The sequence below is a fragment of the Equus przewalskii genome, chromosome 3, assembly GCF_037783145.1.
Source record: "Equus przewalskii isolate Varuska chromosome 3, EquPr2, whole genome shotgun sequence".
Classification (NCBI taxonomy): domain Eukaryota; kingdom Metazoa; phylum Chordata; class Mammalia; order Perissodactyla; family Equidae; genus Equus; species Equus przewalskii.
Genome location: NC_091833.1, coordinates 101633206 through 101777384, shown reverse-complemented (window position 1 = coordinate 101777384; position 144179 = coordinate 101633206). Strand labels below are relative to the sequence as shown.

At 39.5% G+C, this 144179-nt stretch overlaps 1 protein-coding gene across 1 annotated transcript; it reads left to right on the top strand.

Annotated features, from left to right (window-relative positions):
* The first annotated feature begins 35970 nt into the window (after positions 1-35970).
* Positions 35971-141170, top strand: LOC103565460 (cytosolic beta-glucosidase). The gene is made up of 5 exons (XM_008541503.2): positions 35971-36334; positions 71539-71766; positions 81655-82451; positions 83198-83321; positions 140386-141170. Exons 1-5 carry the CDS (start codon positions 36277-36279, stop codon positions 140586-140588), a joined length of 1410 nt encoding a protein of 469 aa, XP_008539725.1. The 5' UTR covers positions 35971-36276; the 3' UTR covers positions 140589-141170.
* The last annotated feature ends 3009 nt before the right edge of the window (positions 141171-144179 follow it).

Here is a 144179-nt window from a genome sequence, read left to right as displayed (position 1 = left end):
GGCCAATAGTTACCCACAGGAGATGAGAAGACTCTAGGAAGAAGTATTATCTCACCTCACCCTGGTGTCAAAGAGAACAAGACCCATCTTACCAAAGCAAAGACGAAACTGCTCCACAAATTCCCGACCAAGTGATTCTCACGCTGGGGAGACAGGTCTCTGGGCCATGTGCACATTGGAGTGCTTACCTTTTCTCTCCTTACAAGTACAGAGCCCCAGGCATGAGCATAAAAGGAGACTCAAATACCACTGTCTAGTTATTTGTCAGGTATAAATCAAATAACAAATCATTAAGTAAAATATGTAGTGTTTCCTACCTTGGAAAAGTGTGCCTTCATGATGACAAAATGGAAAAATATGTGTAAAACTATGAATTTCGGGTGACTGCAAGTTGGCAAAATACTTTAATGATGATTGATTTTGTTATTTTTGCACATGGCTGGATGTTCTGTTGATAGAGGAAAAATTTATGAATAAATAATAAAGACGTAATTCATGAACTATATGTTTATTTTATAAAATTTATTTTTCTTGCCTGCATTTCAGCAGAATCACTAATTATATTGCTATAATCAAAATAATATATAATTTGTGTTCCCTTGACAGTAAGGGTCTAAAGTAACTTTCTCTTACTGAGTTAGGTATATAAGCCTTTAACTTCAACCATTTAATGAGCCGACTATTTCTTTTGTTGGCTTTCGCATTTACACAAATAAACTTTTTTCTCCTGTTTGTCTTTTGTCAGTTTAATTTGCAGGCCTCAGTCACAAACATAAGAGGGTAGAGGAAAAGTTTTTCCTCCTTTACAGAGACATGCGTTGTACCTTGTCAGTGCTGAGCATCAGTTCCTGAATGACAGAGGCACTCATTTTTAGGGAAAAAAATGTTTTTAATGAGGTAAAATCTGGATTTGAAAAGTTTTTTCTTTTAGATAATACTTTCTTATCTCAAACTCATTTTTTTTTATTGTGGCATAATGTGCTGTAAAGAATATGCAGATTTTAGGTGTAAAATTAGATGACTTTTGACCAATGTATACACTCATTTAACCACCGCCTCATTCAAGATATTGAACATTCCATCATTGCAGAACGTCTTCTCTGTCCATTTCCTGTCAATCCTTACACACAGCAGAGGCAACCACTCTTCCAATTTCTGTTGCCAGAGATTCATTTTGTCTGTTTTATTGCTTCGTATAAATGAAATAGTATGGTGTGTATTATTTTGTGTCTGACCTTTTTTGCTCAATGTAATGTTTTTGAGAGTAATCCTTTTGATTTTATGTGGTTTGTAGTTGTTTTTCTTGCTGAATATATATATATTTATATTTAAAATATATTTATCATAATATATATTTTTATGTATCCTTTCTGTTGTTGATCACCATTTGGTTGTGTCTAGTTTGGGTCTATTATGAATAAAGTTACCGTAAACATCCTTATACACTTCCTTGTATGGACATATGTTTTCATTCCTTTTGATAAATACCTAGGAGTGAAATTATTGGCTCATTGGGTAGGAGTAAATGTAACCTTATAAGAAACTTCCAAACAGCTTCCCAAAATTCCTCATTTTGTATGAGAGTTCCAAGTTGCTCCACATCTTCGTCAACACTCGGAATTTCAATATTTTTTATTTTGGCCATTCTCCTGGGTGTGAAATAATATTTTATTTTGGTTTCAATGTTCGTTTGCTGGATGCTGAATGACACTGAGCACTTTATTATGTCTAATTGGCCATTTGCGTACCTTCTTTTGTGATGTGTTTGTTCATGTCTTTTGCCCACTTAAAAGCAATCAAATTGTCTTTTGTTATTGATCTGTAGGAATTCTTAATATATTTTGGATACAAGCCCTTTATCTGATACCTGTGTTGTGCATATTTTCTCCGGATCTATGACTGTCTTTTCATTTTCTTAATGACGTCTTAAAGAGAACTTTTCAATTTTGCTGACCCAGGTGTTCTTTCAGACACTGCCTCGAGGGTGAGTTTATGCCATGAGGGGCCCAGTGAAAGCACTGGGCCTGAGTGGAGATCCGTTGTGCCCAGGTCTAAGCTTGTACTGACTCCTTTATTTATTGATAATTCTCAATTTATTTATTGACAGTGCTGTTGGAACTCCTCCAAACCCTTGTTCTCACCTGTGTGCACTCTTCCCACTAATAAAGGGCCATATATTGTTTGATTTGCCAGAATAGGATTGGAGAAGAAGAGTCTTTCTTGTTGTGATGTCCCCTCATGGATAGCCCATATACAGGGGAGCCGTGTTACTTTAGCTCTTGTACCTGGAGTGTTGTTTCTTTACAAAGACCTGTGTACGTTTTGGGGCCCCATACCTGAGTCCTTTTAATAAAGTTTCTTAGCTTCCTCTGAAGCTGTTATTTCCAGAAGGCTCAGGCATAAGTCTAAGGGACAGGCCTAAGTCATTTGAGGGAGATCCTGCACTGTCCTCTCCAGCACTTTTTATTCTGAGCAGAAGACAAATCCTCTAGCATATTCTTTGGTCAAACAGGTTTCCTGTCAACCACCTCCCAGAGACACTGGCCACAGGTTTGTTGGGCCAGCCAGACACGTGTGAGATCCAAAGCTGGGGAAGCTTTTACACCCAAGGTCAGTAAGTACGGATTGTAAAAATAAAGAGACAAGGATTAAAACACCTAAAGCAACAAAACCCTTGAACCATTCTACCACTTGCTTTCACATACTAATCTCATTGGATTTTTCCTCATTTCTAGACACGTTATCCTTTCCCCCACCTCAAGAGATGTTAACGTTTTTTCCTCCTGTTCTAGAAACTCCTCCCTCTTTACTCGGCTATTCCAAACAAGCGTCTTTGGTGCTTATTTTAATTCATGTAGAACTGACATCAGTCTGAGACACAGTAAGGGAGATTATGAGAAGCGGACGTAATCATACAGCCCAGTAATTGCCTCTTGACTTGTCTAGCGATCCTGAGAAATCACTTGACTCCGGATACTGCATTATGTACATTAATAAACCCCAGTATCTAGCACCTTGTCGTGACTGAATAAGAGCCGTGAATTAAGCTTCCACCGTGGCAATGGCACTCACCTAGGGGGCAGCGGGAAAGTACAGCTCCACACCATTTGATGTCACCTGCTTGGCTGTAGTGTGCACCTTCCACCAAAACCTAAAATCTAGACTATTCTGAGGCTTTCATAGAACTCTCCTTCTACTTCCCAGGATGTTTGAAAGTCTCAGTATCTTTTCCGTTCCTTGGAGATTTAGGGCAATGTTTTTCTGGGGGATGGACAGTTAGCAGTTGAAAAAGACGTCTGGGCTCATTCATATTATAACTTACTATTGAGAATAGGGGAAGGAAGAACTGATATTAATAGAGGCCCAGCATCGCCAGGCCAGCTGCTGTCTAGGAGCTTTACATAACTTCAGTCTCGTTCATGATAACGCTGATAGAACATTATTAAGTTTCGATGAGGAGAAAAGGGGAAGGAACAGTGATAATACAGTGAAAGTGCGCACTCTGGAGTCGGAAGATCAAGGTTCACATCTTTGCCCCATACCACATACGCTATATGATCATAGACAGGCTGCTTAAAAACTCTAAGCCTGTTTTCTTATCTATAAGATGTGGCTGATGACAGTATGTGCATCACAGAGTTGTTGGGTTGTTGACTGGTGTGTGATTTAAAAGGGTAAAGGACACTAGAAATAGTCCCTGACACACAATAAACATTCAATAAACATTAACTATCATTATTGTCGTTGATATTGAGCCTAAGAACTTTGGAGCATGAAAGATCTTGAATTTAGATGAGAGGAATGCTGGAAAGTGGAAAGATGAGTTGGCAAGGTAAAAGTCTCTTCAATAATTTTGTATTCCCAAAACCCAGTCAGTGTGTGTGTGTGTTTTGGGGAGAGCTGAAGAGGGCAGGGGGAAAGACGGTGATCTGAAGTTTGGGGAAGGAGGAGGACGGAAACGGAGTCACTTATCTCACTGAATCCTGTTATGTCTGCTTCTTTGATCCCTAATCCCTTTCTTGGGTTTCATTAGGCAAAGACTCAGAAATTAACGAGCAGCAAGGATTGCTGACACTCATTTTTCTGCTCCACCTTCCTGAGATCTTCCCACAAGTTGTTGCCCTGCCCATCTGCATGCATTTCCTCCACCTCCACTCTGACTTGGGTGTTACAATGCTGGGAATTCCAACGTATTGGATTGGGGTCACATAAACCCTGCTGAAACACCGACACAGTCTGCCAGGATACTAGTGGTCTTTTTGCATTTTGCTTCTCTTCACTGCATTTTAACTCAGCTCATAAGTAGGGGTGTACTTCGTCTGTATCCCCAGCCTGCAGCTGTCAGAGCATGAGCAGCAGTGTGTGCATTTTGCAACACTGAGCGGAATTATAACACTGTCAGGAGAATATGGGAAAAAAAGTCTCATATCACAAACCAAAAGAGGCAAACGTAAGACTCACCTGGCAAAGCTAATGGCATGTTGTTGCTCATCTAAACATTTCAGATATTTGGGAAAAATGAGCACATGCATGCAAGCTCCCACAAGCATGAAAGGAAATTCCATTCTTCGTTAGTGATGTTCTCTAGCTTTTATCTCTCATTTCAACCCAGATTCCTTTATTCTCATACCTCCACTTTCCAGCAACCAATTAATATTTTCTCTGATAAATGTTTCTTTTTAAGAGTAATCTATCTTTGATGTTAAGCTCAACATTCTTCTAACTTCTAAGAGAATAAGAGATGCCTAAGAGTAAAGAGCTGGGAAGAAAAATACATTGTGTTATCTCCCTGGATCGTGAAATATCAGCTTCAACTAGTTGCATTTAAACACTTCTAATTTTTTCTCTATTATTCATGACAGTACCTCATGAAGCTAGTTGGAATTTTAATGTATGTCCATATAGGGTAAAACAGAAAGGACAAAATTTGGAATCCACATTCATACATGGTTTTGCCTAGAGAATGATGAACATTTAGCTATGCTCTGTGCTCTCCAAAGAAATTTAAATAACAAATACAAAAAGAGACCTGAAAGGACACAGCATAAAGTTTGGTGTTGTGCTGATTGAAATCAGAGCAGGTTGCAGAGGAAACAGTGGGATATAATACATCTAGAATTTAAAATAACTGATGGTTTCATCAATTCTTGGAGATAGGGCTTAGGATCACCATATTTCAGCTTCTAATTCACAAAAGAATTGTTAAAGTAATTTCTGAATTAATTGTGAGATTTTCTGTTCTCGTTTTGAAAGTACATGTATTATTTTGTTTGTTTTTTCTCTACAAAACATACTGCAGTTACTGCATTAGGCTGTATATTGAAGATGTTGAATAAGATGCATAACTGAGCTCTGTGTGGGCCATTATGAGAATTTTAGTGGGTTTCATCATTGGGTATAATAATGACTTTACCTAATCCAGTATGTTATAGATTACAGAACATGGCGGCATTCGTTGTTTCACTTAATGATGTGCTACAGGACTTATATCATAAACTACTTTGTAAAAACCTACGCTTGTATTTGCTTTTCATTATTACACTTCTGGAATTAATTTTTCAGTTTATGCACACAAGTCTGAACTTAGAAAACCATGGAGTTAGACACATCTGCCAGACTGTGGGACAATCAGAATGTGTCCCAATGATCTTGGAAAAGATGTGTTTCGTTTTTGCTGGACACTTCTGGGGTTGTTTGCATTTCACCAGAGATTTCTGACACTTACATACAGGTATTCTCAAAGGATTCAAGGATAAAATTCCTATGATATTGACTTGAATACTGAGTCCCCTGGATGCTCTGGCAGCTGTGAGGCTATTCATACACTTTTAAAATTTGATGCAGGTGTGTATACATTTGAGCTCTAAAAATGAGGCCTTCTTATCTTCCTTTTCATTCCTCTGACTTTCCATTCTGTGGGCCCAAATTAAATTCTGTTTTTATATTTTTAATGATATAAGCATTCAGGGCATAATGAAAAATAAAGGCCTTATTACTTCATAATATGTTTGGAATTACACATAATTACGTTCAGTTGATTAGTTGGCTATAGTAATTGCAGGACCGTAGAATGACTGAAATTAGAAATGGAAAAGACCCATTGGGTATCATTATCCTTCTTCCTGTCAAGGCAAGATTGTTTTCTGACATGCGTGTGTGTGTGTGTGTGTGTGTGTGTTTGTGTTTGAGAATTCTCTCTTAGCTACATAAAAACGCAATTTGATACACTTGTTTAGCAAAATTTGGACAAGAACTAAGCATCAAAGCAAATCAGATAGAACTAATAGAACACTGAGGAAAAGGATGGACAATGACCACAGCAGCAGCAGAAATAGTAAATATCTATAGACACCAACTATATGCCAGACACTATAACATAACCAGCTCCAATATAAACATCAGTCGTTCCAACCAGATATTATTATCCCTGTTTTATGCATGAAGAAACGATATAACTAAGGATGAATGATTTAAACAAGGACAGAAGGTTTGCAAAAGATACTACAGATATAAGTGGCGGAATCCAGATTCAAACTCGGGTCTCTCTGCATCTAATCGCTGTGTTTTCCCCCCATTATAGAAGTGAGGGGAAAAGGCATGCCTTTGGCAGCCATAGCTCTGCGTAGGCCCACCATCTAAGGCAGAACAGAGAGTGAGAAAAGAGAGTGATGTTCGGGGATGTCACCAAGATGGCGGAGTAGGAGACCCCAGGCTCCATCACCCAACAAAGAATAACAATTAGATAGTTAATTTACCAAGAAAAATAGCTCTAGGAGAGCTCAGAAGTCCACTTAAGAAGCTTCAGCAACACAGTGGAGCCAAAAATTTGAGAATAAGCACACAAGAAGGGAGGAAGGACAGTTTCATTGTGCCTGCGTCATCCATGCCCCAGCCTGGCCATGCTCAGTGCTAAGAGGGAATCTGCAGCCCCAGAAACTTCCCCTCACGCGGGGAAGGGGAGCGCCCAGGTTCTCCAGACTTTCGGGCACTGCGTGAGGGACCCACTTTGGTTTCATCCTACCCAGAGGCTAGCATGGCTGAGACTTCTAGAGATGGATAGAAACAGGGAAGAAGCTCAGAGGCTACCCATATCAGTCACAGGGTGGGTGTGACTGCAGCTCCCAGTGGCCTGCTCTGCGGAGGACCACAGCAACCTTTGCCACTGAGGATGTCAACAGCGCTTGTAGACGCTGTGGACTCTGCAGATTTCACCCCTGAGGACGGTGTCAGGGACCCTAGGGCACTGCATCACGGAAGACTCCAGCAGCATTCACTGCTGGCCTGAGAAGCTAGGGTGGACCCCTGCAGATTTGACCCCTGAGGGCTCCGCAGGTTATTGCATTTGCAGACTCCAGCTGCCTGAGTCCTTTTCTGCCCCCACTGTCTGCCAGAGTGCCCCTTGCCAGTGCTCCCAGGGATGCCCCAGGCTCTGAGCCCTGGTATTTTCTCTGCCACAGGCAGCCAACCTTGGCCTCTGCAGCTGTGCATGTGCACAATGCCAGTCCAGGCCCCCACAGCAAGCCCCCAACACTGTGTGTGTGCCCAAGGCTAATCTGTACAGCCACACAAGTGCGCACCCACAGCCCAGGCCCCCACAGCTGTTCAGACACCAGAAGCTGGTCCTGACTCCTGACACAGGCCTTCACTGCCACACTCAGGCAGCTGGCTCCTGCAGCCAGATACTTGCCTACTGCTAGCCTCAACTCCTGTCACCTGTACTCACACTGTGTGTGCACTAGAAGCTATCCCCTGCAGCCGCATGAATCCATGCTGACACCCCAGGCCCCCGCAGCTGCTTGTGGGCCAGGATCTGGCCCTGACTCCTGTCACTTGCCTGCACTGCCAATAAAATTGTCTCTGTTTGTGGATGACATGATCTTCTGTATAGAAAATGTTAAAGACTCTACCAAAAAGCTGTTACAACTAATAAATGAATTCAGTAAAGTCGCAGGATACAAAAATCGACGTGCAAAAACCAGTTGTGTCTCTATACACTAATAAAAAACATCTAAAAAGACATTAAGAAAACAATCCACAATAAAAATAAAAGAATAAAATACTTATAAATAAACTTAACCAATGAGGTGAAAGATCTGTATGCTGAAAACTATAAACTATTGATGAAAGAAATTGAAGAAGACACAAATAAATGGAAAGAGAGCCTGTGTTCATGGATTGGAAGAATTAATATTGTTAAAATGTCCATTCTACCCAGAGTGATCCACAGATTCAATGCAATCCCTATCAAAATTCTAATAGCATTTTTCACAGAAATAGAAAAAATCCTAAAATTTATATGGAGCCATAAAAGACCTCAAATAGCTAAGTAATCCTGAGAAAGAAGAATAAAGCTGGAGACATCACACTTCCCAGTTTCAAATTATGTTATAAAGCTACAGTAACCAAAACAGTATTGTATTGGTATAAAAACAGACACATAGAATAATATAACAGACTAGGGAGCCCAGAAATGAACTCATGAACATTCAGTCAACTAATTTTTGACAGGGTCACCAAGAATATGTAATGGGAAAAGGACAATCTCTTCAATGTATGGTGTTAGGAGAACTGGTCAGCCACATGCAAAAGAATGAAGTCGAACCTTATCATACACCATACACAAAAACCAATTCAAAATGGATTAAAAAATTAAGTGTAAGCCCTGAAACTGTACAACTGCTAGAAGAAAACATAAAGAAAAGCTCCTGGACATTGGTCTTGGCAATGAGTTTTTGCAATTGACGTCAAAAGCACAGGCAACAAAAGCAAAAATAAACAAGTGAGACTATGTCAAATTGAAAAGTTTCTGCACAGCAAAGGAAACAATCAAAAAAATGAAGAGACAATTTATAGAATCGGGGAAAGTATTTGCAAATCATATGTCTGAAAAGGGGTTAATATCCAAAATAAATAAGGAATTAATACAATGCAATAGCAATAAAACCCACCTGATGTAAAAATGAGGAAAAGACCTTGATAGACATTTTCCAAAGAAGACATATGAATGGCCAATAGGTACATGAAAAGATGCTCAACATCACTAATCATCACAAAAATGCAAATTAGAAGCACAATGAGATATCACTTCGTACTTGTTAGGATGGCTAGTATCAAAAAGACGAAAGATAAGTGTTGGTGAAGATGTGGAGAAAAGGGAACACCTAGGCATTGTTAGTGGGAATGTAAATTGGTGCAGCCACTGTGGAGAATAGTATGAAAATTCCTCAAAAAATTAAAAATGGTATCACCATGTGAGCCAACATTTCTGGGTATACATCCAAAGGAAATTAAATCACAAAGAGATAACTGCATTCCCATGTTCATTGCAGCATTATTCACAGTACACAAGATATGGAAGCAACCTAAGTGTCCATTGACAGATGAATGGATAAAGAAAATGCAGTGTAGGGCCTGGTCCCATGGCTGAGTGGTTAAAGCTCCACACTCTGCTTTGGTGGCCCAGGTTTGTGGCTTCAGATCCTGGGCACAGACCTGCTCCACTCACCAGCCATGCTGTGGTGGTGTCCCACATACAAAAAATATAAAGGGAGATTGGCATGAATGTTAGCTCAAGGCTAATCTCCTCAAGCAAAAAAAGAGGAAGATTGGCAATGGATGTTAGCTCAGGGTAAATCTTCCTCAGCAAAAAAAAAAAAAAAAAAAGAAAGAAAGAAAGAAAAAGAAAAAAGAAAATGTGGTGTATATGTATAAATGGAACATTATTCAGTCTTAAAAAAGGGAAGTCCTGCCATTTGCATGAACATGGATGAACCTTGAGGACATTACACTAAATGAAAGACAAATATTGCATGATTTCACTTATATGTGGGATCAAAAAAACATGTTGAATTCATAGCAGCAGAGAGTAGAATGGTGGTTACCAGAGGAGGGGGTGTGGAGGAAATGAGGAGATGTTGGTCAAAGGGTACAAACTTTCAGTTATCAGATGGATAAATTCTGGATATCTAAGGTACCGTATGGTGACTATAGAGTTAATAACAATGCATCGAATACTTGAAATTTGCTAAGAAAGTAAATCTCAAGCCTACTCACCACACACACTCAAATTGGTAACTGTGGGAGGTGATGGATATGTTAATTAGTTTGACTGTGGTAATTATTTCACTACCTGTACATATACCAAAACACAACACTCCACACCTTAAATATACATAATTTTTATTTGTCAAAAATAAATTTAAAAAAAAGGAGACCAAAGTCCACTTGACAGACTCACTGCTTGACCAAACTTGAGTCAGGCCCCTCTTAGGCCTCTTCTTGACTAGGCTCCGACCTTGCAATCTGTCCATGGCCTGCTTAGTGCAGTTTTAGCAAGAATTCTCCAGGGTCAGTTTAGCAAAGATCTGCCATCCTTGGTAGCTGACCAATTCCTTACCTCCCACCCTCAATATCTTATCACCCTGGTCTGCCTGCAGCAAGAATCCTGTCGAGTTAGTCTAGCAAGAGTCCCCCCTAGATGGTGTTTCTTCTTGGGAATTATCCGTCCACTGCCCCCTAGCCTGCTCCTTTGCTATAAATCTCCAGTTGTTCTTATTGTATTTGAAGTTGAGTCCATTTCTCTCCCCTACTGCGAAGCCTCAAATGCAATATTCCCTCTTTAATAAAGTCTGCCATGCCATCTTTAACAAGTGCCTGAATAATTTTTTCTTTAACATGCTTGGGTCTTGCAGGGCTTTGGGGACTAAACCCAGATTGCACCAAAATGGTCTAACACAGTGGTTTTATGAGGAAAGCTTTGGTAAGTCCAATCTTGAGAAGAAAGTCCCAAATGGACAGCAGGAACAGGTGGGGTAGAGATATGAAGACATCAACAAAAGTGTGGGCTGAGGTGGAGAGACAGCCCCATGTGCCAGAGTGGCAGCCCCTGGCCGTGAGTGGCAGGCAGTGGGAAGCACCCTGGTTCTGCTCATGGATTTAGGCTGGACTCAGCTCATACAAGCACCAGGAGGACCGTCCGCTGAGGGCATTGTCCAGGCTCAGGAGCAGTCATTGCTGTCGTCTTCCCCAGTTCACGGGGGAGTGACGGTTCAGAGACCACCACTAAAATTCAGGTGGATTCTGAAGCACTCTTGGGAATTTTGTGTAAACCTAGGTATAAAAGATTATTTATTTTCTTTAAGTCAACCTAATTTTGACTTCAAGGCACCTATCTCTGATCTCATGAGAAATCCAATCTCCCCCAAGCCTGCCTGAGGGTGGTATAAAAAGTGTACTTGTCATAGGTCTGGGGAAGAGGGCTCCTGCCCTGGGCCCTGTGCTTTGGAGGGACCTGCTGTGGTTCCCCTCTGCTGTGCCTCTGCTCAGAAGATGAGGAATCACAGGCTGAGGAGATTTCCCCACCTGGATCCCCTGTTCTCCCTTTCTAGAGATGTTCCAGACACCTAGGACCTCAGAGTGGCCAGCTCTTGTTTCTAGGGCTTTCAGGCCTCTCTTCCAGGCCGGTCCTCCCGATGGTGGGCTGGTGGCAAGTGTGCGTTGTGGAAATAGACAAAGACCAACCAAATGAGAAAAGCGAAGTCTATTTATTCTGAACTTGTGTTAGCAAGGCAGTCAGCCACCACCATTTGCCTCTTGGCAGAGATCCAAAGGCAGGCAGAGGAGTGGGAAAGCTTCATAGTGCAGAAAAGGGAAGACTTCAGGTGTGTCCTGACTGGAGGCTATTGGCCCAGGGAGGCTGACGGAGGGCCAACTAGAAGTCGGGCATCCTATGTGATTGGTTAGAGGTGCATATTGGGCTTTCTCTGGTTGGTCCTAAGTTGGAAGTGGGGACAAAAATTAGGGAAGCTGTCAGTTATTAATCACATCCCAGCCGCTTGGGGCGGATTGTTAGAGAAGTTCTTGTTTAGCTTGCTGGATTGTCACTGGAGATAGCAATCTGGCTTTCTGCAAGGCTGATTTACAGCAGCCTGGCTTGCTGGGTAGTTTATTGTAGATGAGGGGGTTAGCCTTCCGGGTAAGTTGTGGGTCAAAGTTCTGTTTTAATATCTGATCTGACCATTGTCCTTTTGTGCATTCAGTCTCTCAGTGTTTATATCTAAGAGGAAAGCAAGGGGTGGCTGTGCGTGGGGGTGTAGACAGAGCTTGAATGTGCGAACTGTGGTGTCTACACACATTAGCATGGGGCTCTTTTAGTATGGGAAGCTAGAGGTGGAAAGAAAATGGGATCGTGTCACAGCTGGGAAGTGGGGACGAGAGTTGGCAATCCCTAGACTCTACATCCTGGAACAGAATTCTGAGAAGTCCTAGACTGCTAAATCTGCACCTCACCTACCAGTTGTTATGAAGGAAAATTTATTTCAAGCTGAGAGGGTGGAACATATTTTATTTTACTTAAGAGTTTGCTAACCTTTTTAACAACTTCTAAGATCCAGCCATATCATATGTGGCCCTCCAAGTTTACTCTTGTCCTACACTCTGCAAATGTGGGGAACAGCCCTTGCATAAGTCCCAGAGTCTTAGGAAAAAATCAAGATATCGGGCGGCCTCTCCACTCAGCAGTATCTGATCTCACTTGTCATACCTGAGCACCATTGTCTGAATCAAAAGGGTCCCTTCAGGTCGGGGCCAGCTCCATAATTCGTGGATTCCAACCCAAAATGAAGATGTAAAGCCTTTTCTTGAAAATCTGGAAAAAATTATTAAAAGCACAAAAATGTGAAGTTTTTCCTTTCTTCCACAGGCTTTCTGTCGAACATTCATGGTGTTTTTTATTTTCTACTTCATGTTATTATAAGAAAAGGAAAATTAAAAATTTAAATTATTAGCATGGACTTTGCTATTCATCTTTATCTTGTATAATATCAGTTTCAAATGCCACTGTAAGAGCATTTATCTCATTTTGAGAGTCGCCGAAATTAAATGATTTGTTTTATAGTTCATACATATATATATAAAGGCAGTTGGACAATGAGAGGAAGAACATAATTGATCCCATGAGATCATTCTGGTTGAGAGTTCCATTTATGAGTCCAGTGAGACACTCCCATGGACTTCTTGAATTAACTGTGGAAGTCTTTGCAGAAAGCAGGAAATTCCACAGGAACAGATAATTTCAAGATTAGGAAATTTGGGCCATCTGTTAGCATGATGTCTTTTTTACCCATGGGTTCGTGGACACTAAGGGAATTTGGAATAGATATAAAATGAAAAAGTGGGATAATAATCACTTCCTTATATTTCTTTCTAGATTCATCACCCAAGTGTGCATGCCAGACACCACCATTCGTTCTTGCTCATTTTTTAAATATGCCTTTTGGATCTTGCTCTTTATTTTTACCAACTTTATTGAGGTATAATTTACATATCATAAAATTCATCCATTATAATTGTACAATTCAATGGTTTTTAAGAAATTTACAGAGTTGTGTTTCTTTTTCATTATTTAGTTGTATGTTTTGAAGAGCAAAATATTTTAGTTTTAATGAAATTTATCAGAAATATCCAAGTTGTCAATTTTTTATTTTATGGATTCTGCTTTGTGTCATATCTAAGATACATTTGTCTAATCCCAAATCACAAAGATTACCTTCTATGCTTTCCTGTAGAATTTTTGTTGTTCTAACTCTAACATTTGGGTCTGTAATCCATTTTGAGTTAATTTTTATAGATAACATAAAGTATGAATAAAAGTTTATATTCTTGGCATGTGAGTATCCAGCTGTCTTGATACTTTTCTTTCTCCACTGATTTGCCCTAAAATCTTTGCTACAAATCAATTGATCCTAATTATGAGGGTTTAACTCCTTCCATATTACATTTGATCTCCTTTCTTCTGCATTAAGAATTCTGGTTCTCAAGGACACAGAGGATGGCAGAATATCCCACAGTTATTCATGTGCTCTATCCCACATTATAAACAATAGTTTAAGAGTAGCAATACTAATACCACCAACACCAACATGATTTTCTGTCCATTTTTAAAAGTGATGCATTGAAAAGCTGACTGGAAGCTCTGAGCAAGAGTGGAGCATCTCACTTATGGACTTCACTTTGGTGTGATGTGGCTGGACTGTTTCACTGAGGACCCTCCAAGATGCCATGTCTATTCATCTTTCTTCCTGGGTTTTAGTTTCCTCATAAAGGGGTCTCCAATCTCCAGCCAGTAGGCAATTCTGGAAACCAAGAAGAGAAACAGGCTGTACCATAAGTAGTTTTCCATGTAGTCTCCCTTTACAGTGCTGCACCTTCTTTGTCATTGAGCCTCAGGTTCCTGAGTCCTATGTCTCTCTCTAGAATGTCTTCCTAGAATAGGTAGCCATTCTTTAGTTGCACAAGGAGAAGGATAATTCCCCTACTGCTTAATAGAGTCAAACCAGAGGTGTGCTGGAGCCAGCTTGAACCAGCTCTCTAGAGATAATTGTGTTCACCTCTTCCCAAGTCTGTGTTCAACACATTATATTAGCAAGTTGAAATTAACCACAGTGGGAGTATTTACACCATGGAAATTGGCAAACAGGGCTTTTGGCGGGGCTGGCGTGGGGGAATGGAGTGGGTAGTGCTAGGGAGCTGGATATCAGCACACTATTGGCGCTTGCTGCTTATTAGACGGATTTTCAAGAAACTCTCCAGTTTTTAGCCCCATCTGCAATCTTACTTTTAGATTTTGGAATTTCAAAGACTGAATCAGCTTGCTTCTGGGCTGTTTCCCACTGACAGCTCTGATTTTGTTTCTCTCTGTTCTGCTAAGTCTGTTACTACTTGTCCATTTGCTTTCTATCTTCTCAGAGTTTGTGGTTATCTCTTTTCCCATTCTCTTTGACCTTGTGAGTTTATTCCTACATTCTGATTTTAATACTGAAGCAAGGCACAGATAGAGTACAAAGTAAATGAGTATTCACCTCACCATATTTAATTTTAAGTCCTCTTTAGTTTTAAAATGTTGTCTTTGACTCTCTATCCACATGAATATACATATGGATGTTATGTCCCATTTTTTTGCTCCCTCAGATCTAGTCTGTAGATATTACAAGTTTAAAAACAGTCATTTTGTCTCTTACTGAAGAACACCATGAAGAAAGATGTAATGAAATGGGCTTCTCACGTTTAAAAGAATGAAATGTCACACACTGACTGATAGCTTGTACTCTAAGATGTTAAATGTTAACTACCTATGGGAGCAGAATTTCTCTTCTTTTATTTTTGCTTCCTTATTCTTGCTAATGTATCCATAATAATTCTTCATTTTTCTAGAAATAAGAAACAAGTAAAAGTTATTTTCAGTTGACTAAAACACTCACATACATACAGACACATATCCAAAAGAAACCCCAAGTGTTAACTTAGAATTGTTTGGGGGGTTACTGAGTTGAGACAGGCAGATGTAACATTAGAACATGGCCTTATTCTAATGTCTAATTCCAAGGCATGTTATGCATTTTTGGCCTGTCCCCTCATTCCTCAAACATACACAGTATATTTTTACATGGTTCGTAGCGGTAAGTGGCAAGTTGCAAACTGTTGTCACTTTCAGTTTGACATTTCTCTAAGTAAATTGAGGAAGACATTATTGCTCTGCCTCACCAAGTGAGATGTTCCACAGATGTTGAGCACATACATGTGTACAGTAATGTAGAACTTTCCTTTTGTCATAATAAACTCCAAGCGTGGCAATATCACTATCCTTTTTTCTTTAAAAGTGTAGGATTTTGAAACTCAGGTCCTTGCTTCTTATTCTGAAGAAAATTTAGGAAGAAAAAAAATGCAAAGGACCCTCTAGTTTTCTGGTAATTCCAATTTCATAGTCCCCATCCCTCTCAGGGATGCCCAGTATTTTAACTGCAGTAGATTTTTCTAGATATTCCCTACTGGCTACAGTTCTGCCAATGACCAATCTGACAGCTTTCTCCTTAGTTGTTAGTGTTAAGAGCACTTAATTAGAGTATATTTGGACTAACCAGAGAATGAGAGGCCAGAGTCCGTTTTAGTGACAGCTTTCAAATGCTGCCAAAGGCATAAAACCCAGGGATGGAAACAGGTAGAATTTGCAGAGGTCAAGGAGTATGGCTCTATATGTCAGCCGTCCCCAGAGGACCAGTGTCTGCGACTCCCCCAGAGGCCTAGTCCTTGATATCCTTTCTTGGCTACACTCCTGAGGCCAAATGCCAGACCATCAACTACTGAGCAGCACTGGCAGGAAGAGAAGGAAGTTTAGAGGAATCCGGAAAGTCTGCCAAGGACTCCACAAGCTAGGAGCTTGGCGTAAGGTAATAGGATTGGTCAAAAGTAATAAATCTCTTGTTTAAATGAGAGGTGATTGGAATGGTTACTTTGGTCTCAGCAAATCTCTAAGAAGAGAAAAAATTAATTCACAGGATAACAAAGGGTGGAACTAGATTAAACTCCATGTGCCACCATTAGGGTCTAAACCCTGAGCCACCCAGCAAGAGAAGAGATGGGCAGGAAGGCTGTGTGATTAAATAGAGGACCTCTAGGCTCTGAGGAGAGACACCAAGCTTCTTAGAATCACTGCTAACATGGGCGTACGTGGCCTTGAGGCAGGCTGGCACTGCACACTTGTGTTGTAATTGCTCTCATAAAAAGCACTGTCAATGTAACGGCTCTGTGCTGTGCCAGTGAGCAGCTGTCCTCTGCCATTCTGATATCTGAGGGTTCCCGTTAACGGTTCTCCATCTTAATCTTTTCTTTTTCCTCTGAGCTTTTAATATTTTCTCAAAAGTCAATGTTAATCGAACTTCTTAATCAGGCTAGCTTCTCTTTTTTGAAATTACTTCCCTTTGACAATATCTTAATACTAACTAAGGCATCCATGCAGAAAATTAGAAATGCTTTGCCCGCCCACCTCCTATCCTCATCGCCCACACAGTAAGTGGGCACTGCTGGTTGGAGCCCAAGGTTTTGAGAGAAGCAGGGGGATGCCTTCAAGAAAGAAGAAACCTTATTACAGTGGCTATATCATCCTTGGAATCCCTCTCCTTGGCCCGCTCCTCCTCTGTCTCCACCCCCCCCCTTGTTCTTCATCTCCTTCTTCTTCCTCTTCTCAGCAAACATTTATCGAGAAGCTACTAGGCAAGAGGATCTGTGCTAGATTTTAAGAAAAGATACAAAAATCAGAGCAATACACTGTTTCTGTTCTAAAGAACTACTCAGTCTGGTTGGGGAGCTACTAAGACATAGTCATTAAAGATTCAGGATTTGAAGTGAGAAAAACTGAGTTCTGATCTTGCTTGTCTATTTCTTAGCTATAGGTCCTTGAGAAAATCATAAACCCTTACTAAACATATGTTTTCTTAGCTGTAAGATGGGGTTAATGACAAAAATACTTGTACGGTTGTTGTGTAAGGACTAAATGACATAGAACAGTGCCTGATATATATCAGGCACTTAAAAATATTGGCTGTTTTGGGGAGCTAAGATAAAGATATGAACCATTTAAATAGTTGGCATAAAATTAACATACTAGTGAAAAATAATGAAAATGAAACAGCAGCCAAGAATCTGTTATTTAAGAAAATTTTAAGGAAGGCACACAGTAGCACAAATCCTATGAAATAGGTAACTGTTACAGTTCAAAAATTCAAAACTAAATTGTGTCCTAAAAGCTCTTCCAATGAGAGTCAAAATAATAATATGGTGCTTCATTTCCCTGTTGCTAACACCAAAACTCACTGTCACCTTTAACGCTGCCATCTTTGAAGTGAGTGAACAGACAAGTGTTCAAGATAATGTGGACGCTGGGAAAGACATTAGAATCTGCAAAACGCAAAACATGTCAGAAAGGTGACCCTGTCCATTAGGCTGTCAGGAACATCCATGAGATAAGCAAGAAGGAGCCAGGAGATGGCCCATTGAGAACGTCTTTCCTGTGAAGACATTTCCCTGGTGTTGAAATTGTATACATGATTTTGCAATGCATGGAATACTGGGCAATCGGAAGATTCTGGTCCTAATGAAGAACGGTGGCCCAGAGTAAGAACATATCATGTTTTCAGCCTTGAACTGAGAACCAGTGGGCTCTAATGCTAATCAGTAGCTCCCTTTTATTTAATTAAAAAGTATCAGCTCTGAATACTCTGTGCTCTTTGAGGAAGGGACATGCTTTGTCATCTCTCTATGTAACTCGGCAAGGTAGTGAGCATCTCAGAGTCCTGGAAGGACTCTTAGAGAATAGTTAGTCCAAAGCTCTTGCTTTAAAAATGCCAAACTTTAGACCCTCAACGAATGTCTTGGCTGAGTGTAGGGATTGATAAGTGTACTCAGGAAAAAACTCTCCAGAAGAATGTAAGATGCTATATTCTTTGTTTTGACACATATAGGGAGCCTGATAATACATAATTTGATAGATCATCTCATTGCATAAAAATAAACTTTGATTATGGATGCAGGTATATTTTCTAGCACATTTTAAAAAGAGATGAAATCTCTTTTATCCACCTCCTGGTGTTCAGTTCACAGGGACTGGAGTAAATGATGAACTCAGATTTCCCGCCCAACAAAGCTGGGAACTAGATCTTAGAGCTGAAATAATCTCAAGTCAGTGGTTATTATAATTATTAATATCTGTATAGTACTTTATAGTCTACTTATTAATTCATTCAATTTAGCATCTGCTAAGTTCTCAATTTAGCTACTGGTGTTACAAATAAACAATAACTGTCATACACTGAGAAGTTCCCCGTCCCATATTTTCTTCTGAGCTTCTTATTTATACTCATTGGATCCTTACAACAACCCTCCCATGTAGCTAATATACCTCCACATTACATGTAGTGAAATTGAGGTACAAAGAGATGCAAGATCTTGCTCAATTACCCACAACTTGTAAGTAACAGACATGATATTTGAAACATAGTGTTTGTCAGGCTCTAAGACTCTTATGCTCCATGATAGCTGCCTTCCAGAGGCTCATGGTACAGGGAGAACATCAATAAAAAAGCAGTTGTGATATAGTATGATAGGAGCTAACATAGTTATATGAAAATATTTATGACATTTATTCCTTAAAAGTGCCATGTGCTTTATTCACCATGCTAAAAATTCTCATGACTTTGTAAGCAATTGTAGTAGTTTCTCCCCAACATTAACACACACACACTCTCTCTCTCTCAATCTCTTTCTCTATTTTTGGTGGAGGAAACTGGAATTTAGGGTAAGTTTAACTGACTTAACCAAAATTATCAGAGTGATAAGTGACTGAGCTTGGATTCAAACACAGGTTGTCAAGGGTCAAGAACTATATCTTCTACTGCTTCTTGAAGTGTGCAGAGTCTGTGAAGCGCTATGAGATGGTGGGAAGCGTTTACTTAACTCTGCCTGGGGAGTCCTGGCTGACGAGGTAGCACTTGGATTAAGGTTTGCAGGATTAGAAGTCCACAGAATGAGAAGATGGAGGGCATCTCAGACTGTAGAGCCAGCATGTGCAAACTGCTCCCGGGGGAGAAAAGCAGAGTTGATCTGAGGAAGAGCAAGTCATTTGCTATGCTGTTAACATGCAGTGGCACGCCAGATGAGCTTTGATTTCCCACGACATTATAAATAAAGCACTGGTATAGTTCAGAGAAGGAAGAAAATAGTGTTAACTCTAGGGAAATTAGATAGGCTTTTGTAGGAGTGACTTTTGAAACTGGAAGGATGAAGAAGAATTGGACAGATGGAGATGGAGAGGGAAAAGCATTGTACATGGCAGGAACAGCATTAGCAAAGGAATAAATAAGTATTCATTCTGTGAGCAGAAATCATAAATAATCATTCAGTTTGACCAGACTTGAGGAAATAAAACTGGGAAAGGATGCTTTGACAGAGCCAGGAAAGCCTTGAGTTCCAGGGGGAGGAATTTTATTTTACTTGTAGGAGCCACTGACAGAGAGACATGGTCAAAACTGTACTTTAAGGAGGTGGAAGTTGATGGAGAGTTAATTGTTAACAGACTTTCATAAAAACTATTGTCGGAGTAATTTTGGTAAAAATCAACACTAAGACAAATAGCCAAACCGACTTTTGTATCATGTTTTTTAGTTTATAACAGGTTTCAGCTCAGGATTCATTTGGTGCTTAAATGGTTGTGGAGGCAGGCAGACGGGGAACCTTAAGAAACAGAGATTTTAGGAGATGTCCTCAAGCTCCACCTCTTCTTAAGTGCTCCTTGTAAGAGTCAGATCTTCTGATTCCAGGCTCACAATTTTCTGAGGATCCTCATGGTAGGCCCTGGTATTTTACCTTTTCTTTGTTTTCTTTCTCCTTTAGACTGTCTTGTTCTTCTTCCCACAAAGAAATGGATAAAAATCTGAGACGTCTGTTTCAGCATAAAAGATAATAGCTAACATTAATGATCATTATATATCAGTAACAACTGTCCAAAATAGGCACCATTTCCATTTTATAGATAAGGAAATTGAAGGATAGTTTGCCCCAAATATTTACAGCTATTAAGTGACAGACCTGAATTTGAATGCATGGAGTAGGGCACATGTGTGTAACCTTGTACTATCAGACCTTACTATTTTTCCAAGAGCAAGAGTTTTTTGGGGGTTTGGTCAATATAAATGTAAAATAAGCAGCGTTTTCAAGACAACAGAATTGTTTCTGGGCTTGACTGGATATCCATAACAATGTTTTATAATAGCAATCACAATATAAATCTATACAGTTATTTATTTGAAAGTAACAGTTCAAATTTATGGATTTCCCAGTGGATATAAAGATGATCTTTGCAGCATTCTGATCCTTTTATGAACACCTTCTAGCCACCTTCAAGTTGTTCATGGTGACAGCAAGTAGAAGACAATGAGTTACAGGATCTACTCCCATTAATCTTGGTGGTTGTCAGCAAGTGTCTTAAAATCCTCATTTATAAAATAAGGCAGGCAGAAATAATCTCAGAGAAACTTTCTGATTGTTGATAAGAGCAGCCAGTATTCTCTCTTTCTTTGGTTTCTCTTTACATCATTACATCAATAGGTACATCTACCCACTGATGTGATACTTGCCACGGGCATCAGATCCAGCTTGCTGAACCATTTTCCTGGAGTGACTTAAATACATCACGAATAGATCACAAATAGTGAGGTCTTAGGGTCTGAAATTGCCCACCAACAGGAAGTTAAATTTTGCTGATGGAATACATTTGAGCCATATGTGAGTGATCATCTGTCTAATTTATGATTTTAAAAAGATAAAGGGAGGCATGATGATGAGAAAGAGAATGACCGAGATGCTTCATGGAAATGGATTTAAAAAATGTGGCAGAGCTTGGAAAGCTTGGAAAAGTGGCAGCTGTTTTTTTGCATTAGTCAAACCTTATCTCTTTTCCTCCAATCCTCTCTTCCCTCCTTGCCTGCCTTATTCAAGAGAACCACCAGAGTGCAAGTTCAGGTTCTTCGTAGATGTCAAGATAGGTAAGAGAGGGCCCAAGTACTCAAGAAGCTTAAAATCTACCTCTGGAGTGAGACTGCTAGCCTCTGTTATACAAAGACAACTGACTCTGGGAAGTAGAGTTTTTTAGTGAAGGTGTTAATAGTCCAAGAAGTCAGAAGTCAGAGCTCCACACAGGGTGATTTCTGCAACAGTGGGTGTCCAACAAAAAGAGAGAATGGCCTACTTGGGCTTTTGTCTCCAGTGACTCTTGTACTGTAAATCAGTAGAGTTCCTACACTCCACATGCCTCATAGTCTTTCACGTATCAATGTGAATACATAATCCCACCCCAGAGACTGTTTCCTCCTTCCCAGCCACCATTTGTTTAGAAGAGTCTGGATTTTGCCCAAATGGAAAATGATTATATTTTAGGAATTCAGTTTCATAGAGAGGCAGAATGGGTGCGGCCTTGGCTTGTCCTCTTGCCTAGGAGTGAAGAACTAAAACCTTCACACACTGGAGATTAGCTTTGAGTGTCATGATTTGGGGCAAAGCCAATAGGGTTTATTGTCAAACAAATCCCTACGCTACTCTTCTCCAGCTTTGAATTGAGCAAGTTGCCAAACCTTGAGAACTTTCCATTTCTAAATCTTTAGAAAGAGAATAAGACTTCTGGCCCTTCAGGATTATTGTGAACTGAGTCTGCTTGGGAAAGTTGATAGAATGACGCCTGGTCTATGCTTGTTGATTCCCTTCTCCCTCCCTCATAGACACATAATTTCCCTATGAAGAATGGGAAAATCTTTAAGACAAATTAAAGTGGTTAAAGTTGTATGCCTGGGCAACGTGAACCCAAGTCTCATACATTTGCCAACAGTTATTGAAAGAATAGCATATCTACATGTCTGTTTTTCTGACCTCTCCTGCTTCTCAGAAATATCTATAGTTTATCTATGAACTATTTGCATTGCTATTAGGTATTTGTGAAGAAAGAGAGAAGAAGAGAGGGAAATGGTCAATTCTTAACTTGGAAAACGCACCTTATGCTTATCCAAATCCAATCTTGGACAGGTTTCTAGAATCAGGCTGTGTTCTGGAGTGTGAGGTCCAAGCCGAAGAAGGAAACTCAAGTGCTGGAGGCGATCTGATCTGACTTAGGAAAGCATGACTTTTTTCCTCCCTGTCAAAGGCAAGTATTATTCTAATTTATGTAAATTAACCCAAGTAGATTCTTTGTCTCTTTTTATAGAATGATGTAAATCATGGGAAAATAAAAACAAAGGCATTTGGGGTTTATGTTTTTAAGTATAGTGTTGATCCAGCAAAATGGAGTGCCAGAATACTAGTATGTTGACCCGGGTAAGAGATGTTTACCCAAAACAGGCTGATCACTTGAAATCTCCCTCGGGGCTGGGAGACCTACTTCACTGCTTTCTAGTCAATGTGCTACCAATTCATTTTGGATGTGCCACAATATCATGAGTTTCCTTTATTCCAGTAGTGTGAAAACCAGTGCCAGGCATATGTCAACACGTGTTGTCACATTTGTTTCTCCCTTTGCCAGTTTTACTTTTATGCAAGGGAGAGGGAGGGAAAGAATAGGGGAGGTGATTTAAAAAAAAATGCATGGAGCAAAGAGACTTTGGCCGGGAGTGGAATTTTCATGATCCTTTGGTTATTGTTAGATATATGCCTGTTGGAAAGTGGAACTACCAAGTAAAGATAAGTGCCTGTAAAAAGCTAAAAAAATCAAAGAAAGTTTGGGCAAAGCTTTTTATAGTACATGGAGTCTATCGTAGAAATGTGTTCTGCCTTCTAGAATAATAATAGACTGTATCTTCAAATGGAATGAAAATGCTGGAAAGAAAGACAGGATTTGGAATGGAAAAACCAGGACTTGAGTTCTGGCTTTTCCAACTTATAACGGTGCTTTTCCAGGCAATTCTCTGGCCCTCTTCTTCATTTATAAATGATTGCTCCTTACGAAATGACCTTTAATATCATTTCCAGTTCAAAAGACTCTATGAGTCTAACTGAGGATTCCTCTCCAAACTCCATGAATAGGGCCTTTTCAGTGCTATGTTTTATGATTCTGAATAAAGGTCTTACTTCCACTTGACCACTGCAGAGAAGGAAGAAAGAGGTCTGGAAAGGGACTGTGGGTAGTTAATTACTATACCATATGGCACAAAGAACAGCTGTACTACAAGCATTTCTGCTTCCTAAAAAAATAAGATGTGCTGAAGTGAACAAAGACAGACCAAGCAGCGGAAGGGCAAGAGCCTCTGGAACGGTGGCTTTACGTAGCCTCAAATGATTGGCAGCCAGTTGTGACATTATTACTCGATGCGTCTATCTTGCCATTCAAAACAGTTGTGGCAAGTGCTCAAGAGAGAACAGTCGGGCTGTTTGGCTCTGTTTTTCCTCTCTTCCAGCGGGGTGGAGTGGAATGCACACAGAACCTGCTTTGAAGAATATTAGCGGTTAGAATCAGGGTCTGTTGTTGGTCAGTAGAATTTATCTACTTCTCAATAAAAAAAATGCTTTTCCTCTTCTGATATATAACGTATACTTATTGTCAAACATTTGTAAAAATACAAACGTAAATGAAGATAAATATCATAACCTCAACACCGAAACATAACTACATTTTGGAAATATATCTTGTAAGAAATATATCAATAAGAGACCAAAGGGGCATGAGCTGTAGGAAATACACACATATGCAGATGGAAGTAGACCTGGAGAAGTTGAGCAACCTTTGCAATATCTACAGTACTTTATACGGCACCACACTTCCTCGGGGGCTCAGCTCAACATTTCAGAAGAGTGAAAGCATTGTTGACATTCAAAAGCTAAAGTAAGGACTTGGGATAAGGCAATTTTGTTTTCTATTTCTGAGAGAAGAAAAGAATCACAGTGCACACCAGGAAAATAATTTTGGAAAGTCAGTTAATTGTGAAGGTGAAGCTGAGCCAGCTTGTGGTTAGGTACAAAGGAAATATTATTCACTACCCATAAATGATTTCCCATATGTAAAGTGGGGCTGATCCTAGCAGGTGACTTCAGAGATGTGGAAACATTTAACCACATACGAATAAATCTTGCAAGCGCTTAAAAAAAAACTGCAAAGTATAACCTTTAAAATAAAATTGTGGCTGTCACATTTTGAGACTGAAAGCTCTAAAAGCAGAGCTTGTTTATACCAGCCACAAAGGCCAGGGACCTGTGGTTTTATTGGATTTCTCATTCCAAGAAAATATTTACGCTTGGATGGGATGATGTGTTTTTAACTATAAAAGCCATACATAGGGTATTTGTGGAGAATATTGCAAATAAAAATGTTTTTTTCCTCAGCCTGGAAAAATTGACAGCTCTGCTTAAGGCATCAAAAAATAGGTAAAATACAGAATCATAGTGTTTTTAAATGGGGGAAACTTTTTATTCTTCTGGGGATGTGCATGGGTGGTTGCCAGGGAGGAACAAGATCTTGGGTGAAAGTCCTGCCTTCTATGGCCACAAAATTCCAGTTAGTAGAGTTTCTGGAAGTCTATATCCATATATATGAGAGGAAGAGAAAAGGGCACCACAAGAGAGAGTGAGAAAGAAAAATGAGCACAGACCCAGCTCCACGGACCAGAGGCAAAATGGAATAAATTCATGCTATGGGGAAATGACGGCAATTTGGGGGAATTCAATGATGTTTGCTATTCAATCATTGGCAATCTAATTTTTAAAAAAGTAATTATTGATTTGGGGGTCAATTAATTTAGGGAAATTAAAAAAACCAACCCGAACTAAATGTTTGCCTTATGTATTAGCCATTATGCTATAAAATAAGGTCCTTATTTTTATCTGAAACCTCCAGCCTTCTGCATAACAGAGGCGGAAATAAAACAAAAGCTGCAAACTGCGGAAAGTGATCCAGAAGTGGATGTGGGGACCCACACTGGTGTGTCGTCTTAACGAAAGAAATAGCTAAAGGCACCTACATACCTGAAACACAAGGAGCCAGACCTCCTCTTAATAGTCCCTGTTTCTTCTCTCGTTTTTATAGTTTCTGATTGCCTCTCTAAAGAATATAAAGTTAACCCCTTGACAAACTACGTAAAGAACTTCACATCTGTAGTGTTGGACTGAAACTTAATTGCAGTGAGTGTAGAAAATATTGCTTGGAATATGGCAATGAGTGACCCCAAGGATTCAGCGTTTTTTAAAGTTACATTGATGAGAAATAATAAGAAATATATATATTGATCTCCAGCCTCAGTTACTGACACAGCTCCTAAAACTTGTAGTTTCCTGAGTGATAGGAGTGTCTGACATAGAACTCCTAAACCCCTTGGCATTTGCTGGGTGACAGAGGCATCTTGTCAACAGGATGTGACTCTTAGTAGGCTCCTGGATAGGGTTGTTCACCAGAAAGACCAAGCCATCATCTGAAGCTTGGAACTTTCAGCCCTGCCCCCCATTCTCCAGAGAGGGGAGAGGGGTTGGAAGTGGAGATAATAATCAATCATGCCTACGTGATGAGGCCTCTATAAAAAATCCCTAGAGTATGGGGTACAGAGAGCTTCCAGGCTGGTAAACACATCCATGTGCCAGGAGGATGGCACACCCCAACTCCATGGGAACAGAAGCTGCTGCCATTGGGACTCTTCCAGGCCTTGCCATACGTATCTCTTCATCTGATTATCCATCTGTATTTTTTATGGTATCCTTTGTGGTTTTTTTTTAAGATTGGCCCTGAGCTAACATCCGTTGCCAATCACTTTTTCTTCTTATTCTTCTCCTCAAAGCCCCCCTGTACATAGCTTTAGATTCTAGTTGTAGGTCCTTCTAGTTCTACTATGTGAGATGCTTCCTCAGCATGGCTTGATGAATGGTGCTACGTCCGAGCCCAGGATCTGAACCTGCGATACCCTGGGCCACCGAAGTGGAGCATGAGAAATTAACTCAGCCATGAGGCCAGCCCCTCAATATCTTTAATCAGAGTTTTCTTACCAGTGGTGGAGAACATCCAGTCCTGGCAGAGAACCTTCAGTGTCCACATCTATAATTGTCAAAAGTTCAGAGCGAACTTAACCATTCTGCCATGAAGCTGGCCCCTATCATATCCTTTATTATATAATACACTACTAAACATACGTAAGTGTTTATCTGAGTTTTGTTAGCTGTTCTAACAAATTATTGAACAATGAAGGGGTTGTGGGAAACCTGATTTATGGCCTGTTGGTTAGAAGTACAGGTGACAACCAGGTGACAGCCTGGCCCCTGAAGTGGGGGCAGTCTTGTGGGACTGAAGCCTTAAGTTACGAGATCTGACGCTAACTCTAGGTAGATAGTGTCAGAACTGAATCAAATTGTAGGACACTCAGATAGTGTCAGAGCATTGTTCGATGAGGGAAAAAACCCACACATCTGGTGTCAGAAGTACTCTGACTGTGAGAGTAAAGGAAAGCACAGTGCATTGCCCCTAGACAACTGGGATACTAACTTTCATAGTGTTTGTTGGCCTGCACCGGGACTTGATGGAATAACAAATGGCAAAGGCCACAAGTACAGCAAAAGAGGTGCACCTAACGCCCTACGCTGTGCATTGGAAAGCATCAGCAGGGGACGTTTTCCAGACACACATGTGACTTCTGTTCTGGCTCAATTCCTTGGTCACATTTGTGTCAACAAGAGCAGGTAAGTGTAAAAGTGGGAGAATCCACTTCAGAGAAGCAGTGTCTCATGAGCGACACCATTCACCAGCATAAGCCATGGTAAAATGTTGCTCCCACATGCCCCATGAGAAAACACATAAGCTTTAACACTTTCTCTCAGTCTGGAGTTGTGCCCCTCCCCCCAGTTATGTTCTGTGGCAAAGAATCCCTGCCCAACCCAGCTTGTAGCTTACAGCGCCCTGAAAGTCAAAATGCTGCTTTGAATAAATAGTGATCTCTTCCCCTTGACTGTTTTTTTTTTTTTTGAGGAAGACTGGCCCTGAGCTAACATCTGTTGCCAATCTTCCTCTTTTTGCTGAGGAAGACCGGCCCTGAGCTAACATCCATGCCCATCTTCCTCTATTTTATATGTGGGATGCCTGCCACAGCGTGGCCTGACAAGCGGTAGGTCTGTACATGGGATCCGAACTGGCGAACCCCAGGCCACTAAAGCAGGACTTGTGAACTTAACTGCCGCAGCACCAGGCCAGCCCCGCAGTCCATGACTGTTTTTGATGAGGTGTCAACTGTGGGTCTGGCACTTTTCTCAGGGCTTCCTGTATATCATCTCCCTTAATCCTCACAACAGTCCTCTGAACTAGGAACGATGATCGCTAGATTACAGTTGGGAAAACTGTCATTCAGAGAGGTCAAGAAATGCATCCAAGCTTACACATCTGGAAAACAGCCAAGCTGAGCCTCACCTGGGCCCTGCTGCTTGACATCCAAGCCCTTGTGCCTCTAGCACGCCCTATTCCAAAAAAGAGGTGTCACCTGTAGTTTGAAAATACTCAGTATTTCAATTTCCTGCCCAATAAAAACGACCAAAAATGCAAAGCTAATCAAGATCTTCCTTCCTGTGAGAGTGCGTGTAAGCCAGAGGGAGAAATTGCTGTTTGGGCATGGGTTTAAAATGGGTGAAAATCCCGGCCTGAGACAGAGCTGCACAAATTTCAGACATTTGGATACGGCCTTTCCTATTTTTGCCATAGCTCTATAATAACTGCATTACTACGTACTTTACATTGACTCATCTTTTTTTACTTAAAAATGTGTTTATAAAGGAAAATTTATATCATGGTGCTGTATAGAAAATTAGGGTCATGCGTTATAAGTAAAAGGTAACCAGAAAAATATATGTAACGAAAACATGGCAATTTTATTAAATATTAGCTCCTTCCTTTCTGTGGCTCCCTCCCTTTGTGGATTTCCCCCCTGAGTTTCCAGCCCCTTTTCCTCCCTCAAACTTCCTTCTCTCACTCTCCAGGCCGGAAGGATAGAGATTTTCTGCTTGAGTTCTATGAGGAGTGTCCTCAGGGTAAACACCTTTAAAAATGGATGGCACTCTACTTCGCTTCTCTTCTTTCCTGTTTGACTATTACCCAGTTTCTACCTACTTTTGCATCCTCTTCGGTTCCTTCAAAAAGTTGTCTTTGGTGTTATGGTTAGAGTTTGCAACTGAAATTGGCAGAAGAGTAATTCTGATGCAAGCTACTCTTGTCATTATCAGAAGCTAGACCTTCTTTTATCACAGTTATAATTAGATTTTTGGTTTTTTTTTGTTCATTTGCATGTATAATAACTGTCTCTTCATTGAAACTAAACACATGAAGTGAATGTTATAAAAAGAGGTTTTCAGGAAAAATTCTCATCTGTCCCAAGCTTTTTCCCACTGACTTTAACTATCTTAGCATATTTTAATGGCCTCACCTTGATTTCAGGAATAATATTAATATATTGCTCATTCTTTATGTATTTTGATTATTATAGATGAATATTATAATACAAGAAATCCTTAGTAAGAATGCAAGCCCACAAAAATTACACATGAAATGGGAATGTAATAATCTTTTTTAATTGCTTAACTCTGAATGTTACGAATAGAAAGGTAAGTTGATGCCTGGGGTTGTGCTGTGTACCATTGTTCAATGCATGGGTTCCCAAATAAAAGGAATGTGAGTCAGGTACAGTGTTGCCTTTGGGAAGACAGGGAGGAGGGGCTCCCTGGCTTGATGCAGAGGCTGAGAGATGCCCCATACCAGCAGGACATCAAATTAGGTCGATGGAGCTTTAACCCAGCTACCCTAAGACTGAGAAGCTCGCAGACAACTTTTCTGATGGAGTTCTCTGAGTAGCATTCTTATTGTCTGCTCCCTAAGCCTAAATGCCAAACCCACTTCAGCCAGTGGTCCCAGAGTGTTCCTTTCTCCATCAATGACCTCATGGGCACAACAGAGCAAAGCAGCATCCCATAGTTTTTGGTGTTCTCTTTCCTTCTCCTTATGCATCTCCTTTCTCTACTGTGAATCTCTAAGGTGTTGGGGGGATGAGTGGTAACAATACACTTAGGAAAACTATAGGTCAATCTCTCCTTCCTCTTCGATTCTTCCCTGAGTAACTTGGGGTGAAAATGCGATGCTATTAAAACAAAGTTGGGGACGTTTAATTAGTAGATTGGAAGATGATTCAAACCTTGACCGTAAGTTCGGGGCCTGACTCAGTCGGATTGGTTCGCCATTTTCTTCCTAGGGTTTAACATGGTGCCTGGCTTATAGTCAATGCTCAATACTCATTTGGTGAATGAATTGATGAATTTAGGTAAAAACAGATACCAAATGAGCCTTTCATCCTTAGCTTGCTTGGTTAAGGCAATCCCTACTCTCAGAAAAGTTATAAATTGCTTGGGGAAGTCAGACATCTAAACACATTTTGAAATAAAATGCCATGTTATAATAAGGAGTGCACAAAGAACAATGGGAGCATGGGTCAGGGGGACATAACTTGTCCTGGGGGATATGTCCTTTCCAGGGGGAAAAGTACCCTTTAGTTGGTCAATGGAAGATAAGTAAGAGTTAGCCCAGAAAAGGGAAAAAAAATACATAGGTAGAGGAAACATCATTTGTTGAGAATCAGCATTGAGAAAGAGCACGGAGTGTGGTAGACTCGAAAAGCTGAAAATGTTGAAAGAGCTTATGAGAGAAACACTGGTGCACATGTGAACAGAAGGGAGGCAGGAGCCAGATCACGCAGGCTTTGTGTAGATGGAGACGTTTGAACTTCAGGGGCAGGGGACAGCCTCTGAAAAATTTGTATTTTATAAAGTTGGCTGGGAACAAAACTAGATGTTAGGAGTCCATTTTGAAACTTCTAGGCTTGAGAGGATTTCCACTGACTTTGAATAGAGAAGAGACTGCAGGGATGAAAGTAAACTGATAAACGTAAGACAAGTCAAGGAATTAGAGTCGGCAGTGTTGGGAGGTGGGCTGCATGTGGCAGGAAGTAGGAGGACCACAACAGAAGGGTATGGTATCGAGACTCTACCATGGTCTTTGATTGAGGACCAAGAGAGAAAGGTCTGGGCATTTTCCTAGATCATCACATGCTATGAAGAAAGCCATGCTTACTCTTCCAATACAGTTGATTTAAAATAATTTTATGATTACTGAAGTTCTTTTTTTTACTCTGGTTTTACATTTTATTTGGCTCGATTCCACTTTGATGCTTCCTTTTGAGATTGCGGGCCTCCAACACATCTCTTTATTCACTGTGGGAAGAAAATGCTTTTGAAGTTCTAAACCCAATCCCTGAAGAGAGATTAACAATCAAAGATACTCTCAAACGTGCAAAGACTCATGGGACTTAGGTGGATTAGCTACAGTCTAGTCCTGAGGCATATGGCACACCTGTGCGTTGCCACAAACGGTTTGGAAATAAAACCAGTTCGTGGTCTGTAACAAGGCCTTTGAACTTGTTTTCTTTCTGGCATTTGACACCAGGGCCAGGAATGAGAGAGAGCACCTCCTTAAATTTTGTGCCCTGAGGCCTCATTTGCTGCACCCTAATTCCAGCTCAATTTAACACTTCTCCAAACAATCCAGAGGAACAAGTGGAGTTTAGATTGCATTGGTGGAGGGATGTTTTTAGGCGGACGACCTGAGTGGCTAAATCCACGTTGCGGCAATAGCAATTCTGGGGAATCTGAATCACGTTGATGAAGTAGATGGAATCACTGGCAGCTACGCGGTGATTAGTGTCCTGAAATGTGCTACCAGTAGACTCTGATCCCACAGCTGTGGGTGTTTGCTGGAAGGCTCCCAAAAGGCACTCTAAGGGCTCTGCCTCTACTGATGTCTTTTATTCTTAGAGCTTCTAAGCTCAACGCTTGAGCTTTGAGTGGTATTTAGCGATTTTTGTGATTATTTATATGCCATTGTCAGTACCAGCCTGTCAACACCTTGAAGGGCAGAGCATTTCTTTGTTTGTTTTGAAAATTGCTCAATAGTAAATCCTTAATTATACAGTAGTGCGGCTTTTTGAGATGTTGAGGGGGGCACTGCTGTTGTTTTACATTGCTTTCATGCTAAATCTTATGGGGTGTGTGGTCTTCAATAAATTAATGCAAATAATGTAATTGAATCCCACTTGAGCCTGCCGTTAATTATCTCACATATATCTTCATTTTTGGGCTGGTGATATGGGCCAAGATTCAAGTCAGCTGGGAAACATATCCCGTAAATTTCCTTTATTTGGAGGGGATTTATGATATATAGACATGCGTAGGCATCATGTACATGTACACACATCCACCTTCATATGTCCATGTCTATACTCATTGAGATATATCTACAGCAAACTACATGCATGGATAAATAGACACAAACACATACACATATATATTATACATACATACACATGTGCATATACATGTGTATAGATAAATAGAGCCATAGATAAAGATATAGATACACACATCCTGGAAAAATGTGTGTACTGTATATGAATCTTTTGGTTGCAAGTAACAGGAAATCCAACCTTTGTAACAACCAATCCAACAGGAAACCCAAAGAGACCTAAACCGTAAAGGGAATTCATTGGTTCTCAAAGGTTCAGTTCCTTCATCTTTCCTCCATATCCCAAGGCTAGTCCTCTTTATGTTTATGAAGTGGCTGCCAAAAACTTTACATTCATGTGTAGCAGGAAGAGCGTCTTTTTAGAGAGCTCCTATGGGAGAGTGAGAAACTAACGTAGATTTTCTCCTCTCTCATTGTTTGATTGCGTTTCTACCCCATCTCTCATCCAATGCCTGTAAGATGAGATGTGAAGATGGCCTCGAATTAATCCCTGGAGCTAGTGGGCTGTTTAGTGGGGTGCAGTGGCAGCTTCTCCAGAAGCATAGAGGCTGCAAAGGGGAAAGGCAGATACTCAAGGGAAAATCAGATTACCAAGAGAATCCTGAGACTTGACTGAATCCCGAGTGGCTCAGATTAATAAATGTCCCTACGCACTGGATCCCAATACGCACACACACACATCATGGTTGTCAGAATTTTCACAAAGATTCCTTTTATAATTGATTTACTTTTTGGACTTCACGTTTTGACAGCTTCTATCTACTAAGAAACTGAGAGCATTGTATAACTAATTCATTTTTGCATTTTTGTGCATAAGAAGCTGGTATTAGCACAATGAGTTTACATAATTCTAAAGCAATAAAATTGACGTTTTAGATAGCCTCGGAGACCAGATAGGAAGAAAATGTACAACTGCAATTAGAATTATTAAAATACTAAAAATAGCTTGATGACTCTCAGGAGTCAAGGACTCTGTTTGGAGGCACGTTTGTAAAATATGCATCCTTAGGTCAAGATTTGACTAGATCTTTCTTGGCAAATGCAGAAAATCAAGATGAATAATCCACTGCGGGTCGATCTGCCCTTTGGTGTGCCTCACCTCACTTGGCCCTGCTTCACTTTCCTTTCCATTTCCTTTTTCCTCCAGTGAAGTGCTATCACCTGAGAGGCTCCACTGCTGGAGAAAAGTATTTCGAAGTCATCGAAATTTTCCTTGGGCTTTTTTGTTTTTTATACAGTCATTATTCAGAGAGTATATTTATCGGCAACTCCCCAATCTTAGTGGTTTGGCAAAGTCACTATTTTTCATTCATACCACAGTCCAAAGTGGGTTGCTTGTGGAGTTGTGACTGGGCCATACTCAACACGGTGACATGGGGAACCAGGCTCCTTCCATCTAAAGAGTTCCTAGGCCTCAGAGTTTTCCAGGAGAGCCTCTGTGTCCAGTCAGTGGTTGAAAGGAGAATGATGACATACAGATGAAACACAAATCATTGTGTGGGCAGATTTGAGCAACCTAGCCTGGAAGTGGTGTACATTATTTCTGCCCGCATTCCGCTGGCCGGGGCACAGTTGTAAGGCCACATCTAACTGCAAGGGGGCTGACAAATGTGGTCTAATTGTGTGCCCAGATGGAAAGGAAACAGGATTTGGCTAAGACGTAGGAGTCTTTGCTGCAGACAGAAAAATGCTTATTTAGAACCTTACTTTTCTCCTGACATGGGTACACAGGAACATTTTGAATACCAGGGTCCTTATTGAATAACAGCTTGTTCTGTAGTTAACAAAAGAGTTTCTACAAGATACATTTTTGCTTCAAAGGGCACTGAATTTATAATCTCCTAGCACTAGCACTCCGAGGACTTCTAGAGAGAGCACATCTGTAGCCAAAACCATAATGCAAGTAACTCATATTTCCCTCCAGCTTAGCAAGTGGACAGGGGTTGGTGGCTCTTGTGAATAGTGTGGTTTGGCATGCTCTTTGAAGGCAACACTCTGGGAAGGTGGCAGGATCTCAAAGGGATTACTGTGTGGTTTTGAGGCGGGAGCTGGAACTAAGGTCTCAGATTTACACCACTAGAGGATTCCTGTACCACAAAACAGAGAGTTAGTGGATGTGAAGGGACCATGGAAGGCTTGGAGATGGGAGAATGGACATGTTGGCATTAATCAGTATGGACCAAAACTGGGAGGTGGGAGAATGAAGACACCAGGCATTTGTTAAATTTGGTCTTCATAAGATCTAAATTTTCTAGTATGGCCCTAAAGTGGAGTGCAGGGGACCCAAATAATGACAAATTAAATTACCAGCCAGTCTTGCTAGATAGGGCCATGAAATCAGAATGCTTTTTGTATAAAGCAAATAAAAATATAAAGTAATTTCTTCTTATCCAAGATAGTGGCTGCAAATTCACATGTCTTACAGCCAAAAGGGCTTTAGTGCAGGCAATGTTAGTGGAATGAGCTCTCTGGAAGGTGAGAAAAATACAGAGGGATTGGGGTAGCAATGGAAGGCACTGGAAGAGGGGCAGGGAGAGAGTACCAGGAGAGCTAGGGTTCCTGTGGGGTCCTCGATACCCTCTTGGGAGTCCACAAGGTCAGAGCTATTTTCATAAGAATCCTAAGACATGCTTTGTCTTCTTCCTTCTCATCTCTATGAGTGTACAGTGGCATTTTCCAGAGGCAACAAATCTAAGAAGAAGCAGATATGAATATCCAGCTCTCTTCTCTTAAGCCAGACATGAAAGAGATTTGAAAAAATGTAAAACATTCTTCTCACTAAATATTTTTTGTTTTGGATTATAGAATTATTTTTTATAAAATGTTATTTATGTTCACATGCATTTTATTGCTATTTTAAGCGAAGACATAAGTAAATATTTTTTAAAAATCTGTTTTAATTTTGAATAAGGTAAATGTTCATAAATATAATCCACATTTTAAAAAGCTCCTTGGGGGGGGGGTCTCAATTATTTCTAAGAGTGTAAAGAGGTCCTGACACCAAAACACTTGAGATTGCAATACTAGAGAACCTTATCGCAACTGAAAAAAATGAGATTCTGCCATTTGTGGTCAAACAACATCAGAGAATGTGGAGCACTGAAAAAGCAGTTTGCTTTTTCTGAAGAAAAATCATTAGAGGAGCAGTAGCAATTAGCTAGAGGTTGCTGGGGTAGGTGGCCGTTGGTGGGACAATGAAATTTTAATAACACGTCATACAACTTGTAAACCTAAAAAAATTGCAATACTGCCATCTAGTGTTCCATAATGAAAATATTTTAATATTTATTTTTTTCATTCCATTTATGATTGCTTCAGAATCGAATGACTATAGGGACTCACTTTAATTGTATGCCCTGTATTTTTAATGCTTATTTCACCACACATGTACGTTTAAATGTCTTCCCTCATTTCCTTCTATATTCAACCTCTTCTTTCTTCTTAGGGTTAGGATAACTGGGGAGGGTAGGATTTCAACCTCCTTATAACTCGTTCCAATCTTGTGTTCTGGTCATTACAGAGCGCCGGATGATGTAGCACTGTCTTAGGGGAACTGGGTAAGTAACTTTCCTCACTTGGATTTTGCCTAACTCCTCACTCTACCGTCATTTAAAAAAAAAATTGAGGTATAATCGACATTACACCATCATATTAGTTTCGGTTGTATAACATAATGATTCGATATTTGTATATATTGTGAAATGATCACAATATATATATGACCACAATGTATATCACATCTAGTTAACATCCATCACCATATATAGTTACAATTTTTTTTTCTTGTGATGGGAATGTTTAAGATTTACTCTAGGGGCTGGCTGGTGGCGCAGCGGTTAAGTGTGCAGGTTCCACTTGGGGGCCGGGGTTCACCCTCCGGATCCTGGATGTGGACATGGCACCACTTGGCAAGCCATGTTCTGGTAGTCGTCCCACATATAAAGTAGAGGAAGATGGGCACAGATGTTAGTTCAGGGCCAGTCTTCCTCAGCAAAAAGAGGAGGATTGGCAGCAGGTGTTATCTCAGGGCTAATCTTCCTCAAAAAAAAAAAAAGATTTACTGTCTTAGCAACTTTCAAATATGCAATACAGCAGTGTTAACTATGGTTAATACTTGACTACTAATCGTTATATTTTTATTATATTAATTATTAATTAACTATATTAACTAATATAATTAATAATTGACAGAATAATTTTTATATGTCAATTATAACTATCGTTATATTAGTTACATATAGTTATAATTTTACAAATTACATCCTCATGACATTAAAAGGGAAAAGATGGGATGACTGGGGGCCCTGCCAAGGCAGGGACTGTGTCAGCTCTCAGGCTGGTCTAACAATGTTAAAAATCAGGGAGTGCTCGGAGAAGAAACTATAAATGTTTGCCTGGTACAAAGTGTCTTGGATTTGTATCAAGGCCGTGGCCAGTCAAGTGGAATCCTTTAATCAGACTCCCTGCGTATTTGCACAAACACTTGCATTCGGAGACTCCGGTCAGGGGTGAGAGTTCACTTCCTGTGTGTATAAGTGCTGGGCTCCTCCTCTAAGGGGCACAGCGCTCCCACTGACTGCGCGTTCAGGCAGCCGCCTTCTGAAGGCATGGCTTTCCCTGCAGGATTTGGATGGGGGGCAGCCACGGCAGCCTATCAAGTGGAAGGTAGGAGAAGCTCCTTCCCTCTTGCTAAGGCTGGGATGGATTATTTCTGGTGGGCTCTGTGTGCCTGGGGAAGCGGGTAGGAGGGAGGGGGCAAACAGAAAAGAAGGAAGAGGATTGAAGAGTCTGTAACAGTACCAATGAAACTGTCGCTTTCCACACAAAAGAGGCTCACATTCCCGTGTCCCTTTCCTTAGGCACAAGGGCAGTGTTGGTGAGGGACTGAGGACCAGGCTGCAGTGTATTTTCTGTCAGTCCCAGCTTTTCTGAGACATCAGTTTGCATTGGGCCAGCTGCTTCCGTCACTGGTTTCTTGAGCACGTTTGCCCCACCCCCCCTAAAAAAGATATTCTCCTATTAGCTGGAAAAATATTGGGTAACTTCCTCCAAAGAGTCCAAAGAGACTTCATTGAAGGACCTGTGTTAGTTGCGAGAGGTGCCCTGTTCCATTCCGTTTGCACAAAGTAGAGCCTATCTGGTGTGCCAGGCCATTCGCTGGGCCCCTGAGAAGCAAAGGGGAGCAATTGTAAGATGGTAAACGCACCCAGAATGGAGCCGGAGGTCTGAGTTCCACTCTCCATCCTACCTTGCATGAACATGCGAATTCACTATCCTCCCTGAGGCTCAGTTTCTTCCTCTGTAAAACAGGACGATTAGGTTAGCTTTTCCAAAATATTTATGTTTTCCCCCGCAAGGAATTAGGGATTGCTAATACTATTACGAGAAAAATATTTCTTTGGTTAAATAAGTTTGAGAAACCCTGGGTTAAACAAAGCTAAGTGAATTTCTTGTAGTAGTCTCCTGAAGCTGCTGTCGCAAATTACATTGTGTTCGCCACCCAAAGTCTAATTACCATCCATCAGGACACACATGTGCCTAATCACCTCTTTCATCTTCCTCCCTCCCTGCTTCCCTTCTGGTAACCACCGATCCAATCTCTATCTCTGTGTGTTTGTTTGTTGTTGTTTTATCTTCTATTTATGAGTGAGACCCTACAGTATTTGACTTCCTCCCTCTGACTTATTTCGCTTTGCATAATACCCTCAAGGTTCCTAGCTCAAGCACTTACTAGCCAAGTGACTTTGAGCGAATAACTTGTCTCAGTTCCCTTATTTGTAAAATTAGGGAAATGATCATGCCCACTTTGTAGGTTTGTTCTGGGGAATGCAAGGGGTTAACATATGTTAGCTGAAGCACAGAGTGCCTGGCACGTAGTACCCACTAAATGACAATAAGCAATAAACTAAATAACAATTTCTCCTGGCTTGGTTCTCTCTTACTCTGTACGACAGGAGAATTACACCGTCTGCTCCATTTGGTGGGAAGGGTCGTTTCTTCTCTGGACTTCAAATTAGAATGTACTCCCTCCTTGCTTCTGGGAGAGTTACTGTTTAACTACCTTTCCGCTGTTGCGCTGATCACACGTGCAGGGCGTCAACATTTGGCTTTGTCAAATCAATGTGGCTTGGGATTTAAAAGCTGAGGTCACCCTGCCATTTTTTGATTTTGAGAATCTTTGAACTTTTGGGCGGCCCTGGCCTCTGGAAGTCTGCAGAGCCATCGGAAGTCACACTGGGCAGAACTGAGGACTAAGCATAAATTGTATTTGTAAAAAAAAACCAATCTAACATTTCTGCGATTTGTTATAAAACATTGCCATGTATCTCTTTCCACTGATTTTCAAAACACAGTTGTCTGTGTAGCTATCTTTGTTTTCAGATACCCTCTCGAGAGCCCTGAGAGATGACTGGCAGACTCTGCCACCTCCCCACCCCCTACATACCCATGCTTCGCCCCTACACAGACATGGAGATATTTTGGCTATGTTACTTGGCATGAAAGGTGCTGTCAATGTCTTTGCAGGTGGGCTGACCGAAGCGGGCAGGACAGGGCCTTCTGATCCCTGGGCCTCCCGACACATTGACTACTTGGTTGTGTATGTCACCAGACCCAAGGTTCTTCTTCCTGTCCTTGTCCTTATCCCTTCTGCTTCCTCTGGCTACTTCCTTGGTCATAGTTTGTAAGAAGAGTTTACTGTAATGTTTATTAGGAGTCGGCTGCGTGGTGCCTTGAGCCTTTTGGAGGAAAGCACAGTATAAATCTAGTAAATAAATAACCCAGTGGTATAAGCAGGAGGAAAATTATGTGTTTTAGGTGAATTGTAAAGAACATTGTAAAACCTGTAAAAGTGTATTTGTTAGATGAAGAGGCAGGGAAGAAAATGCAGATAATCATCGTTCCTACAGAAGTGGGTCTCATGCAATATTTTAAAGTACAGAAAAATTCCCATGATTTTTAACCCTTTAGGAAGCTGCCTCTGCCTCTGTTTTTGGTTGGAGGGAATGTGAGGCACAAAACAGCAGGTAGCTTAGTGGCGTTTTGCTTACTTTCTCAGTACGCCACAGAGGAGCTATGAAAATGACATTTAGGACCCAATTCTACAGCTCTTATGAGCTCATAACTCCCAATGATTTCAGGGGAGTCTCTTAAGGGGTGAACATGCTCTGCAAAATCCCACAAATCCTGAGCAAAGTCTAAACTGCTCTGTTAACGCTTCCTGGTGGGATCTGAGTTTGTGGTTCTTAAGGAGGCAAAGGCCTCAGTTTTATGAATGCCATTATCAACCCTTGATGCTGTGCTGGATACCAATATAAAGTTTGGACTTTGATTTAACTTTGGCTTTGGACTTACGTTGGCAGAAATTGGGGCTGGCCTCAAATTTCTGCCATCAGTTTGCCTTGGTGCGCCAAAGGTGGAATCCTATGGTTAAGAAATTTAGGGTTATTTTTATACTAAAAAGGGAGAATAAACAGGGAAACTGCCTTAGCTGGTTTTAGGTGCAGTTTGTGGCGATTCTATCCAGCCTGTTTCTGCTCTGGTACCTTTGAAAAACTCAACTGGTCCACACAAAGCTAGGCTGGAGGCACATTTCATCCACCTGCTGTAGATGTCAGCACAGGCCCCGTGTTTCTTTAGACTACTTCCTGTTTGCTTTCTCCACTCAACCAAGTGTGACTGTGTATCTTGGTTTCTATTTTCTGCTAAACCCCTTGGATTAAACATCCCAGTTTGGGTCTTGATTTCTTGGCTGCCCTTGGTGTTCTTTTAGAACAGGTCTCACCAGATAGATCGGCCCTTTCTCTGGACCACTTAAGAAAGAAGGAGGGGGAAGAGATTTAAAGCATGGTCACAGATTTCTTGGTGTGTAAGGGAAAAGGAAGAAGAGAGGCAAACATTTATCCATGAAATTTCTCATAGCTTAAAAGTTGATATGACAGAAACCACCCTTATTTCGTTCCCCCAGTTTCAGATTTGAGATCCACAGGAATCTTCATAATTGCCACCTTTTTGATTGTACTAGGAAATGATGTAGGCATCATCAAAAGAGTATGGGCTTAGGTAGGGATGAGACTGAAGTATTCATCAATTGCTATGCCATCCACGTTGACCCATCAGATGCCAACTGTAAACAATGAGTGTAGACTAGACTGACACCCGCATTGACGAATGAGAGTGGATGCCAGCCATAAACAACCGGTATGGGACAGTCTAGCATCTTCATTGACCATTAAGAGTAAACTACTGATATAGACCAGGGTGGTACCCACATTAACCAATCAGAGTGGGTGCCAGGTGTAAACAACCACTGGGACCACACTTAAATGTGCTGATTCATTTCAGGCTTGGGCTTATGAGTGGGACACATCTGGAATATATCTGCCTCTATTTGTGGATTACTGAAGAGTGAAATCAGTTAACTTCTCTGAGCCTCAGATTTCTCATCTGCAAAATTCCTAATGCTGATCTCTCTCTTTGAAATTTCATTTCTGAATATTGGAGAACTTCTTCCTACATTTTTTACTTCTTTGAAATTTGGTTTCCTCCACGTTTTCTTTCAGATTACTAATTCGGACTTTAGCATTCATACTATTTTTCAATCTCGCTATTGAATACTTAATTCTAGCAATCACATTTTTAGATTTTCAAACGCATTCTTTTTCTTTGCTTCATTTTCAGGAAGCCATGTTTCGTTTTCTGGATGTTATCAACCCTGAAATCTTGTTAAGAATGCTAGTTTAGAAAATCAAGTTTTCTTTCTTTTTTTTTGTTTTGGTACAATTTTGACATCTTTGGGTCATTTGTTTATTTGCTTTCTTATCTTTCATGCTATTTGTTTTTGTGAAACGTCTGGCAATCCTTGAGTGCCTCCTCATGTTTATGAATGAAAGAGTATGTTGATTGATATCAGTAACTGAGTTAGGCTTCCTTTGAAGTGAGGTAGTTCTGTTCAACTGAAACAGGGCTGACTCTATACGAAGCAGGGCTCTGTGTAAGTGGATCAGACACACTGAGAGTGTCTTCTCATAAAGGACTATGTGTGTAGAGGAGGGAACCAAGATTTAGACCTCAGTAACTGCCAGATAATGAGGACTTTAAAGAAGGATGTTTTTGGTTTTTGCTTTTATATTTCCTCTCCCCACTGCCCTTCAAATTCATGTTGGGCTGTAGAGTTTGTTCTGCTTTTCTTGACTGTCTCAGCACCCTTGATGGAAATCCTTCCCAGTCACACCTCTCACTTTTATTAAGCATTTCTTGGGATTTCAACATGAGGTAAAGGCAACACGATGTGCTCTGTTTATGGGGGAGAGGAACCACTCCGTCCAGCAATACGATAGATAATCCTTGAATTAATTGCCGTGATGCTTGCTTTGCGGCCTGCTCTGCTCTCTGTGTTGGTTGACCCACAGATTCCCTAGGGAAGCCCCTCTTAATCTTTACCTGCCGTCTTCAGTGTGTGAGTTTATGTTGTAACTCTTCGCTTTAGTTTCTCAGACAATTCAGTCCTATTTTCTTTCTATTACCTAGAAATACTTTAGTAAATGTGGTATTTTGGGGCACTTTGTTTGTTTCAGCTCTATTGTGGATTCCTTTTTGTAATTTACTGTCACTTCAATTTCAGTGTGAGAAGGAGAAGAATTAAATATGGGTACTCTGTTCCCCATGCTGAACTGGAAATCTTTATTAATATGCGTTAATATGTGGAAGTTCTTCATAAACCATGTAGTATTATTTGAAGTTAACAAAGGAATGCCTGCCTCTTCTTCGTCTTACCATTATATCCTCCTGGTCATCACTAACACATCTAACCTCTGGAAATTTTCTAGTCCAATGCTTTTTAGAACAAGGATGAGAGAACATGGAATTGATGGAACTTTGGACAACGTAACAAGAGAAAGTGAAGTATTTGGACAATGTGAGGAAAGCTATAGTGGAGGGGGGTACTATGAGTAAGAAAGACCACGTGTCTAGGCATAAGCTTCTGAGGTCAGCTGCTCTAAGACACTTTCACTTTTCATCATTTCTTATCTCCCTTTATTCTGAACACACGGATTCTCCATGTACCCAATTTCCAGTACCTCATTTGGCTTTGTGGGCAGTGCTAAAAGGTATCTGCTGCCATCAATATTGGTATACGTGGATTACTTATCAATGAGGGTCTACCTGCTTGTCTAGTCTTTTGTACTGGCAAGGTTCTGAATATAGAATGGATGCTTATCATCTATGTTTAGGAAAAAACCATTTTTATTTGTATTATGAAAATAAGATAATTGCAGAACATTTAAAACATACAAACAAGCAAATAATTAAATAAAAAATCAGCCAGAGGGATATTTTCAAATTTTGAGTACATACTTCCAGTCTTTTTAGTTTTTGTTTTTTGTTTTTTTTTTGAGGAAGATTAGCCCTGAGCTAACATCTGCTGCCAATCCTCCTCTTTTTGCTGAGGAAGACTGGCCCTGAGGTAACATCTGTGCCCATCTTCCTCTACTTTATATGTGGGATGCCTACCACAGCATGGCCTGCCAAGCGGTGCCATGTCCGCACCTGGGATCCGAACCAGCAAACCCCGGGCCACCGAGTAGCGGAACATGCAAACTTAATGGCTGCGCCACCGGGCAGGCCCCATTCCAGTCTGTTTCTATGCCTTCACAGACTTTTATGAACACGTACGTGTTTCTACACCCTAATAAGAATGTTCTGTAAATGGTTTGGGTTTCTTTAAGACAACACAAATATCTTGATAAGCTATGACATGTCTGCCTCTTTTCTCCTCTTCCAGTATCCTTTCTCCCTTATCTGTCTTTCTACAGTTGCCCACAGATGTCACATGGAAAGCTAAATGTGAGTCAATATCTTTAACCTTGAAAAAACAAGAAAAAATTTGCTGCATCTTGCTAATTTGTTTGGAATATGGATTCTATATATTGTCCTACATATTTGCACATGATTTTTTTTGGTCACCGCTAATTTCATCAGTTAAGTTAGGACATTTGTTTATTTGGATGAAAATGTGCTGGCATCCTACTGGAAAAGAACAAGGCATTGCTTGTTCTGTTCCTTCCTGGGCCTGCCCATCTGGTAGGGGTTGCTTTCCAGGTAAGTTCACTGGTGCACAAGGTTAAGCAATTCTTTAAAAATTGTTAGGCCATCACACAGTGCCCAAGCCAGAAATATGGGGCCCTTGCTAGACCGTTCCTTTTCCTCTCTCCTTTATTTAACCAATTATTTTTTATTCTCTCTCCTCTAAACCTCTTGATTACACCCCTCCTCTCCATTACTACTACCTTTGCCTTAGTTCTGGAACTCACCGGCTCTGGTCTTCTTAAAGTGTCCTTCCCTTCCCCCACTCTCCAATCTTTCTGGCACATTGCTTCTAGCGTGGTTTTTAAAAATTCTAACCACATCATTCCTTTTCTTAAGAGAGCATGAGCTCTGAAATCAAACAGACTAAGTTTGAACCCTGACTTCCCCTCTTACCAGATGTGTGATCTTGGGAGATATCCAAGCTTTGCATGCCTCAGTTTCCTCATTTGTAAAATGGGAACAGTAAGAGTGCCTATCTCGGGGTTGTTGCAAATATTAACTGTGTTTACAAACATCAAATGTTTACAACAGTGCTGGGAAAACTGTATGTGTTCGTAAATTTCAACAATGAAAATTTTTTTTATTGTTTTCTTACCGTCTACAGAATAACTTCTGAACTTCCTGCATGACATTGAAAAAACTCTGTAATTTTCTCCAGCTACATCCCCAGTTTTGTCTCTTGCTTCTTTTTCATTTGTATCTTATTCTTTGACCAAAATGAAGCACAATGTAATTCTTTAAATGTGCCATGACCTTCATGTACTGTTGCCTGCACTGTTCCCTCTGCTTGGCTGCATACCTGACTCTTGGCATGAGCAGAGACTGACAGAGAACAAAGATCCAGGCCTCCTGACTTCCAGGCTGGATCTTTTCCTACTCCAGCATACAATCTCTTTCATCTTCATCTTTTGTGCTACTGTTCTGAGTGTTACTGTCAGCTTGGTAGTGGTAGCAAGAGGCTGGGGGTAAGGTGGGGTAAAGGGAACCCCCAAAAGAAGTTTCCAGCACATATGAACAATCTATTCTATATTAACAATATTTATAAATTGTTTTATATATAATATATATTCTATGTTTATATATTTATCTATTCTATATTAACCATATTCTATATTCTATTTGGAACAACATGGATGATATGCCTTTTTACCTGGGGGCGTTTGGACATAACTGCATGCTTGTAGAGATGACTAATATCATGAGAGGTGTTCATATGGATATTGTAGTTGGATGTTGGTACTTTGGATGGCGTGGGTGGTCATCACTGGCAGCAGCTGGGACCCTGTTGTTTTCTTTCTACTGTGCTCTGTGGGCCTCCTTGAGGTGCCCTAAACCAGCTGAGCAGATCTTATTGGCTTCGGATCTTTCTCAAGGTGGCTGCTCTTCCTTTCATTAGTGTGGATAATCAGAGTTTGATTCTAAAGTATGCCCAGGCCAAATACAAGGGCTTTTAAAATTGTCTGCTGTTTTAGATTATCCAGGCCACTGATCCCCCTTCCTTAGCATGGATAATTGAGAGTGGACTGGGCTGAAGAATGTTAAGCAGAACCAATTGACAAAATAAATGAGATTTAAAAAATCCTTTACATTTTAATAATAGGAAAAAAACCAAGCTAGGTTTCCTTTTTCTTAATCTCAAAGGGCTTATTTTATATTTTGAAACTGTAAACTTATTTGGTTTTAAGTTGATTCAAAATAGGAAAATATTTCCTATGATATGTATCCATTTAAAACGATTTAAAATGTATACTAATTACAATACGTACTTAAAAGAGGAGAAAATTTGAAAGGCTAAAGAGGTTGGACAGTTTCAGATTCAATGTAAAATATTCTTATAATCATATTTATGTTTCAACTACGTGGAAAGGAGAGGGTAGGAGTCACTGCACATTCTGAAAATCTCTCTCTTTTTTTTTTTTAAAGATTTTATTTTTTTTTCCTTTTTCTCCCCAAAGCCCCCAGGTACATAGTTATATATTCTTCGTTGTGGGTCCTTCTAGTTGTGGCACGTGGGACGCTGCCTCAGCGTGGTTTGATGAGCAGTGCCATGTCCGCGCCCAGGATTCGAACCAACGAAACACTGGGCCGCCTGCAGCGGAGCACACAAACTTAACCACTCGGCCACGGGGCCAGCCCCTGAAAATCTCTCTCTTGATAGTGGAGGCTATAATTGTTTGTCCCTAATGAGCAATAATCATGTAGAGAAGGGCATTTTGGGAATGTATGTGTAAGATAACAGGATTCTGATTCCTGGGAATATCTGATCTCTTTCACTTCTCATTTTCATCCTCTCATCTTTCCCCATACGTCCCCAAATGCAGGGAGAAACGTGTTCACATGTCAATTGACTGGGAATTTAGAGGACAAATTCTCAAAGGAACAATGTTGTAAATAGGTGTAGGTGTCACTGTATACCCTTCAGGTGTGTAATGAGATAAATAGATTTGGGGAGTTGGCCTGGGAATTTGGAACATAATGTAAGAGGCAATGGTGAGTTTCTGGGCAGGTGACTCATAAACAAGGTGTTTGAAACATTACTGACTTTTATGTTGGGAATTGCCAAGCTAAGGCTTAAAGTCTCCCACAACACCCATGAATAATCATTTAAATACAGGCTTTGAGACTTGGGGGAGAAAGCGCATTATTTGCTCTAAAGACAATAATCTTTTCGAGTCATTGTAGTCTATCATACAGATGCATACTTGGGGATCTTTGAAAGAGCAACATTTTCTCTCGATGGTCCATTACCTCATATACCTTATAAATTATTATCCAGGTCTAGATTGCAGGCACAGTTTAGAGATACGCATCAGCCACTCCGTAACAGAATTTGGGAGACTAAGACTCCTTCCCAGGGTGAAACATTGCAAAGGGGCTTCGGCCATTGCCTATTGTGTTTGTGTGAAGAACAAGACCTGGGGATGGAGGTGATGAGACTGTCTTACATCCTCTTGTTCCTTGTAGTGCCAGGAACTTGGTGAATGTAGGCAAACAATATATTCTTGTTGCCCAACTGATTTGATGAAGGGAGAACTGAGGAGTTCTCAGAATAGATATTATATGGCTTGGCCAAACATCTTCCAGGGTCATCCTAGTATACTCTCTGTGGTTCAAATAAAGACCAGATACAACCATACTAAAACTATGATATGGTTGGCTTGCTGTCGGATGGTGACTTTTCTCTTGGATAGAGAGAAATTACGCAAGAAGGTTGAGAAAAGGTCAGTCTCTGTGTTGTACTTGGGTCCCATGGCATGAATTAATAATTAAATTGAATGAATATTTATTGGAATTACTACTATGTAGTTCATCTCAGTTAGACATTTATTTACTGTGGATACTAGAGCCTGGGGTATAAAAGATAAATAAACTGATCATTTGAATCCAACAGTCTAGGGCAGGAGAGAGGCATATAGTTGACTATGATATGATGTGACAACTCTAACTGCAGAACAAATGAAATGCTATCTAAGCATGAGTGGGAGGGGTGGGGATTCAAGAATAATATTGGGGGGATTGTATGGGCATCTAAGTTGGGTGAGAAGTTTGATTTTTTGTGTTTTCAGGGAAAGGCATAGGAAGGGCATATCAGCAGAGAAAGTGTTTTGAGCCAAGGCACCAAAGTATGGCTACTTCCATTGTATTTGGGGAATGGTATAGTCACATTTGGTACAGTAGAAATGATTTAGAATTCTAATAATTTAGATTGTATAAGAATCACCTGGAGCTCTTGTTAAAATGTAGATTTGGGGCTTCATACCAGGCTATATAATACCAGCATTTACAGATGTGGCCCAGGAATTTACATTTTTTATAGGTGCTGTGGATGATTGTGTTGCAGATGGCTCATACTTGGAGAAAGCCTGCCACAGTCTCTGTTCTCTAGGGTCTGTATTGTGATGTACATAAGGTACCAGGATAAGGAGTTGGTATTAGAATCACATGCAATATGTTCTTCACAGCCATAAAATACTCTTAAGCAAAGGGAGTAATACGATCAGGTTGTGCATCAGAAGACTTTTGACTGCAGTGTGGAGGATGAACTGAAGGAAGGAGACGCGGAAGCTTGGGATAGTTGCTAGGCTATTGCAATAGATAAGGCAGATGATGATGAAGATCTGAATTGATGTAGAGGGGACAGACTGGAGAAAAGAGTGTAAACAGACATCTTTGAGGGAGAACCAAAAGGAAATGTACATGAATGCAATGCAGGGCATGACGGAAATAGAAGGAAGACTAAGGTGACTTGAGATTGTAGTTTAGGTAACTGGCTGGCTGATGAGGCTATGAATTGAAATAAAATACACTGGAGAAGGAGCAGCTTTGGAGTTTGTGTAGTAGAAATATAACAGGCTCAATTTGGGTTTGAGGCTCCCTTAGGGTATTTAAATGGAAATGCCTGGGAGGTGACTGGAAATTCACATCTCCATTTCACATTGGATTTGCTGGCAGTCACCAGTGTATAGCTGATAGCTGAAGTCATAATGGAAGAGAATGCTTGAAATAGGGTTATAGAGGGAAACAGATACAGGAGCAAAGGTTGGAAAGTTCAGATTAAGTGCTGTAGAGGAATTCAAAAGACACAGAAGGAGCCCACCTCGAACTGACGTTCTTTCAGAATATTAGAATGACTAGAAAGAACTTTAGAAGACTTCTAGTCTGGTGGTTTTAAAACATTTTTTTTAATGCAGCAGAACTAGGTTTTCAAGGAAAATCTAACTCAGAACTCTAATAAAACAGACACAGATGGAGCGTCTCTGGTTGAAGGGAAGGGCGGGAGAGCTTGTGCCTCTCTGTCCAGCATTCCCTTCTTTCTTTCTTTCTTTACTTTTTAAAGATTGGCCCTGAGCTAACATCTGTTAATGATCTTTGTTATTTTTTGTTTGTTTGTTTTGTTTTGTTTTCTTCTTCTCCCCAAAGCCCGCCAGTACGTAGTCGTATATTCTAGTTGTAGGTCCTTCTGGCTTTGCTACGTGGGACACCGCCTCACCATGGCTTGATGAGTGGTGCTAGGTTGGTGCCCAGGATCCAAATCGTGAAACCTAAGGCTGCTGAAAGGGAGCGTGCAAACTCAACCACTCAGTCACAGCCACGGCCGTGGGGCCATCCCCTCCCTTCTTTATGCTTCTCCCCCACATGGCTACTTTTGACTCCTCTCCAGGGTACATGATTCTTAAAACATCAATGTACATTCCTTATTTTGTAGAGCCCGGAGAGATGAACTGACATGATCCATGTTGCACAACTCGTTAGTGACAAAGGGGAGTGTGATGTGATAAGGCTCACAAGAAACAAAGTGACAAAACGCAGTGTGGAACTCACAGCCAAAAGGAGTGGGGCTGACAATGTGTGGTTTCACCTTCTGAGTTGTAATATTCAGGCAGGGAGTTGCAGAGGTGGCAGATTTTCCCAGGCTAAGCAAACATTTGGGGATTTGGTTTCTTGTCCATTTAAAAGTCAGAGTAAAGGTTTTTGCTGTGTTGGCGAAAGTTGGAAAGTGGGTCTTCACAACTTCCACAAAATTGAAGCAGTTGTAATATGCGTTGCACCACAATTCTTGCTCAGACCCCATCCAAATTCCAGTAGAAGTGGAAGTTCAATGATGGGACAAATTGAAGTGCCAGAGAGGACAACAGCAAGCTTTCCTATCCACGTAGGAGGGAGTTTCAGAGGGGCAACTTCTTTGGGAGGCAGTATGTTGGTAACTTGTCTTAAACTTGTAATTGCAAGACAAGCATGCTCTTCTTATTAGAATCACATATTTATTTTGAAAGGCTCTTTTAGGGAGGTTCCTGATAGTACACCCCTTTATACTGCCAATTGGCATACCGTAGAAACTATTTGTTGCTACCGCAATCAGTCTTTAACATGGAAAGTCTGGAAAACTCTGTATTCAGGGAGTTGTTTTGAGACATCAGCAGAAATCTGCCAAGACTGAAGTCTGACTCGGTGATTCCTGGGGGACCTTGAGGAAAGTCAATTCGTTTATGAGTCAAAGGAACCTCAAATAATTCTAAATGGCATTTGCTGCCATCATAAAGTTCTGTTCTTGAATTAGCAAGCTGCTGCAAGTTCCAAGTCGGTGTTCTTTCTTAGAAAGACGCTTATGAGAGATAAATCTTTTTAAGTGCTTTTCATTGTACCAATTGTTTTGTTTAGAAAAAGCCTATTAGTCTGTTATTAAGTGCTCTCTTTAATAGTGTCAATAAATTCTAAAAGTGGAGACTGGGTATTGTTATTTTGGATGTTTTAATGCTCCCAATTGTCTAAGTGACTTGGCCTTGGCTGATTTGCTTGACCTTTGTTTGTTTTTATGGCTTGGAAAAATTCCCCCGACTACACAGAGTTAATTTAGTGGCTCTTCATATATATGATACAAATATGGAGAATACTTGAATAAGTAAGCTATTTGTATTTGAATGATTGGATCAGGTCTATACAACCAAAGTGAAATAGATAACTGTGCAAATTTTAAAGGAAGCAAAAAGTTCAAGTAAAAACTCTATTTCTTATTGAAAAGACTTTACTTATTACCTTTATTGAGTGTAATTATAACTATGCAATAACTATCCAGAAAAAGGACTGGAAGATTATGCTGCAAAATGTGAATACAGAGAGGTAATATAATGTACAAGCTACTGGCACCAGTGCTTCTATGCTTACTGGCTTAGGAAAAACAAGTGTTCAACTTTGACTTTCACAAGCAATATGGTCTTGTTTTGGTTACTTAACTTCTTTAAGATTTACTTCCCTCAGGTGAGTATTATTTACCTTTTGGAGGTTACTGGGAATAGTACATGAAATACTTTAGGAAGTCTCTTAGCACAGGGTCTGGCAATTTTTAAAAAACTTAATAAATGTTAACCCTTAACATCATTATCCTCACTACTATCATGACCACCACTATCATTATCATCACTCCCATCACCATCATCATCATCATCATCAGGTGGTACGTTAGTCTGGGTCCTCCAAGAAGCAGATGCCAGGATGGTATTGAACATACGAAATGTTTGTTAGGGGAAATGCCCACGACAGAAACTGGAGAGGGGGCCAGGAGAGGCTGGGATACAGGTCTGATGAGTGAAAGAGGGAGGAAAGGAAGGAACAAAGTTTGAGTGAAGCATTTCGACTGCAGTATAGTTCAAAGGAAAGTTCAGCAAGGTCTTCGATCCAAAATTGTCTGTCGGAAGAGTCCCACATCTTCTAGGTACAGGCTTGTCACAGTTGCCTTGCCACACTCAGCACTGGCTGGGATCAGCCGGGAGAAGTGTGGCCTCAGTGCAAACTCCAGCCCGTCAATCCACATGATGGATTTTGGGGCTCAGCAGCTGGGGCCCTCAGTCAATTATACTCCCTGAAGTTGGGGGTTTGTGAAGTGTGTTCTTACAGCTCCCTCAGTTGTGAATGATTTAAAAAAAACTTCCCACTTTTTTGGTATTTTACTAATTTTCTATATTTAACCTGCGTTACTTTAACATTTGTGAGAAGAGATGAAATAAAGAATTTAGAATATTTCCTTTTGCTTGGGCGACCTGCACTGTTTGAGACTTGCCCGAATCTCACAGTAATTCCCAGTTTTCCACTCCGCTTGACGGTTTTGGTACAGCTGTGCTGTTGCTTCAACTGGACCTTTCCGTGAAAAGTTTTATTTCTCTACTCCAACTTTAGTTTCTATTTAGAAAGCTGATTTGATAAAGAGTGAAAGTTTAAGTGTTTGTAACAGGATTCAATTAAAATAGGTCATTCTGGGGGCTCTGAAAATGGTAACCGGCCTTGGGTAAATTGGAACAAAAGTTATAAAATTCAGTTGGATGCATCACAACATTTAACATCTTTAAGGAGGACGTTTTGCCTAATAGATTCAATTTAGAAATATTTAGTGTAGGTCATCGGCTTAAGCACCAAAAGAATGTGTGTGTTTGTTTGTTTCTCCCTTTAGTTATAGCAAGGAGCAGGACACCTGGACTCTAATCCACAAAATAAACAATCTGTGGTGGGACCTTGAAGAAAGTCAATTAGTTTCTGTGACTTTACCTGTAGGTTAAAAAGGAGATTGTAATATTGGTGAATAATGTGCTTAGAGAAGTTTGCATAAAAGATGCTTTGTCATTGTAAAGTATTATTGAATATTTATGGTCTACCAGACTGAGCCAAATGGCCCAGAGGAAAAAACAGTCAGATTTATGTAAACCTTGTTCAGTGTTCCAGATACTTCAGGATGGGTGCTCTATATATGAATGAATAAATAAATGGTATAAACATTATTTTAAATTTTGAAAGTACATCAATATTATCTGGGGTGTTAGCCAATGTGCCTGACCTATGACATTGAAATGAAATGTCTGCCTCCAGGTAACTATTTCAATCTCATAAATATTTTTAAAGCCAGAGGCATTGACAGCAAGTAATGTTTTCTTGGAGTTTTGTGTCTGCAAATAAAGGTAAATTATATCTTTTCCTAAAACCTACAAGAAATGATTATCTCTCACCCACAAGGTGGCTCTGAGAATTCCCAGACCAAAATTGCGTATCTTATGCTTCTCTTTATCCTTTCTTTTCAAAAGTGTTTTACTCTCTGTCTGCGCAATAGTTTTCTCTCACTTTGTTGTGAGAAATCTGAGCCTCACAGAAAAAAGAAAAAAATTAGCCATAAACACTGCCCAAGGACTTAATGGATCTTACTGAGCCACGCAATGCAGATGTATTGGGACATAAATAGGTGACAGGAGATAGAGGCACAGAAGCAATTTGCTTGGATTGGGTCACTGCTTCATTCAAATGGGTTCAGCACAGGAATTCATGAAACGTGACAGTGGGCCAAGAAGAACTTGCTGTGACATTTCAGATTCCCCTACTCTCGTAATTAACCATTTCAAGTATACAACACCTAGATCACATACAGATTTAGCAAGACCCGTAGGTACCAGCTGTAGACCTGTCTGTGGGGGATGGATGGTTCTAGTCTCCTCAGGCAATGGACTATGACTCAATAATACCTCAAGTTGGGCTTTTAATGTCTATGAGACATTGATTCTGAACAGCATTTTTCTAAAAGAGCAACTATAGCAGAGTTGCTTTATGACATAGCCTGCCATTAAATGTGTTTGGATATATTGCATGAATCTAAATATACCTTAGCAAGTCTAATGAGATGTACAAAAACAAAATCACGTATAGAAAAAGCTTGTTATCTTGGGAATGACAGGAATAATAGCAACAACAACAATAGGTGCCCTTTGTAACAACTGCTATTTGCCACCATGCCAGACATTTTACATACTTCCTATATAATTATTCCCTTTTTACAGATGAGGACACAGACTCAAAGAAGTTAAGTTGTCCAGGGTGAATTAGTATGTGGGGGTTCTAGAATTCTTTTTTTAATTACAGAAAAAAAAAAATAAACCCATATTTCTGCTTAGAGAGGTTGTCAGGGGTTCTTGCACTGTTAGACATCCTTTAAGTGCTAATGTCTGGATATGACCCCCCTCTCTTCAGGTCAAGCTCTCCACTGCACCCACTGCCAGCTCTTCTCACTCCGCTTGGGAAATGGAAAGTAGGATCCAGTCGCTGAGTCCTGCCTCAGTATCTGCAGCATCATATGATCCATAAGTTTTGTTGACAAAACAAAGATCCAGCTGACTCTGAAGCTTCTGATTTTTATTAGTCATAAAAGGATGCCATTAGCCCATTTTCACAAATTCCAGGTTTATTTATTTATTCTAGAAAATATATCAAAATGGGATTAATTAAAATAAGAGGTTTGAATTTAACTGACAAAAAGAATTGATTTACCTGGCCCAATTCAAAAAGTGGATTTAGGGAGGCCAGTTTTTTGCTTGTCCAATGAAAATCTGTGATTTCTGGTTAATAAAAAAATAACAAGAATTGAGTTAGTGTTTATAAAATTCTTGGGTTGGGGCTGGCCTGTTGGCATGGTGGTTACGTTTGCTCACCCTACTTCGACTTCCTGGGGTTCTTGGGTTTGGATCCTGGGCACAGACCTACACACTCCTCATGAAGCCATGCTGTGGTGGCATCCCACATACAAAGTAGGGGAAGACTGGCACCAATGTTATCTCAGTGACAATCTTCCTCAAGCAAAAAGTGGAAGATTGGCAACAGATGTTAGCTCAGGGCCAATCCTCCTCACCAAAAGAAAAAAAAAACTTCTTGGGTTCATTTGCTTCTGGAATCAGGCCAGGCAAATCCTCAGGAATCGAGGTTTCTTGGGATATTTTATGTCTCACATCATGTAACTAGGAAGTCACAGATTAATAGCATGGTTCTGTTTGTAATTTTCATGCAGCAGAGGCAGGAAAGAGTTAAAGGATTTATATGTTGCGAAGGATGTTTCTTCTAAGCCACAGCAGTTTGAATGTAGGGCACCTTTTGCATTTTAAGCACTGATGTTTGATCCCTTATCCCATAGTTATGAAATAAGAGAACTTTATTATTATTTTTTTAAGAGAAACAGAAAGAAGGCCAGTGAGAAAAATACTTGTTCCTAGGGGACAGCTTTTACAGTGTATTTTATCCAGGAGCCATTTCTTCCTGTCCAAAAGTTCTGGAACAGGATGAATGCTCTTCTCGAGCTGCTGAGAGGCCAGAGTGACGACCGAATGCAGGCATCCGAGAAACCGCATCGCTGTGTGGGCAGGATTCTCTGGGCACACCCAACAGGTCTGAGTGGTCACTGGCCTGGAGAGCTGATGCGGCCAGGCGGTCAGCTAGGCCAGAAAAGAGAACCAGGACTGTAGTCCTCCAGGAGCCGGGAAGACAACGTGGGTTCCTAAAGGAGCTAGTGACTCTGAGGTCTCTTCTTACAGGAGAGAGCCTAGTCGTAGGTACAAAAACTGTGTGCTAACAACAGCAACTATACACTGCCCCTGACAAGTCAGTTTTAAACGCATCAACTCAGTAAGGCATCCAATAAATGTTCTCAACCACTCTGCCAAATAGGAACACCCAGGGGTTATTATCATTCCTTTGGCAGATAAGGAAACTGAGGCATAGAGAGGAGGAGTGAGTTCTCTGAGGTCACAGTGATAATAAGGCGTTGAGATAAATTAGCATGTGGAAAATATGAATTGAAAAGCCACAGAATGCAGTCAAGAGCATGGTCTGTTCAGTTATACTTAACAGTTTTAATTTCACTAGTTACCATCGCTGTAATCTCTAAATCCTTAAACTCAAGGAAACCTTCGATTCCTCATGTTTAAGGGGGGTAGAATCAGAAGGTATGAAGCATATGATGGGGTTCAGGAGACACTATCTCAATATATGGCACCTCAGGATTGGAAGGAGTTTGAGACAGTGGAGGAACAGGAAGGTGACTCTGACTTTCCCCTTGGAAACAGGTCATAAAACCCTCCTGTGAGAGTTGCCCTCACTATACCCGGGGAAAAGGAGCCTCCTCATCTCTGAAGACAGAGGGACACTGGGGGGCCTTGCTAAGGATCCCCCAATTACTGCACTTGCCTCATACTCCTTGACCTATCATATTCCTCCACGACTAGCCACTCTTCATCAAACCTAGCGTAAAAATACTCAGGTTTAACCATTTCTTTGGGTCTTCATTTCCTTATGAATGCTGCCACATCATGTAACACTTATGTTAAATACATTTGTATGCTTTTCTCCCGTTAATCTGTCTTTGTCAGTCTAATTTTCAGACTCAGCCAGGGACCCTTAGAGGGTCAAGGAAAACTTTTTTCCTTCCCTGCACATGTAAAGTGCTTGCCAAAGTGCCAAGCCCATTGTAAGGGCTTAATCAAAGATAGCTGTTATTATTATCAAGATGCTTTTTCCAGTATTCTGTTCCATCCTTCCAAACGTGGCTCGTATTAGCATAGTAGCAATCAGAAGCTGAAGCCAGCTGAGATTACTGCAATGCTCTTATGGATGAAAAGAAGAGTCGAGGTTTCCCTTCAAAGACGGAGAAAAATGTCTTTCACTAGATAGAGTGATTCGATGCATAAATGGCTGAATGCAAAGAGACTTAATTGAAAGATAAAAGAATAATTGCAATAGAATAGAAGAGGCAAAAGCAGTTAAGACAAAAAGTTGCATATGTTACGCAGAACAGAAGTAAATGAAGAGGGAGCCTGAGACGTCTTTGTAGCTAAAGACATGACTATCATCAGAAAACAACAATGCGACACATACGGGGTTGAGGTCCAGAAGGTTGCGTCCCTGAGCCAGGACTGAAATATTCCCTCTCACTATTTATTCCTAGAAGAATTTATCACTTCCCTAAAATACTAAATCAGTAGTTAAATTATAATCACGTTCTGTTATACATTATACCGGCACAGTCCACAAGTAGGACACTCAGGGCACGCTCTTACAGTAACTGTTTTTTTCCCAGTGTCCCTTCACACTGACTTAGTGGGGGTAGCTCTTCCCTTCCCTTTAGGAGAAAACGCAGGTGGGCTCTGTTTCTTTGGTAGCCTGAGGTCTTATTGTGTACTGGATATTTTCTCTTTGCTCATCCAGGCCCACTGTCACCTTTCCCTGCTCTTGGCCTTGGGCCGCCAACCTATATGGATGGCATTTTCCTTTGGCTTTGGTTTGGACTTGATCAATGGGAAGCATTAGTAGGAGACAGAGTCCAGGTGGGAGGAGAGAGAGAAGCCGAGGTATTTATTCTTCCAGTACCTTCCCTGCTGGATTGCAGTGGGTTGGCTGGGTCCCTCCGCTAAAGGCCTCCTCTCCTGCCAGGCAGCCCTCTGTAAGCCGCTACTCTCTACAGGATTTGGAAACATTCTGTCCCTAGTCCCTTCCGGGGTGCTAATGACTTCCTGCTGTTGCAAGCTCCCAGGTACTGCACCATGCCTTGTTGCTTTCCCCAAACCCTGCTCACGCCATTGTAAAAGGTCCTTTTATGAAACTTTCCTTGATTACCCAGTTTGAATGCCATCTGTTTCCTGCTGGGACCGTGGCTGATACATGTAGCCACTTTCACTGGCAAAACACAGTCTCATTTTGGTATTTAGAATAATTAATCTGTGAAATAGTTAAAACTCAAAATCTGACTTAGGGTTAATTCGCTTGCCTAGCTATACTGGAGGGGGGATGTGGTCATCATCTTTTCCCCCCTGCCTCACTTATTTCCCCTTGTTTACCAAGGCTGCTGACCTGGTTGAACCTGGTTGACCTGGTTGAAGGCAAGGTAATAAAAAGGAAAGTTCTCAAGGTGGTTTCACAACCTCTGATTCGGGCAGATCTTTAGAGCTGATTCTTTTTCTCACAGCCATGTCTGTGGCTTCTTCAGAGACCTTCCCATTGCTGGGTCTATGTATCCTAGTATCCTAGATGCTGGTGAAACTGTCTGCTCCGGCTCCTCACTTCCTCTCTCCTATAGGAATCCAGCCCCGTACCTCAGCCTCCATCTGTTGAGGAAAAGTCTGTTTTAAAGCATTTAGCTGCATTAAAGATGTTTGTTTTCAGATTTTGCCTTTTCTTAAGATAATTTTAAAGATGTATCTTTCCTTAAAAGTCATTCTGCTTCTATTTTCTGTTTATGACGAGATTTAGTTAGAATTAAAACCAAGTGGAGAAATTGGCTTATTCTTTTGTTGTTAATCTTTCTTCTTTCCTTTTTTCCTCTTTTTTTGTTTAATTGTCAGAGAAGGTAGTCTGCATGAATTTTATATTTGTGAATACTTCAGGGCTGTTTGAATAATTTTCTGTCGTTGAGTAACAATCTCTGTCTCTCTTTTGTATGTGTGTGTGTGTGTCATATGTATATACACATGTATTTACATGTATACCTATATGTATAAAGTCATACATGGCCATCTGTCTATAAGAGGATAAATTTGTGAACTATGCTAATCAAATTCTCTCTTAGTCAATTTCTGAGAGTCTCTCACTATATTAGTGGAGTTTTCAGTGTATCCCTGCCTTTATGGCAAGTTTTTTCTTATATATTTCAAAACTCTATTGTTAAATGCACAAAAGTTCATGGTTACTATTTAGTTTAGGTGAACTGTAGCCTTTGTTAATATGAGAATATTTCTCTTTATCTCATTTAATGCTTTTTCTTTGTATTCATTTTTATAAGATATTAATTTGCTAAATTTACTTTATTTTTTATCAGTATTTACATGGTAAATATTTTTTCTTCTTCACCTTGTCTTTTATTCAAACAGGAGTATTTAATGGATTTATGATTTTTATGGTTACCAATGTTTCAACATTTTTCTGCCACATTATTATTTTATATTTTCTAATACAATAGTTCCCTTTGCTTTTTTCCCTTCTCTTCTGCTCCCCCACATTATATTTTTCTTTACTCTTTTTCCCATCTAGTGCAGGGTTTCCCAGTGGAGGGGCTGTCGGTATTTGATCCGGCCATTTCCGGGTTGTGTGGCCTGCATTTGGCAGGACCGCATTGTTGGCGCTGCCACTAGACATCAGTAGCACCCGAGTCACTGGGACATTCAAGAGCAACCTGCACATTTCCACATGCCTCCTTCTGGGGTCATGCCACCCCTAAGCGTGAACCAGTGCTCACTGGTTTGGGACTAGGCATACAATTTCTCTTCTCTTGTGGTTATCTTTATTTTTCTAGCTTAATTTTAAACTTACCTTAGTAACATAGGTGCATAGTTTAAAATTCAAATAGTACTGTGAGAGTTATAACACCCAACAAAGAAATGTCTTTTATGTCACTCCTACCTACTTATTTATTTTTCCCAAAGCCAATACTTTTAAGTCTTTTCGCTATCTTTTTCTGGTACTTACTTCTATGCGTTTACATAGCATGCATATACAGCTATTATTTGATGTTCTAATCGAAAATATAACATATTAACTTTCTGTTACGTGAGTTTTTTAAAGCCCGCTTACAGCATCATACTCACAAAGCAAACTTTCTCTTCTCCATTTTTCCTATTTGGTTATTTAACAAATTTTGTTAAATCGCCATTCAGTTTTTAGATCACTGTTTTATGTAACCATTGTGCACAACTGAATCATCTAACGTCCTGTGATTGAACTGCTTTTCTTGTACAGTTTTGGCCTTGCCTGAGAGTTAATAATTGGCTTTTTTGCTGTTGTTCCTATTCTGTGATTCTTTCACTAATTCCTCCCCACATTGTCTGCCAGAAATGTAAATTGCTTCTTGACATGTTCAAACACATCAGATGCTTTATCAGTTCCCTTTTTTTCTTTCTTGGAGACATCTTTTCTGGAACCGTCCATCCTCCTGTGACATGATAGTGAAGTGCATTTCCATGCAGTATGGTCGTTTTCTTGTTACTTTGGGCATTCTTGTCCCTTCTGAATTATCTCTGGGCACGGACCAATGCTTCTAGATCAGAGAACCTTTGCTCACCACAACCTCAGAGCTTCACATAGAATAATTATGTCTGGTACACTTGCATGTTAGTTGTAAAAATAAACAAATATTTTTGTCTGAAAGCACACCATGTCATAACTTATAAATGGTAATTGCTTGAATTTTTACCATATTTCACCTTCGAGTAAATAACTTGCAATAACTTACAAACATGAAGATAACTTCTGCATATCTCTGTGAAGCAATGAGATAGCAAACATCAATATTTCTATTTTATGCTAAGCATCCCACACAAAAAGCATTTTACTCAGCACTTACTATTTCTGTACACCATTCTTCCTACTGGAGAGACAGATAAGCAAGTGAAAACTGGACTCTGCCTTGAGAGAGCTCAAAGTGTAAAGGAGGCAAAAGATATTTTTAAAGATGACTCAACACGTGTGTTAATCGTACAATGTGTGCACTGAAGAGGGCGTGATTATGGTGGGAGTCAGCGAATGCTTCCGAAAAGAGGTCATGTGGTAATGTCATTTTGGGCTTTGAAGGAAGAGTATATATACACACACACACACACACACACACATACATACTTATTTATTTATTTTTACTTGACATGATTTCCTCTGCGTGGAGGACTGAGGACTATATAGGTGTATGTCCTCTCAAAGGGCATTGTCGAGGCAAAAGTAAAAGTGACATGACACCATTTGTAATGATGGCTTGTCAGTCAGGAAGCTAAGGGCCCTGTAGACTAAGTCATACCAGCCCAGACGCTTGATTCTTAATCATGGGCAAGTTTGTAGATATTTCTAGTCAGAATGTTTCCTACATGTGCATATCAAGAACAGGCCACAGAGGGAAGAAAGAAAAAAAGGAGCTGGTTATTTTCTGTGTAAATGTAGCTAGTGTTCACTGCATTGAGTCTAGAAGAGGAAGAAACTAACACTGGTTGAGTACATCCTATCTGCATGTACCCTGCTGTTCACTTTTGCTTTGACTCAGTTGATTTTTACTAGAGCTCCATGAAGTAGCTATTATCCTCCCACTTTACCTACAGAGAAGTCAAGTAAGGGGTAGAGACAGGACTTAAAGTTAGCTATGCCTGGTTTTAGAGCCTGTACTCTTTTCATTGTACTTTGCAGCCTTGGGAGTCTTTGATATTTAGGTTTGTAGGTAATATCAATATTCTACATTTTTGCAGGAATTCCTTCTATGTCATAATATGGTGGGAATTTCAGAGACAATGTTATTTTCTTCCAAATTACTAAAAAATAAAACACAGGAGCTTATCATTTCTTGCCAAAAATATTGCCATAACCTGCTAACTGGTCTTTGGGCCCTTCTTTCCTTCTTTCTCCAGTTCACCCTCAGCATTGCCACTGAATTATGCATTTGCTTTCCCCTCATTGGAGCCACTGTGAGAACTCTTACTTATCTTTCAACACCTGCCTTAAACGTTTTCTCTTGGGCAAGTCTATCCAACTCCCAATGACAGAAGTGATTCTTGAGTGCTTGCTTCTTGACCCTCCTTGTAGTGTTTTTACATGATCTTCATACAACTTTTATCTTAATGTAGTCTAAGAGTTTGTCTGATATCCACTAGGTTGTGAGATTCTCAAAGGAAAGTGGATATGCAATGATTATTTGTGAAATGTATGAAGGTGGAATGAAACATTAATTCACAAAGAAAGATTCATTTTGTCCAGGACTCATCTATGTTATAAGTAAAAAACTTGAAGGAGTTTAACCTGTTGATGTCCATATGGGTAGGACTGGTGTGTCATGTTTTGATATTCACAGTTATTAGCTATGTGATCTTGGGAAAGTTAGTCAATCTTTATCCTTTTGTTCTTATCAGTAATAATTAATAGTACAACTTCTAATGGTGGTTTAGTGGTTAATATTCGGTTTCAATACTCTCAATGCCATGGCCCAGGTTTGTTCCCCGGTCAGAGAACCACACCACCTGTCTTGCTACAGTGGCTGTGTATTGCTGTGATGCTGAAAGCTATGCCACCACTATTTCAAATATCTACAGGGTAACTCATGGTGGACATGTTTCAACAGAGCTTCCAGACTAAGACAGGCTAAGAAGAAAAATATAGCCACACACTTCTGAAAATTTGGTCATTAAACCCTAAGAATAGCAGCAAAGCATTGTCTGATATAACACCAGAAGATGAGAGGCTGGCGCAAAAAGACCAGGCAGATAAAAAAACTCTGAGTAAAATGGGTATAGAAGGAAAGTACCTCAACGTAATAAAGACCATATATGACAAACCCACAGCTGATATCATACTCAATGGAGAAAAACTGAAAGCTATCCCTCTAATAACAGGAACCAGATGAGGATGCCCACTTTTGCCCCTCTTATTTAACATAGTATTAGAAGTCCTAGCCAGAGCAGTGAGGCAAAAAAAAGAAATAAAAGAGATCCAAATTGGAAAGGAAGAAGCGAAACTGTCACCATGTGCAGATGATAAGATTTTATATATACAAAACCCTAAAGAATTCACCAAAAAACTATTAGAAATAATAAACGAATACAGTAAAGTTGCAGGATACAAAATCAACATAGAAAAATCAGTTGCATTTTTATATGCTAATAATGAAGTAGCAGAAAGAGAAATTAAGAATATAATCCCACTTACAATTGCAACAACAACAATAAAATATGTAGGAATAAATTTAACAAAAGAGCTGAAAGACCTGTACACTGAAAACTGTAAAACTTTGTTGAAAGAAATTGAAGAAGACACAAAGAAATGGAAAGATATTCCATGTTCTTGGATTGGAAGAATTGACATAGTTAAAATGTCCATACTTCCTAAAGCAATCTACAGATTTAATGCAATCCCTATCAAAGTTCCAATGACATTTTTCACAGAAATAAAACAAAGAATCCTAAAATTTGTATGGAACAACAAAAGACCCCAAATAGCCAAAGGAACCCTGAGAAAAAGAACAAAGCTGGAGGTATCACACTCCCTGATTTCAAAATATACTGCAGAGCTATAGTAATCAAAACAGCATGGTACTGGGACAAAACTGGACACACAGATCAATGGAACAGAATTGGGAACCCAGAAATAAACCCTCATCTATGGACAGCTAATTTTTGACAAGAGAGTCAAGAACATACAAAGGAGAAAGGAAAGTCTCTTCAATAAATGGTGTTGGGAAAACTGGACAGCCACATGCAAAAGAATAAAAGTAGACCATTATTCTTACGCCATGCACAAAAATTAACTCAAAATGGATTAAAGACTTGAATGTAACACGTGAAACCATAAAACTTCTACAAGAAAACAAGCTCTTTGACGTCGGTCTTAGCAGTATCTTTTCAAGTACTGTGTCTGACCAGGCAAGGAAAACAACAGAAAAAATAAACAAACGGGACTACATCAAACTAAAAAGCTTCTGCACAGCAAAGGAAACCATCAACAAAACGAAAAGACAGCCTAACAATTGGGAGAAGATATTTGCAAACCATATATCTGATAAGGGGTTAATATTCAAAATAAATAAAGAACTCATATGTCTCAACAACAAAAAAACTAACAGCCCAATTAAAAAATGGGAAAATGATCTGAACAGACGTTTCCCCAAAGAACGTATACAGATGGCCAACAGGTACATGAAAAGATGTTCAATATCACTAATTATCAGGGAAATGCTAATCAAAACTACAATGAGATATCACCTCACGCCTGTCAGAATGGCTGTAAATAACAAGGCAAGAAATAACAAGTGTTAGAGAGGATGTGGAGAAAAAGAAACTCTCACACACTGCTGGTGAGTATGCAAATTGGTGCAACAACTATGGAAAACAGTATGGAGATTTCTCAAAAACTTAATAGAACTACCATACGATCCAGCTATTCCACTGCTGGGTATTTATCCAAAGTACATGAAAACATGAATGCGTAAAGATACATGCACCCCTATGTTCATTGCAGCATTATTCACAATAGCCAAGACTTGGATGCAAGCTAGGTGCCCATCAAAGGATGAATGGATAAAGATTATGTGGTATATATACAGAATAGAATACTACTCAACTATAGACAAAGACAAAATCTTGCCATTTGCAACCTGGATGGACTTTGAGGGTATTATGCTAAGTGAAATAAGTCAAATGGAGAAAGTCAAATACCATATGATCTCATTCATAAATAGAAGATAAAAACAACAACAAACAAACACATAGAGACAGAGAGTGGATTTGTGGTTACCAGAGGGGAAGGGAGGAGGGAGGAGAGATAAAGGTGATTAGGCACATGTGTCTGGTGATGGATGGTAATTAGTCTTTGGGTGGTGAACATGATGTAATCTACACAGAAATCGAAATATAATAATGTACACTTGAAATTTATATAATGCTTTAAACCGATGTTACCTTAAAAAAAAAAAAAAGACCAAGGAAGGTTCCCCTCTGCTGTACACAGCGTTGCTAGACACTAGGATCCACTTCATGGCCTTAACAACAAACAACATCTTCTAACAGTTATGTGAGGGAAAGAGTGAGATGACCAATGTACATTGTTGGTGTAGGACTGACGGGGAGCTAGCACTCAATACATGGCCTTCACTGTGAACAATGAAATGTATTATGAAATTAGTGTTTTAGATAAACAATAGATAAAATAATATTTATAACTTGTGTGTATAGTATAAAAAATAAAAATGATATGCACATACTCGTCATATTTCTAAGACCCATCTTTAATATTGTCTCTTTAACCCCTGTCCAGAGGTGTCTACTAAAATGAATTTTGCATTTATTAATTCCTGTCTTTTCTTTATGGTTTTAGCACAAGAGAATGTATAAATAAACAATTTATTATTTAGTTTTATATGTTTTGGACATTACAGTCGTCCCTTGGCATCCTCACAGAATTGGTTCCAGGACCTCTGCATATATGAAAATCCGTGGATGCTCAAGTCCCTTACATAAAATGGTGTTGCATTTCCATATAACCTATGTGCATCCTCCCATATACTTTAAATCATCTCTAGATCATTTATAATACTTACTACAATGTAAATGCTATGCAAATAGTTGTTATACTGTCTTGTTTAGGGAATAATGACAAGAAAAAAAAGTCTGTACACGTTCAGTACAGACGTGATCATGAAGGCCTTTCCATCTGCAGTTGGTTGAATCCAAGGATGAGGAACCGGGCATGTGGAGGGCAGACTGTATATAATTGGAAATATATTGTTTATTTTAAGAACTTGCTTTTTCCTTCTCAATATTATATTTGAGAGATTTATTTATGTTGATCTATAGAGTTGTAGCTCATTCTTATTCCTGCATAGTCTTTCAGTGTGTTATTATTCTACGGTTTATTTATTCATTCATTGATTCATTGTCTTGACAAAGATAATTTTTGTGTGGTTTTTGTTGTTGTTGTTGCTGCAGTCGTGGCTATATATGTCTACTGGTCCACATTTGTAGAAACAGAGTATAGGCTCATATGTAAATTACTGACTTTTGGTATATGTGTTTCCTCAACTTTACTAGATATTTGCACATTTTTCTCCTACCAGTGGTGTGTAAACATTCCTGCCATGCAACAATTTCTCTAAGGCTTGATATTGCCCAACTTTTAAATTTGTGCCAACTGTGTGGGTGTAGAATGGTATCTCATTGTGGTTTCCATTTGCATTTCCCAGAATTTTAATGATCTCTTGTATTTTTAAAAATGTTTACCAGCCATGTGTTTCTCCTTCTGTGAAGGAACTGTTCACGTCTTTTGTCCTTTTTTCTACAGTCTTGTCAGTCTTTTTAATTGAAATATCCTCATGTAATTGTGGATTTGCTTAGTTTTTGCAGTTCTATCAGTTTTTGCTTCATGTGTTTTGAATCTCTGTTATTAGTGTATAAGCATTTAGGATTGTAAGTCCTCTTGATAAATTGACTCCTTTAATGTTATGAAATGACTTTCCTTATACCTGGTAATATTCCTGCTCTGAAACCTACACTGGTATTAATATAGCTACTCCAGTTTGCTTTGATTAGTGTTAGCATGGTATATTTTTTTCATCCTGTCATTTTTAACCTTCTTTTGTCTTTATATTTAAAGTGGATTTCTTGTAGGCAGTAGAGAGCTGAGTTTCATGTTTTTATCCAATCTGATAATCTCTGCCTTTTAGTTGGGTTGTGTAGATTCATTTGCATTTAATGATATTATTGATATGGTTAGGTTTAAATCTGCCATCTTGCTGTTTGTTTTCTGTTTGTTCCATCTGTCTTTTATTCTCACTTCCCTCTTTTTCTGTCTTTTTCAGGTTATTTTTTATGATTCCATTGTGCTTTCTTTGCTGGCTTATTAGCTATAACTCTTTGTTTTGTCATTTTAGTGTTTCCTGTTGGATTTATAGCACACATCTTTAACTTGTTACGGTCTACCTTCAAGTGGTATTATACCACTTCCTGTGTAATCGAAGACTTACAATGGCCTACTTCCGTTTCTTCCCTCTTGGCTTTTGTGTTACTGTTGTCATAAATTTTATACCTATATATGTTATAACCCCTATACCTATATGTTATTATTTTTCTTTAAACAATAAATTATCTATTAAAGAGATTTAAATAATTTAAAAAATCTTATATAGTTTCCTTTTTCTGCTGCTCTTTGTTCCTTTGTGTAGAGCCATACTTCCATCTGGTGTCCATTGCCATCTGCCTGAAGGACTTTCCTTAATTTCTTGAAGTGAGGGTTTGCTGGTGATGAATTCCTTGAACTTTTGTACGTGTGAAAAAGTCATAAGCATTCATTTTTGAAACATTTTTTCCAGGTATAGAATTCTAGTTAGGCAGATTTTTTTCCCTTTCATTATTTTAAAGATGTCATTCCATTGTCGTCCTGCTTGCATTGTCTTTTGACAACAAATCTGCTGTGCTTATATTTGTTCTTCAAAATATCATGGGACCGGCCCCGTGGTGGAGTGGTTGAGTTTGCACGCTCTGCTTCAGTGACCCAGGGTTTCGCCACTTTGAATCATGGGTGTGGATGTGGCACCGCTCATCAAGCCATGCTGAAGCGGCATCCCACTTGCCACAAGTAGAAGGACTCACAACTAAAAATACACAACTATGCACTGAGGGGCTTTGGGAGAAAAAGGAAAAATAAAATCTTACGAAAAATTATACACCTTTTTCCTCTGGCAACTTTTAATATTTTTCTCTTCATCACTGGTTTTGAGCAATTTGATTATGATGTGGTTTGGCCTATTTTTCTTCATTTGTCTTGTGCCTGGGGTTCATTGAGTTGGATCTATGGATTTATAGTTTTCATCAATTTAAAAAAATTTTCAGCCATTATTTCTTCAAATATTTTTTATGTCCCCTCCCTTTGTTCTCCTTTGGTGATTCCGATCTCATGTATATTAAGCAGATTAAAGTTGTCCCATAGGTCACTGATCCTCTGTTTATGTTTTGAGTTTTTTTCTTTCTGTGTTTCGTTTTGGAAAGTTTCTATTGCTATGTCTTCAAGTGCACTAATCTTTTCTTCTACAATGTTCAATTTGCTATTAATCTCATTCAGTGTATCTTTCATCTCAGGCATTATAGTTTTTATCCTTAAAGTTCAATTTAAATTTTAAAATTAAAAAAAAATTTAATTAAAAATATTTTTTAATCTTCCATATCTCTACCTATTTTTACGACTGTATTTATGAGTGAGATTGGCTTATAATTTTTCCTTTTTTGTAGTGCTATTTTCTGGTTTTGGAATCAAGAATATTCCAGCCACATAAAATGAGTTGAGGAATTCTTCCTTTTTAATTTTCTGGAGTAATTTGTGCAAGAGTAGAGTTTTGTTTTTTAAATGTTTGATAGAACCCAGGTTAATTAAAATTTCCCATTATGGAGATGGACTTGTCAATTTTGGTTTTTAGTTGTGTCAATTTTTGCTACACATATTTTGGAACCAGATTCTTAGGTGCATACATATTTAAAAGAGTGTTGTCATTATTTAGTGACCCATATCATCTCCAGTAATACTGTTTTTCCTTGGAGGTCTTTTGCTTTTTTGGGGGGGGCAAAGGGACAGGGATATCTTTTTCCATATTTTGACTTTCAATTTTTCTATATTCTTATGTCTTAGGCATATCAGTAAAGAGCGTATGGCTGGATTGTTTTTTTTTTTATATCTAGTCTGACAATCTTTGTCTTTTGAGGAGTTTAGTCCACTGACTTATATTGTTATGAGTGATAACTTGTATCTTGTCCTACCATCTTATTTTATGCTTTTATTTTTCTTGCCCTTTCTATGTTTATTTTTCTGATTTTTCCATACCCTCTTTTTGGTTTATTTAGTTTTCCCCAGCGGACTTAATGGTCAAGAATATCAGCTCTGGAGATCAACTGTCTGAGTTAGAATTTCAGCTTTAGTGTGTACTAATCTGGCCAAGTTACTTACCCTCTTCATTTCTCAGTTTCCCTATCTGAAAATGGGATAATAATGGCAGTTACTTCACTGTATCATTGGGAAGGGTTGATATATGTAAAATGCTTAGAGAGAACCTGGCATAGACCTTCCTATGGATGTTTCTATAAATTCCATTTTTTTCTTTAAGTGCCTACTCTAGAAATTTTGACCTGGATACAAAAATGTAATAGATAAAAATGTCCATATCTTAGGTCTCCTTCTAAACAATATAAGAACCTCCCACTTTTGGTGACTTTGTCTCCTTTCTCCTTGTCCCACAAGGCCATTAAAATTAAAGCTTAGTTCATCTGGGTTGGCAGATGCTCTCAGGACAAAAGCCTGCTTCACTGCTCACTTATGCCTGTGAATTTCCTCTCTCACTTTGTTTTTGGGTTACCTAACATCCTGCCAGATCAATGGTGCATTTAGAAGTATATTTCCTATGTTTCATCCAGCAATTGTAGCTGTTTAAAGGACGGCTCAGGGTATGTAGTCCACCTGGACATGGTAGTCTTGTTCATCAAAAAGGACAGTTATACTTTTAGAACATGGACAAAATTGCAGCCAGAGAAAACCCCTAATGAACAAGTGAGTTAATATCATTCATTCAGCAAAATTTACATTAAGGTGTCAATAAGTACCAGCCACTATATATTTTTTTAATCAAAATTTCTATGATAGTGGTAATTTTCAGTTCAAATTCTAGTTTCTCTCTTTTTTTTAAGATGCAAACTAATATTTTTTAAGGTATACTTTTTTTTGGTGAGGAAGATTAGCCCTGAGCTAACATCTGTTGCCAATCCTCCTCTTTCATTTTTTTTTTTCTCCCCAAAGCCACAGCACATAGTTGTATATCCTAGATCTAAGTCATTCTAGTTCTGCTACATGGGATGCCGCCACAGCATGGCTTGATGAGCAGTGTGTAGGTCCGCACCCACGATCCGAACTGGCAAACCCGGGCCATGAAAGCAGAGCTGGCGAACTTAACCACTACACCACTGGACCAGCCCCTGTAGTTTCTCACAGAAATAATGTTGCTTAGATATGCTTCATCTAGCTAGTATACATGTAGAATGAGCTACTTCACATAAGTACATTTTTCTGTTAACTGACATTTACCTTTTAAAATTGTCAGAATTTGTTTTAGGCACTATCGAAGGAGTGCTTCCCAAAATGTACGGATTGTGGTGTGCCCTTCTTAAGCCTTACAGATTGAGTAGCATGGGCATCAGTTGACTCTTCCTTCATCACTCAGAGTCGTTATTACTAAGTGCAGTTGAGTGGAAGGACTTAGGCTTCAAGATCAGGCAGATCTGGATACACATCTCGGCTCTGCTACTTGGTAACAGTGTAAATTTAGATAAGTCTCTGATTGGTGATGTGGTGAGGCCTGCTGGTACTGGCTCACCAGTGCCTGTTGTTAAATTTTCAGCAATTTTGTGAGTTGATTCTTAAACACAGCCATTATTAAAAATTAAATTATGGAAACTTACAAGTAGGTGCTTTATCTTAAAAACAAAGGTAACAAATACTCCAAATCATTAATTCTTAATTATTTTATTACATTTTATTATCTATGCCCTTGAGGTGATTTACATTTCTTGTATCTGTAGAAAATACTATATAATGGTGTAGTACTGCTTATCTTTTCACAGCTCTGTTTTCAGTGCTATCTCATTATTTGCTTGAAATTAGCTGTGATGGAAGTATTTACACCACAGAAACTGGCAAGTGCTACAAGTCAGTATTTGATTTATTGTTTTGTTAGTTGTCTAGGTCTAAGAAAATGTTAAAGAAAATGTTAGTAATGCAGACTAAACTTAAAAGTGTGTCATGTCTGTAATTGTTAGATCGTGAGTAGGACAAAACATTTGAGGAAATATTCTTTCAGTGTTTGAAAACTATTATCCACTTCAGCAAAGAACTGGCTCATGTTCCTGACGAACAGTGAAATTCTGGTACATCTAGGTTGTTTTCCTTTCATCTTGCCTGTTAACTTTAGCAAAAATATCAGCCAACATTCATGTGAGAACTACACACATTTGTCAGGTTGCAAGTGTAGGTCGGCTACTAAAATAAAAGTTTGGCAAAAATCTAAAAGAGCGTTCTATGAGAATCAATTGGCCATACGGAATTTGCAGAAAGAGCGTTGCATGTTATTATTTGGAAATTGTATATTACAAATCCCTTATATCAATAAAATTTATAATAAACATGTGTATACATATAAGTATGTATATATATTTTTAAACATATAGCCAGTTACTATTTACTAGCACATCACTGCCTAAGTTCTCTGGATCAAACTTCTCCATTTATTAAACATTATCTGAAACTATGAGCACTGTACTTGACCAAAATTGTGTTTTAGTGTTCATGCCTGTTTTATTCTAAGATTGAATACCAGAATTCTTTTTCCTCCATGCCTCTAAACCACATATATATATAGATATAATTTGTGAGCCATTGGAATATATAAACCTTTTTGCCACTATGTTACATTGCTCCAGAGCACAATACTTTTTAACATGCACGACTTCTTTGTATAGGTATGTAGTATCTTACCTTGGTATCAGTGGTCATGTTTGCTTTGTCACAGCTTATCCTTTCAGCAGTCTCTCCCATCTCTCCATGATTCCTTCCCATAACTTATTGCTTATGCTGCCTTTTTGTTGGACTAGTGACTATATTTAATCCTGTTAGAATTGTGCACAAAATATGAGTAAGTAGATGCTGAATGAGGACCTTAAAGACCTTCCTATAATTGCCTTAGTCTACTTTACTCTAGCTGTGACCTCCTTTCTTATATAAAAATCGCTATGAAATATTTTATGCATATAAGAAGGACTTTGAATAATAATAACAATAATAATAAACAGTCCCTCCACACACATTTTACCCAGTTTAAGAAATGAAACATGAGATGCAATCACAGACACCGTATACTCCTCTCTGGTTCCATTTCCCCCCTTTTTCTCCCCAAAGGTAACCATTAGCCTAATTTTATTATTCCCAGGCATGTTGCCATATGTTTACCTCATATCTATATGTTCAGAAGAACCATGGATTGTTTTACATATTTTTAAATACACAAAACATGATAAACATATTAGATACATATTCTTTTTTAAATTAGTAGACTTTATATTTTAGAGCAATTTTAGGTTTACAGAAAAATTGAGCAGAAAGTATAGTTATTACATAACCCATTCCTTCAGTTTCTTCTTCTATTAATATCTTGCATTAGTGTGGCATATATGTTACAATTGATGAATGAATATCGATATGTTATTAACTCAAGCTCGTAGTTTATGGGTTTTGACATATGTATAATGACATGTATCCACCACAACAGTATCATACAGAATAGTTTCACTGCCCTAAACAGCTTCTGTGCTCCCTTGTTCATCCTTGTATACATTCTTTTGAATCTTGATTTTGTGTTGTTGTTTAACATTATAGTTTTCAGGGTGTCTTAGTCCATTTGGACTGCTATAACACAACCACAAACTGAGTGGCTTACAAACAACAAACATTTTTTTCTCACAGTTCTGGAGGCTGGAAGTCAGAGATCAGAGTGCTAGCGTGGCCAAGTGAGGCCCTCTTCTCCATCACAGACTTCTTGTTGTATCCTTACATGGCGAAGGGGCTGGGGAGCTCTGTGGGGTCTCCCTTATAAGAGTACTGCTCTCATTCTTGAGGGTTCTACTCCCATGACCTAAGCACCTCCCAAAGGCCCCACCTCCTAATAACATCACACTGGGCATTAGGATTTCAACATACGAATTTTGGGGTACACAAACATTCAGACCATAGCAGAGGGTTATCTGTGCTCTGATTCATTCACTTTAACTGTTGATTGGTGTTTCCTCTCTATGGATATGCTTCAAATTAATTATCTGTTCTATTTGTTGATAGGATGTAAAGTGTTTCCAGGATTTTGTTACTATAGACATCTCTTTCTCAATAATCTCATATACGTAATCTCTTTGTGAAAATATATTAGTGTTTCTCCATGGTATGTACCTAGAAGAGGAATTAGGGAGTTAGGAGATTTTTAAAATTAATCCTTTATACCATAAAATGGATTCTAACTACTATTTGAAACAAAATTTCTATGTGAACAGATATTCCAAATCTAATGCGATTTTTATTTTCTGTTCCTCTAATGTGCAACACTGTCTCTTACCTCTGGGTTAATAGGATCCTAGCTCTTCTTTTCTCTATCCCCCTCACTCCCTACTTCCCAGCAATTCACCTTGATGATCCAACTTTTTCTTTAGGTTTCTGTCTAGAAGTCACTTCTGTAAGAGACCTCTGACTCTGGCCCACATCTGGATAAACACCCCTCCCTGGTTTTCTTGCAAGGGCTTTTACAGTGGCTGTTTTGCAATTGCCTATAACTAAGTTCTCCAAGATCAGAAAGCACAGCAGAGTTCATCCTGGTATCCCCTGTGCTCAGCACAGAGCCTGACACATAACATTTGCTGAATTAATGGAGGTATGAATGAATGACTATAGGATACCATTACCATGTCAGCAATGGCAGAAACTAGCACCTCCCCACAATAATTGCCATCACAATCCCCATTGTCAGATAACAGGAGAATAATGCTCAAGTGTAGAGGGCCAAAGATAAGTTTCCAAGACCCCATCATGCACATCAAGGACAAGGCATGTCAGTCAAGGCTAGGAGAAATGTTTACAAGGAGGAGATATTTTCAACTCAGACATTCATAAGCTGGGGCGTGCCTCTGTTTACCAGCTGGGACATCTTCAGATAATGAACCATGAAAGCCTGCTATGTGACGGCACTATGCAATAATTTTTCATTTGCCACCAGTAAGCTTCAGGGATCAAGGACAGCTAAACACATAACCCACTCATGCATGTTATTTTAAAGGCATATTTTAAAGTTATAAATATGGTACATTGAGTTAACGAGGTATGTCCTTTTGCCGACAAATATTTACATTCCACATCTGCCTCTTGATGTCAAGAGTGTAACCATTTCATTTTCTTCTTTTTCTCAGGAGGCTGGGATGCAGATGGAAAAGGCCCTAGTGTCTGGGACACATTCACCCATCAGGGAGGAGAGAGAGTTTTCAAGAACCAGACTGGCGATGTAGCTTGTGGCAGCTACACTCTGTGGGAGGAAGATTTGAAATGTATCAAACAGCTTGGATTGACTCATTACCGCTTCTCTCTTTCCTGGTCACGTCTGTTACCTGATGGGACGACAGGTTTCATCAACCAGAAAGGCAAGTGTTTCTTAAAAATAGAAGGTTGCAGCTTTAATTCAAGGTTATTGCTGCAGTCTGGCATAATTAATCCAGTATGCTATTCTGCAGTGTAGCTTTGCAATGGCAAGTTTTTAGAGTGATCACAGGATAAATTTTTTGAAATGGGTTTGCACTAGCTTTCTCTATAATATTCCAGTTTCCTTTAACCAGAGATCTTTGTTGCGGGGGGGGGGGGGGGGGGAAATAGTTGGGCAATGAGGGAGTTGGAATAAGTGTTTTATTTCTGTAAGTAAGATGTTGTTTGAGTGTTAACCTGAAGGTGAATTTCCAACAGTTGTGTATTTAATTATTTTCAGTTGTGTTACACTGTGGTGAGTATGAAAGCCCTGCAGAACTTGAGAAGATTCTGAGCTTTTCAATTGGACATGACTTAGTGGAGCTAATTAACTCGCACAGAGGTTAGCACCAAGGCACCTGGAGTCCACTTACTTGGGGTTGAGTGCCAGCGACATCGCTCACTATCTGTGGAAGCATCTCTTGGTGCCTCAGTTTCCCCATAACTAGAAGGGAATACTCTAATCGTCCCTACTTCAGAGAATTATTGGAAGATTAAATGAAATAATCTTTGTAAAACGCTTTACACAATAGCTAGTATATCATAAAAGCATTCAATAAGTGTTAGCTATCATTTGTGTCATGCCTTGGAATTAAAAAGACTACAGCTCTATTTGAAAGTCTGTTACTAATGAAGCATTTTACGTACGTTTTCTAAAAGGTGTAATTATCACGTTTTACAGAGCTGTATGTCCAAATCCAGACATTTTGTAAATGGTGGATCTGGAATTTAAAGCTAAGGTCTGGCTAGCTCCTTCCACACAACAAGGTTGGCCAACAATGACCTGAGGGCCAAATTTGGCCTCCCACCTATTTTTGTTAATAAAGTTTTGTTGCAACACAGACACACCCAATTTATTACATATCATCTATGGTCGCTTTCCCACTACAAAGGCAGAATTAAGTAGCTGAGACAGAGACCGTAGGAACTGCAAAACTTCAAATATTTACTGTCTGGTCCTTTATGGGAAAATGTTTTGTGACCCCTGCATTAAAACACAATGCCTTCTTAATAAAGAACCTTTATTGCTACTTTGTCCTGGAAAAGATTTCACGCCACTCCTAGGGTTGGGACCAGAGGAGGCAAGTGAGGTGCCTCAGTGCACAGTTTAAGGCAGTGTTTACTCTCAGGGCTCACAAGTGCAAGATGGGCACTTGCAGGAGCCTGAATGAAGACTCCTGCCTGCCTCACCATACTGCCAGCCTGAAGAGTCCTCATTGATACTAATGGTTTTTTCTGAATAAGTTGTCTCATTTCCTACATAGTAAGAACAACCTGTGATAACAATTCTTTGGGACAATTGTGCACTTCCAAAGCTCATTTTATGTAAGATGGGGTAATCTTTACATTGTGAAATGGAACCATAACCCATGGACCCATGTATATCATATGGCCTTGAGTAGCCTCCCCAGATAGGGACAACACAAGATTAGAAGGTGCGTTGCTTGATTCTAAAGACATTTGTCCCTGTGACTAACTGCTGGTGGTTGAATGTCTACTTTCTTGACATCACTGGCTGGTTTTATTTTTTGACTTCGAACATGAGTTAATTTGTTGTTCAGTTTAAAAATGAACTCATAATTTTCTACCTTCCTAATCCATCATCTGTACTTTCTCTTCTCTCTGGCACCATCATACTCCTAAGGTCAAAAAACTAAGAGTAATCTTTGAATCTTCTCTTTTCTTTGCTTTCTATATCTAATTGGCTGCTAAATACAATCTATTCTGCTTATGTCTCTTTAACTTCTCCCTTCCTAGCCACCTTCTCTGCCCCTGCCCTAGTTTAGGTGTTTACTATTCTCATCAAGGACTTTTTGATATACCCTTGACAGGTCTACCTACTGTCACTTCCTTTCTCTGTCCTTTAATCTTGTACAAAATACCACCACAGCAATTTCTCTAAAGCTTTGCCCAAGTCATATTGGCTTGCATCATCTCCTGTTAAAAACAAAGCAAGATAAAATTTTTTTCAGTCACTTCAAGCCTCAATGTACAGTCTACGCTCCTTCATATATCATTCCAGGTTTTATTTTACTTAGGCATAACTCACCTCTGAAGCATTACAAGCTGGAATTCCCCCATGCGTACGGTCCATGCAGTTCCTCCACGCAATTCCCCAAGCACACAGCCTGCTGCTTATTAAACATACTGTGCAATTTGCCAGCTCTGGAGGAATTGTCTTATATTCTCCCTCCTGCCTGGAATGGCCTTTCCTTAACTCCCAACTGTACCTGCTGAATGTCCATCCTCCCCTTAAGGCCCAGCACAAATGTTTTCTCTTCTTTAGAGTCGTCTTCTATTCCAAGACAGAAGATAGGTTTTTTTCTGTTCCCACAGGACTTTGTGAAGCTTTTAAGGTATTTCTCACCTTATTGTATCCCATGCTAGACTGTGAGCCCCTTGAGTTTAATTCAATTCAACAAATGTGTATTGCATGTCCAGGACTGTGCTGGATACTCATAACATAGATATAAGAGAATCCCTTGAATTGCCTACAGGGCAATGGGCAGATAATTCTGCCTTGTTCACCCCTGAAACCTAGTCCAGTGCCTGGCAGGGAGGAATTCAGTACATATTTACTGAATTTAACTGAATTAGGTCAATGACAATCATTAAAATCACTCTAAGGGAAGTCATGGTGTGTTTTATCGAGCACGTGGTGTGTGTGGTTCCCGCTTTTGCTGATCTAAGGCTCCTAACAGCCCTATGAGTGAGGGGATGCTCAAAACAGGGAAAATAATGGTAATCTGGGGTGTAACCTGGGCGTAAATTTGCCAGGATGATAAACTTAGTTGGGGCTGAGTTCGACCTGGGTCTGTCTGGCTTCAAAAACCTAGTATCTAGTCTAGAGCCATTTACAACCTCAGCAAACGACATGTGCTCTCTGAGCTATGACTTCCCTGTTGGTAAAATGAAGTGGAGGCATTGCATCAATAAAAACATTTCCACTTTTCTAGTCCGTGATCCCAGAAGTTTGGAATTTTCACTGAGCTTTCATTTGGATGGTAAACAACAGAAAAATTAAACAAACAAACAAACAACCCACCAACTCATAATATAGGTCCGTAAGCCCTTATATGAAATTCTAAAATCCAAAAGGCTTTGAATACTGAATCTTTTTTAGCAAGTTTAGTTCTAAAATTAATTTGGCAGCAAAAGCTGGCCTGAATTGATGTGAAAGTTTTTATCATCTCAGTTTATTCCACTTGGTGAGAATATTTATCTGTTTTACTAGAGAAATATTAAGGGACACTGACCCAGACCTATGGGGGATGTTAAGCTTAATAGATGGTATTTACTCTGGGTTTCCTTTCTAAAATCCCCAAATTCTAAACACATTTGCTGCCAAGGTTTTCGGATAAAGAATTATGGACCTGTACCAATATGTCAACACATCAAGCTATTTAAAACCAACTTAAGATACGGAAGTTCATGGGGCACACTGTAGATCAGTAACCCAAGAGCAGGGTAGCAGAAAAGCTGGAGGTGGGTGGCCATGGGATTGGAGTCATGAGGGCCTTCTAAACAACGTGGAGAAATCGCTCTTGCATATCTCACTTGGGGATCACATGCCCCCAACACTGAGCTTTCTGCGTTTGGCCTCAGCTTTTGTAAAGCCATAGCTGATTAATATTACAGACTTTTCCATGAACAAGAGGGCACTGGAGGTGCTTCCAGGAGGCAGAATTTCAATAAGCACTTGCTCGCTCTTGTGCAGTGATCTGTTGAAGCAATTGGAACTGTTTTAACTTAGAAAGGCCATCATTTGTTTTTTCTGTTTAAACATTTTCTCAAAGAGCATGTAAAGAATAAGAAAATCCTTGTCACTATCTTTTCCAAGGAACTCCCTATTTTAAAGCTTGATTAGAGGACATTTGGAAACTTGTAAATCCTATGTTCCCAAACTGGAGGAATATTTTACAAAATGGAATTCTTACACAGCCTTTCTCTTTCAAATGTCAAGTTTTCGAGGTTTAACAAGAAGAGATTGATCTGGCAGCTGAAATCACATATTTCTGTATTTCTCAGCTGTTCAAGTGCATTTTCATATCTGCCACAGATGCAAATTTCAGATGATTAGTAGGAGACCGAAGTATTGGAAATTAAAAAAAAGGAATGTTTATGCAGAATTTCTTGTTCACTTTAAGATTTAAAATATGAGGACACTTAGCAGTAATGATAGTTAAATGTGGTAGGCTGAATAATAGTCCCCTAAAGATGTCCATATCCTAATTTTTAGAAATTGAATATATTATCTTTCATGGTAAAAGTGATTTTACAGATGTGGTTAAGTTAAGGATCTTGAGATGGGGAGATTAGCTTGATTTATCTGGATGGTCCTAATATAATCACGTGGGTCCTTATAAGAGGGAGGCAAGAGGATCAGAGTCAGAGGGAGAAGATACAAGAATTCAAGCAGAGGTCAGAAAGGAGAGAAGACGTTACACTGCTGGTTTTGAAGATGGAGGAAAGAGCCATGAGCCAAGGAATGCAGGCAGTCTCTAGAAGCTGGGAAAGGCAAGGAAATGAATTCCTCTTGAGAGACTCCAGAAGGGCCACAGCCCTGCTGACATATTGATTTCAGCTCAGTGAGAACCATTTTGGACGTCCGCTGCCCAGAACTCTAAGATAATAGATTTGTATTGGTTTAGGCCACTAGTTTGCAGAAATCTGTTATAGCAGCAACAGGAAACAAATACAGGCAGTGTGCGGAGAGATCCTAGGGCAATGAGAGAAGTGGTGGTGTGAGTCCAGAGAAGAGTGAACCTAGAGAGTTATCATATATTTGACACATGGTAGGCACTCGATCAAAATTAATTCTACGTTAAGACATTTGTAGTTTGACTAGGAGAATTCCAGTTTATTTTCTGTATTGAGACATCATCTTTGCAAGTCTCAGCTACCTCCTCTTCTAAGGGAATTTCTCCGTTTCTTTGTTCTACATGGTCCTGCTCCACTCCTGGCCACAGCTGACTGGATGAGGGAAGTACTCTGTGACATATAGTTTGTGTAACCTCAAAAAGATCATCTTACCCCATTCTCTTCCTCTCTCAGGGATGTTTGGAGTTGAGGAGCTGAGTGGCTGAGTTGGTTGGTGGTTGGTACTAGGGCAGTACATCAGCTTTGGCAGATGGGTGGCCGTTTTGAGACCATAGCAAATTGGGTGCAAAAGGAAACTGGTTCTGCGAGAAGGAGAGGAACGGGTGGATGTGTTGAGAGAAGTTGGGATGGGAGAGACCAGTCTTTCCTGAGAGGCAAACATTTTCTCAGCTCCCAGCTTCATTTCCCTCCAGTTCCAGTTGTAATTATTTTCTGTCTGCGGGTATCTGACGTCTCTCTCATTTCAAATAATGCCCACTGCATCCCACACCAACCAGCCCCCTGCCCCTTATGCCACTTTTATAGTATTTGAGTTAATCTGAGTGGGTTTCTGTTCCAAAACCCTTTTATCCAAAAAGAACTTTAACTCAAATATGCTTCATATTTTCAAAGATAAAATACAAAGAAATGGGCTTAACTGAAACAGAGGACATGGTAGTAACTATAAAAGAAGGCTATGGGAGTCTTAATACTTAAAGTAATCAATCCTGTCCTAAATATCAAGATGCAGAGCAGAGTCCAGGTAGTCTTTCAAAGTTTCAAGATCCCTAGATAGGTAACAGATGATCATTTAAAAATACACATTAATGCTTAGAACTAATTGTTCTGAATTGTACCAATTTGATAAAGCTTAAGAACCCTTTGACGATTTGTTCTCACGAGGTGGCACTATTAATATTCCTCTTTCACAGATGAGTCAACTCGGGTATAGAAAGGCCAAGTGATTTGTCCATGACCTTTTGACTGAACTGCCTGACTCTGGAGCTCTGCTCTTAAAAACCTCACCTCACTGCATCATGGGAAAGTTTCATTACAGCACCAAATAAACTGTACAAACCAGAAGTAAAATGCTCAGTTATGAGATATTAAATATTACTTATGCAATTCTTTGTTGCTCTGCCATGCTGATGAGTGAGGAATAATTTTACTTAATTTTTTTTATCTTCAATTCAACTGAGGAGTATCATGTTGTTTGAATTACATTGATTGCCATCATTAATGATTGTGCCATATCTAATGATGCTTACAAGAGATAAATCATTGATTCCTCCAAAAGTGGAAAAAAAAAAAAAGAATCTGATATCATAAATTGGCTCCAAAGTAGGTAATTGTTAAGGCTGGTAGAACAGAGTCATCATGTTGCTGGTTCCGAAACATTAGCAAACGTGGAAAGTGGAATGTCATAGTGAGAACAGTTCAGTCTTTGTAGTGAGACAGGCTGGGTTTAAACGTTGTTTGTGCCATTTGAAACATTGTCACATTAAGTCTGGTACTCATTCTCTCTGAGTATCAGTTTTCTCCTATGTTTATTGAGAATAAAAATGCCACCTCTTGGGTTTAGCTCTAGGATAATACAAAATGCATGACATCAAGTACATGTAGTATGAATGCAATAAATGAAAGCTGATATTATTTTTATATTCAAAGCCAATGGAAGGAGTTGGCTATGAAAACTTTAACACATACCAATACTAGGGTGGTTCCATCATACCATCTTTAGAGGCTCCATTTTACAAATGAGGAACTGTGGGCTTACAGAGGCCCAGAGATGGGATGGTGAAATGCTTTTTCACTGAGAGAGAAAAGGAAAGCTTTATAAATTTTGGTGAGCGTATTAGCTTTCTATTGCTGCTGCAACAAATTATCACAAGCTTAGATGCTTATATAACACAAATTTATTACCTTAGAGTTATGTAGATCAGAAGTCAGACATAGGCTCACTGAGGTACCTTCAGGACTGCATTTCTTTCTGAACGATTATGGGAGAGTGTTTCTTGGCTCATTCAGATTGTTGGCAGAATTCAGTTTCTTGTGGTTGTAGGACTGAAGTCTTCATTTCCTTGGTGGTTGTCAGTTGAGGACAAATTTTCAGCTTCTAGAGGCCACCTGCATTCCTGGGCTCATGGTTCCCTTCTTGCATCTTCAAAGCCAGTAATGATAGATTGAGTCCTTGTCATGCTGCCATCTCTTGAGCCTCTTCTATTGTTGCATCTTTCCCACCCACTCTTCTGCCATCCCCCTTTCCTTCTAAACTCTCACGTGTGGTTAGATTTGGCCCACCTGAACAATCTAGAGAAGCCTTTCCATCTCAGGATCCTTAACCTTAATCACATCTGCAAAGTCCCTTTTGTTATGTAAAGTAACATATTCACACGTTCCATGGATTAGGGTATGGTCTTCTTTGGTGGGGGGGAGGGCAGGGAGCTTATTCCATCTACCAGTGAGTAATGGCATACAAATGAGCCTTCCAAGTATGGAGTTGTTAGGCATGATTCACAGTGTTCCAGTTTGCAAAATAAGTGAGCTGTTGTTAAAAATATCCACTCTTACAGACAACACATGACCTTACATAATTTGGCTTCTTCTTACCCTGCTTACCCCTCACTTTTCTTATTCCTCTTCTGCTGAACTATCCACTCTTCTTATGGAACTTTCATTTCCCAGAAAGAGCCATTCTCTTCTAAAAGAATGAATATACAAACAATGGCCTGACTATACATTACAATAAAACTCTGACCCATATAAGAAATTCAGGAAGCTAATCCATAACCTCTGAAGCCATTGCCCCAGAATACTCAGAACTTGGTCAACAACTGCTAACTTCTTTAGTTTTTGCTTCCCTGCCCCTTACTTCCAACTCAGCACCAACCAGAGGAAGCCAAATATCCTCCCCAAACCAATTGCACAGAACTCCTGCTTCTACTTAGTCCGCCTCCAGCTACTCCAATCAGAACACATTTGAAGTCTTCTCCCTCCCATCTTTGTTCACTATAAAGCTTTCCCTCTTCCCTGACAGCCTTTGAGTATCTGCTAAACACAAGTGATGATGGCTGACTCCCTTGCTGTTGCAGGCTCTGAATAAATGAACTGTTTACAATGGGGTGGCCTTTGTTTATCTCTATACCTCCTTTGGCCTTTTGCATGTTTGTTTCTCCTTTTTCTCTTCCTGGATTACTCTTTCCTCCTTGCCTTATGTGGATAAGCTACCTTCATCTTTTGAGCATCACCTTAGATGTCACTAATGACAACAATAACAATAATAATTATTAGAATGATAGCTAACCTGTGCTGAGCCCTTACCTTATGCCAAGAACCGTTCTAAGCATATTCAGTTTATCGACTCATTAAATTCTCACAATAATCATTGAAGTAGGTTTGTATTATTGTCCACATTTTGCAGATGAGGAAAGATAATTGAGACAGAGAAAGTAACTTGCCCAAGGTCATGGAGATAGTGGTGAAGGAGTTGGGATAGATTTCAGGCAGCATGGCGCCAGAGTTCACCTTTGAAGCCATTATGTTACAGTGCTTTCAGAAAAGATTTCCAAATGCCCTGAGTTTTGGGTGGGTGCTCCTTATATCATATGTTTAAAGAGCAGCTGTACATTATCTTTACTAGTAGTAACTGTACTGTAATTGTTTCTTACTTTCTCTGTAGTCCCTACCAATATTTAAGCTCCCTAAGGTCAAGGAGGATGTTTATCTCACTTGTGTTTGTAAGTCCAGCACATAGCAGCTCTTCTATAAATGTTTATTTAAGGAATGAATAAATGAATGATTGGATGAATGAACACATGCAAAAGTTTGAATATTATTTTTTTAAATTGGAGGATACTAAGTTAAAAAAAAAAAAAAGGAAAGAGACCCTACTTCTAGGAAAACTTTGAATGCAACACAATTCTACCTATAAATTTATGATAATTATCCAGGAAACAATCCCTCAAAAGAGAGGACAGCTTCTCTCTTTGAGGCTTAGCTTTCCTTCACACCCTTGCACATAAAATCACATGAAGTACTCATATCAGCCTTGCCTCGGAGAATCTCTTCAAAGTAAAGATTCATTATGAGACTGGACTCAACATCTTCTTGGCATTGGTTTCTGAGGCAGAGCAACGAACTTAATAACATTCTTCAGAACTCTGCCACAATCCTGAAATCTCTCTCACATGCAGTGCTGGGAGAATGAGCTGAGAGCCAGGAGTGGCCGTGTATTCCCAGGGACTGTGTCAGAATTTTAGAGTAAACTCTCTAGACAAGTATTCCTTAGTGTCCCAAGCCTCTAGCTAACTGTTCTTGTAACCCACATTCTGGGACAGATGATGAGCTCTTGCTCACGCTCACTGGATCTCCTGTCCTAGACTTGTGAGACTGATGGGTCTGGAGATGCACTAGGCAGTCATCTGGTTCAATTCCTTTGCTTTATATTTAATACCATTGAAATCCATTCATTCATTCAACAAGTATTTATGGAGCATCTGCTAAATTTCTAGTACTGTTCTAGAACTTATGGATCCAGAGGTGAAATAGATAGACAAGGTCCCTGCTATCATGAGGCTTGTATTCTAGTGGGGGTAAGAGACAAATCAAGCATACAAACAAAATAATTTCAATAAGTGTGACAATAACACAATGTTGTGTGCTGGTGACTTGCCCAAATGTATCCCTTTGACAACACACAGCTTCCACAATCGTATCAACCTATCACATGTCCACTTTCTGATCAGCCAGTCTTCCTTGGAATTTTTCATGTTTCCTCCTAGCCTTTAACTGACTATATGTAGGAAGTAATAGACCTTATTTTAAATAAAAATTTCTTGGGAAATTATTCCTGATGCTTTCCTGATCCTAATTTATTGTCGTCATACTAAAAATAACTTTTCTTCTCATACTTTCTTTTTCTTTTCTCTTAGGAATTGACTACTACAACAAGATCATTGATGATTTGTTAACTAATGGGGTTACTCCCATAGTGACCCTCTACCACTTTGATTTGCCTCAGGCCTTAGAAGACCAAGGAGGTTGGTTGTCAGAGGCAACCATTGAATCCTTTGACAAATATGCCCGGTTTTGCTTCAGTACATTTGGGGATAGAGTGAAGCAGTGGATCACCATAAACGAGCCTAATATTTATGCCATGCTGGGATATGAGCTTGGCATATTTCCTCCTGGTGTACCTCACTCAGGAACTGGAGGTTACCAGGCAGCTCATAACATGATTAAAGCTCATGCCAGATCCTGGCACAGCTATGATTCCTTATTCCGAAAAGAGCAGAAGGGTATGGTGTCCCTATCAATTTTTGCTGGCTGGGCAGAACCAGCAGATCCCAACTCAGTATCTGACCAGGAAGCTGCTAAAAGAGCCATCTCTTTCTGCTTGGATTTCATTGCTAAACCTATATTTATTGATGGTGATTATCCTGAAGTTGTCAAGTCCCAGGTTGCCTCCATGAGTAAAAAGCAAGGCTATCCATCATCAAGACTTCCAGAATTTACAGAAGAAGAGAAGAGAATGATCAAAGGCACTGCTGATTTCTTTGCTGTGCAATATTATACGACTCGCTTAGTCAAATACCAGGAGAACAAGAAACGAGAATTGGGTATTTTGCAGGATGCGGAGACTGAAATTCTTACAGACCCATCTTGGATAAGTCTGGATTGGGTCTATGTGGTGCCATGGGGAATACGTAAACTACTGAAATACGTTAAGGTAAATGCACAATTTGTTTGTGTCCATGTATGTCCAAATAGGTGGAGATGGGAAGACAGGCAGACATATATGAATGTGTGTATAAGAACGTGAAAAAAGAATGATTTTAGGCAATAGCATATACATTTGTTGGCCGGAGGAGAGAAGATTAGGATTTAAATTGGTGAGGGGTAACCAGCTGATAAAGGGCTTCAAAACCGTGGTCAAAGTTAGGATGCACTGTTAAAGTCAGTTATGGCCATAAGAGTAGCTGGGACATGGTTTTCAGACTGGTACCATAACTGTGATTATTAAAAGATGCATTAAGGGTTGAAATAGCTGGATCCTTTTTGGGTCTCTGTTATTCTGGATGATAGCCAGATAGCTGAAATTAAAATTTCAAGGTATCAGTTTTCAGAACCCCTTCTGTGGAGGGATAGAGAGTGTGGCTGCTGGAGGGACCAAGGGGTTAAGGAGCAGTGACAATCAGCAGATGCTGATGGAAGAAAGATATTTCTGTCTTCTCATTATAATAAGAGTCATTTGACTGTCTTCATGGACATTTGCACAGTTTTGCTTTTCCATTGTTAGTCATAAAAGGTCAATGCGTGGAAAATTAAGTTAATAGGGTCAGTGCAATTCTGATGAAAACTAGTTTTGGAGTTGTAGCTTAGAGAAGATAGAGGGTAATGCACCTGATTTTATGACCCCTCTTTTTTTTTTTTTTTACGACTGTTTGGAATAAAACTTCTGCTCTTTTGTTCCAGGATACTTATAATAACCCTGTAATTTACATCACTGAGAATGGATTTCCCCAGCTTGACCCTGTATCTCTTGATGACACTCAGCGCTGGGAGTATTTCAGACAGACATTTCAGGAACTGTTCAAAGGTACCATCTGAAATTATGAAAGATCAATTGTGCAAAGTTAATATAATTTTCCCATGTGTCTATTTGCATTCAGCAAAGACCAATGATTTTGAAAGCTGAAATTCATGTAAATTAGTGTAAAGCCATGTAATTAAGAGAAAGGAGAAAAAGTATTTAGGAAAGAGGAAGGTGAGGATGTTGGCCTAGCTTCAACCTTCTGAAATTTCATCAAGTAAAAAGTGACCGTCTTCAGCCTGTTGTGACTCCTGGGTGAAGGTGACATGAATAGAAGGAGTGGTGGCTGTTGGGAGAGAACATTAGTTATTACAAAAAGATTAGCATTGACCAACTACAGCATGCTTATTTGCATATTTTAATATCCTAACTACCAAGAAATGAATTGACAGAATTTTTAAAGGCCCCAAATTGAGCATGTGAGCAATAAACCTTAAAGTGGTATCACTTTTCGATCAATGTATGTTTCATTTAAGCTGTAACCAGGCAGCCCAGTTAGGAGGAGTTTTTTCGTCATATAGAATCTGTGAAGTTTGTTTCAAGACAATATTATTATTCTGGTAACTGCTTTTCCTCCATGGAATTCTATTCATATTTGAAAACAAACGTGAAGAAATAATCTTTAACTGATAACACACGTTTCTACATCAATTTCCCCCTTTTTGCCAACACTTGGAACACTTTTGATTTGTAAATTTAATTTCTCCTCCCTATACAGGAATAATATCATAGCACCAAAATCCAATGCATAACGAGACTTTCCATGTCCTCTGTTACCACGATAGACATACTTCTCTCTAATCATTCTGCTTGAAAGGTCCTGGAATTATTCTTTCCAAAATTAATTGATATTACACTGAAATCAGCCAGAAGGAATTCTGGAAAGCGACACAAGGGCTCTTTCCAAAACCTAAAATATATTGACTTAATCCCTTACTCAGGCCTGGAGTTTATCGGCAGAGGGCAATTGGATTCCTGTAATTTGATCCAAGTGAAGTAGTAGTTTTGTATTACATGCAAAACAGATTCTTCCTCTCGGTGGGAATACACGTTCCAGTAAGAAATGGAAATCTCTAATTTTCTGAGATTCCTCCCCACTTCTCCCTGTAAAGGACCTTATTCATAGTTAATACACTGATGTTCCCAGCTTCACCTGAGAGAGATGTAAGCTAGTTACCATCAGGCAGATTTATAGGTTATAAAGAGACCATAAGTGACTTGTCCAAAATTGTTCTGTATATTTTTGAGGAAAGAGAAGAATAGAAATTGGCTTTCTTCATTCCCAGCTTGGTGCTCTGTTTACTGCTAACATATAAGGATATTTCATTGCTTTTTGAAATAGTTGCAAGTACTTTACGGAGTCCCTTAGATCTTTAACACTAAAAACTCGGTAGTGGACCCACAAACTAAGACAACTTTAAAGACAGAAAAATAACTGAAAGTAAGAGTGGAAAATGTGAGAAGGTTTGAGTTTCTGATGGATAAGAGGGGAAAATAGGATTAGGAACAAAAATCTGTTTTTCAACTTGTTGAATTTATATTGTGCCTTTAAATTGATGGAAAAAGTATCATGCACTTAAAACATTAATTGTTCACAGCATCTATATTTTCTTCTGATTCTTAACATTAGATGATCTATATTCATTGTAATTAACACCTAATACTGTGTTTGTTTTGCTTTTTTAAAAAAAGTAGCCTTTCACAATGTGCAGAAATCTACATATTGACCAAAAAACCCCATACATAAGTATATCTATTCTGGATGGGATACAGTGTTAGCTATTTTTCATATATTGTTGTAGTAGACACCAATTCTTTGCTCTGTGGTGAAACTCTCTTTTCTAATAATTAACCCCCTTTCTTCTATGAAATAGTCCCCTCCCCCTATCCTCAGGCTTACCACAGGGACAGCCATGTAAGTAGAATAAAATACTGCTCCTTATCAACAGATAATTGATTTTCTAGATGTAGGCACATGACATGAGCTGGGCCAATTTCAGTTCTTCTTTGGGATTTAGAACTTGGACCAAACAGATTGTTTATCTCTTAGCCTGGATTGCCAGAGGGATGTAACTCTGTGGGCCATTGGTGGCTATGTTCTGCCATGTAAGCTTAGGAGCAGTGAGAAGGGGAGACGCCTCTGCAGCAAGGGCATGGGGACAAGAAACAGGAAGAGCCTCAGGATGGCACTTGAGCCTCTAAGTTCAGTTTTTACTCAGACCCAGCTGCAGGCCTGTTCCTGAGAGACATTACTTTTACTTATAATTCAAGTGCTCATTCTGCTTCATCTGATTCTAATTGGTGCATAAAGAGTCTTAATTGATATAATCATCTCATTTCATTTTCAAAACAGTGAGTTGAGGTCATTGCTCCTATTTTACAGATGAGAAAACTGAGTATCAAAGAGGCTCAGTCATTCGCTCAAGATCACAAAGTTACTAAGTAATATTTCCTGAAACAAGGCAGAATATCGGTATTATTGTTATTACTACTATTTTGGTGTTTGATAAGATCTATGAGTCCAGGGCTTTCTGACTCAGGGTGCTTGCTTGTCCCACCACACAGAACCTCCCCTCACTTTTGGTACTCTGGGCTTGCACAGATTCTTTGGAAGTGCTTCATGCTGCCTCTGCAAGAGCCCACAGGTCCTATGACCTTGGACAAAGCTCAGGCTCTCCATATCCTGCCTCTCATGAGAGGAGCAGAGAAGAATTTACTAATCGATTTCCTGAGACTCTTCCAAGTTAGCGCTGATGATCTGGATTGGTGAGAGCTTTACTAGTATAAAGCACCATGTGAACAATTAAAAATAATAACGGGCCAAGGAAGACATTCATGGGAAGCACTGCAGGTGAGAGCCCACCAGAACCCAGGGAGTCAGATGGATGATGGCTTTGTGATTGCCACGAACAAAGCCTTTCCTCCAACATCACGTCCATGGACAGGCACATAATGACACTATAGTTGGATCAATGGCGTCCGCCTGGAGGTCTTACTGATCTCTTCAGGCAAAATCCCACAGCATTTAATAGAGCACTAAAAAGAAAGCTAATGTTTCTGTTTCCTTTTGGGAAAAAAAAAAGAAGAGAGAAAAATGTCATTTCAAGAAAAAAAAAAAAGGAAATCAGCTAATGCCTTTTTAATCATTGTATTATTTAAATGCATTTAAATAGGTTGTGTTTTAATTAATGTAGATATAGATAAGAGAAAAACAACACACAGTGAACACAGCAAAAACTTGAAATAACATATAACTAGGCTTGCACTCCAGCTCTGAAAATTATTCAGTGAGGGGCATCTGGCAAATTGTTCAACCTCCCAAACTCTTAGTTTGTTCATCTATAAAAGTGAGATGACCCTTTCCCTGGCAGCATTGGTGGAAAGACTCTGTTTAATAAGCTATTTTGCATAAACCCCCCTTAGCAATTGCTGGGCACATAGTAGGTCCTCAACCAATGGTAATAATTATTACTATTACCAAATGCACACTTAAGAATACATTTATCACCACAAGCTGTTTTTTTTTTTTCATTTCTCCCCACCAAGTCTCAAAGTTACCACACACTCTTCCCCCATGTCTGCAGGTTTCTCCATCATTCTTTTGGGGGAACTTCTGAATGAGTGTTGTAACATTGACTCTCTGGCTATTTATGGTTGAATACTGTGGAGGAAAAAGCACCCATGACCTCCCTCTATTCATTATTTCCACCAGAGAGCTTGCCAGAGTAGGTGAAAAATCAAATCATCGGCAGCAGAAACAACTGTCAAGCAACTGGGTAGCTGGAATTTCTCTGCTACATGAATTTTTGTGTAAGTTCCAGAAGCAGTCATCTTCAAAGAGTTAAGCCTTTCTCACATCATATGAATCTTTATTATGTTCATAAAATTTACACCAGTTCTTGCTGCTCCAGAGCCAGCAGGCAAGTTTAAGTTCATATGTAAACACACAAAAATGGATACCTCAATAATCGGAATGCTGCTGGGGAGGTAGGAAGTGTGTGAAGAAGGGAAGGTTATTCCCAATGGGAAATACTCCATCCATGACCTAAATTCTCCCGAAAGGGGATCTGAGCCTGTTCCTTGTACCTACCTAGCATATGCCTGCCTTTCACTTGGCTCTTGCTTTTTACTCAACCCAAAATGCCATGTTCTTTGCCTTCTTCCTGGCCAAATCCTCTTGTTTGGAGTATATGAACTTGCTAAAGGTCAGACAAGACATGGGTTTGAAACCTGGTTCTGCTACTTACAAGCTCAATAATTTAAAGAAAATTCTTAAACAGACAACATTTCAGTCATCTAATCTTTAAAATGGGAATAATAAGAATACCTATCTTCTAAAGAGTGGTGAAAAATGAACAAGATAATACCTATAAAGCCTAAGTACAGAGTTTTTTGTATTTATGTATTTTGTATGATTTTTGGGCACATTACTAAGGATTCTGTAAATGATGGCTCATTTTTGGGGGGTTCTGTGAGCCCTCTGAGAGCTAGAGCTGTATCTTTTTCAAAATTATATCTTTAGCCCCAAGCACCATTTCTATTATACAGTAGGTGTTCTACACACGTTTGTTGATTTTGGTTGTGTCTATCAGAGAAGAGTTAGTCAACGGATAATGAGAAATAAATGATTAAATGATTGGGAATTGTATTTTCTTTCCCTAAAGAAATATATCCCACATAGAAAAAAAAAAATGCAGCCTTCTGGAAAGTTTTTGAGCCAGCCAACTTTCTAGTCAGATCCATGCCTGAGTTAGCACAGCAGTAGATGATTGCAGAGAAGGTTTGTTAATGACCAGCTTTAGGCTTTTAATGACAAAACCCCTCAGCAAGATGTCATCGAAGTTATTGAAGACTTCACTGAAAGTGTTGAAGCTGATGCATTGTAACAGGAAGGTTATAAATCTTGCAGCTTGGGTATACCACTAAGACAAGATGCTGAGCACAGAATCACCCTGCTGTTGTCTGTCAGCATTCTCCCTCCCCTCTCTTCTTCCCCTTCCCGTGGAGAGCTGGTAAAGGAGAAATACATCCATTTCCCAAAGTAGTGCAGACCTGGCAGCCACCTGCCTATGCCAGTTGCAGATCACAGAGCCTCATTTACTGGACAAAATGTGTTAAGCACCTGTGTTTCTCTAAATGTACGTTAAAAACATCCAAAGAATTAAGGAAAGATCTCAAAGGTTAATACACTGACCTTTTAGAAAAACTAACCAATTAAAAATCCATTGCAAGCTCAGAATAGAGACCCAAGTACCTGAATATAGATTCCCACTCCGTATCTACTGTTTTATTGCTTCTCAGAGTAAACCTCTGTCAACTTAGCCCTTATGAGACAGTTCGTCTCATAGCTTATGAAGAGCTCACAGCTTTGAGTACATGTGGGGTGGGATGTTGGGTTCACTTGGCACTGTTGCTCCAGGCTGGACTGGATGGCAGCTGACAAAGAGGAGTCAAGGTCAGAATAAAGAAGGAAGAATGAGATTTGAAAGCTGTGCGTCATAATTGTTAGTGTGAGCTAGCGTACAGACTAGTGGAATTTGAAAAGTCAAGAAGAAAATAATTTCCAGTATATGTGTACTGCCAAACACATAATCAGACCACACATAGACTCAGCCAGCCAGAAATTAGAGTTAGCCTTAAACAGAGATGTACTGGATGACATTCCTGTATTTCTTCTCCCTGACTTCCATCAAGTGCCGTATCTACCTTTGCCTTCCATGCCCTGTTTGAGTTGTGGAGAGTAGAAAGTCTGCAGGGTTTAGAGAGTGAAGACGGGGACTGAGTCCTGTGTTCTAGTGTTATGCCTTTGGGTAAGTCATCATCAGGAAGCTCTGAATGTCAACCTCCTCACCTGTTAAATGGGACTGATGTTAATTGCTGTTCTGCCTAACCCAAAGTTGGTTGTGAAAATAAAGTGAGATAATTTATGTCTACATGTGCTCAGAACACCTTAAAATGTTAGATATTATTTTCATATGTGGTATATTTACTTTACACTTTTAAGTTAATCCATCACTCTGGCCAAAACGCATAATCTGCACCTCAGTGTTCTCTGCTGCAAACGGAAGGGGTTGGTGCTCATTATCTGTAATGATCTGTAAGATCCTTTCAATATCTGCAATTCTCAGATTCTGTGGTTTTTATTTTCCTGCATGTTGTCAAACTGCTATGATGGTGTGATCAGTTTAGGGGTTTTAGAGAACATGTAGTGTGACCTAGTAACTGGTGTAGTGCTTGGTAAAGCTCAAAATACTACACACACACACACACATTGCTGTTGTTGAGCTACTTTACGAGGCTTACCCAGGTGACGCACGGATTGATATGATCAGGGACATACACCATTTAACAGACACACCCTCTTAGAAACATAGAAATGTAGAACCTGGTGCATCTGCTTCATGGGAGCATGTTTCATGGAGTTGCCCATGTGAGGAGCAGCTCAATCACACACCAGAGAATGTGCCATTGTGCTTTCTGATTGGAAACCATCCTTTATCTTCCCTTTCCATAGCATTCTAATACTTATGCTGTGCCCCTACTGATGGACATTTCCTTGGGTTTCTTTTCAATTCAGTTCCTATTGCTCTGAGGGGATAATTGCTTAAGGTTCCCCAACACCCCAGGCCCAGTGAATTTTAAGACTATTATAAAGCCAACAACAATACTTTACTACAATCATCAGACTTGCTAAGAGATTAAATTATCCCAACTGCTAAAAAGAAAGGATAGGTCATGTAATATGATAGAGTCACTAAATATCACTACAACATCAATCATATTACAATATATAAATATATCAAATTAACACATTGTACACCTTAAATTTACAGGATGTTATGTCAAATATATTCAATGAAAAAATAAAATGCAAAAAACAAAAAAGACTACTATAAAACTTTAAAAAAAAATTTGAATGATACCAAACCTACCCTCCATTTTCTTTTTGCTGAGGAAGATTCACTCAGAGCTAACATCTGTGCCAATATTCCTCTCTTTTCTTGAGGAAGATTCACCCTGAGCTAACACCTGTGCCAATTTTCCTCTATTTTGTGTATGGGTCACCGCCACACCATGACCACTGAGTGGTGTAGGTCCATGCCCGGGAACCAAACCTGGGCCACCAAAGTGGAGAGCACCAAACTTAATCACTAGGTTACGGTGCTGGCCCCTTACCCTCCATTTTTTTTATGACCGTCCCTCCAGTGGTTTTTGTGTGATGGAGCAGCAAAAGAAGCACAGTTTTATTTTTATAGCTATAAAAGAGACTGGTAAAATAATTGAAGAATAATTTATCAGAAGAAAATCTACTTTTCCAACATGAAGAGTTGACTCAATGGAATCTCAAAAAAGGGGGAAAAAGAGGAAGGATTTGATAATGATTTTCTAAATGGAATATAATTGAAATATAACATTGTGTAAGTTTAAGGTGGACAACATATTGATTTGACACATTCATATATTGCAATATGATTACCGTTGTACTGTTAGCTAACACCTCTATTACATGACATAATTATAATTTCTTTTCTGTGGTGGGAACAATCAGATCTAGTCTCTTAGCAACTTTGAAGTTTATGATACAGCTTTGTTGACTATAATCACTATGGTGTACATTAGCTCTCCAGGACTTGTTTATCTACTAGTTCCCAGTTTGTGCTCTAAAACAACATCTCCCCAACTTCTCCACTCCCTAGCCTCTGGTAACCGTCATTCTATATTTTGCTTTTATGAGTTTGTCTTTTTTTGTATTCCATATACACAGTATTTGTCTTTATCTGTCTGACTTATTTCACTTAGCATAATGCCCTCAAGGTCTATCCATGTTGTTGCAAGTGGCAGAATTTCCTTTTTTCTCATAATCTAGATTATATATATTCAAGAATAATATTCCATTGTGTGTGTGTATGTATATATATGTGTATATGTATATATATCTCACAACTTCTTTATTCATTCATCTGCTACTGGATGCTTAGATTGTGTCCATATCTTGGATATTGTGAGTAATGCTGCAATGAACATGGGAGTCCATATATCTCTTGGTTATCATCAAGAAAACAAGAAATAACAAGTGTTGACGGGGATGTGGAAATAAGGGAACACTTGTACACTGATGGTAGGAATGTAACATTTCAGCCACTATGGAAAATAGTATAGAGCTTCCTAAGAAAGTTAAAAATAGAAGTACCATATGATCCAGAAATTCTACTTCTGGGTGTATATCCAAAGCAAATGAAAACAAGTTCAAAGAGAAGATAGTTTTTTAAAATCTGTTCCAGGAAAGAGCAATGTTGGAATATTGAAGTGAGAGGGCTACTGGAATTGAGGGAAGGTGACCTTCTCAGGTTTTCCTCAGGGCCAAGGTGAAGTGGCCCTCAAGCTTCTGCCTACATTAGCTCTTATTTCCTGATCACCAAAATAACCTGATTACTACTCAGCCTCTCAGTTATCCCTAGAGTAAGAAAGCACTGCTTTGGAGCAAGGTTAGTCGACTTTACCTTAGTGTGATTGGCAGGGGTTGCCTGGATAACTGTGTTAAGGATTCTATTGGACAGCTGTGGGCTCATGGAAAGAATAGAAGAAGTGGGTGGCTAGGTTTTAGCCATTCCTACATGGGAAACTTAACGTGAGATTTCCAAAGCTTGGAAAGGGATTTTCCCCATTATACATCAATACATTGACATCATGTTTTGTTATCAAGGATCTTGTGAGTTAATCACTGGTGATTAGCTCTGGGTACACCAAAAAGATGAGCTTCTGGGGGCCAGCTTGTTGGCAGAGTGGTTAAGTTCATGCACACTGCTTTGTAGGCATGGTGTTTGTGGGTTTGGATCCCAGGTGCAGACTTGTGCACCTCTCATCAAGCCATGCCGTGGTGATGTCCCACATGCAAAATAGAGGACGATTGGCACAGATGTTAGCTTAGGGACAATCCTCCTCAAGCAAAACGAGGAACATTGGCAGCAGATGTTAGCCCAGGGTCAATTTTCCTCACTAAAAAAAAAAAAAAAAGATGAGTTTCTGGATTGGCATCATTGATAATTAGACCTTGAGCAGTGTTAATCTCACCAGTTCCATTGCCTTCCTCTCTTTGGTCTTCTTATCTTACCTATTTATAAGTGACATTGCTTACACTGGTCAGTTGCTCTACAGTCTCATAAATATTTTCTGCCAGCTTTCCCAGACTTGTAGTTGGGTGAATTACTGGTTAATTACACCCAGTATTTTTTTTTTTTGATAGTGAACCTGACACTATGTAGAAAAAAATCAGCAATATCATGAATAAAAACATTAAAAATTTGTCCCATAACTGATTCATGGGCTCCCTGCTTAACTGCAGCCCTCTCACAATTAAGTATTTGTTGAATAAGAAAACTGAATAGATGGAATTTGAGAGGCACTTTGATTCTTGAAGGCAACACCCATTATAACCCTTGAAAGGAAGGAAGAAAACCATTTTCGGGAAAAAAATGGAAGTTATTAAAAGGTATAAGGATTCATGGGCAGGAACAGTGTAGATAAAGATTTTATTCACCATTTTTTAAAGACAAAATTCTGACCAGAATAAAATTTTGGAGTTTTGAGCTATCTACGTAGCATGCAGTAAGTGCTCAGTAAATGTTTAATGAATGATAGGAGATTGAGACGAGATTAGCAGGAAAACTGAATTGCTCTTGGTAATTTCAATTAAATATTATTTATACCACCAGTTTGCTTTTTTAACTTTAGAAAAAGTGATAGATTATTTTTACTATTATTTCATGCATTGGCATTATGCTTGGGAGCCAAGTATACCCTTTTGAGCCTAAATTTGGGTTTGTTATGTCAATAATTGAAGCATATGCTGAAGTTTTTCAATCATTTTACGTAAATATGCCTCACCTCCCTGTGCCTCAGTTTCTTCATTTGAAAAACAAAAAGGTTGAACTAGCTATTCTTTTGTGATCCTTCCATTTTAAGAATTATATGACCCTCTAAATATCCTTCCTAGGCAGAAATGTCAAGGATCATATTTTATTAGAACTCTTCATACTTAGGCTATAAAATTAAGTCTAAGGAATTATAATTAATAGGCTTTTTTTTTTTTTTTAAACTTTCTTCGTTCTTCTCATCCAGCTACTTAGTTTGAAATCTGAACACCTTTCTTATCAGGACATGAAATTAGATCTTGCCTTCAATGAACTGTTTCTATTGATATTGTTTCAGGTTCCAGGTCACATTTTCTTGACCTTCAATCTGAGGGTCTCCTCTTCTATTCATTCATATTGAAAATGAACCTCTCTTTTCTTCCCCTGAGAGAGTTACTCCTTGGAGTTCCGAGTCAGAAGGGTCACCTCAGATTCAACTTTAACAAAGTTACTGTAGAGAGCATAAAATCTCTAGGAGGAAATTGAATGAACAAATCAGTTCAAAGCATCAGAGTAAAATCCCCAGCTGAACAACTCCTCGGCAGCAACGGTCACCAGCGGTGAGATCACCTTTCAAAACGCGATCATGGCAAGCACCACCTAATCTATCAAGTTTTAAGACAGTTAAGTATGATTTTCCAGCTTCACCATAAATGCATAATTTAATTCAGTTAGTCAGTGCAGTAATTTTCACTTTCCTTAAATTTGAGTTGAGTATGAAACTTTTGTCTCTGGGTGAGATCCTGAACTAGAAGGAGGGATCAAGTGGCAGCACATTTTCAGAATTACCTTCCTGCCATACTTTTGTGCAGACTTCGTATATGGGAAGTCTGTTTTTTTCTACTCTCAACTTTTGAGCACAGGGCTTACTCTAATCAGGGCTTCTTTCACCCCAAGGTACTGTTTAGGTAGCATTTTCTTCAATACAATGAAAATATCAACCTGGTCCTAGAGATGAAAATAGTTTCTTTTGGAATAGAAAGTAATTCTTAAGGCTTATCTGGAAACGCTGTATGCAGAGGAGGGGGAGGGAGGCCTGTCTCTTTCAACGGGGTCATCTCAGTGACAGCAAAGTTTCCTGTGTGTGAATGAGATTAGCTAATGAAACAGTATCATGGCCTGAGATGATTCTGTGCCGTTCTAAAGTTCAAGCACATGTCCCCGCCTTGTTTGTGCAATTGCGTTATTGGAATCATTGCCTGCTTTAGAGAAAAGCGAAAGCATCATGGGGGGAGGAAGAAAAGGCATTTGAACTTTGAAGAATTTTAATTGGCGCTGGTGAGTGAAGGTGAACAAGAAGCCATCAATTTTCAGGTGAAAACATTAATGAGTTTGGCACTAAAAAGTAGATGATGGGAGGAGGGATGTGTCATGTCTGTTGACGAAATAACCTTTTTCTTCCCTAACAAATGGAATTCATTCCTTTTATAGATTTATACCTAAATGTTTATGTTTAAACCTAAATATTTAATTTATAAATTTTATAAATGTATTTATATTTATTTTATACATTTCTATATTTAATATTTATATTTAGGTTTAAATATAAGCCTAAAGTCTTAAAAAATTTTAAATGACCATGTTTTTTTCCTAGTAATAGTTAGCTCATATATGTTTCATAGATGAAAATAAGTGGAATAACACAAAAATTGGATCATCACATAAAATGAGTCAATGAGTGTATATTAAGTTTATACGTTTATTGGTAGATCATTTGTGTGTGTGGCTGAAACTATGCTGGTTTAATCTCTGAAAACATTTTTCTTTTGAAGATGTTTAGGCTACGTTCTGAAAGCGCATATAGTTCTGTGTTCAAAACCTGGCTCTGCCACCGTTTCGTGTTGTGTAACTTTGGGCACGTTATTCTAACTCTTTGAATATCAGTTCGTCATCTGTGAAATTTTATTTTTGGCAAGGATTAATGATCTACTTCACATCCTAGCAAAATGCCTAGCACATAAATCCCCCGAATGATAACTATTGCAGTGAATTCTTTGTTACCCAGCATTTATTAACCAGGATTTTAGAAAAACTGTGACTTCCTGCACAGTCATCAAGCACTGATAATTTATGCTTCTCTTGATGACCTTGAAATGCATTCTGAATAATTAGAGAAAGATTAAATTATAATCAGTTTAGTTTCAGTGTTAAGTGTATTTTAATTTATTCTTATTCTTTAAAAATGTGTAATCCTTCTGCATGCGGTAACAATTAACAAAAAATATTTGATTAGCTGGAGCACTCCACTTCTTGACTATCTGACTAATAAAGAGTTGATTGTATATTGTTGGAACCCAAACTCTGCCCTATGGATAAACCGGGCATTTGCTGGATGGATTCACTTTATGCTGGTCTTATATCCATTCTCAGAGCCAATATGTTGACTTAGTGCCTGTTAGAAATTCTGGGATTAATCTTTAAACACTCTTGAACAATAGTATGAGTCTACACAAGGCCTGCTTCTCGTATTTTTGAACATTAGGTCCTAATGCTGGTCGTCCTATCTGATTCTAGGCAGATGAGTAACTAAATCTTGTAGCCCTGAGGGTTGTCTGTTCTTTTTCTATGAATTTCTAGGGATGGACATCTTAGCTGACATTAGTAATCAATCTATCTTGGTGTTTCATCAACGTTTATCCTTATCCAATCATGTTTTAGACTTATTTTCACTGGGCTGTTTAGGCTCTATAACCCTCCTGATGAAAATTTCACCAAGCATTTATCATTTTTGCGAGTCTTGTTTAAACTTTCCACATTTTCTCCCATTTGTCTCTCCCCCCGACATAATATCGCATCCCGCTTGAAAAGATGGCTTAACAACTGACTCGTATTAAAAATAGTCTCCAAAACTTTTTGTGATCTCAGTTCATAAGGTGCCTTTTCAGGCAAGCAGATTGATTTTAGGGGTTTAACTGATCATTATAGGGCCTAGTATTCATCAGTCCTCCTGTGTCTGCCTCATTCTGCTTTCCCTTAAATTTCTGCCTTGCCCTGAAATCCCCCTGCCAACTCAGTAGTCTTCTCTTCCGTAATGTCATTCACGTCCCAGCTGACATCCCTAGTACTTAGTGAGGACAGCAGTGGCAGAAGGAGGCTGACTGTTTCCTTGAAAGGAACAGCAAGGCAAAGGGGCACAATGGCCAGTGAAGAATTAATTTTGCTTTCCAAGCCTGGGCAACTCTTGGCCCTGGTATGAAGGCAGGATTGGCTAGGTGCTCTCATCAAAATGTAGAGGTCTTCCTTGGTGATGTCTGAGTGGGTGCTAGGCGAGGGTTGGGAGCCTGGGTGCAGAGCCAGAAAGCAACAGTTAGCATTCTCCTCTAACCCTGTGATTTCTCTGAGACTAAACTCACTAGGTAGCTGTTGCTCAGTTAATAAGGTGAGTAGCCTGTTACTACTGCTCTGTGTAACTTCTCTCCGAAATCACTTTTTTCTCATTATGTAGACATGTATTAAAAGCCAGCATCTCAGTGGTATTGCTATCGCTGTTTCTCTAGCTACAGCAAACCTGTACCTATCTGACTATTACAAAAACATGTTTCATGTTTGACAGACCATATTTACATTATAAGGCTATTTTGAATCTTCTGGGAACCATGATTTTGGATTTCAGCGTGTTAGCAGGGTCACAGTGCAATGTTTTAATGAATAGGCTTTTTAAACAAAATGTGATATTTTCCCAAGTATAACAAAGATTACTTGGCAAAAACAAATGAATTTATGTTAGTATAAAATGTTAAAACTTAAGAACATTCACAAAATTAAAGTTAAAATGTCTCTACTAGCTTTCTGTACCAATACATTGTTAGCCACGGAAATGTCATATTAAATATTTATGTAGGTCATTAATTGAAGGAAGTTTATATATGCATCTTATTTTTTAACTTTTGACATTCCTGATGCTGGATTCTCTTATAAATACGTATAACTACATTCATCCTAGGTTGTTTATTGTTTTCCTTTTATTTAAAGGAGATTTGCTTCTTGCAAAGAATTATCTTCTTTTTTGTGTTTCTATTTTTTAAAATGTTTTTTGGTAGCACAAGCACTGTTAAATCTGTTATTCAGAATAATGGTGGGGGGACAGTTAAGAAATCCCAGTTTAAAATTGTCAAGAAATATTAATTTTTGTCAATTATTGAAGATGGGCCATTTTATTACATCCAGCTTCTTGATAAAAAGAACCAGGAGGGAAAAGGGAGAATGCAAATGTCCCGACCATAGATGTTGACATAAAGCTTTAAAACTGGCTCATAGCTGCCTGGCATCTGGGTCCAAAGGGATTCGCCATTAGTTACATCGGTAGCTTTCACATTGTGCTCTGTGGAGCCGTGGGTTCCATGGAGATCTCTTTGGGGACTCTGTTAGGTTGCATGGAGGGAAGGTGAGAAAGCAGGGCTCCAGGGCACCTCAGCTTTTATTGGTTATATATATTAGGAATCCGTGAAAGTATTCATTTGAAAGGAAGACACCGTTGCTAAAAAAAAGAAAAGTTGGAAAGCCTCTGAATAATAGGGATCTCATTATCAGAGGGGAAGAAACATAGTAACTCCTTTGGGGAAATGAAGCTTAACTTCCTTTCTCTTTCTCTTAAAAAGAAAGTTATTGCAAATGTACAGAAAAATACAGGTGCCCGTAAAACTGTGACCCAGGTTTAACAAATATGAATATTTGCTACAGATATTTTCCATGAAAAAAAGAAACAAAATACTCTTGACCCAGGTGAAACCCTTTCGTACCTTTCCAAAATCTCCTTTACTCCCACCCTCACCTGGGAGAACTCTGATCCTGAAGTTGATGTCTATCCACTTGTGAACTAGATAGACAGTTTGCTACAAATGTATGTACCCATAAACTATTTGTATATTGTTTTGTGCATTTCACTATTTCTATAAGTGGCATCATACTGTATATAGTCATTATCAACACTACATTCTTTAAGATTTATCCATATTGATACTTTTTTTATAAATCTATGGTATTCAGATATGGGAACAGACTACATTTATTTATCCATTCTCTTGCTGATGGACATTTGGGATCCAAATGATGAACATTTTTTCTCTGTTACAAACAGTGCTATGCTGAATATCCTTGAGTAGCTCATATATTTGAAAGGCCTCTCATACACAGGGGTTTATGAAAAGGCCCCACGGCTGGCCCACAAGGTGTCTTTGTACCATTTAGAATAAGGTTCCCTTTCCTCAAAACACTTTATGTTTTCTGGAAAATGGTCGCAACGATTAAACAAATCTACAATGACTTTAGTCAAGGCTGTCTTCTAGAGTTGTGCAAAGTAACATCTGCGTAATCGTAAGCAGCAGTCCTGTACGTAGGGGATGCTATGAGTGTGAAAACCTGTAGGACACACAGAGTTTGAATGAATTAGTGCCCTTAACAGATTAGCAACTGTAATCTAAATAGAAGATTTGTGCTTAGTATTTACATGAGGTTTTTCTAGCTAAAGGTAGGGGCTGGTGGAAATTGAACCTTTTTTAGAGATAGTAGTTGCAAATGGAGAATGCAAGGAAAGTATATAAGGCTTTTGTTCTTTCCAGGTCACAGAGGACCACTGGCAGGGCCAAGTGATAATGTGTGGAGGTCTTATCTATCAGTTTCTCCTTTCCAGAATATTGCCCTCAAGCCCTTTCTATGTAGAAACATATACAGTGCAGACTTCTACCAGGCTCCCTCTGCTAACTCCACAGCATACTACTAAGGAAGGCGAGTTGTGCAGGAAAGGCATATATACGCTTGCATTGGGAAAAGAAGTTGGAATTGTATCGGACTGAGGTACCAAGCTGTAAGCCTCCCACTGGGGCTGGTGTGACAAGTGTCAATACATTGAAATGCTGTCATCTAAAGTCCCTTTGGTCCTCACTAGGTGGCTTTGCCTGGAGAGGAAAACAACCCTACAACAGGCCATGCAACGTCCTCTCTGCTGTTTATGGGAGTTTAGTAGGGGAGAAGTCCCGCCCTGCTTTGGAGATCTTGAAAGCATGTTATTTGCTTTGCAGAGTCCTTGTAATTGGATGTTACACAAGACAGTCTAGCAGGAAATTCTCTAGGTGCCTAAAGTTTCTTTCTTCTTGACCCTGTCCTATGCAACATTTTAATCAATGATTTGGGTGAAGAATTGAGGGAATGCCTTTCAAATTTGCAGATGACAAAAACTTCATCAGGAGAGAGCAAAAAAAAATGCTTGCTGCTACTTTTATGATAGTTTGTTCATTTTCATCACATAGGTCTTAGCTTAGATTTCACTCTCAGAGGGTTTCCCCGAGGAGCTGACTAATGTATGGCCTCCATTTCCAATCACTTCTTACCTGTTTCCTTTTCTTTCTTTCTTCCTGTTTACTTTATCTGAAATTGTGTTTCTTAGCTGTTTACTGGTTTCCTGACACATCTCCGTAGACTACAAGCTTAATGAGAGAAGGGACTGTGTTCCGCTCCTCGTTTCTGGCATCTCAGGACATAGAATAGTTCCTGGCACATAATAGGAACTTAGTAAATTTTTGTTGGTTGAAAGAAAGTCATGGAAATCATTGAAGAATATTAGTCAAGGAAGTGACATGATCAGATTCCTGGTTTAGAAATAGAACTTGGGAGGAGTCAAGCTAGAAGCCTGGTAGAAATTGCTGAATATGCTTCATGGAAGCAAATATATATGTTTTAGCTGTTTAAGAATTCGCCTTACTTGCATTCACAGTGTCAAATCTCCTGATGATAAGATGTAATAGCATCACTTTCAGTTTATATCTGAAATATTATCTTCCATCCATGGCACCAGTGAGCATTAACGATAATATTAACAATCTAAATCATACCCAAAAGAGAAGGCCTAGGATGATCTCATATAGAGAGAGGGCCATTAGTTTTTGTTAAAATTATTAAAGAACTATCTCCAGGTAGAAGACTAAAAAGGCTCATTTTGTGTCGTTAGAGAGGGCAGAACTCAGGCCAGTGGGGGCCCATTATATGAAAGCAAGTTTCACTTCAACATAAGACCGAGCTGTCTAACAATTAGTGGGGCCGAGGAAGGGAATGGATGTCCTCAGGAGATCATTAGATACCTGTCAATAGATGGCGTGGAAGCAGATGCCAGATGCCCATCTGTCAAAGACGCTGTTGAGAGGACGTCTGCCCCATGAGGGAGAGTCATTCCACAAGTGTGTGCAATCACCTAGTATTTATTGATATTGCACTTGCTCCTGTGGGGGATACGGAAATATACAAGGCACAGCTGCCGTCTGGATGTGATCACCTTTCAATCCTGAATCCCGTGAATCTCAGGGAGTGTTAGCCAAGGTCCTGATGTAGTTCTCACAAATTCCACATTAGAGCAGTCTGAAGTTACGAGGTCTCAAAATACCACCGACCTACCAGTAGTGCTTAAGCTTATGTCCAGCAGGAAGAATGTGGTGTGGAATACAATTTCATAGTCAAGGGTTACTTTTTCCTGCTGATTAAGTTCTGCCTTTGCTATTTTGCTTTTTTTTTAAATTGAGTATATTTGACGTTAACATTGTGTAAATTTAAGGTGTACAACATGTTGATTTAATACATTTATGTGTTATAATACGATTGCCACTATAGCAATAAATAGCCCCTCTACCATCTCACGTTATTATTTCCTTTTAGGTTTTGAAATAATTAAGATCTAATGGCTTTGCTTTTGTGACATGAAGGATTACAGTACATGAAAAGTTAGTTTCTTTTCTTTGGTTCACTTCTCTTCTGGTCTTGAAAGTTAATTTGAATTCTGAACTCAGGATGACGTGTGTTGGCTTTATTTAATCAAACTCTGTCCAGATAAATATTTTTGCATGAGAATTGGATCTCGGTGATTCTCATTGATGACAAAAACATGAATTATAAAGTGGAGACTTCACGGAATTATAAGTAAGCACACTTAATTCTTTAACGTCGAGTCTGCCCCAATCAATCACAATGTGTTTGACTTGGAAACCTCCCTCAGTGCCGTAGAGAACATTAGTAAATAAATGTCTGGTTGAGGCAGTTTTAGGGGTTAGATTTGAAAATCACATTATGCACCTAACATTTAGGTTTGAATTCTCTGGCCTGTGCTGAGGCTCTGACCTTGGCTGTTACATGATATGGCCTCTCTGTCTTTCACACGCTTCAGAAACAAGTGTGTCAGGATCCCATTAATGTGTGTTATGTCTTCTGCAGTCACTTCCTATCACAGTGACCTGAGGGACTGATGTGCTTCTTTAGGCGACTTAACATAACACTGGGGCCACTTGGACCCTGAGTAGATTACATCCCTAGATTTTAAGGTTTGCTTTCATTATTGTATTAGTAAATATGCAAGATACTTGAGCAGTCTTTACACATATTCCTTTGCAATGTAGTCTGGGGATCTAGTTATTTCCTCTCTTGGCCAAAATCTCTTTGTGTGTATCTGCTTTTCATTTGTTGACCCTGAAATGAATCCAGTTTAAAATTATTGTTTCTGATTGTTCTTTGGATTAAGGTGTTCTGAGTAAGGGAGATAGTAGAGAGGGAGCACCTGATGGAGAGAAGCTTCTCAAGCCATTGCTCTGGAGTTGCTAAGAGTGATCAGCCAGCAAGGCCTAAGGTATCCATTTAGTATGGCATGCAAGTATTTTTAAAGGATCTTAGCTGGAAGAGCAAGAAATTTGGGAAATTAAAAACATTAAAATGAAAATTTGCGTATTCTGACTGGGGAGAAAACATTACCCTACATTTCTTCTTTTTAATACTCCAGTTTTTGCTCCTTGTAGAGCAAAGATTTGGAGCACTGCTTCTTAATCTGGGCTGCACACTGGAATCAGCTGGGGAGATTTAAAAAATACTGACACTTGGTTTCTACCTCCACTCATTCTAGTTTATTTTTTTAAGCTTTATTGTGATGTAAATGACATATAACATTGTGTAATTTTAAGGTGTATGATGTGGTGATTTGATATATGTATACATTATGAAATGATTACCACAGTAGGTTAGTTAACACCACCATCACTTCACATCATTACCTTTTTTCTTTTTTTGGTGAGAACATTTAAGATCTACTCTCTTAGTGACTTTCAAGTATATAATTCAGTATTGTTAACTATAACCACTATGCTGTACATTAGATCCCCAGAACTTCTTCCTCTTGTAACTAGAAGTTTGTGCCCTTTGACCAACACCTCCCCATTTCCGCCACCCCCAACCCCTGGCAACCACCATTCTATTCTCTGTTCCTATGAGTTCAGCTCTTTTTAGATTCCACATATAAATGTGATCATGCAAAGTTTCTCTTTCTCTGTCTGACTTCACTTAGCATAATGCCCTCAAGGTCCATCTATGTTGTTGCAAATGGCAAGATGTCCTCTTTTCTCATGGCTGATATAACATTTCATTATACATATATATATATTTATAATATATAAAATAATAGAAGATCAAAGTCTTTAACTCAGTGATTCTGAGTGATCACCTTTCAATCCTGAATTCTGCGAATGCCAGGGCATGTTAGCCAAGGTCCTGCTTCTGCACTCCACTGTTTATTGCAGCATTATTCACAGTAGCCAAGACATAGAAATTTCTAGATTTGTGTTTAATATTAGAAGATCAAAGTCGTTAACTCAGTGATTCTGAGTGTTATCTGCACATTAGAATCTCCTGTGGAACTTGTAAAATCCTAACCTAAGTGTTCATCTACGTATGCATGGATAAAGAAGATGTGGTGTGTGTGTGTGTGATCCATTTTCTTCTGGGTTTGATGTTGTGTAAGAGAAGTCTGTAGACTGAACTGTGTTTCTGTGTAGATGACCAAGCATCTGCATGGTTGCTTACAAGAATATGTGTTTGTTCTTGTCATTAATGTAGGCTGTCTAAGACATTTGCAACAATAGTTTTTCTTAAGCTGAGGAAAATTTTATGCTATTATATCTTTAATTGTTGGGTCTGCCTCATCTATGCCATGCTCGCTACCAGAGATTCTAATTTTTACATATAGCATATTGACTTTCCTCAATCTGTTATCCATGTCTTTTAGTTTTTCTCTTACATTTAAATAACTTTTTCCCTCTTCTGTGAGATTTGGGCAGATTTCTAACCATGTCTTCCACTTTCTACTTTGATTTTCGGCTGTGACCGATTATCTGAGCTCTATCATCATGGTGATTTCTGATTCAGCAGTTTATGTTCTCCAAGTGTTCTTTCCTCTTTTTATGACTACTTACTTTAGTTTTATAAATAAAATAAATGCTCATATATTTTTGAGATAAAAGGACAGAGTGAAGCATTTTCTATAATTTTAAGGAGTGGTTCTCTACTTATGAGAGGCAATGCCTTTTCAAGGGTCTAATTGCTGTTCTCGTCATTTAGGAGGAATCTAGGCTGTTTTCTTGCTGATGGTGTCCACCATCCACATGAGTCTTCTCTCTGTCCTCTGGTCCACACTGATCTACCCTCTGTTCTTCCCTCAATCTGGTGCCATCTGCCCTTTCTCTCCAGCCAACAAACTAGAAAACTTATATTTTTGGCAAATGGAGCAAATCTTTTATGGTTTCCAGAATCGATGCAGGTTTTATCTATTGTATATTTGGAAATGTTCTACAGGAATATGGAAATTTAGAGAGTTAGATGTTTATGCTCACATTGACAGCTTATCTAAAATCTTGATAAGTCTTTGCAGGGTATTTTTTTATGCAGCTTCTGTTTATGTCTTTAGGATATAGTTCTAGGTGGAAGATTACTGAATCAAAGAGTATGTGCTTTTAAAAGCATTTAGATATATATTTTCAAATTGATTTCTTCTTTTACTTTTTTTCTTTTTACTGTGTAAAAGGGATGTGCTTAAATTAAGGCTTTTTAAAAAAAGTTGAAGTATAATTGACATAGAATGTTGTATTAGCTTCAGACTTACAACATAATGGTTCGATATTTGTATATATTGTGAAATGATCACCAAAATAAGTCTAGTTAGCATACATCACCTCACATATTTAAAATTTTTTTTCTTTTGTGGGAACTTTTAAGATCTGCTCTCAGCAACTTTCAAATATGCAATATAGTATTATTAACTATAGTCACGATGCCATACATTACATCCCATGACTTATTTATTTTATAATTGGAAGTTTGTACCTTTTGACTCTCTTTACCCAAATGGGCAAAGGGGATCAAATTTATTTCTACAAATTAATTTTTTTCTTGGTACTTGTTAGGATACTCGTTTTGCTACATCCTCATCAATACTGAGTATTATCTTTAAAACACACAGATACATACAACATACAGTTTGCTAATTTGATATATATATAAATTTGCATGTATTCTTCTCTTGTTTTCATTTATATTTATTTTAATTTCGGAGAAGACAATGTTTTACTTATTTACTAGCTATGTAAATTTTTTTCTGTGAGGTGTCTGTTCATGTCCTCTGACATTCTAGTGTGGTTTTCATGTTTAGCATATGTTTTAAGAAAATAATAGCCATTGTAATAACTGAATGTCATTTCCTCTAGCGTTCCCCAGAAAGTATATAGAGATAATGATGATTTTAATATATTGGGCAAAGCCTTCAATTTTATTTATGTTTTTAAACATTGAATCCATTCATTATAAACTTTAGATGCAGTTTTACACATTTTTTAAAGCTTAAAATGAGATTTTTAAGATGTCGTTATATAAGTGACATCATATGAAGCATCCAAAAGAGGATGCACTGAGGGAGAGAGAGGGGAAGAGGGCGAGCTCTTCCCTCTGGACTCTGACATTCTAGTTCCGTGAAGCACAGCTTAAAAACCAGAGTTTAGAGCTTTTCCTATTATGTTCTTGCTAATCAAACATTTTGGTACCATTTCCCTGTAACTTCATTTGCCTTCAAGGTCAGCAAATTAAATGGCATACTCCCATAGCTGCCTAGTGCTGCAGAGATGAATACGTTATGGATGCCCAGTATAAATTTAGTGATGAGGATGAAGAAGAAAAACATGCTGCTTTTGTACATCCTAATTAAACCCGAAGTTGTTTTTATGATTCTTTAAATCTAGGCCAAATTTTACTTTAATCTCACAGACATATCCTAAATTGAAGGCAAACATAAATATATTGCATTATCTTTTTCCGGCTGTGTATGCTTTATGTCCTCTCTGGGTGAAAATATGTTCATATGATTTTGCTATTGTGATAAATTGAAGGTGTGATATTACAAACCAAGATTTGTAACACCAAAGACTATGAAAATTAAAGTTTCTGTTGACATAAAAGATACTTTTCTAGTTGTCATTGAACTTTTTAGTCAACAATCGAGATGTCTCAGTACAAAAGATGTAAAAATTCTTCAGGTTTCTGGAAAATGACAATACTCCAAACCTCATTTTTATTTCCCTGCGTATTTTATGACAATGTTTTTATTTCCTTGATATGCCTTTTCCTTTTCCTCATTTACCCTTCTGTGTTCACTGCTGGTTTTTCTTTTTTTTTTTTTTTTTAATCTTTAATGCTCTTTCTATTTCAAAAATGGGCAAACTATAAGGCTTGAGGCTCAATTCAGCCTGGCTTGGAATAGCTTTGTATAAATAAGAGAATTGTGTTATATGCTATTCAATCATAAGGAATAAAAACGACTTTCATTTTAGTGAAAAGAAGCATCACCATGTTTTAAAATGATAGGCTTTTGGAGCTGAGACGAACCATGGAAATCATCGAGTCCATCCTTCTTGTTTTATGGATTAAAAGTGATCATGCAATCATTCTGTCACAGGTGAACTGCTCCCCATGCTCGTGGGTCTGCTTCCCATAGCCTGCCTACCTTATTTCCTCTGATTAAATTGAGCTAGAGTTAGACTAAAGTAGAGTAGTTAAGAGCATAAGTTTGAGGTTACACAGTTATGGGTTCAAACAACTTCCCTGTCTCTCAGCTCTTAGATGTTCGGCAAGTCATCTCACGCCACTGAGCTTCAGTTTTCTCATCTGTAAAATAGGGCTAATGGATCAACCACATCAAGTCATTATGAGGACTGAATTATATCATATTTGTACAATACTTCATTCAATATTCTGGTGACTAGTGCAAAGTAAGTGTCTAAGAAATGAAAATTGCTTTTATTGACATCTTTTTTTCTTGTCCGTTTCCTCTTCTAGACTGTGAGTTCTCAGAGCCACCGTGTCTTGTTCATCTCTGTACGCCCGATGTCTGGGCACAGTATCTCATTCACTGGCAACTCCAAGATTCCAATGACTTGAGGCCAAAATCTTGGAGTCATTTTTGCCTCCTCTCTTTCTGCCTTGCCCTCTCACTCAATTAATCTGCAAACACTAAGGTTCAAGCCACCATCACCTTTCCTGGACTAATGGATTGGGCTCTTAACTGGTTTCCCATTCTCTGTCTTATGGCAGCCAGAGTTATCCTTTTAAAACATAAAAAGATATCCCTTTAAAACATAAAAGTCAGACCATATAAATATTCTTCTTGAAGCTCTTCGATGGTTTTCCATCTCACACAGAATAATAGTGACAACCCTTAATTGATTGACAGGGTCATATACAGTCCCCTTCTTATTCAAACTCTTGGCCCTCGTCTCCTATTGCTGTCTCTTCCTCATTCCACTCCAACCACACTTGCCTTCCTGCTGTTCCTCAACACTCCAGGCACATAACTGCCTAGAGTGAGGATTAGAGTCATAGTTTTAAAGAAAAGTGGTTGTTAGCCTGTCCACATATAGTTTGTGCATTACAAGTTAGCTTCTGCAACCATCATATATTTCTTAAATAGGTATTTTTATACTCTATTTGCTTTCATATAGGAATAGAGGAGACTTAAAACAAAATTAACATATACAATTAGATGAATTAGTAACAAAGGTGCAAAACTAAAGGAAGACTACTCCTTCGGAATCTAAGCTGGGCTGGGAACCCAATCAATATACTCACAAGGAAGATGGCAGAGTGCTTGCGTTGAATTCACAGGACTTTTGTCCTGGCTAGCCCTTTCTTCTTCTCTAGATTTCATTATCTCTAGTCAATATGTATTTCATTCCTATTTTATTGTCTGTAGTTTCTCTCTCTAGTCTGACACACTATTTGTTCCGTTTTCCTGGCTTTGCATCTTGCTAAGATTTTAGTTAGTGAGCTCATCCCAGCTGTAGCATAGGTGACCGATTACCAAACTCTCTGCTCTTCAGGGTCCCTACATAGTTTCTTCTTGGGCAGCTCTGCCTGGGTATGGCCTGAGCCCAGCATGGCCAGCTCATAGTGAAGGGTGTGAACATACCAAAACACTGGTTCAGCACAATTCCTGTGGTTGATCCTTGTGTGTACAGCTGAGTCATCTATCGGCCAAGACAAAAAGGGAAATACTATGAGCTGCATAATTTTCTTTACCCAATAAAAGGATACATGCCAGTTCTTCAAGAGGCAAAACAGTATAATCTCCTGATGCCAAAATAAAAAACACCTGCCTATGATTTTATCGGTAGCTACTGCATGCCAAGTAAAAGTAAGAACTCACATTGACTTGCCAACTTACTGAAGTTAAGATTTCACTTTATCTATATAGAAATTTTATATGAAGCCTTAGGATCATTATAGTAAGAAAGTGGAGGACCCATAGAGCAATTATACTTTGGTTACTAATTGGAGCATTTCACCTTTGAAATGCAATACGAATTTCTACACCGTTCCTGGGGTTGGCTATATTTTCAAATTTAATTTACTTACAAATAACTGTGAATGCAAAAGATTTGTGGAGACATGGCTTTTGTGGATAGGTGGTAACTTTGAGGGTCTTTGGGGATAGTTGTGTTGCAGTGGAAACACAAGTTTAGATTTCAACCAAGAATCCGGGGCTCTGTTTTTGCCAAAAATGTGTGACCATAAAGAAGTCATTTGACTTCTTTGAGACTCTTTGTCATCACTCGTGAAATGAGTACTCACTCCAGCTCTTAAGTTCTACATGATGATGTTTTGACTTTTGGCTACTTTAAATAAAGTGACCACAACATTTCTACATATAAAGGTCTCTCTTCTATTTCTAATTGGAATGGAGGCTAGTCCTTTGCAATGAAATTGACCTTGCTGACAACCATGCATTGCTGCCATAGTTTGAAAGGCATGAGCAAAAGAGATGACACCTACAGAGTCCAGCCAGACAGTGGGAAAGGCCCTTAAAGAGGACGTTATTGTGGCCAACAATAACCATGCTCTTCAGCTTTGCTTGTTCAGAAGCTAAAGTGTTGTCAGCATTCCCAGAACATATCAGTTTCTTATGGAATAGACATATCTAGCAACTTACAAGACACTGATACATAAAACTGAATAAACCAATTTATTAATTTATCACTTAGGATACAACTGTCAAGGACCTAAGATATTTGTGTCAATTAGTTAACACATTCTCTTTCTAGAAAAAAGCTATCATTGAAACAGAAGACAAGCTTAAAAACTGGCTAGATGATCAACTCACAGCAAAGACTAACAGCATCGTAATCTTTTAGCCTGATGCCCCCACCTCTATTATAAAGGTATTCCTATACGGAGGCACAAAAAATTATACTAGTTGCCCTGGTCATCCAGTCCCTGGATGTGCTGGACGTACATTGACAAATTCTGCCTAATTTCCCATGTTTTCATGGCTGAAGTTCTCTCTCTTGCTACATCCTGTCTTCGGTGTAGCCACACTTCATTATGGCTCTGGTCAGCCCTGTTCTGTACTGGGGGAAACTGTTGATTTCTGTAGTTATCTGCTCTCACTCATTTTTATACTGTGATGCTCTTCCAACTCACTGAGCACCGGGCATGCTTTTTGTTCCCCTGTGTTCTGCCCACATCATACTGTGTGATTCTCCCTACTGTATATTTTGGCAGTGGCAAAAGAAATTCTCTCCGGGATCTACATTCCCATGGCATAAGATATCTCCAGTTCTAAATGCTAGGGGAGGGGATGGAAGGGGATGAAGGGAAGTGTGAGAGGAGTGGCTGCTTCTGAAGCCAGATAATTTGCCTTTGCTTTGTCCTTGCTGAGCTCCCACCCTGGAGGATGAATGTTTGGTATTTAGTAACACTCTGAGTAGTCTGGGCTCTCTTTTTGCAGACCTTGAATATATTCCCCCCTCAGGGAAAACTGGATTCTCAAGAGTAAAATGAATTATCTACTTGGCTAATTAGCTAGGACATAACAAAATTCTCGGGAGGATCATCCCATCTGAGGATTTCTGCAGTGTGTGCTTGTTTTTGCAGAGTCCATCTCTTCTCATTTTGTGGCCTGCCCGTCCTATAGCTCCTGCCTCACGGAGAGGGCAAAATTGTCAAGTAGGCAAGACCTCTTTCTCTTTCCTGTCCCTGTCTGCCTTCCTCCTCTTGCTGTGCCTCATAACTTCTGCTACTCCATGGGGGACCCAAGGCAGTCCGTCCTCTCAGCATGAGAGTTCTTGAATTTGCCTGCTCTACCAATTTCCCACTTCAGGAGATGAAATGCTCCTATCCCCCAACACCCAGCCAGACTAAGATACTCTGCACACTCCTCTTCTCATTGCCTTATATCAGGCTAGGTGCCACGATTGATGACCAGTGAATATACCATCATCCTGATAGGGTATTAAAAACCTAAGATGGTTCAATACCTTACCCTTTTCCTGCGGATGTATGTTACCTCTTCTAAAATCATCCTACATTTCTTTCCAGCAATTCATTCAGTTCCCATTTCAGTCACCTAATTTTGGCAAGACTGGCTCCATCCTTAGCTTCAGAGAGGAGCCCTAATTATTGCAAGTCAATCAGAGAATCTCATCCCTGAGACATTCTGATTGGAGCATGGAAAGGGATGTTACCCAATCAGAGATAAGAAGATGCAAAAACATGTTTGTGGGCATTTCTACAAAGATGATTTTCTTCTCTTCCATTGGAGCCATTAAAGGAGACCTTTGGTCTTTCTCATGTGGTGTGAGAAAGGGAAGTCTGAGACTCTGGCCACATTACCTTCACGAGCGGAGAGCCTGGAGCTTTAGGGACACTGAGGGAATCTTGAAACTGAAGCAGATATCATGGAAATCAGAACAGACAGATGGAGAAATCCTGCATCCTTGGTGAGATCGTCTGAGCTGCTGGATCAAACCTTACCTTAAGCCAGTATGCCTCTAGGCTTTTAATTACCTAGGTCTATAAAGATCCCTTTATTGTTGAGTTCTGGTCTTTGTCTCAAAACAAAGAGTTCTAGAAGATACTCTGTTGTAATTTTAAAAGGATTAGTGGAATATAGCAAAGCTATAACTCAAAAGAATTAATTTTTTATGGTGGAATTACATGCATTGTAACAGACTTCATATTGCCTTTCAGCTCATATAAGTCCCATATAAAGTTAGCCCTGGCCACAGGGAATGAATCCTATAAAGCATATGTCTATCAGACCCTGTACACAAGTATACACCCACACTCTGCTAATTCTGTCTTTGAGAAGGCCCTAAATCATATGGCAGTCTTACCTCTGAACCCATCTTAGCTTCACTTTTATGTAATACCCATATCGTCCACAGCCAGCTGTTTGGCAATAGCATGAAGCAGTGGAGATAGAGATTTTGGAGAGAAGATTAGAATTCTCTCATTTGTTGTGTTAGCTAATTTTTCCTAAAAGGCCTTTTCCACATTTGTATAAAGGGAACCATGCGGACTTTGCAGAATTGTTTGATAATTACATGAAACAATGTACAAAAGGTGTGCCCTGGAGTGGGTTGTGGGCTGTGCCTGATGCACGGTGCTCACTCAGACAGCAGCATTTCCTGTGGTAATTATTTCACAATATAAACATATCAAACCATTAGGATGTACCCCTTAAAGTTACACAATGTTATATGTCAATTATGTCTCAGTAAAGCTGAGATTGCCCTGAAACAGCTAGAAGCAGTCTAGTCCAATGACTAAGGGCATGGAATTAGAGTAAGGCTGCCTGGCTTCAAGTCCTGCTCCCTCTGCTTTTGAGATTAATGGGCAAGGGCAAAGTCATTAAACTATCTGTTCCTCAGTTTCCTCATCTATGAAATGGGGATAATAATAACACTAACTTCTTGGAGCTCCCTAGAGCAGGAACAGGGGGAGCAGAGATGCTGGGAGCAGAGCGTAGGGAATGGAGGTGAAGGGCTGGTTGCAACATTGGTCTCATAGACTAGGGGTCTTTTGAGGATTGAGTTGGAGGAGATGAGAGTGGAAACAGTGCAGACATTTGGGAAAAGCTTCCAGGCAGAGGGAAGAGACAGCACAGAATCTCTGAGCTGGGATCTGGCCTGGCATGGCCCACTGACAGCAAGGGTGCCAGCGTGGCTGGAACACCATGGGTGAGGGGAAGAAGTCACTGAGGGAGAAAGGGGACCTGTGTGAACAGATCCGTAGAGGGGTAGGCTTTAAAGACGTTGGCTTCTACTTTGATGGAAATAGGAGCCATTGTAAGGTTTTGAGCAGAGCATGGACAGTATCTGATGTGTTTTCTCACTGGCTCCCTGGCCACTCCATCAGGAAGAGATTGTGATAGTGTATTAGTTTGCTGGAGCCGCCATAACAAATACCACAGACTGAGTGGCTTAAACAGAAAATTTATTTTCTTACATTTCTGGAGGCTAGAAGGCCAAAGTCAAGGTGGCAGCAGGGTTGGTTTCTGGTGAGGCCTTTCACCTTGGCTTCCGTGGCTGCCTTCTTGCTGTGTCCTCACATGGCCTTTCCTCTGTGCACATGGGGGAGAGAGACAGAGCTCTCTGGTGTCTGTTCTTCTTCTTATAAAGACACTAGTCCTGTGGGATTAGAGCCCCACCCTTATGACCTCATTTAACATTAATTACTTCCTTAAAGGCCCTATTTCCAAGTATAGTCACATTGGAGGTTAGAGCTTCCACATATAAATTTGGGGGGAAGAAAACACAGTCCATAACAGGTAGTATGATGATTAATGTTATGTGTCAACTTGGCTAGGCTATCATGGTCAGATATTTGATAAAACACCAGTCTAGATGTTGCTATGAAGGTATTTTTTTAGTTGTAATTAACATGTAAATCAGTAGAGTTTGAGTACAGCAGATTACCCTCTACAATGTGTGGATGGGCCTCATCCAATCAGTTGAAGGAATTAAGAGAAAAAGACTGAGGGTCCCTGGGGAAGAAGGAATTCTGCCTCCAGATTACCCTTGGACTCGAGCTGCAACATCAACTCTTTCCTAGTTCTCCAGTCTGCCCTGAAGACTTTGTGCTTTCTAGTCCCCACAATCGTGTAAGCCGATTACTTAAAATAAATCTCTCTCTCTCTACGCGCGTGTGCACACACACATACACACACCTACAAACACATATGCAACACACTCTGTTGGTTCTGTTTCTCTGGAGTAACCTAATACAGGAAGCCTGGGTAGGATTAGGGGCCTAAGTCAGACCCCCACTGTAGTGGTTTATCTAGGCCAGGATGGAGTGAGATGTCTTACAACGTTATACTCTTAGAGTCAATTTGTATGATTTCTTATGTATATACTATTTTATCTAGATTTGTATTAAACTATCATAATATGCAATATTACATCATTATAATATTGCAGTGTGCATATCATATTGTAGTTTGGATTATTTACATCTTCTCCATAAGATATTTTATGATACTCATACTACAAAAAGAAGTGGGATCTCAACATGAGAGACACAAAATGGCCCATTTTACCGAGTTCGGCATGTACAGGCCGATAGATACTATACCCTGAGCTCATAGGAGGTGCACTATTTACATAATATGTAAACGGTGGGAACAAACGCTGGTGAGACAGGAAACTCAGGGGGCCTTTGGGGTACTGAGAGCTGCTGGGGAAGCCGCCTTGGTCCATTGTGTGTGGTCTCTTTGGGAGGTGTGGAGATCTGGTCTGTTTTGTAGGTACTAGGTCCCCACGGTGCACCATTCAACCTCTCTCTAACCTCTGTATTCATGGTAAGCTTATTCTTCAAATAACTGTGTTTCGAAAGTCTCATAGCTTAGTGTTTTAAGGAAGGAGACAGAATCCCAGCTCCATTATTCCCAGCTGTGAGAATTTGGACTAGTAGCCTCCCCTCTTTAAGAATAAATTTTCTCATTTTTAAAATGGGTGTTACAGAGGCAGAAGGCAGATTGGTGATTGCCAGAGTCGAGAGGAGAGTGGGGAGCAACTGCTGAGTGGATATAGGGTTTCCTTTTGGGGTGATGAAAATCTTTTGAAACTAGTGAGATGTCGTGGTCACACAACACTGTAAATGTACTCAATGCTTGTTCACTGTTCACTTTAAAATGGTTAATTTTATGGTATGTGAATCTCACCTCAACAGAAAAAAATGGGGATGAAAATAGTACATACCACATAGGGTTATGATGGGACTTATGGATGTTAAATACTTTTCCCAATGGCTAATACTTAGCACCTGGTAACCAATCAAAGAATGTCAGTCTCCTCTTCCTCCTCCTCCTCTTCTTCTTATTCTCCGTCATCTTGTTGTCATCGCCATTCTAGAACCTATTCCTTCTCAGGTAAAAGTGCTAACCTGTATTTACATCACCTAAAGGGCAACAGTGGCAGATAAGGCCGGAAGATTAGGTTGGGACTAGGTTATGCCAACCTGAGATATCCAGAATGTATTTAGTAGGCAACAGGGAGCCACTGAAGATGCTTGAGCTGGAGAGTGAAATGCATCAGACTGTGCTTTGAGTCAATTAGCCTGGGAGCCCCATGTATAGTGGCTGGGAGGGATGAGGCTGAAAGAAGAGGACATAGTTAGCAGGTTAATCTCAACAGGGTCCTCAGATTTCACATTCTTATTTCCTCCTCAATCACCTTGGATTTGGCTGGCTACATAGCAAACACTTAATAAATACTTTTAGATTAGTTATTTTACACTTGTTTAATGCCTTCCTTTGAAGTGCTTCCAGTTGAGATTACTTCTACAAATCACATAATGCAAGATAAAATATCCTATATATCTGTCAGTTTTCTCTAAGACTGTTTTCTAAGTGTTATATGTGTTCAGTTCATGGACTGGGTGTTCAGTTGCTGGACAAATAGAGATCACCCCATTAGTCATGCCTCCGCAAATTTCACATTTTATATTCCAAGTTTTGTGGTGGGTGATATTGAAAGCCTTATTTTTTGCTGGCTATTGTGTCACTACAACTGTATATTGCTTGTGGACATTTTGTGATCTCAGATCTAAGGAGAATGATGTCCCATTTGTTATCGCTTTGAGGGAAGCGAGGGAAGCGCAAAAAGACCTTAAAGTGAGAAACACAGCTTAATTAGCACGTTGGTGATTTATACTACCCACTGTGAAATCTCCACTGGCACCAAAGGAAGGATCAAAACAAAGGACAGCTTTTGGATTTTTAAGTTCTTTTGGTCTTACTCAGTTTTCACAACCTTATTTCCATGTCTTTAATCTGCAAAACCCTCAATGTAACAGCATAGTCTCAAAGTTATTGCTTTTTACAGTATCAGGCAAAGGTACACAGCTGCTTATTGATTGATCTCTGAGGACAAATGTCCCTTGTCCCATTTTATGCACAGGTTTATACCTTGATTTACGCAATGCAAGGGCTGTTAAACATCATAGGGTTTTAGAACCTGAAGGGACTGCCAAAATTTTCTAGTTGTACCTTTACTATATATTCATTGAGAAAATCCTAACAAAAAATGTAGAAAACTTTTACACTGATTTATATTTTATTTGGCACATTATCTACATATATTATAAAAATATTTGTATATCTCTGTGTTAGACAATAAGTTATTCCGCTTATAGGCCATGTATATCAGACACTTCTCTTTCAGTTACAAAAAACTTCATAGAAATAAGGAATTTATTTGTTCAAGTGACTGGAGGTTTAAGGATAGTCTTCAAATTATTTGGACTCAGAGGCTTGCTGAGATCTGTTTCTTCTTCATATTTTGGCTCTGCTTTTCTGTGGATTTTCGTTAATTCCCAGACTCTATCCTTGTGGTTGGTAGCAGATCCAGGCTTCCATCTTTAGGTTCAAGATCAGAGCGAAGAGAAGAACCTCCCCTGGGTCTCCAGCCAATGCTGGGCTTAGCTCTGGTTAGACAACTTGAGTCAGGAGTCCATCCTTTCATGGATCACGCTAACTCCAGTTTCGGAAAATATTGACCGGCCAGAAATAGATCGCGTGTCCGTACCTGGATACAGGGGATGGGGCCAATCCCATCCGAACCACGTCCACTGAGTGTGGGCAGTAGAATTTCTTCAGAAAACTTGGCGTGTTCTTACGAGTGGTTGACGGGAAATTAGAAGCAAGGTAGGCAAAACCGACAGAGCCCTGTGAGAAGTTCACAAGTGGATTCCAGGATATCTTGCAGTCACAACAAAATGGGAGGTAAGAGATATTAAGAGGAACCCTCTCCAGAGGACTATAAATCCACAGATTGGAAACACTTTCTGCATTCCAACTCCCTTATCAGGATATAATCTCCAAAAGATGAAGCGACTTGCCCATGGAATCACAGTTACAAAGGTAGAGGCGGGCTAACACCATTCTGCTGCTCTTCTTTACAGACCAGGATATTTCTCGGGTTAATCATACAAGAGTATGATTAAAAAATAGCCAATTTTCGAAGGTGATATTTTTGCCTGATTTCAAAAGTTTGGAAAACTCCCAAGAGCAAGTAAATACCACTTTTTGAGAGAACTGTTAAAACTTTCTCTGTTGAATTGTTTTGAGTTTAATTCTGTAAAAGGAGAATATATACAAGCTCCATTTAATCAGAGTCTCTCATGATGGCATTTTTTAATGTAGAAAATTTTCACTGGGGTTTTTCACAATTTAAATTGTATGCATGGAAAACCATGTTTGCGAATTCCTCAATGAGATAGCACTAGAATTATATTATTATCATGTAAAAAGCTTTTAGAGTAAAAGAGCTCTTCAGACTTTCTCACAGCCCTTTAGACTGCTTTCCTTTACTGACTGGCTGTCATTCTTCTGTGTAGCAGGTTCCCAAAAAGTTATCTCTCATGGCTGCTCATGAGAGAGCCTTCTTCACACACGCCAGGAGACCTGGCCCAGCCTTGACCTCTTCCAGTCAGCTTCAGCCCAGACCACAGGCAGACCACTCACCCCATGGCCTCTTGCTTCAGGGTCCCCTCATTCATCGAGTGACCTTTTTGGAAATGTTTTAATCCATCTATCATTTGGCATCTGATCAACCCATAGGAAATAACTATATCCTTGCCACAGTGAACTGTGGGAGTGTAGGCTGCCCCCAAACCACTGGCTTTCTTACCTCTGCCATCCTGCTCCTGTCCTTTGTCTCGTGACTTGGCAATATTGAGCATTCTGAAGATTCCATTGTGAAACCTTTCAGACAATATAAGATCTCCAGTCCCCGACTTAGCAGAGGTGAGAGAGGACATTTGTGTCCCCTCAATATTCCAGAAGAGGATGGTGGAGAGGTCCAAGAATGGAAGCTTGCTGCTCTGCAAACTGTAGTAAGGTGACCTCTCTTCTCTCCTGGTTCTGCTCGTATACAATGGGTTGGGAGGAGCTGTTGTTTAGTGATGGTGGTGGTGGGTGATGAACTGAGGTCTTGAATGAAACAAGCTCTATGGGAAGCGGCTGCTTCTGATTACAGCAGTTCTCTAATCTGCTCTCTACTTGCTTCCTAGTGGTCCATTCTTCACACATCAGCCAAGTCAGATAATGTCACTTCTTTGCTCAAAACACTCTAATGGCTTTCCATCTCACTTAGAATTAGATCCAAAGTCCTTGTTGTGGCCTACTAGCCCCTACCTGATCTGGTCCCCACTTCCTCTCTCACTCCTGCTCAGCCACTCTTCCTCTGCTCATTCAAATCTGGCCTGCCCTCCTTGTTGGTCCTTGTAAATGTCAAAAATGCTTTCACCTGAGAGCCTTCGCAGTCGCTGTTTCCTCTGCCTGGAATGCTTTTATTGTATATTCTTAAGATTTGCTCTTTCTATTGTAAATCTCTTCTTAACTGTCACTTTATCTGTGAGGCCTTCCTTGACCATTCTGTATAAAATAGCATCTTCTGACAATCTCAACTCTTTCTCTAATTTATTTTTCTTTATATCATCTATCACCACCAGATATATACATGTCTGTACTTGTTTACTGACATTCCCCTCCCAGGGACCTTCTTGGCTTGGTTCATTGCTGAACACTTGCAGCCAGGGCAGTGCATGATACTTAGTAACTCCCAGGAAATATTTGTTGACTTAATATGTGAATGATGAATTAATTAGGATGTATATGGCAAAATTGAGACAAAACACAAAAACTTACTTTGAAGTGTCAGTTGACTGGCTTTAACTAAACGCAAATTTCAAATCCCCAACTGAGAAGCCAGCTCCTCTCTTAATTTGGCAGAATAGTTTTGACTGTTTCTATTTTCGTGAAGAACAACCAGGTACCTGAACCAGTGCTGAGAAGCCCTGTGGGCATTTGGCGCTGTGCGTTCATTTCTTCTTGGCCAGTGGGGAAAGTTTTTGCATTCCACATTTTCACTCCCACACTCTCATGTGATGGAAGCTGCAAGACCAGACTAAGTCACTGGTAAGGTCTGCTTTTGCTCAAAAACGTACACTCTATGCATTTCTTTTCCTTCCATTCCACTGTGTATCTGTATGCACTTTAGAGGAGACATTGTTCCTTTGGCCTCATCTGTATTGTTCATCTGCTCATAACTTGCAGATGAGCCTATTGTGGTACATGATTTGGAAGACTGGTCTTGACTATGTCTTTCAAAGTGAGCTAATGGTGGCTGTAGAGGTTGCTAATTTAGGAATATGATTCAGGTAGTGTGGATATGCAGTCATTGTTCAGACCAGGGCTCTGCTGAGGCTATCAGTTTTCATCTGTAGAAGTATGTGGAGTTGAGGGCTGCGAAGGCCATTAAAAATGGCTTTTGTCCCTTTAGTCAAGTAGATTTGCCGAGGCGATTTTACAGTTAGTCTCTGAAGCTGTTGACAAGGGACAAGGGGACAGGGCTTTTCCATAAATGTTTCTTACCAGAATTTTCAGACTCTCTTTTGTGGGATTTTAGTCTCACTCTTCTCTAAAATCAATACAGTTAAATTTGTCTGAGTCTAGGAGGGTTGTTTGTGTGTGTGTCTATATAAATATCTCTATATTTGGTTTGTTTTTGTTTTTTTTCTTTTTAAAATTCACGTAGGGTGAGAGAAAAAGGATTTTGTGGCTAAATTGACAGAATGTTTGTGTTGAGTACGTTCCCAACAAAACAAAGAAAAGAGCAAAAAACAAAAGGCCCAACTTGGAAGGCGAAAGTTTGTTTAGAACGGGAATTAACCTGTCTTGAACATGATAAATGCCATACTTTTCAAAGGTTTGCTACAGAATTGATTTCTTTGTATACGTTTCTGGTGGTTTAATTTGATTGGCATAGCAAAATATTGCTATTTGATGTGGGAGAAGTTGTTTTTAATGCACAGGACTGTAGGTGTAAATTTTGTTTGTGTTAATAATGTTGAATCAACTGCATTTATGTGCTGGGTTTATTTCTGGCTACTGTGCTACTACATAATTTGATTGTCCAGTGTTCAGACATGGATTTAAATCTTTACGCAGCTGGGAATTAGCTAGTCACATTGTGTTTGCTTCTGCTTGTGAAATCAGGAAAATGACCAGACTCAAGAAAGGGAGCTATTTCAGGGTTTTCTTCTCTTTTTTTAAAGTACAGAGTTATTTCCATAGAAACTTGATAATGAAGAGTAATTTAACTCTGCCTCAGTCTATTTGAATGACAGGTATGCAGTTCTGACTTTTCCACTCAATGTTACCTGTGCTTAAGGAAAGATGTGACATGTTTTTTATTTAAACAAATCAACATATTATTTTTATGCTTTTAAAGAGATTAAATAAAAAAATAAAAGAGATTAAATTGTAATAATTGGCTTTTACCACGTTATGAAGCTATTATTTTCAATATTTACCTTGACAACTATAATTTTCAATAAGTAATCATCAAGTGCTCAAACCCATAAAATGGTTACTGGGTTAATGTTTTTCAATAATGCCAAACATATTGTTTTCATGTATACTAAAACGGACAAAATTTTGCAGACAATGACATTATTTGATCAAATTCACACAATTTCAATGACAATTACAGTTAATTTAGGCAGAACTTCAGCTTACTTTTGCGTAGTATTTCTTAGGGTAACTATTGCCCAACTTCAGTGGATTTAAGGTTATGAAGGCTTTCGTGTTCATCTACTTTAACTCTGTGATGATGTCCTCATAAAATAAACTACCTGTGGCTCATGAGTAGGATAAGTTCTTGCCTTCACTTATTTTATTACTATTTTGTCCCATGGGTCTGACTGGATGTATGTCTAATTTATTTCCTTGCTATTTTGTTCTATGGGTCTGACTATATGTATGTCCAATTTGACACCAAAATGCGAAGAGAGATTAAATTGGCTGGAATCTTTCAATCTTGAAGAATTAAACATTCATGGGTAATAAAGTTAATGCACCAATGTTCACTTCAATTGATTTTCATCAGGAATAACAGAAATTTACTCAAGGATGTCAACCAACAAATATCTATTGTGCATTTGGATGGTACTAGGAAGCATAATATCAAATTGAGACAATTAATGCTTAGGTATATGAAAAGTCATTACAAACTAGTAATAAACTAGATCTTCTTTGCCAAATGAGGGGTATAGCAGAACTCACAGATGCCCTGAGTAAATTTATTTACTCAAATCTGAGTAAATTTCTTCTCTCTCCTCTCATTTTTTTATGTCCTTGGAATACGGTGAGTTGTTCCATGAAAATAAGCAAGGGGAGTAAATAATACCAACTAACATTTATTGAATAGCTCCTATGTGCTGGGCAAAGGTGTATAGCCTTGTTTGAGACCCCCAAATCCCGTGAAATAAGTCCTGTGATCCTCATTTCCCAGAGGAGGAAACTGAGGCCAGAATAACTTGTTGAAGGCTGTTCAGCTGGTAATTCCAGAGCTGGGATTTGAATCTAGACAGCCCAGGCTTAGAGCTTGTGGCTGCACCATTATACCATCCTGCCTCTCCACTACACCTGGAGAGTGTGCTGGGAGAGGGAGCAGGCTGTGGAGAGCTAGCTTGTCACTGCAAGTTTACTTTTACAGGGCTCCAATTAGTACTCAGAAAGAGCTCATTTACTAAACAGGCTCTGAGTAATGGGCTAATGGCTTTTGGTCAGCAGTGTCCTCCAGAGGGCCGTTTCCACAGCCTGACGCATTGGGTAGTCAAGTCTGCGGCTGTTTATCACTCTCCAGGATAGCACAGCCCAGCACACTAATGCTTCTAGAACACCGTTCCCTATTGAAAACTCAAACTGGATCTGTAAAGCCTGGCTCTACCTTTCAGAAGGCAACACTAGCAGCCCAGCAAGGATATTCTCACTTGTAAACTCAAGGAATTGGGGGTGAGGTGGGGGGAAAATAGCTCTCATGTTTCATATATGGGTTAAAACAATGAGGGCCTGTGTCTGGATATTTTCCTAGTCCACAGGCTCTGAAAGAAACATAGTCTCTAGTGAGGAACACAAAGATGTGGTTCTGTTTGCCTTGATGCTAGACCCTCCCCACAGGGGAAATGGCAACAGGTAGACTCTTTGCCCCAACTGATACAGTTAGTTGCTGGCATCTCTTTGTGCCCCATTTGCTTTGGCTATAAAATGGAGGTAACAGTAACACCTACTGTGTACAGTCATCGTGAAAATTAAATGAGTTGATAAAGTTCTTGTAAGAGGGCCTGGGCATTCAACACATAATAGCTATCATCATTATTATTTTGCTACTATTATTGTGTGTATCAGATTATGTAGTGGATAGAGAATGGGATCTAGAAAGGGTTCAAGTTCCACTTCTTCCCTCCCCTATTGAGGGAGCTTGCGCAAGTCACTTAATCTCTCTATTAAGTGATCTCGTCTGAGAGGAGGAGAACACCAATCGAAAAAGGTTGTTTAAAGGAATAATAAAATAATATCCGTCAATGTCATTTGTAAACTGTAAAGCCTCATGTTCATTGTCATCATTAATTCCCCAAACCTGATCCTCCTATTGAATTCTTCCTCTTATTAACCCAGTTGATGAATCTATAAAACTGGGAGTCATCTTTAACTCTTTCTCCCAATTAGTTAGCCCTTAATATTGGATTCTTTTTCACATCTCTAGCATCTGGCCCCTCTCTCCTACCTTACTGCAACTTCCTTAAATATAAGGCTTTTTGCAGCCTCCTAACTGGCCTCCCAACCTCTAATCTCCAGTCTATTGGCAGAATGATTGTTCTAAAGTACAAATTCAATCTTCTCATTCCCCTGCTTAAAACTCCCTAGTGGTTTCTCATTGCCTTCAGCATAAAATTCCAATTTCTTAGCATGGCAAGCAAGGCCTCCCATGACATGACGTTTTACACACTTTCCCAGGGTCACTCTTGCCCTTTTGTCTTTATCAGTGCCGTGTGTCACACCACATTAGATGTAGTTTCCAGAATGTGTCCTTGTCTTTTTCTTATGCTTTCTGGCTTTTCCTCCTCATTATCTTCTACCTGCCTTTTAAGATTGCTCTAGCAATACCTACTATAAAGAAGCCTCCTCTGGCATTCCCTTTTCTCAACACCCTCGCTGAGCTGGAGCTCCACCTGTGTGCCCATATGACACCTACTGTTTGCCCTGATCACATTAGATCATAGCTACTCCTTTATTTATCTCTCTTCCTTATAAGACAGAGGAACCCTTAAGGATTAGGATCTCATCCTACCTGTTTCTGTATCCCAAGTGGCATGGAACAAAAACAATAAATGTTGATTGAATGAAAGAATAAATATTATACTCAGTGAAAGTATGATGATGTAGTTGTCCTTCAAGAAGCATCTCCAAGTTGCTAACCCATTCCACTCTACGAGAGGTTTCCAAAGGACACCATACTTGAGATGTATTATCAAATGCATGACCTTGGGCAAATGACACAACCTCCTTATGTCTCATTTTTCTCATCTTGTAAAATGGGAATAATAAGAGTATTTACCTTACAGGGTTATTGGAGAGAGCAAATTAATTATGCATATAAAACTCTTAAAACAGTGCTTGGTATCCAGGAAATACCCAGTAAATGTGAATTACTACTGTCTAATTAGCTCAAAAATCAGACTCAATTCAACCCATCCTTTATTCAGGAAAGTTGCTTTTGATGGTGGTCAAAGAAAGGTTGGGTGGGAGAGGTCATGTATAGGTTTTCTTGACCTCGGTGATGTAACTCATAAAAGAGTGAATTTATTAAAATACAAACAAAGCCAATATTTATCCAGAAAAACAGTGGCATTCAAAGGCTTGTAGAGTCCTGGCATAAGCCAAAAAAAACCAAAACTCTGTTGATCCTATTCTGTCTTTGTTGGTTTTCTCTGCCTTGCGGTTCACAGTAAAATATAAGATTTTCAACTCCCATGAACATTCTCTACTCTTTCTCCCTTTCTACTCTTGGGAATATTTTTGTCTTTTTATTACTCAAACCCAGAAAAGATTAACTGATATATGAGAAACAGTGAGGTCAAATAAAAAAAAGATACTGGTTGGACCTGCCTCTGTCAGCTACATGCTCAGTGCCAGGCACACATCCAGAATTCCTCTGACACTTCATCTGCTATTGCCACCTACAGGGCTGTGATCGACAGTCCTTCAAAACATAAGTAAAATGAAGGAAAAAAATGGCTGTTCTCTACCTCCTAAGGAGCAGAGTGAACTCTCGTGAAGATGAATCATGAAAAGGGCAGGAGAGGGTCTTGGAAAGAGCATGGACTTTGGGGGCAGACAGCTGGGTTTCAGTCCTTTCTCTGTCACCTGTTCACTCGATCACCTTGAACACATTTACTTTCTCTAAACTTCATTTTCTGTGTCCATATAATGGACATAACAGCATCAATCTTTAAAGATTGTTGTGAACAATATCGTTTTTAGCAAGAAATCATAGCTGTTTCTTTTTCTATGTGCCAGGGAAGTATCAGGTGCCATCTTTGGTAACCCTCTTCTATTCTTCTTGAGTCTGAAAAGGCTTGCAAGATAATGCCCTGGCTACATATTTTTGAGCCACTGTTGACAGTCTGAAGATAAAAACAGTTTAGAGATACTGTTGATTGTAGTAAATGTTTCTCCTTGCCTTCCTTCTTCCCACCTCCTCTCTTCCTCTTTGCTTCCTCTCTCTTTTTTTCTTTCTTTCCTTCCTTCCTTCCTCCCTGCCTCTCTTTTGTGTCCCCAATGCACTTGTTGAATAACAACCCCTGATCAAAGAAGCTCATCTTTGTTATTACTGATGGCATCCTCAGTACCTATGGGAAGCAACAGTTACTTCTTTTATAGTCTCTGGGTCTACCATGTAACTCATAGTCAAAATTGTTACTTCATCTACCACTGTTGGTCCTACATTCTTCATTTTGAAGGCCAACTATCATATAATCTTCTATGATACAAACCAAGGCTCTTTTGATGTGGGACCTTGGGTTCAAGGGGAATAAGACAGACCTTAGCAGGCAAGACTCAGCCACTCTCTCACCCTCCATAATGATTACACTGAGCCATCTTACATAAAATCCATTCCTAAAATCCTAAGATGTACCTCTGTTCACTGTTTTGGGGTAGAGAAATAAAAGAATTCCAAATTTCATGCAGACTCTTAGTTTGGGAATAACCCTGGAGAGACTCTAGTGCTAATAGACCTATAAAGATCACTCATTCTAAACCCATCAATGATCCAAACCCATCGTATTGATCATATAAACAATCTCAGACATACAGGTCTTGTTTATGCATAAGCTAATCAGAGGCAGAGAGAGAAACAGGACTTGGGGCCTCAAACTGTATCACATTGCTCATGACCTTGGGAGAGGCCATTAAAACAGACACATGGACATAGTTCCAATCCTGTTGTGGCTCATTCCTTCGCTTACTTGACTAGCTAGTGAACTCTTATTTATCTTTCAAGTTTCAATTCAAATGTCTGTTCCTCAGACAAGCTGTCCCTGAACTGCCCAGGAGAGCTAAGTCACCTCCTCTTTGTCCCTCTAGTATCTTTTACAGCCCATGTCCCTCTGTTTTCCCAAACCAGTTCTTTTTGGGTCTGTCTTACCAATGAGACCATCAACTCCTGCAGGCAGAAACTATGTTCTATTTATCTCTGAGTCACCATACCTAGCCTGGAGTCTGGTACGTAATAGCTGCTCAGTGGATATTTGTTGAGTGAATAATGAACCAACAGTAGTTCTCAAATATTTGGATCAGATATGGAGTCGCAGAGCCCACTTGTGAAGGAAAACTGTTCTTGCCCCCTCCACCCCCGCCATTGCTGATGAATGAAGCCCAGACTAAATTCAAGTCAAATGCTCTTTGCAGGGCTGCGTGATTGAATCACTGCTTTCCTTTTCAGGCAGGCTGGCAGGTTCTATGTACAATAATGTTGGAGTCCCCAAAGTTTAGGAGGAGAGATATTTGATGGCCCTCACTCGGAAGTCTATAAGGAGTTTTATTTTCTGCATAGGTATTGATCGCAGCTTACAAAATACTGCAAACCTATATAATTAAAAAGAATGAGACCAGTCATTGGTGGGCAGTGCATGGCTAAGTGTAAGAGAAAACAAATTCTTCAGGTGCCTGTGATTTTATAATTGTACTTGCTTGGGAAGCTTATTAAAGCCTTGCAGGTGCAATGTTTCATCACAGAGTAGTGAACCTTTGAAAGATATGCATAATAAACAGAGTTTGAAATACGTTTTTATTCCAGGCCATATGGTCCTGTCTGGAGTTTTCCTGGATCTTTGGGTCAGTTCATTGTTGAAAGACGGGCTTGCAAGGGCCCACCTCTCGGAGCAGCTGTCAGAGCCCTATCAGAACGAATCTGCATGATTATTTATTGTATATGGCTCTCTGAAATGAGCCCAGCCTTGCTCAGTGGCTGTAATGTGCTGAGCAAAGGCTCTCCCCTGAACAGCTTGTGGCCACTTCACCAAGCAGTGTCCTTCCTTGTCCTTAAAAAGCAAACTTGTGAGACTTGTACAATAGGCCAGGACAGGCAGTCTGGGTGAGGTGTACCCACCTGGGCTTGAACTTGGTGCCAGCAATATGGAAACTTACAGAGTAGCATTTTAAAGAGGTGTCATTGTTCTTTCTCCTCAGCTCTCTACTGCTCACTTTACTGTTTCTCTTGACTCTAGGTAATTACAGTGGCCGCTGTATGTGAGCACGAAGTGTTTTTGTAGTGTTATTGTGGTGAGGATAATGCTAACACTTGCTTCTTCTCCCTTTGTCATTAAAAAAAGGTGCCATTGACTCCTCTGAGAATGGCTTTTTAGGGAACATTTAATATAATTTATTCAACATTTATTGTATATACAAATATAGGAATACCAGTAACTGACAACAGACAAGGTCTTGGAGTCAAGTGATCACATAAAAATGTTCTAGCACACAAAAATGAGCAGCGAGTTGATCAGATTGGAAGAAGATCTCTCTTTCTCTTTATTTGGACAAGGTGAATTTGGAGTTAAATTTTGTCATCTTGGTCAACAAATCTTGCCTTCTTGAGAGCTAGCTTTTTTCTATTCTCCTATTGCTGACATTATGTTCAGTATTCTATATCTATTTGTAATCAGTCACTGATTTAAGCAATATTTTTAGACACCTATCCTTTACCAGGCACTGGGCTAAGCTTTGGGAATACAAGATCCATGTGCTTCCTACTGTCATGGAGCTTAGAGTCTGGAGTAGAAGGTAGACATCAAACAAATAGTTAAACTCCTTGTTTTCTTCCTGTTACAAAAGGGAAGTTAAAGGCAGTAAGTGAATGCACATAGCAGGGAAACTTATGTGGGGTCTTTGCTTTTCTACTTGTCTAGTTGACCTTGAAGGCAAAGTCTGCATTAGATTTTTTCCCCCTACATGAGAATCCCTCTTCCTAAAACAATAAGTTGTATATAGTAGATGCTTAATAAATTATTTTGTGGCTCTAAGGGAAGAATGAAAGAAAGAAGCTAAGAAGGAAGTATTAACATTAGTCCATTTATTCAGCATACGATTGACAAATTACAATTCTAAAGCCCTAAATCAGTTTTAGAGCAAGACTACACATTTTTCTTTAGCCCTCACATGCAGTTATGCCATTTTTATTTACCTATGGTGCCTATTTTTCCACCTCTAAACCATAGAACCTATAGCTCAGCCTTTCACCTACATTTAGAAACCTGGGGCTCTGATATTTCTATCTGGGGCATCAGCTACTTTCTTTGAAGGCTATTCTTAGGTGGTGGTAGTTATTAGAGATGGGCTATTTCTATATACAAGTAGATCAATATTCTTATCTCTATAAAAGTCATAGCTCTTCCAAAGTATATACTTTGGGCCTGGGATAAGGTCATACGATGGAAGCTGTTTTCTCCTAGACCTCTGCTATGGTAGCCTAAAGGATTTCTGGGGCCAAAGAGCCACTGTTTTTGCTTAGTACTGTGCCCCGGAGAGTGCAGTGACGTTGCTCCAGAGTATGGAGAGCTTCCAGAATTCTCAAGAAGGGGAAATCATTCAAGAGGACTACCCCAGAAAGGCAGCCAAGGCCAAATAAAGGGTTCTTTAAGAAATATTGGGAATCAGAAGTAGGTGTGGTAGCAGCAGCTGAGACAGTGGAGAAGCTTCTGGGGAATGTCAGAGAGTGGGAGGCCAGTGGAAAGTGATGGGGAATGTCAGGTCTGGAAGCAGAGGCTGGTCTCCCATGGGATATGGAGAGCCAGAGGGGTCTAACAGGGATTCGGGTGCTGGGTGGGGACTTGGAGTCAGTGGCCAGTGAAGTATTGGTTGTTTAACCTGGAGATACTTGATTCTAATACCCACATGAGAAGAGTGAGATCAGAGTCCTAGTAAGATCATGTTAAGATGACTCTTCCCTTCCTTCATTCCTTCCCTCAGTCCTTCCTTCCTTCCTTCCACAAGTGCTTATTTAGCATCTACTATGTGCTAAATACTGTTCTCAGGGTTGGGCATATTTAAGAGAATAACAGAGAAGCTTGCTTTTTCTCCTGGGATTTTCTGTCTTCTAGGGGAGATAGACAATAAAAAATAAGTAAGTACATGAATAAGACATGTTCACCTAATGGTTAGGGCTGCAAACAAAATAGTACAGGATAATATGAGAGAGAATGGGGTGGTTGGGAATGTGATTTAAGTTGGGGCATCAGAAAAGACTTCATATGGAGGTGAATTTGAACTAATATCTGAATGGCAACAAAGAGCCATGAGGTGAAGACCTAGAGAAGTGATCCGGGAGAAGAAAAGTCAGTGTAAAGTCTATAAGATGGACAAGAGTTCAGCGCATTTCAAGAAGAGAAAGAAGCCCAGTGTGGCTGGGAAGGAGGGGACAGGAAGGAGAAGATGTAAGAGAGCGAGGCAGCCTGATCATGGAGGGCCTTTAAGGTCATAGAAGGATTTTAAATTTTGCACTAAGTGAAATAGGAAACCATTGAGTGGCAGAGTTATACAGGGGAAGGACATCAGCTAAATTAGTTTTTCAAAGATTTACACATTCTGGCTACATTGTGTGCAAGAGTTGTGGCAGGGAGACCAGTAAGGAAGCTGTTGTGGTAGTTTAGAGGGATGGAAGAGTGGAGAGAGGCAGATCCAGCTGCAGACTGGCAGTGGAAGACAGTATCAAAATGGGAGAATCAAGCATGACTTCTAGGTTTTTGGTGTGAAGAATGCACGGCTGATGGTGCCATTTTTGGGGAACAGAAAAGCTAGAGTGGGGCCAGTTTTGAGAAGTGGGTTAAAAATCAAGTGTTCTATATAGTACCTCATAAATTTTATTTATGTTTAAATTTTAAAAAGAGTTTTAGATTTTAAAATTAATTTTTAAAATTAAAAAATAAAATAAATAATTTTTAAGTATTTAAATAAAATTTACCATTTTAACCATTTTCAAGTGTACAGTTCAGTGGCGTTAAATACATTCACCAGATTGTGCAATCATCTCTTCCATCTGTCTCCAGAACTTTTCATTTTCCCAATCTGAAACTCTGTACCCATTAAACAATAACTTCCCATTTCTTCCTCCCCCCATCCCTGGTAACTAGTACTCTTCTACTTTCTGTCTCTGAATTTGACATTCTTGGTACCTCATATAAGTGGAATAATACAATATGCATCTTCTATGTTTGGCTTACTTCACTAAGCCTGGTGTCTTCAAGGTTCATCCATGTTGTAGAATACATCAAAATTTTATTCCTTTTTAATACTGAGTAATATTCCATCGTAAGTATATACAACATTTTGTTTATCCCTTCATCCATTGATGGACATTTGGGTTGTTTTCATCTTTTGGCTATTGTGAATAACGCTGCCATGAATATTAGTGTACAAATATACATGTTAAATTTCAAATGTCATTTACACCAAAGGAAGAGAAGTCAGGTAGGTAATAATTTATAGATTTTGCAGCTTAGGGAGATGCCAGAGCAGGAGATTTAATTTTTGGAGTCATTATATAGTATTTGACTTGAGGACCCATGACCCAAATTTTGCCTTAGCTGAATCACCTCCCGTGGAGATATATACACTAAGAAGACAAAGAAAGTAAAGTAAAACTTTATTATTGGTTGGGTCTTTGGCCCTCAATTCTCTTCATAAATCTAGTGAGCCAGGCTGAACCATATGGCACATTTTTGGGGAGCTAGGTTAGAGCCAGGCTAGACTTAGTCTAAAAGCCAGAGTTAAAACAGTCTGAAAAGGCCACAGTTTCCCCTAAATTTATCTTAGGATTTCTGAATTTATCCTTCTAATAGGATAAAAAGCCACACCATCACAACACACCCTAGGGAATGGAACCAGAGTGACAGATTGCAGGAAGGAGTGCATTTACTGCCCCCCCCCCCCCCCCCCCCCAACCAAGCCTGCCTCTGTCCTGGGTCTAAGCAAGTCAGGAAACTCTGGGCCTGTTGTCAAATAGGGAAAAGAGAAACTTTGAACAAAGTATAAGTGTTGGCAAAGGGTGCTCCAAAGAGAGAGAATCTGTGCATTTTACCACTGACTTCAGGAGTGCATGAAGGAGAGCCCACTACCCGTGTAGATTATAACTTTATAATCTAACCCCTTTTAAAACTATCACCCCAGAAAAACTTGGACCAATTACCGTCCCCTAAATTGAGTGCTACTCTTTCTCACTGGGGACAAGTTTCTTGGTTTTGATCCTGCATTTTTCCTGGAGAGATATAAGGGGATTAGGGAAGGGAGGAGAAGCCTTGAGAATTTTCCCTACACTACAAGCCCCGGATTTTAGCTCTGAAGGGATTGATGTTACAGGTGCCTCCCCCACCTCCACTCACTTTGTGCTCTCCACATGGTATGGCAACGTGCTTCCTATAGAGATTTTGACCTTACAGCTCACCACAGTCTGAGATTTGCAAGATTTCCATGTCATTTCTGATTGAAGGATTGTAGGCTTTGGAGTCAGCCAGCCTTAGGATTCATTTCCAAATTCTCCCCTTGTAGCTGTGTGACCTTGGTCAAATTACACCCAGAGAAATTGTCACCTATGGTTGTATCAGGTCAAGGACATTGGACACTTCTGGCCCTCCTCCTCAGTCTCCTTTTCTGGCTTATCTTTAAATGTTGGAATGCCATCAGGCTTGAACCAAAGTCCTGTTTTCTTGTTATCTAAATTCTATTCAATAAACATGATTTCAATTACTGTCTTTACATGATGGCTCCAAAATTTACAGTTCCATTTCAGACTCTACTTCGAGCTCTTTGTTGTTCTATCCAACTACCCATTCAACCCTCCTTTGGAGGTCAAAAAGGCACCTTAATGTCATCATAAGCAAAGCTTGATTTATTATCTTCCCTGACTCTCCTCCAAAACTTGTCTATGTCCAGTATTCCCTAACTCAGAGACTGACATCATTATCCATCAAATTGTGCTAACTTTGCTACCTTATCTCCTTCACCACTGATCTCCAGTGAATTGTTCCATCCTGTTGACTTTATCTGAGTATCTGTTGAATCCATCTGATTCTCTCCATCTTCACTTATGTCACCTCAGCCTAAGTTCCCATCATCTCTCCTAAATGCTCTCTCGATTCCATTTTTGCTACACTCAAATCTGTTCTCCATAGACGTCACAGTAATCTTCTAAAAATGCAGATTAGCTAAAGCCACTCCTTTGCTTAAACTCCTTCAATGACTTTTCATTGCTATTGAGACAAAGATCAAAATCCTTAAAATCTTTATAAGGAGTGCATGGCTCAGCCCCTGCCTTGTGGCTCTCTCTGGATAATTCTTCTTTTTTTTTTCTCCTGCTTTTTTGAGATATAATTAACATATGACACTGTATAAGTTTAAGGTGTATGATGTGTTGATTGGATACACTTATATATTGTGAAATGATTCCCATTGTAGCATTAGCTAACGCTCACCTTCATGTCACATAATCATCATTTCTTTTTTGTGGTGAGAACACTTTAAGATCTGCTCTTAACTATAGTCACCATACTGTACATTAGATACCCCAAACTTATGCATCTCATTACTGAAAGTTTGTACACTTTGACCAAGATCTCCCCATTTCCCCCAGCCCGAGCCCTTGGTAACCACCGTCCTACTCTCTGTTTCTATGAGTTCCTGCTAATTCTTTATGATCCATTGAACTCTCTTCTTTAAGTCCCTTATAAGTGCTGTGAAATTTCCTGTGTCTGTTCTTTCACACATGCTATTCTTTTTTCTTGGATTGCTCTTATCCTTCTTCATCTAGTGAAGCAGACATCTGTCGTATTTCCTGGTTTCCTAGCCCTTGTTGAATACACTTGCTACATTGAATGAATCTCCAGACTTATGAGTTTTGTCTAGCCAAGGTGGGGAGTGACATTTCCCAGCTTTCTTTGGAGCAAGGGCACAGACATGTGATCTAGTCTCCACCAATCATACTTATCCATGTACGAATTTAATTTGAAGGTGAACAGTGTGAGGATGGCAGAACCTATCGTGTTGGTGAAAATGGCAGCAGAGGCATCCAACTTTTGAGAATGACAGTGGCTGCAACATTTAGTTTCTGGTGCAGAAGTAGCTGAGATGCTGGTGGCTGCTGTGGTTGCAGGTAAATTGGGTTTTGGCAGCAACATGAACTGTAGGATTTAGTGCTCATTGAGTTGTTAGCAGATAAGACGGTTTCTTCCACCCAGTAGTTCCGTGGTGTGCTTTTGGGCACTGTTCCTGAAAGCTTAGTTTGAGCCCAGTTCTGCAGCTTGACCCCTTTTATGCTTCATCAGCCAAGGTCAGCTTCTGTTACTTTACAACTAAGAAAGACCTCTGGCTGATAGCAGTAGATAACTACAGCTAATCCTTGAGCTCCCAGATCTAGTTCACTCCAGGAAACTGTGCCATCCTCTCCAATCTCCCACCCTTGCTGACTAAGATAGATCTTCCACTATAGCTCGTTGTCAAGACTCAAGAGAGTGTCATGGCTTGGCATGTAGCCTCTCTTGTTTCCTGCCTGCGTCCCAACCTCAACTCTCCTACTTACTTGGTGTATGAATTTTGTAAAGGTTATCTAACCACTCTCTGCATCAATTCCCTTATTTGTAAAATGGGGACGATGACAATACTATCCAACTCGTAGGTTTACTGTACGAACTAATGCATACCTGAAACCCTTGAAGCGGTACCTAAATGCTCAATAAATGTTAGCCAATATGTTGTTCTTTCTCACAGGTCCCCGCTTCTTTTATTTCATAATACTTTTCACAGGTTGTAATTAAAAGCTCTCAGGGTGGTAATTTGATTAAGATATGTCTTTCACATAGGCTCTATAAAAAGAGGAGCTGTTTATTTTGCTCACCATCATATTCCCAATTCCTAGCACAATATATATTTATTTGATTAATGTAGGGTGCTTGTTATCTTAGGGTCCCAGAAATCTTGAGTGATGCAGTCCCATGTCTGAGCACACCGAGGCAGGGGAACTTCAACAGCACCTGGTACTCCTGGCAGCAGCACCCTAAGTTCCGTATCTTTAGTGATTTATTTTTCGTGACCCACAACTGACCCGTTCCCACAAAGCACAAACCCTGCCCCAGATGCTACGCTTTCCCTCAATGCCCTGATTTCTCTCGTTCTCAGCACTGATCATTTTGTGCTGACTCTACACCCTCTGAAAGCTGTTTGAGGCCAGATGGGAGGAAGAGATAAAACAAGTTTCATTCATTGCCCTCTCCAGACTCTGAGAGAAATAACAACAGTTACAATAAGTAGTGTATACTGAGTGTGTGCTATAAACTAGGCGTTATTCATAGAGCTTTATGTGTGTTAACTTAATACCCTCCATAATCCTAGGAAGAAGATACTATTACTCTCATTTTATAAAACAGGAAATTAAGTCCCAGAGGGAAAGAAAGGAAGGAAGGAAGCTTTTCTGGTGGAAGAGCTTCCCTTGTTGATAACTTTGGTTCCCATAAGAAGAGCCAGAAATTCTCTCTGCAGCAGAATTAACTCAAAAAGTAATATTGATGGTGAAATTATAGAAGATGACTCTGAATAAGTGCTTATCCTCAGATCAGCTTTATAATTTAGATATTTTTACATGATCCCTTTCAACTCCTTGCTATTCGCAGCTTTTTTCCTCCAAAGTCTAATGTAAGTACCAGGAACAATATAGATAATTAAGAAATCTGTACAGCTGACTTTGGGTTAGTTGGCACCTTCCTCTAAACTATTTAAAAGTTAGCCTTTGGTTTTCAAAGACTCTCTTCTCGGAGAGTCATAGTTTTGTGGCATTTTTTTGGTGAGGAAGATTAGCCCTGAGCCAACATCTGTGTCCATCTTCCTCTATTTTGTATGTGGGTTGCCACCACAGCATGGTTTGACAAGTGGTGTAGGTCCACACCCAAGATCTGAACCCATAAACCTGGGCCACCAACGTTGAGTGCACCAAACCCAATCCCTACACCACCAGGCCAGATGCGAGGAGTCATAGTTTTTGCTACTAGGAGTTCTCATGTGCAGGTGGGGCCTCCTGTGTTGGGATCACTGGGGCATTTTGACAGATGCTGTCCAGCCACTGATACCTGGAGTTGGCGAGAGGGGGGCTTATTGTGCAAATTCTATGTTTAGATCTTCTTGATGTTGTTTTATTTTATTTTTCCGAAGAAAGGGCAAAACAGCAGGTGTGCCAGTTCTCTTGCAGGGACTGTTATGCAGCTAAAGCTGTCCTCCAATTGTAGTGCTCTTGTGCATTTCAACCAAACTCAGAGAAACACATTTTCAAAGTTAGCGTGTGGGGCAGTTGCCAGAAAATCTGCTGCAAACTTTCCTTGGGAAGATTCTCTCTCCTCGGCTTTGACAGGCCCTGAAAGAGAGTCTCACAAGCCCTTGGCAAAGTCAGGTGGCTGGGTTGGGACTCAGAGCCCAGTTGGCAACCACTCTAAAAGAGCATAATGTATTAATTTCCTGTGGCCGCCATGACAAATTACTACAAACTGGGTGGCTTAAAGCAATAGCCATTTATTCTCTCAGAGCTCTGGAGGCCAGAATTCTGAAATTAGGGTGCCCATGTGATCGGTTCCTTCTGGAGACTCTGGGGGAGAACCTATTCCGTGTCTCTCTGCTAGCTTCTAGTGGCTGCCTTGGCGTCCCTGGGCTTGTAGACATAGTCCAATCTGTGCCTCTTTCTTCACTTTCCCTCCTTCCCTGTATGTCTTCTCCCCTTATCTTCTAAGGACATTTGTCATTGGATTTAGGACTCACCGTTATCCAGGATGATCCCATCTTGAGAGCCTTAACTTAATTATATTTACAAAGGCCCTTTTTCCAAATAAGGTCACACTCACAGGTTTTAGATGGACAAATCTGTTGTGGGAGCCACCAATAAGCCCATTACACATGGTGAATTGAGAGGGTTTCTCATGATGCACTGGGATAAGGCTAGGCTTTAACTAAGCAGTGGGGTGAGAAGGTATTTTGACACTCCTGAGCATTCAGTATCTCCACCTTAGTCTCTCAGTTGTCATCCATTTCTGAAAGGTGGTGTGACTGGCCTGCACATTGCTGCGTCTCTTCCTGGAGCTCTTCTGGCTGTGACTGTTAGGAGAGGGGCTGAGGGAGATTCTCCAACATTAATAAACCTCAAGAGGGATGCCTCTGGAGTTGGAAGCTGTGTCTAAGAAATTGTAGTGGACTGTCACAGCTTATCCTAGGCTTACGAGTCTCAAATTTGATTAAGTAAAAGAAAAACACTCGGAGTTTATTAAAAACAGAAATTCTCAAGTCTCAGCCTGTATTAGTTTTCTATGGCTGCCATAACAAAATGCCACAGACTGGATGGCTCAAACAACAGAAATTTATTTTCTCACAGCTCTGGGAGCTGGAAGTCTAAGATCAAGGTATTAGCAGGTTTGATTTCTCTTGAAGTTTCTCTTTTTGCCTTTCAGACAGCCAGCTTCTCACTGTGTCCTTGTTGGTCTTTTCTCTGCGCACATGTACCCTGATGTCTCTCTATCTTTTAAGAATGCCAGTCATATTGGATTAGGATGACACCTTGACAACTTCATTTTAACTTAGTCATCTCTTTGTGTCCAAATAAGGTCATATGCTGAAGTACTAGAGGTTGGGGCTTCAACATGTGAATTTAGCCGATAATGCAACCCAGCAGATTCTGATTTTCGTAGGTCTAGGGTGGGGCTAATGAACTTTTTTAGCTATGCACCAGGTAATTCCAGCTGGTTCAGGGGTCAGAATCAACACTTTGAGAAACAATGTCCTGGTGGATTGGTAATCATTTTGATATTTGCTTTGGCTCCATGTCTTTACATCACTCTGATTCTTCCATATACCACATCTTCGGCAATCAATTAATGCAAATAGAAGATACTCCATGACCCGTTACAGACACTCCCTAAGACCTCTCCCCAACTCCTGTGTCTTTGTCTCAGATCGATTCCCAATCTATTTCAATGACCTTGAATCTGAGGTTGTTCTGCGTCCTGTCTTTTGAATTTGTTATGAGAGTGACTTAGCCATGTACTACTCATGGATTTTGAATCAGATCCACTCTACCAGGTTTTTCCACAGCTGGGAGAAGATTTTCTGCTCAAGAATGAAACCCCAGGTTGTACCTGCTCAATTAACATCACACGGCTTTGAGAGTGTGGACACTTGAAACTCAGTACTTTAGAGGGTCTCTGGACAGCTGTTCAGGACCAAGGGAGGCAGGAAGCCAGGCAATGACTTGGAGATGTCACCCTGGAGGAAAGAACGGAGTCTGCCAACCGATGGAAAGAGCCCTGTCTTCAGATTTAGACAGTCTGTCTGTACCTCTCTCTTCATCCTTATACTCACCATTTTTAGACTGAATGTGGTCCTTGTGGTTCCTTTTCACCTTTTATACTGTCCTAGATGTTCGTTTAAACTCAATTGCTACTTTATCAAAATGTTTGGATGGGAGGGAGAGGGTACATCAAAGTATATTTTTACTTCGGATTCTGCATTCTCCTAAGGGCTGGCTAGAGAGGAAAGGAACAGAAACCCATCATGGGCTAGGTATTGTGCTGGGGTTCGTGCTCTCCCATTTAATCTTCACCACAGCTCTAGGAGTAGATATTTCCGTCTCCATTGTACCCATGAAAAATGAGAGGCCTTTTCAGCTATGTAACTGCTGCACTCAAACCCAAGCCTGTAGAGGTTCCTTTTCCAAATCTTCCACATCACTTTTTTATAGGTTCCTGAGCCTTGAAGATATTTCAAGTTTGTCTCTGTGATTTAAACATAGTGAACATGGTTATTTCATAGTCTGTCTGAAAATTCTAATTACTGAGATCTTTGTGGGTTTGTTTCTGTTGTTTGTTGATTCTAGTGATTTTTGGCGGTCATCATTTTTTCATGTCTGTCTGGTTATATTTGGTTATGTGCTGATTATCATACTTAAAAATATTTGTAACAATAATTGGAGGCTTAGAATACAGGTATCTCCCTTCAGAAAGCAGTCGAATGTGCATCATCCAGGCGCTTGGGGTACTACCAATTTGCAATCACCTCAATCCAAGATCCAGTCTTGACATTTCCTGAATCACCAGGTGACTTGAGACTTTCCAGTGACTTCTTTGCTTCTGGCTCACCCTTACCCTGAGGGTTCAGTCTTTTGGGATCCTAATTTTCTGGGTGTGGGGTGGCATACTAGATTTCCCACCTGGTTTGGCTCTGAACTTTGACACCTATGCTCACCCCAGAAAACAGAGGAAGGTGCTGATTTCCTAAGATTGGGAAATTCCCTCCAAAGTAGATACCATGTCTACCAATCTCAATTTCCACTTTCTGCTTTGGCCGGGTAATTCCCTACAAAAATTGGCAGCTTTCCATTGTTTTGAAGGTTTGTTTCTAAAATTTTATCTAGCTTGTTTACTTGTTTACATTAGGAGGGTTTGCTTCGATAACATAATCTGTCATTACTGGAACACAGAAATCTAGAGGCCTCTAATTTTTCTTCTCACTCATTCCTGGGCTTTCTCTCTGTCTCATTTTCTTCTATGATGCTGCTGCCTTTTGCACTGTCCTGAACCTCTCCACTGGCAGCTTGGGTCTGTGGCTTAGTGGTTTGTGGGATAGCTTGATACTTGGGCCACATTCATGGATGTCTTATGTTAAGTCCTCAGCAATCTTGAAAACAAAGATTATCTCCTTTTATAACCCGAGAGGATATAAATCCCATTGATGTTGAGTGCTCAATTTCTAGCCTCTTGTAGTGTGACAAACAAGCATAATCATAACACATCATAAACCAGTAACTTGGAAAGATTGTGCCCAGTGCTGTGAAATAATGAGCTTCTAAAATAGGTGTATGTAGTAAAGAATTTGGCTTTCCCCAAAGAGTGCATTGGCCTTTCCCCTCAGCTTCTGGGAGGTAATCTATGTCATGCCTGACAGAATGTCCTTGTCTAGGGCAGAAGCCGGTCACACCAGAAAGACAAACCATGTGATTGAGGGTGAGGGCTTTGGGTCACACAGTGTCATTGATCTGGAGACCGAGTTCATTTACATGGGCAATCAATCAATCAATCAATCTTTCCAATGTAACAAAGCCCTAATAAAAACTCTGGACACTGAAGCTCAGGTGAGCTTCCCTGGTTGGCAATACTCTGTGTGTATTGTCACATGTTGATACCAGGTGGGTAACTTGTCCTGACTCCTAAGGGAAAAGATAATGGAAGCTTCACATTTGACCTCTCAGACCGTACCCTACTTTTAGCTGATGTTAATTTGTATCCTTCATGTAATAAAGCATAGTTGTGAGTATAACAGCTTTCAGTGAGTTCTCTGAGTCCTAGCAAATTATTGAAACTAGGGGTGGTTTTGGGAATCCCTTGAACTTGCAGTTGGTGTCAGAAGTGAGGACTATCCCCTCAGATTTTCAGTTTGGCTAACACTGGGCAGTGTGTGTATGTGTGTGTGCGTGCATGTGTGTGTGTGTGTGTCTGTGTGTAGTAGAACATTGGCATAGGGTTCCTATAATTAGAATTTCCTGACTAAGACTCTAACATATTAGCAAGCCTTAGCTATTTTTCTCCCTGCATCTTTATATTCAACCTGCTCACTGTGAGACCCTTCCCACTGGCCTTTTAGTCCAAAACCAAACTCTGACTCTGTGATGTGTGTCATTTTTAGCCTAGTGTGTTTTGTACCCATCCACAGTTCCTGTCAGTCTATGTTTACTTGGCCTGCAACTGTAGTTAAAGAAAGAAAGTGAACTCGCAGAAGTGTTTTTTCCCTACTAAGATTTGGGACCTCATAAATCACAGTGACAAGAAATGTGATGATGGTCTCTTTCTGTTCTTGAGAAGATTGGAAGAGGAGAGGCGTGCAGGTTCCAGCACGGTTTTGTAATTTTTCCCAGTGGTGGCACGGTGAGAAGGATTCCAGCAGGCTAGCTGCTCAGCCCTAACTAGGTAATTCTCTACTTGAATGTTCCTGCAATGAAAACGCAAAGACATCCACCAGTGTCACTTGGGCAGTTTAGTACCTGCTGCGGAACTCCCGGCAGTTAACAATGAAATTGTCAAGATTTCCTTTTTGTTCCCTTCCAAGCAGGCCGGGCATCATTTTTATCCCCTGGTTTAGCACATGAATCAATCCTTTTGTACATGATCGGTGGGACTGCGTGTGTTTTCAGAAACTGTCTGGCTTTATACCTGGCAGGCTTGCTTTTGGGCAGTAGCTCTGCAAATGAGAAAGAAAATATGCAGATTCTCACATGTCCCCAGATTGAATTACAAGGCAATTAAAGGAGATTGTTGGTTTTTGGCCTGGTATTTGGTTTTAGTTGCTTTAATTCTTAGGGATATACCATCCAGAACTTCAATTAGGTTTTTTACAAAAATTATTATAAAAAATTAGTATTTTGCAGATTGTAGTTGACAGAATGGGGAGCAGACACACAGGGCAATGTCGACAAGTAGGAGGACAAGGAGTATCTAGTAAATGATTTAATTTCTGCAAAGCTTGATGTGCTTGAATGTTATACATTTCATTTTCCAACAATACTTTTATTTAAAAATAAAAGAATACTTTTATTTAAAAATTAAAAAGAGCCAATCCAGCTTGGCTTAATTCCTGCCTCGAGGACATTCATAAACATTCTCTAAGAAGAGCACTTTACACGCCTCCGTGAACAAAGGTAAAGAGGGTTTGTGTCAATTAACCCATCAGGAACGTTTTGTCTATGGAATATCCAGAGTCAAAAAAAAGATCCGAGGAGATTTTGGAGACCAACATATGGGTAGCAGTATATGAGTGAAGTGCTTTTTCTTTTCTTTTCTTTTCTTTTTGGTGAGGAAGATTGGCCCTGAGCTAACATCTGTGCCAATCTTCCTCTATTCCATATGTGGGACACTGCCACAGCATAGCTTGATGAGCAGTGTGTAGGTCTGTGCCTAGGATTTGAACCCGTGAACCGTGGGCTGCCAAAGTGGAGCATGTGAACCTAACCACTATGCCACCAGGCCAGGCTCAGAGTATAGTGCTTTTAAGAGACCTGAAAAATATAGATTTACCCCAAAGAAAAAATTGAAAGGTGGATCTTACTTTGCTGAAACTAGGAGAGTCGTTTTCATTGAAAGCAATCCCTAGTACAATTAAAATTTGATTTATTATATGAATGTTCATTTCCATCCAAGTTATTTTGGAATATGTCTATCTTGTAAAGGAAATCTGCCCTTTAATTTAATTTATACACTGAGAAACAGATATTAGTGCACCTCATAGATAGGGTTTACTTATTCTGGTTTTAAAAAAGAAAATGCTCAATGCAGAGATTCACACAACCTCAGAGTTTTACCAAACTTAAAATATTGGTAAAAAAATGAGTCAATTTCCTGACTAAAGTGATGGAAATCAATGCAAAACTACTTAGAGAATTCTCTACGCTTTGACATGTCAATATGGAGTCCATGGATGGGTTTTGGGAGCATCCACAAACGAAATGATATAGAATATTGTGTTTGGGCGTCGTGCGTTTGTCGAGGAGGTGGTCCCTTGCGTTGGCTCTTGGAGAGCTTAAGCACCACTCTGAGTTTAGATGTGGGGCAGAGGGGGTGCCGTAGCGTTTTTGCACCTCCTCAGTCTAGGATATAGGCACAGCCAGAGCTGTGTGCTGACCCTTTTCATTTTGGAGGTTCTATGTCCAGAATTATAAGACATGTCTCAATTAGGTATGAGGACACATGGTAAGTGCTGGGGCTTCCTTGGCTTTGTTATTATCGCTTTGTCCAACCTACCAATGGGCTTTCTGAATTATCTGAAGGTTGTACTTATAAACTGGGCAGTGTCTTTGTTGAATATAATTCTAGGTAATAGGGAGAAACTGTGTGTGTGTGTGTTTGTGTCTGAAAAGAAGTATTAAAAAGAAGTGTATTGAGTAAATAAATGAATGAATAAAATGAAGGAATAACCAAATAATTAGAATTATATAATTTAACTCTCGAATAAATCCCCTGCTTGGTTGAAACAGAACATTGGAAAAGGGGATTGACAAAAGGCTTTTTCTGTTCCCCTGTGATCCCATGCAGGAGAAAGAGACCCACACTAGTCATCAGAGATTTTGTCTGTGTTCTCATAAAACCTTCTTGGAAATGGTAATTTTCTTTTTTTTTAATTTCAGCTATCCAACTTGATAAAGTCAATCTTAAAGTATATTGTGCGTGGTCTCTTCTGGACAACTTTGAGTGGGACAGGGGGTACAGCAGCCGGTTTGGTCTCTTCCACGTTGATTTTGAAGATCCAGCTAGACCCCGAGTCCCTTACACATCAGCCAAGGAATATGCTAAGATCATCCAAAAGAATGGCCTGGAGGGAGATGCATAAAAATGATGGCTGGGCAATTTCACCTGGAGAAGAGGCCTCTGCTTTTGGAAATAAAATCTGCTTTGGTTATCCCTCAGATAAACTCAAGTTGCCTTTGTAATCAACAGCTCCTACCAACGGATGGTGATTGTGAAGTCTGAATATGTAATGCCTGCGGATGTATTTAATGATGGCCTTACTCTATTTGCATTTGGATCAATGAAGGTTTCAGGAAAAATAGAATAGAAAACCACTGAAATTGATTTTTATATTAAGAAATCAGATAGACTTGGAAACTTCAATTTAAATCCTTAGAATTTTTCTAGAAAAAAGAACGCAAAATTTATAAAGACAGTATACTCGTGATTTGCAACTCTAACAGACCACTTATTACAAGAATACTTGTTTCTGAGCCCATTTTTTCTGGTTACATAAACTATTGTTTGCTTAGTGGATCCACTGTTGTGCTTCATCATTTTTCTACTATTTAATCTAGTATAAAAAATCAAAATTAAAACTTAGTCACATTATATAGTTATGTGTTCTATTCACCAAAGCGATTAATTGGTAAACCATTTAATAAAATCGATTTGTTGATGTTGATTGGGCACATGTCTTATTTATGTATGAACAAATACATCTTCCCCTTGCCTGATGCACTTTTGAAAAATAATAAATTAGTGAAACAAATTAGACTGTGAATAGCAGCAAAAGTATCTGAGTGTTGATATTTGGCAGAAACTGGATTCCTATTCCAGAGTGGCACCAGATTAAAAGCAAAATAATAAGTAGGGCATGGTCTCTACTTTTGAGTACTTTTTAAAGTGTAAGATCCATAAGAACATCGATGACGTCCATCAGTGAAGGCATGAACTGATCGACCTACATGAGTGTAGGCAAAGGAGGGGAGGACTTATGAGCTGGGTACTTAAAATGTCTGAGATGTATATGGGGTTGATTGGACTTGGATGTTTTCCTGAGCTTCCTCAGTAGTAGAGCCAGGGCTCCTCCTGGACAACACATCTTTACTCCAGCAACCTTTCATATTTGTGGCATTTGGACCCTCACATCCATGTTTAAGCAATGTTTACTGAACAGTCATTTGTATATCAGGTTTAAAGCTAAGCGGCAAGTATGATCATCCCCATTTTGCAGACCGAGCAACTGAGGCCACACTGATGTGCATCTTCCTCTGGTCACATTAGGACTTGTTTACTGCACCTGGCACTGCCTTGGCATCAGCTCTATTCTCTGCCCAGCATACTGTAGGTTGGGGCGCCCTGGAAGTCCGCCCTGCCTTTCTTGAATAGAGGAAAAAAGAAACAAAGGTGTGGAGCTGCCTTACACAGGAGAAGTGAGGAAGGTGGTGTTCTGTGCCCTCGTTCTGCTTCCCTGAGGAAACTGCACACGTGTTGCCATTCTCAGAAGGCTTTCGGCCCTGTGCGGACGCTTTGTCATTTTTTAAAAACACTGTGGTGCATTTCCAGATCATTTTCATGTTCATAATCAGGGAATTATTTACAGCAAAGAACACTCTCTCAGTAACTTTGGACAGAGTGAGAAAGAAATGGTTGTAGTAGTTCAATAAACGTGGATGCACTGGGGAAAATTATATTAAGATTAAAATGGTATACATAGGAAATTCTATTACATCTTTGCCACTGGTCTGTTATTTTTATTGTTCAATGAGACATTATCTCACAATTTGTGTTCGTTTAAAACGCACATTTCCAAATCTTATTTCATTCCTCTCCTATCCAGCCTGTCTTTTTCATTTTTACCATGTATCTTGTTTACAATTTATGTGTTCTCTTATATTATCTTGCAAGACAACTGAGTTTTCCTTTTAATTAGGATGTTGCTTTGAATATTACTTATCCTATAGGGCATATTTACAAGTTTTACAACAATACAAATGAGCACTGTATTTTTGTTACCAAAACCAGAAAATTAATATTCGCGCTGTAAATAAAACGATCTGTCACATTTGGTCTACCAGGTGAAATAAACATTCTAGCTGCGTCGCCGGGGCCTCCTCACACTGCGGTGGCCGTCTGCAGCTCTCTGCTGGGTTTTAAAGGCCAGCTCTTCGTCCCAGAGATGGATCAAACCAGGGGTTCTCCCTAATTACTCCTGTAAATTAGACTTGCCAGGAGGCTAAGGTGAAGGAAAAAAAATCCACCAGCCCCAAACCTAACAGACCCTGTAGTATTTTAATTAATGTTATTTTTAATTGCATGTATTAGCATTTGAGAACAAGATTGATTGGCTTTTGCCTGTCAAGGAAACAGAACTTGAATTCTTCAAATGGAAAACCAGGAGTTGTTAATTATACTTAAAAATCCATAGATACTGTACTTAGATGTCTTGAAGGTCATCTGAGGCTTGTAAAGCACATGTTTTATGTCTGTTTTATCTAAGGAGAAGCTTGAATATCACAATGATAGATTGGATCGACTCGTATTTCTTTTGCTCTACTTTCCTTCCTTGGTTTTTTTTGTTTGTTTGTTTTCTAAGGGAAAATGTGAACACATGTTATTAATTTCCTGGGATCACTTTAAAGAATTGTGTTTTTTGGATAGTTTTTATTTTAGAGCAAGTCATTTCTGAATTGTTAAAATCATACAGAAAATAAGCATAGCCCATTTTCATTTTGATGTGTAGGACTTTAGTTTTATAAGTCCTGTGAACACCAGCAGGAAATGTTCACTAAGTTCTTTATTGAATAAGATACAAGTTCTCATTAAGAAACCTGTAAACCAGGAAGCTGGCCACCTTGGTATTTGACTGCAGAGTGCCTGTCAGGCTTTTGTGCTCTGGGAATTTGTGTTCGGCTTGCAGCTTTTAATTATTTTTATGAATGAGGGAATAATGAATACATTCAAAATATATTGAAAAAATTCCCCAACACTGACTGACCAAAAAATAGATTTATATGATAATCCTTAAACACCAATTCTATTGCTCTGTGCTAAGGCAGACAGGAAATAGAATACTGAGCTTCATTATTGAGAGAGCAGAATAAATCAAAGCTGATGGAATTAATACTGTTTAATTACTAGCAATACACCTTACCTGGAGAACACGCATTCTTCACTGATCACAATATTTTAGGGGCTCCAGTTGTCCTGGGAGGGACATAGTATTGAGCACAAAGCATGGTGAGCCTTAAAGAATGAAATTAGAAGAAATTTTGACATCGAGACACTTTGTGATGCCTTTAGAATTATGGCAGCATGAGGGAGAATAAACCTTATAAACTGGGCAGTAGGTGAGATGGGAGACGTGCTTCCGCGCTGGGCAAGGGTCATGGGAAGAGCGACTCCCGATGGTGAGAGCTAATGAGTGTTTCTCGTAGAGTAGACAGGGCCTGTTGTCTCAGATTTTCCCAGTGTCCACAAGTGTCACTTGACCCATGACTGGCTTATGTGACCTTTCGTGAGTGGCTATCGGTAGCCAGTATGAGGCAAATATAGTGTAAGAATGTGGGCTCTGGAGCCAATATGCATGGTTTTAAATCTTGGCTCGGACATTTATTAACCAAGTGACATTATGCAACTTGCTGAACTTCCCTGTGCCTCAGTTTTCCTAACTGTAATATGGGCTCCTTAT

Excerpts from the sequence above, each read along its gene's own strand:
- LOC103565460 (XM_008541503.2), top strand. The coding sequence starts at position 36,277 with ATGGCTTTCCCTGCAGGATTTGGATGGGGGGCAGCCACGGCAGCCTAT. Across the intron at positions 36,335-71,538 it reads GGCAGCCTATCAAGTGGAAG|GAGGCTGGGATGCAGATGGA; the intron begins GTAGGAGAAGCT and ends TCTTTTTCTCAG. Across the intron at positions 71,767-81,654 it reads AGGTTTCATCAACCAGAAAG|GAATTGACTACTACAACAAG; the intron begins GCAAGTGTTTCT and ends CTTTTCTCTTAG.